This window comes from Poecile atricapillus, chromosome Z, assembly GCF_030490865.1.
Source record: "Poecile atricapillus isolate bPoeAtr1 chromosome Z, bPoeAtr1.hap1, whole genome shotgun sequence".
Classification (NCBI taxonomy): domain Eukaryota; kingdom Metazoa; phylum Chordata; class Aves; order Passeriformes; family Paridae; genus Poecile; species Poecile atricapillus.
Genome location: NC_081289.1, coordinates 102898357 through 103042535, shown reverse-complemented (window position 1 = coordinate 103042535; position 144179 = coordinate 102898357). Strand labels below are relative to the sequence as shown.

The 144179-nt window shown below is 38.7% G+C and overlaps 1 protein-coding gene across 11 annotated transcripts; it reads right to left on the bottom strand.

The window, feature by feature from the left end:
- Positions 1-32602: 32602 nt before the first annotated feature.
- On the bottom strand, positions 32603-113744 carry CDC42SE2 (CDC42 small effector 2). 11 transcript variants are annotated; one of them, XM_058826990.1, is made up of 9 exons: positions 113462-113744; positions 112487-112550; positions 102389-102433; positions 98523-98587; positions 95407-95499; positions 65334-65654; positions 39599-39700; positions 34941-35058; positions 32603-34514 (listed from the first exon to the last, which is right to left on the bottom strand). In XM_058826990.1, exons 6-8 carry the CDS (start codon positions 65385-65387, stop codon positions 34960-34962), a joined length of 255 nt encoding a protein of 84 aa, XP_058682973.1. In that variant the 5' UTR covers positions 65388-65654; positions 95407-95499; positions 98523-98587; positions 102389-102433; positions 112487-112550; positions 113462-113744; the 3' UTR covers positions 32603-34514; positions 34941-34959. The 11 variants fall into 11 exon arrangements, with proteins under 11 accessions (XP_058682973.1, XP_058682968.1, XP_058682974.1 ...); XM_058826985.1 differs by lacking the exon at positions 95407-95499; XM_058826991.1 differs by lacking the exon at positions 102389-102433.
- Positions 113745-144179: the final 30435 nt, after the last annotated feature.

Sequence of the window (144179 nt, the reverse complement as noted above, 5' to 3'; positions counted from 1 at the left end):
TGCTTCACTAACACATCATGGAGAAAAAAGTGCTTCTGAACAAGATCACAAACAGACATGGCCAATGTGACAACTAAGATTCATGGGCCAAAGTGATTTATGCCTTACATTATTGTGGTAGTACATACTCATGTACTAGGTAGTACATATTCTTCATATTCTTCATATCCTTCAGTTTTCTAGCTGAGTTAGGAGCCCAAGCATGCAATATGATGTGATCACTGCAGGATGCTTGAAGAACTTCAACAGTTAATTTTTTTCTACTTAATTTTCTTTATTGTGTTCTGTCAACTCAAATGTATGTCCAGGTGATAAAAGGCAGTATTATAGCTCTGAAGACTTGAAAAAATACCTGTATCAAAGGCAGAGAATGTTTTAAGTGTCCTATGATCTCATTTAAGATTAGCTTATAGATTCTAAGTACAGAGAATCCAGCCTATATAACAGTTGTGTATCTCTTTCAGAGGTATGGCTTGACTTTTAAGAACCACAAAAATTTAAAATTAAATTTTAATCACCTTTGAGTTATGTGACAGATCCCTTCTGTGAGAGAATTGAGAGAAGCATTTATCTCACTTAATCTTGTTATACTCAAAATATGGATGAATATATTCTTGAACATTCTTACCATATGCTTGTTCTGTATTTTGGCTGAAGTGACTATGGAAAACAAATGAAACTGAGATGTGTAAAATATGACTAGGAAGAAGAATTCAAATGCATGTCCTCAGAAAACTTCAACCATAAAATCTTATGTAACTCATATATTCTGAAGTGCTGCTGCACTGCATCAATTCTCTCTATTATCTATACTATACTCTCTCTATTTCTGCCTTTGTGAAATCCACTTCCTACTGGAGAACAAGATGATGGGGAACAGAAGACATATCTCTCTACTGCCCAGAAAGGTACAACTTGTTGGCTGCTGTGCTGTACATAGCAAGTATATAATTGCTTTGTAAATATTAGGGTTTAATGATAGCCTAATATCATTTAAGCAGGATTGAAGGTTCCTATGAGTAAAAGAGAAGAATGGTGAAATCCACTTCTCTTCAGCATTTCAGAAAGGAGATATGAGAATGATCAGATATGGCTCAATCTTGTCATATGAGGTGTAGTGATATGATGTCTCATTTGCTTTCTTCCTAAACAATCAAACAATATGTTCATTTTGTCACTCCATGTGGTTTATTTCACTAGATCTCCCTAGAGTTTCAAATATACTAGAAGATGTCACTGTCCTTGTCTAACAATTTCTCTATCCGGTGATGGGGATCTGAGTATTCCGCAACCAGCGCCATAACCATAACCCTTGCTGATGTCACCTTGATGATGTCATCTAGGGCTCACTGAGAGGACAGCTGGACTCCTCAACAGCTGCTGGCAGAATCCAGCTCAGCAACTCAGGTCATGACTGCTTCTATTCCTTTAATGCATCATTATAAATATAGAGTAAGGAGAGAAGCCTCAGCAGAATTTGTGCATACTGATATATCTAACTTAGCTATGCTAGGACTCTCAACTGGATGTACATGGTATCGTTTAAGTATTTTCCCTATTACAAGGAAGGCAGAAGCTGGTCCTAAGCATAGCCAACTCATCAGAAATCAGCTGATCAGAAACCAGCTGTTGCCGTGAAATACTTATCGCAGTATGAAAGTGTGTCAGGTGTAAGTCAAAGTAGTATTTCTTTGGGCACTAATGAAATCAGATTTATAATGCTGAGTGGGCAGTATATTACTGGGCTTAATTATAATTACAGTATGTGCAACTACCATTTCTCCCCCACTTAATGACAGGAAAGCAGCACTGAGAGGAGGTGTTCTCTGATTGGTGGTTTTATAATTGCAATTATATTTATTGCCATCAATGCGATGGGAAATTCTGATTTCTCATATCCCATCAGAAAAAAAGGAAGCAAAAAACTACTTCCTCCTGCCTTAGTCTGTCCAACTGAATTTCCCAATATTTGCAGCTTTGCAGAAGCTAATATGCTAAGCCTTGTTTTGTTTCTGCTGACAGAGTACAGCAGTTTTTTTAAGGCTGTACTCTTTAACTTTTTTAAGGAATCAGAATATATATTCTACCATTTGACTGAAAAAAATTCAGCCTAGATTAATTGACCATTTAGATATTCACATTTACAGCCTAGACAAGTAGATTGTTAGACAGGGTGATGCTAAGCACTGAGATGCAGTGGATCATGGAGAGTGGACCAGTATATGCAGTAAGTTTTGAAGCTAGCTGGAATTCTTGCTTCTCTTCTTCCTTCTAATCCATTTGGAACTTTTTCTATCCTCCTTAGTGTAGTTTTCCTCATTTTTAGCATGGAAATGCCAAGCTCATACACCCACAGATTTTTGAGAAATAGATCTTTAACTAGTCAGAAGCTTCTCCTTATTGCAGAGAAGTGTGATTTCTTCCTGTAGTGTCAACTCCTGCTATTCCAGAGCGATCTTTGAGATTCAGGGGGAAAATAGTAGGGGCTATTTTAAATGTAATGTTAATGAAGAACTACCATACAGTGACCTAGTTCTAACTGAAAACAGTCTCAAAGTATTTCTGATTCTTTCTAATAAACCCCTGCTTTTTCTATGTGCCAGAAATTTCTAGGAAGATGTCACAATATTGACTTTGTGCTTCTGTCTTAGGACATAATGGTTTCACAATGTGAAACAGTATGTTTCAAGCCTCCAAATAACAGCACTTAAAAATTATATGTCTTTTTACATGGAGTAGTGCTCATCAAGAGTACCTTCAAACAGTGGCAAATATTAAATAATCAAACCAAGATATCTTGATGTATTTCTAGTGTTAAGGTGCCAAAAGACTGGCAGTGAAATATAATAATGTATAAATATTGGAGCATATTAACTAAATGTGTTTTAGATGTTCAAATTAAATTGGAAGAGATAAACTTTAGCTAATATGATTTATGCGCATTCTTTAGGCTGGTTGAAGACTCTGTGGTCACATGTTCTCATTTCTCAAACTAGGGAAGACTCCAGCATGAACTTAATTGAGGATCCCAGCCATCTTTGCTCTCCTCTAAAGGCCTCCAGACTTCAAGCATAGTAAATATGTATATTTAGTGCAGTATTTTCTTACAGAACTGATGACTTTTTTTTTTTTTTAACATTATGTTGATGTTAGGTAACACTGATTACTTTTTTTAAGCTTATGTTGATGGTAGACAAAGGTTTGTTGTATATGCGATGCTGCCTTTCATTGTTGTGCAGCAATTAACACATTAGCTGGAAATTCAGGAGGATGAAGTCTGATTCTCAGCACAAGTTAATATTTCTAAGTGTCTCAATCTCACTTCTCTTTCAGAGAAATACAGATAATTTTATTTCTCTGGTATAATACATCATAAAATTTTGAGGTACCTACATGCTAAAGAAGCAGCAAAAAATACTTGATATTGAATGCACAATTTTAATATTTGCATAGAAAAGCTACAGAGTAAGGATCATTATTCTCTCTTTACCTTGCAGATGTTCAAGGATGTTGAAATGATCTTCCTATTAATGTGAGAAGAAAAATACCCATACACGATATATTTCTTACAAACCTTCTTAGTATTCATAGCATACAAAAAGAAAATTGTAGTTTTGTTTATCTGACATACCCATGTATTTTCACTATTTTTTTCAAATATTAACATCAGTATTTCTAAAATATTTCTGTCCTAGGACGATTTCAAATAAATAGTGTTTTCTGCCACTACATGCAGTCATATTGCTAGCACACTTCTTTTAATTCACTGTTTATTCACTTCTATTTACTTATTTTTGTGAGTTTAAATTATATATATTTTCCTCTGAAACTAGAATCTATGCCATTTTTTTGCCCTGTGTCTTTGACTTAAACTGCAAACTTCTCTTAAATTGAGTAGTATTGAAGCTATTTGGTTCTTTAAGTAGAGCTAATGAGCTCCTCAGATGTTATGGTCTTTTTCCTTTGAAGATAGTGGAAGGGTTATTTTTAAACCAGTAAGATAATTAAAAAGCACTGTGAACTTCCTTTCAAATGATTCCAGTTTAATTTGTCCATATAACTTTGCTGTTCTTTTTATCACTTGTTAAAGACACATGATTTACAATATTTATTATTGTGCAATGCTGCTTTTGAAGATATGCATTAGATTTCTGAAAGTGATTGCATGAAGTAAAGACCCTCTGCCTCTTGGGGTTCATTCATAACCAGAACATAAGTTGAAAAAAATTTTCTTCTTTTAGACACTTCTTGTAATGTCTGTGTGTCACAGAGTAAATTCTGCCTTGTCTTGCTCAGTTGTTTTCTTCCAGAAGAGACCTTGGAGGAAGGGCAAGTTACATGTGTAGTTTTGGGAAAGTACCTAAAAACTTGTGCTTAAGCCCCTAAATAAAGTTTAAAAAAATAAAATAAAAAAAAAAAGGTCCTTATGGGCTTTAATGCTTTTGCTACAGAAATGGTTTACATTCATGCAGTGTGAATTATGATTCATTATCATAATTCCTTTATGCAAATCCAGGAAAGAGAAAAGAAATGCATATTCTCTTACCATTGAATTCACTTGGACAAGAGATCTATAATGTTTTAGCTTTTTGGAGAATCAATGGCTCTATGCTTTATTCCATGCATTTATTCCATTGCATTTAAAATAAGACATATGTAATCAGCATGAAAATCCAGAGCCTTCTTTATCTGAATGTTATGTAAATAAAAATCTGACCTCACTTGGATGCTTTCATAATACTTTTATATGAAATAATAATTTCATAAATACTTTGAAAATAGAATGTATATTCAAGAAACACACTCGTGCCAGTGGCCCAGCTGGTGTGTTGAAATGAACTGGGAAGCCTGGCCTGGTAAGGTTGCTGAATGTAGCATTTGGTGTTTATGGCAAAATACAGGGTCACCCTTTGTGATGGGGAGATCCACTTTCACATCTCCCCCACCATTCCCTAGTCCTGAACTTTAGAATTGTCAAAAAAAAAAAAAAAAAGAAAAAAGAAAAAAATCTTCTTACTTGTATTTACCTCCTCACACAGAGAGCAAAGGCATGAAGTGTAGCATAGCAATACGCCCTGAAATACACACGAAACCAGGATGTACATTGCAGGCATCAGGGGCGAAGAGGATTCTGCCAGCACAAAAGTGGTGAACCTGGTTTGTGTTGATGGTGCTGCTTGCTATTACTGTAATGGGTGCTGGTGAAAATTGTCATCAAGAAGCAAAAGTTACAGAGCCAAATCCATTTCCCATTTCTGTAGATACTGGAAGATCAAAATAATCATGAAAAACTGAATTCAGAGCATTCTTCTTCCACCTTGTCTGGTGCTGCCACTAAGCAAGGGGGAAAGTTGTATTGAAGTAAGAAAATCAAGAAAGCTCATAGGTGATTGTTTAATTCTGATTGTGAAAAGCTGTGGGTTAGGGTTCCTCTTTCCAACAACTGGGATTTTTTTTAGTTGGTTTGATTGGGGTTTTTGTTAGTTTGTTGATTTGGGGATTTTTTGGGGGAGGTAGAGAGTTTCATTTTGTGTTTGTTTGTTTATTTGTTTACTTTTAATTTTGTTTACAGAAGTGTTTTTGTCCAAAATGAGGTTTTAATGTGAAATTGTTCTATAAAGGACAAAGTAAGCTTAAAGACATTCTAGAGTATTGATGTGTTCCAGAGAACTAAGAACTGAGTAGAGTTTTAGTTGACATCCCACTTTTTAGTAGTTTGTCAGCTATTACAGAAAAAAAACTATAGGATCATCCTTTCATCCTCTGGCCTACTCCTTTGAGAAACCATCAAAAGTATGATTATATTGCATTGCAGATCTGGAGGCCCTTCCTCTTTCATGACTTCCAAATACATGTGGGTTTTTTGGCAGCCTTCCATCCTATGCTGGTTTTGAAAGGATATTTGGCTGAAATTTAATTTTGTCTTACGGCAGAATTTAATTAACCTTTATCCCTCTGAGATGAAGATTTAAAACTGTCAGGAAGTCTGTTATCTATCTCAGTTTTCGCAAGTAATTGCTAAATAGAGCTGACAAAATACTCCATCAGAATACTGTCAATTTTGGTAGCAATCTGTGAGGAACTTCAATTCTAGTAATTCTTTAGAGGCAGGAACTGGTAAAACAAACATAACCATCTCACATTATGTGTTCAGCTTCTACTGATGACTTTTTTCTACACAGAATGAAGACAGGTTTATTGGCTAAACTACACATGTCCTTTCCCACCAGGCACAGTACTGTAAGTACTGTTTAATGCATAGTCCATGGCATAAGATACTGTAAGGAACAAGGCTGCCTCTCTATCCCTTATTTTTTCTAGCCAAACAACATAAAAGGATGGATTAAAATGCTGAATCAAGATATCCTCTAATTATGTCACCATTATGTTACAGACTTGTCTCAGCAAAGATGACTCAGCATTTTAGTGGTGAGGTAATTTCCTAAATTGCAGCATAGTTGGAACATGACATAGATTGCCCAGAAATTACAGATGAAGGCAGAAGGCAAGAGAAGTGATGCAACTATTTTTTCTTCTCCAGATTTCTCCCTGGTTTTTTGTTTGATTGCTTTTGGCAGTCTCCCAAGATGTTTCTGTTGAGCTAAGTACCAGGTATTTAGTTGCCAGTGTGCAAACCTCTGGTGACTTCAGGCTCCATCTTCTCAAAAACAGCTATTGATCAGCTTCTGCTCTTGGTGACAAGTCTGCAAACCCAGATAGATTTTGTCAGCCATAATGGAGTCATTCCAGATAAACCATGTTTTAACAGATTGGAATTCGGCCTGTTTACCAATTCTTTTTACTGTAGTATTTGTAGAAAGTAGAATGAAAAAATGAGAGAATTCTTCTCAAAGGAGAAGAGTTTCCTTAGTTGCCTAGTACAAATATATAAAGGAGGAAAGTAACAGGACAACAGGACCCGTTTTTTTGCCTCAGTTGCAGCACCTCAGTGTCCTGATACAGGAAAACAACAGAATTAATCACAGAATATACTATTACTTTCTTCTAAAAAGAGATTTTACTTAAGGACTTTATTTGGTCAGATAAAAATGATAGATCCTTAAATTCATGTATTTCTTTCTTTGCCTGCAAAAAGGATCTCAACACACACATGTTCACATAGACTTTTTCAAGGTATCTGTCTGTAATAGTTTAGAACTGGTACTCCCACTATTTTATGTATGTCTTAAAGCTGCAATTTACACTAAATTTGCTGTCCTTGGAGCATCAAGGCATTCCCGACCACCATACTGTTCCCCTCAAAGGGCGCTTCACAACGTATAAGCCTGGGAGTCCTGCAACTTGTCACCCTCAGCACTTCAGTCTTCACTATTTTGCAGCAGATTTAAGTGGGTTGATTTTACTTTTTTAGACTTTTTTTACAGCACTTTACTTTTTTTTACAAGTGTCTTTTGGCTTTCCAAGAATAAATTTGGGCAATTTCTACTGTCTTCTCAAGCTCTGTAGTTTACAATATGTTACATAGAGCAATTTTAGTTGCTACATTTGTGTCCTGCTTCATTATTCATTGAATGTGGTGTTTTTCCCCACTAGTCTCATGATCCAGGAACACGTGTCTCTTAAAATCTGCAAATGTTCTTTCTTAATGAAAATGAAGGCAATAGCACCTGTTGGGTTACAATTGTGTACTCCATACCTTCAGATACTTCTTAATACATGAAGTACAGGTGGGCTTGAAGAGATACTAAGTCTGCAGATGGAAGGCAGATAGACCTTGACAAAACAGAGGGCTGGGCAATCACCATCTGTATGAAGTTCAACAAAGGCCAATTCCAGATTCTGTACCTGGGAGGGGGCAACACTGGATGAGTTGGCAAACAGGGGAATGACATGATGCAGAGCAACACTGCAGAAATGGAACTGGAGGTCCTAGTCAAGGGCAAGTTGAACACAAGTCAGCAGTGCCCTGGCAGCCAGGAGGGCCAACCCTGCCCTGTCCCGGAGTCCATCAGGCACAGGATCACCAGCCAGGCAAGGGGGCGGATTGTCTCACTCTGCTCTGCACTGAGGCTGCCTCACCTTGAGTGCTGGGGGTTTATATTTTGGCAGTTTTGGGTCCAAAAAGATAAAGAAGGTATTAAGTAATCAGGGGCAAAGTGGGGCTACAAGGATGGTGAAGGTCTTCAAGGGGAAGCCATGTGAGGGTTGGCTGAGGTCACCTTTGGTTTGTTCAGCCTGGAGAACAGAAGACTGAGGGGAGACCTCATTGTGGTCTTCTACACTCTCATGGGGGTGGGTGTAGGGACAGGCACTGAATTCTTCTCTGTGAGGAACAGTGTCAGGGCTTGAGGAAATGGCTTGAAGTTATGCCAGGGGAGGTTTAGGCTGGATATTAGGGAAAGGTTGGACTTGTGAGTCCCTTCCAACTCAGAATATTCCTTGGTAGTATTTATTTTTACTGAATACTGTCTCCATCTTTCTCTTGACACTGAGCTCTGAAAACTGGCATTTCCCAGTTTGGAAAGCACTCTAATATTTGGGTTCTTTAGTGGTTTCACCGGTGCACAGAAGGAAGGCCAGAAAGAAACTTAATGGGAAAAGCAAATAGGAAGCCCTTGAACTAAAATAATTTTAAAGTAACTAAACAGTGAAATTATTAGATAAGAAATGCCTTTTTCCTGAATCTATTTGTGGCAAGAAAATCTCTGTCTGAAATGGTGGTCTCCTCTGTCTCTGTCCCATGCCATTCCCATTGCTGCTCAGATGACAGCTTTGTTGATCATAAGAATTATCCATCTAAAAGCTTCAAAGAGTGCTTGTGCAGCACTACTGATTTTCTATATACTGCTGCATGTTATGTGGAGTACCAATCTGATGCTAAACCTGGTGCATGCCCTACAGGCAGGAAAAATTGTGTATTTCAGATGCATTTGCAAAAAAAACAACCAGAAAACCCAAACCCCAGCCCCCCACGCACTACTCTCTCTCGAGATACTCATTTTCCATCAAATGCTGGGCAATTCTTGTGTGCGGACATCTGTGTGAAGAACTGGACATTTACAACGGTGTGTTGTAACTTTTTAATTAATGCCATAAACTTCCTTTCTGATGCCAGCAAATTAGCCATTTGGGATTTTTTCTGATAATGAATCAGAAAAAGAAAATATTTCAGCACAATGCTGAATTTTTATAGCCTTAGCCAAGTGTTTTTTCTTCAGAGGCATTTCTCAGGATCACACATGGTGATGTTGTGCTACAGGAGAAAATCTCTTAGCATTGTATGGGAAAAAATAGCTCTTTGCCCCTTCCTAAGTCTGATCAGGAGTAAAAGGATTCTTTACAAGGAGTGATTTGTTACTTTTGTGATTAGGCAGTCTCACATGAATGGTGGAAGAGTAGAGTAGTTCTTTGTACATACATTTAAAAGGGGGAAAAATAGGTTTCCTATACATAAAAATCCTGTGTACCTTAGACCTGGAACAACATAGGTGGAAATCAGATCAGGGACTTTGTTTCTCACACTGCGTATGGTATACAATGACAAAAATGTGGAACATTTCTATTCTTGGCAAGCACAGAGCTTCAAACTGTCTTGAATGCATTTAGGCCTTAAAGCCAGAAGTTAGTTGCCTACTGCTGTGGTATAGATTCCTTTCAATAAACACTTCAACACAATTTGAAAGACATTCTGTTGAACTACTGTGAGTCTTTGTCTGTAGAGAATGAGTTTTTGGGAAACACTGAATATATTTCTCAGTCTGTCTGAGCACAGAACTGTGAACCAGTGTAAAATGACCAGGTTATATCCAGAGCAGACCACATAAAGCCATTTCTGAGGACTTTGTGGGTGTGTCTGGCTCCTTCATCCAAGATTACTGTGAACTGAGTTTCTAGTGGGTAGGTGTTGATGTTTTGTAACCAAAGATATTGGTTACAAATGCAAATTGAATAGGCTGAGCAAACTCGGTTCTCCTGAACAAGATGCCTGAGCTGTAAAACCTCCTGAATGACCCAAGAAGAATGATGGAAGAGTGAGTAAATCAGGAAAATTAATAAAACTTCAACAGTTGGAATAAATTTCCTTTTGACCAGCTGTGGTGGGTTGACCTTGGCTGCATGTTAGGTGCCCAGGAAGCTGCTCTGTCACTCCCCCTCCTCAGCAGGATAGTGGGGGAAAATTCAATAGAGATATTTGAATAATAAGAGAGATAGATCAAAGGCTGTGCATGGTAGCAAAGGAGAACAAAATATATATTTTCTCCATCTCATCAGCAGGCTAGTCAAGTCTATATGTCTAGTAAAGTAGGGTCTCAGAACACATAGCAGTTGGTCCAGAGGACGAACATCTAAAGAATGAATGCTTCCCACCCCTTTCTCTTATATTTTATTGCTGAACAGATGTCATAGTTTATGGATTATTACTGGATCAGTTTGTCTCAGCTGTCCTTGTTGGAGGACATCCTTGAGTGAAAGGCAGCCTTGAGTGAAGGGCATCCTTGAAGCTCCCAGGGTGGGAGCCCTGCAGCCAAAACACTGGTATGTCATCAACACCCTTCTAGCTCCAAAAACAAAGTACAGCATTATCAGGCCTGCTATAGAGAAAATTAAGTCCACCCCCTACAGAGCCAATACACAAGCTGGACAGGATACCGCAGTGAGTCCGTGGTGGAACTTTTGTTTGAACTAGTTTTGGTTTAGTTTTCACTCTCCTAGCCTTATGAAAGATGAAATCTCCCTGGCAGTTCAGACAAATTAGATTCCTAGAAAATCCAAAAATTAATCTAAGCCTATAAAATTAATACATCCTTATAGGAGGGAGAAATTAGCTGTAAATAACGTTTCCTACATATATTATTTGGAGTAGCGTGGCTCTGTAATAGGCTGCAGAATATAGGGAAGAATAAGTAGATCCATATCCTGGAGTAAAATGTACTATACTGTAACCAAGTGAGCTGTACTGTTTGTCTGAAAGTAACTCCAAGAACATGGGAAAATTACTGCGGTAAGTAACTAAAGAAATGTTGTGTAATGTGGTGATATCTGGACCAAATTGCTATCTGGCTGTACAAACAGAGTACTGTCCATATGCAGACCACTGAAATAGTCTCCAAGCAATGCAAATGCAGTCTGTATTCAGCAAGGCAGGACCACAGTGTGCCTAGGGGACCTAGAGCTGTAGAGGAACCTTCTAGCTGGTGCATGTGTGAGATCAAGCTAAAAATGTCGATCTCTTTGGGATTAGAGTATTGTCAGTGATCTACATGTTTTTCTGTAGAGAATGTTGGAGTAGGTGTAAAAAAATGCATCTGAAATAGACTGAAAATTATAGTGAAGCAAAATATTATGTAACCTGAAGAATGTATGTCGAGGTCCCAATTTAATATTTAACATAGCAGCTTTTCATCTTGTGTCTAAAGTGTACATATTTTGATCTCTCATGTCAGCACAAAGAATTTTTAAGTGAGAATTTTTCTCACTGGGATCTGTCAAACTAACCTTAATAAACTCTGTTAGCTACTCCTTCTCCCACACAGTTATATCCTCAAACATGAGACCCTCTACAATCATGCTGAGCCAAAAAAGTTTGGAAATCTCACTGGTCTGAATTCATTAACTACCCTGTGTGCCAACACAGCAAACAAATGCATATTTCAAAGATATACACTATGTCTTTTTACCCTACTCCCTTTAACCCCAGTAAGTAGAACAGGACCTAGCCTGTTAATTTTTTTTTTCAAATCAATCAGTCTTTTGATGCATAATGTTACCTTCTTGTACCAGTAGTGAATTGCTTTAATGGAAATGAAAGACCCAGAGCAGCTGATGCCAATTCTGCTGGCATGCATATGAATAAGGGGCCTTCAGAGCAAGTGTTTGTCCATGGGAGGTCAGGAAATAGGGAAGACTGGATGCTAAGGTCATGACAGCAAGGATTTAATGTTTTACTGGGCAGCAGCCAATGCTACACCTGCATGAATATGTAAAGTTAAATTCTCAAAGAAGTAGCAGCATTGAGACGTCTCTCTCAGCACCTCATCTGTTACATCTGCTCTCAGTTCCTAAACAGCCATATACATCCAGGAAGACTAAAGTGACTGATGCCATCTAAACTATTGGCAGAGATAGTACTGTGGTGCCTGATTATTTGCAGTTCTCTGCACATGCATAAAGAACGCTCTACTGTCTTTACACATTTATAACCTTTCTAAGGGTGTTCCCTATGAAAGTATCACATATACTTTAGGTATAAACAGACTGCAGTGGTTTATTTCTGGTGAGCAATGATCCCATTAGCCCAGCAGAGGGAAATCTGGAGACATTGCCAGGGCAGATTGAGTTTTACAGAAGTAAAACCGGCTTGATGTCATAAATGTATCAGAATTAGCTAGTGAATGCCTTCCTTTTTGATTACATGACTGCAGGAAATTGTTAGCTGATGTTATTGCTTAGTATGCATTTGAAAATGCTTGTTTTTAAGAGCTTTTTTTGGAGCTTTTTTTTTTTTTTTTTTAATCTGGAGCCTTAAATCCATTTGTGGTGTCACTTGACTTTCTATAAAAATTACATCTATTTTTTAAAATTATTCAAACTTCTAAGTTATTGATAGAAGTGTGATGCTGTATTTGGGATTTTTTTTTCTTCTTCTTTATATATTTTACATGTACCAAAAGTAGATAACAGATCTTCACATGAAATAAAGAAATTATGCTTTACTATATTAAAAGCATCAGGTTTCATAGAAAGAGATATATATTATTTGATGAATACTCTTCTGGTACTTAATAGAAAGTTATGTTGTAACAAGGTGGGGGGGGGAGAAGTGGGTTTTTTCCCTTTTTTCTCTCTCTCAAGTATTCATCTTCTGCAGAAACAAGAGACAATGTATTGGTATCTCCAAAAGGGAATTCTGCTGACCTACCTATGGTGGACAGTAACAGGAACTTCAGATGCCTGAGAAACATGTAAGTGACAGAAATCTGAAATGTAAAGACAATAATGAGAAAAAAGATTCCTAATTAGTCATGACATTGAGGAAGAATACATGATTATTATTGAATGTATTGAAACTGGAACAGAACTGCAACTGAACGACTTAGGATAAATTTTATCCTATGTTCTAAAGGGATGGAAAAGTCTGGCAAAAATACACAGTGCCAAGATGGAATTATTCTGAACTGATAGGAAATAAAATATTTGCGGAAACAACCAACCACAGACTCCTACTCAATTTACTGAGCAAGTCTCCTTGGCCTTCTAGGCAAGCCCTTGCCACAAAACTGCACTCCAGAATTTGAAATTTCATTTTAATACTACTAGTTCTGAAAAGGAAAAATAAACATGTAAGAAATTGAACCAGATGAACACTGCTACTTGAAGCTCAAGAATGCTGACTTGCCATCCCAAGGAACTTCAACTCCAGTGGTTGATTTCTCTTCCTCCCTCAAGCCTTCCCCAAAGACTATTGACCCCAGCACTGCAGGAGCATATAGTGCAAGCATATATATCTTCTCCTTATTCTCCTCAGATAACATAACATAACATAACATAACATAACATAACATAACATAACATAACATAACATAACATAACATAACATAACATAACATAACATAACATAACATAACATAACATAACATAACATAACATAACATAACATAACATAACGTCATCAGCAGTTTATACCTGTGAGGCTGGGAGCAGTGGTAAAGGACTGTAAAGAATATGCCATCCTCACTGTAGAAGTATATCAGGTATCCATGGATACCTGACCCCTGAGCAAAGCTACTGGTTTTTATTTGCTTATTTAAGAGTTAATTTTAACCTTAGTCAGTTCCTTGGTTTTTGTCAATTGTGGCTTTAGAAGCAGTCTCACAAACTTCACAACTACCAAAACTGGGGGAGAACACGGCAGGGGGAAGCTGCCAGGGGACAGGGAGGCGGGAACTGCTGGCTTTGGTTTTGCCAGGAAGCTTCTCTGTCACCACAGCAGGGCAAGGGACAGTGTTGATTTTGGGAAATGGGATGTGCTTCTGTGCCTGCAGCTGAGCCTACTGCAAATACAGTTAAATAATGTCTGTCTAGACAACGTGTGAACTCAATTTGTCTCAAGGATAAACTGTCCCAGCAGTCTATAGCAATTTGTGTCACTAGCCAGCTGTTCTGCAGAATACCTTGGTAATCTTCCTAGCCCCATTCACAAGTGCCTTCTAGGTGTTAAACCAGAATATTGAACTCAGAAACTGTATGTTTGAGCACCATCTTTAAGATTTCAATGTTTAACTCGTTATCATCAGTACATAAATCTGCACTGACCTAAAGATATAGATGATAAAAATGCAAGATCATATCAATGTATGCTAATTTAAAAAAAAAAAAAAAAGAAAAAAAGAAAAAAGGAACTTGATGTTTAGAAATTTCTGAAGTTCTGCCCTGTAATGGTGGAATAGCTTTTAATTTTCTTAAGCAAGTTGACTTTACCCCTGAGACCTTGATCCCTGATCAAAAGCATTGGTACAGGGTCCTCTGCTAGATTTCTATAACCTGTGTATCTGAGAAGTTTGCCTGTCATGTCAAAGCTGAGGTGCTTTTACACAGAGATGCCCTTTTCCTGGGACTCATTATCTGGCCTGCATAGCAGGTCATACTACATTGTGCTGTATATAATTGAGGATAAATTCAAGCAATTCCTGACTTTGCATGTATGTGAACTAGACATATTGGCCTTTTCAATTGCTGCTTCACACAGTATAGATGATGAAGGTACCATGTTCTGTGCAAATACTCATGAGAAAAAAAAAAAAATCCCATTTGTACATCACCTGGAAACAGCTAACCAAATTATCAAAAAATGTGTTACAGGTGAGTCAGGAGAAGACGAGGATTTTACACCCACTGAGCAAACCGTTGCCAGGCTAAGTCAGTATATCATCTTTTGTTGGTGGCTAAATATTTAGGATAGAATAGTGCTTACTCCACATTTGTTGGCAGGAAACCATCTTGTCATGTGGAAGTACCACAAAAATTAACCAGGATGTGCAGTTTAAGATACAATATCTAGATAATAGGCCTTCCTAACTCACAGTGCTGCCCAGAGTTTTGATCTATCTCTACAAGGACTAAGTGCAGTACTAGTACTAACACTATATGTGGTCCCACAAGATAAGTCTTTGTTGTCTTGGACAAAGCCTCTATCTGATCAGCATTTCAAACCTATTTGCAAGTGCTAGGTCAGCAGGTTAATTGGAAATTTGTGACTGGTTTGACAATCCAGGAAAACTAGAGTAATGTCTCACAGGTTTGTATTTGTAAGACACAAATATGTTGAGGTCAGTAAGTCAAAAGCCTTAGAGAAGCATCCCCAAATATTTTCAATTCCTGTGTCAGCAGAGCACTCTTACTATTTAGTATTTTGAGATTTACTGCCAACAGGAAACCTCTAACGTTAAAACCCGTAGGGCTTGTGATTGTATAATTCTAAACAGTGTAACAATACATTTTGTAGCTTTTGTAACTCTGGTGCCTGAGGCCAACAAACTTCAGTTCTGTGAGGTTTACTTCCTCAGAATGATTTAGGACAGGGTATTTCAGTAGCAGAGATGTTCAAAAGCCATGAAGAGTGATCTGTATCAAAAAAGAGAACTGAAAGTAAGGGGGTACACATGGGGCAGACATCTCCTTCTGTTGCTTTCCTCCTCCTGCTGCTACTGTTTTCCCATGCAAACTAACAGGCTCCTTCTGCACAGTGATTTGCTGCTCCTGTAGCTCTCCCAGCCTGTTATTCATTGTTTCTGGCATATCTTTTCCAGCTGTTGCTTGGCAAGAGCCTTCCTGTTGCCCTGTTAGTGTCTCAGTCTCTAGTGGAATGTTTGAAATGTGTATGCTTTTGGAAAGGCATATATAATGATGGTCCAGGCAGCCCCTTGATGGTAGCTTCAGGCAAAAAAAGGACAATGCGACTAATAACCAGTCCACATTTTGTGCTCTTACTGTACACCACAGAATACAGTAATGCCTTCAAAATTTCTTTTCACTTTCATTAAAGAAATATATTTTAATTTCTTTTACAAGATTCCAGGATGTTCTTTTTCACAACTGCAAAATATAGTTTAAGCCTTTTTGTTTAAATTTGTCTTCCTTATTCTGTGTGGAGTATTAACTTTGGTTGTCTTTAACACCATGAGGCAGACATCATAAATTGTTAGGGGACTAAATATATTCATGTTGAGATGCAAAATTCGCCTCTTTGCTTCCAAGCTTCCTGCCTCATGCTAGGCCAGATTCTTTAATGAAGAAAGGAAGAAAAATATCCCTGTGGTCCATCCAAAGACAAACTGATGCTTTAAGTCAGATGATATTTAAATCTGCATTTGCACTTCCTTTAGAGCCTTACCCAATTTTCTGTCTGTAGAATTTCTCTGCTTTGGAGCTATAGCTACATGGGAATGTGTTTCCAGTGCATGTTCCATGCTGTGATGTACCTAATTTTTCAATTACTCTACATAGAAGAGTATTTTTTGCTACCTGCTGAACTTGCTCTGTAGCTTTGGGCTGTTTGGAGTAAACCTGTTTCTTATCCCCTCCTTATTAATTCCTTAATAAATCATCAGTTTCTGCTAGTTCTTAGATGTGTCATATTTGGTTAGAAAAAATGGAAAACAGATTTAATTCTGGTATATAAGATATCTTTGGATATGGTCTGTGTATGGAGAGAAAAAGAATCTGCTGCCTTCCCTATCAGAAACTTCTGCTCAGGGCAATTAAAAAAAATTATTGTCAAAAATCATATCTCATTTCTTGGAAGACAATAAATGTGGGTAACAAGAGCTAATGGCTGTTGGGTGAAACATATTTAATTTTCCCATTTTAATCATCCATGCTAAAATTTAGTGCTCAGTATTTAACAATTCTGCTGGGAATTCACAATAAGAAAGGGCATTTTGGTGGGACAATTTAATTATTCCATCACTGGTGTGCATGATCTTGGCCCAGAATATTGCTATCTTTGTCCATCTAGATAAACAACTCCAAAAATTCCATAAATAACTCCATTATTGCTTCAATTCTCTGATCCATATCCTTTCTAATATTTTACTGCGACATAGGCATACATACAGACCAAAGAGAACTGGTTCCTCATGTTTTCTTTCTTCATCAAATGCCAGAGTGTCAATTCCTGCTAATAATGCAACAAATCTTGTGATTGAGTGTATCTCCAGATTTATAACAGTTTTCTTAATGTTCATAAAATGCACACTTTTCAATAGCTTCTGAATTTTCTCTAATAAAATTAGAGAACAAATTGTTTCATTTGGGGTTTTTTGTTTTGGTTTCACTTAGGGTCTTTTGTTTGTTTGTTTTTGCTTTTTCCTTTCTAATCTTACAGATCTGAAAGAAAACTGCTATACTGAATATGCAACACTTGTGAATTATCCAATATACTTCCTTGGAACAAATTATGATGATATTTATCACCTTTTCTCCCTTGCTAAGTTGCTAAAGATTTTCCTGACAAATCTGAAATGAGTACATTTCTGCCTGTATTTGTGTATTGTCAGACACATATTTGAAAATATGGAGAAGCTTGTGTTTCAGCAACCAAATCAGTGTGCTTTCATCTGGCATTTTTTACATGCATGGAAAATATCTCTGTATACTTGGGAGTAATTAAATCTCTTGTTTGCAGTAGCATTTTTTTTGCTGACTGAGAGGTCCAGGATTAGGCAGGCTTGCTTCAGCCCATGAAAAACTTGCCACTCAACAGAACAGCTGACTTAAGGTACTAAACAAATAAAACCTTTACTAAGTGAATGTCTTTCTGCCTTTCTGTACATATACTCCATTATTTTAGTTAAAATTTAGTTTTTACTAAGAATTTAATTTGTTGAGCCTTTTGTCAGCCTTAGGACTTGGGCTCATGAAATGTCAGTTTCCCTCCTTTAGTCTGCTAGAAGAAACTCCTTATACTTGTGCATCGATGGCTCTACCTGAACTGGGCAAAAATCACTTCTTTGTTTAGCAAAGGGGTTTGGACAGCCAGAAATGGTTTGGTGCCTTTGAAGAAGAGAAATGTGGCACACTGGTCTCTTGATATAGTAAGGGGATAAGAAAGAAAAAAAGGTAGATTTGGCTTGTCTGCTATGAGGTTATTCTAACACCACTGTGTAGTAAAATAAGGAAATAAAACATAAAGAAATTATGGGTAGAATGTACATCAGATCTACCAAATATGAGCAGATAATACATTTGAGAAAACCAGGTTATTTTCAGAGGGGAAAGCACATTGTAATGGATACTCCCTCATCTAACTCCTACTTTTTAGTAGCTTTCTTCTAAGGAATATTTTTTCATTGGGAAGGATTCCCAAGAGCTATCTCTAGGAGGAATGATAGAGCAACCATTGTGGTTTTCCTTTAAACTAGCATTTAATTACATCAGATGCCACCTACAATGTACTAAACCATCTGGCTTGTATTTCTTTCATTACTGTAAGTTGGCTTATGGAAAAAAAGAGAACTAGATTGGTGCCAGTTCAAAGCTTGGACTGGCACACCTATCACCTAGAGGGAAAAACTACGGTGATGTCAAAGTTATTCGTCCAGCAATTATTGTTCAGTGTATTCATGGCATTAGTTATATTCTGTAATAGAATGGAAAGGGAGCACAAAGCCTTTATATTTGACATGATTTTAGGACTGGTGAAAGAAAATCACAAACTGTTTTTGCAGAAATACTTCCCAATTTGGCCTGTTATCTCCTTCACAGGAAATTATGTCACAACCTGAAGGCACTAAATTTTTTGGGGGTGAAAAAGAGAGATTATTTGTAGTTTTGATCTAACTCCCAAAAATTACGTCTTGTCTTTTGTTCTGTTGTTTCAGATTTCCCTGGAGAGCTTACAGTGGCTACACTGACTATTCAGAGCCAGGGTGAATTTGTAAATATCATAAGGCCCTTGTTTTCCCTTGAGAGTCAATTTAAGTATATTAATTATTTAACAAGCATGACATTGCAGATGTAGTCTGAAGATTGCTGCTAATACACTTCTCTGTCCCGTTGGTCACTGCCTGTCCTTGAGGGAATGCATGCACTATTCATGATTGTAAGTCAGAACGGCACCCTACTCTTCTGACATCGTTTAAAAGTTTAGTTGGCTTGAGCAGTTAAGAAAGATTTATAGCTGAGCAGAGACTTCAGAAATGTACCAACCCCATTATTAGCTAGGGAGGCTATGCTCTTTTATTTTGGGTTTGCTTCTAAGTGGAAAGGAAGAGTGGAAAAACACAGAAAAGGTCAGAATGACCTGACTTGACTCAGTTCCTCTCAATCTTTGTCCTACACTTCTTCCTCCACAGTCCCCAAAAATGTCAACAACAAACACTCTCCAAATTTCACTTCAAAACAACTGTCCCTTCTCAATCTGCTGTTAGTTTAAAGTCAATATTACACTGTTCATGCTTGCACATGGTAGTGATTTACTTAATTTGGCAAGATTGATAACTATCTTTATAGATATTTGTTAAAACGATATGTCGCCTGGTACTGAAAGTGTAAAAAAAATCCAGCAACTACTAAGGAAAGGAAAAAGAAAACCAAACCAAAACTACACTTTTCACATTTTTGGGAGGCACTTATTTTTCTGACCCTCTGGCTCCTCTTTGAAATAATTAGACTTTTCTGTCAGCATATTCTTGCAAAAACATCACAGAAGGTGTGCAAAAATTTCAGAAGTAAATTCTGTAATGAGGATTCACTGTTTATGGGAGCACTGACAGCTCAGAGGGTATGTGGATCACACACATTTCTTCCGTACTGCATTTACTGCTATGAGTCATGGATAAAAAATGAATGGGTGCTCCAGCATGTTTTCCAAAACTGCAGCAGCCAAGTTCCTTTTGGTAGTAATTTCTTGCTTATATATGCATATTGTACATAGACATATTCAATTTGACCTACAGCTTAAATACAGGGGGATAATATCTTGTTAAAGACAGAGAGACCAAATGGAGGAATACCAAATATAGGCATGTGGTGCCTTGTATGTTTCAATGTATCAGCTAATGGCCAGTGAGTGTATACTTTTCACCAAGATGTTCAACCCTGGCTCATAATGACAAAATTTTAAAACAGTTCACCCATGTATGAATGACAGAAAAGAAATTAGAGAAGCCTAACTATCCCTGATGGCCTTTGCCCATTGTTACTTCCTTCAGTTTGAGTCCTCATATATATGTTTTTATTGTGAAGGTTGGAATTTTTAGTTGAATTTAGTAGAAATTTTAGTTAATTGTTAGTAGCTGCAGGCTGCATTCAGTCCCTGTTTTCTCTTAGCTGGCATCAGGCTCCACACAACCCTCAGCCTCACAGCTGAGCTCACAGCTGTGATCCTGCTACATTGTGCCTCATTTATTTTTTCTTATGAGATACACTGCTGGAGTGCTGTTTCCTCATCCGTAGTAAAACTCTTACCTAAAGAATTAAAACCTTAAAAAGAAAATATAGGAAAAAAACTGACTGTATACTTAGGAGGCTGTTTTCTAACATGTAGGCACATTCCCTACACTACTGCCTGCAGCAGAGGTCAGCAGGGGTTGAAGAAATCACCATATTCTTCACAGCATGCTTGAAATACAAGTGTAAAAGCTCTATCTACAGTACTATTGCTTTGTCAGTCTCTGTGCTCTCTCATGGACTTGGGAACTCTTACTGTTAAAACTGCCTTGCATCTTTCCTCAAGTGTATAACCACTTCTTAAGTACTCAAGAAAAGCTCATAGATTGAGTACAGGTAATCAAGGCACCCTTAAGTTTTCACCCCAGTATTGCACCACTTCCTGAGAGCTGCCAGCCTGAGGAAGCTCCCTTACAGTAGATGGACCTGAGAGAAGCTCACTCAAAAAAGATAACGATCTGTGGAAATAACTCTAGCCTAAGAGGTGAGGACATGTTTCACCAGAGATCAAGGTGTTCCAGTAGCTGAAATATTTCTCTGCAGAGCTGCTTTTGCCAAATGCTTCATTGCTATAATGAAGAACCTTAATTATATGAGCAAGAATTGTGGGATATCTCTTACAGAGAATCTAATTATCAAAACCTAGAGTATGTTGTTGCTGGTATGGGACTTATGGGACTTAGGCAACTGTGTACCTATTATTGTAGTTCCAGATGTGTTGTTCATATGCTCATTCACTAATCTTCCCTCTTTCTCCCCTACTTTTTCTTTTTTTTCTCTCTCTTTTTTTTATGTCAAAGGTTGAGAAAATAGAGTTGTGCTTTGCACTGTCCTTTTCTTGTCATGCAGAGAGGAACTGGAAAAAGGGAGGCACACCACAAGGTTCTGCAACAACACCAGAATAAAAGAGGGCAAAGAGCAAACAGAAAATCACCGTGAACAGCACGTGAATGAAAAAAGTAAGGGAACTATCAGAGCATGGAGACAAGGCATAAAGAGCACAAGATGACAGCAATAGCAGACTAGCCAGAGCTCTGGCCACAGGGTCAGACCTGTGAGGAGAGGAGGCTTGAGAAAGTGGGTACTTCTGATGCTACTGACCCAGAGCTCCCCTTCAGATTACAGCAGAGCTTTAAGAACGCTCCTGTTCTGGTGTTTTTGTTCAAGTCTCTTCAGTCACATTTTGTTGGATGCAGTTGACGAGAAGACTGAACTTTCTTTATCAGTGTATGAGGAGTGTAGGGACAAGTAGGAGGTTGGGGGAGAAACCAATTGCTGCACAGATATCTTGATGATTTTCATACTACAGACTGGCACAAGGAAATGGATTTTATAGGTAAATGGAACGCATGTGTGACAATTTCCATGCCCTATATTTGTACCTTGTTCTGGTTATTATTTTGCAGAGTGCTAACTTTATTTTTTCTTTACTGTGGGAAGCACAGCCCTTATCTGTGTGATATACCTACCTGAAACTTTCTAAGTTTCTAATCCAAGGTGTGCAGACACACGGAGTGAAGGGAGGGAGAAATTGGGCAATCTGTATATTGATGGAACAACACATGCAGTAATCACACTGCCACCATTTTCAGTGTGCAGGAAACAGCCAAGATAGCAGAGCTGCATGAAGCACAGAACAGCTATTCCCTCTGTAGCTGAGCAGAATTATACCTTCAATGTAAATGGCTTTGTCAAAAATTGCAACAATGCCCTGTAGATTGCCTAGGCGGCTTTCACATCTGCTCTTTGGAGAAGCATGCGTATGAGCTTTGCTGTTGCACAAAGTGTATATTCCCAGGGTTGAGAGGTGGCAAACTTTCTTTTCCTGGTGTTGGTAGGGAACTTCTATATGTGGTGCTAGAAACCAGCTTGTCCTCATGAAGCAGCATTTCAAGGCAAAGCAAATGCAGAGGCCTAGAGTGGGAAATGCTCATTCACTCTGCCACTCCCCAGTGGAGAGAGACTGGAGCCTTCCCAAGGGAAATGACAGTATCAGAGCAGCATGAGGCCCTTGGGATTACTGCAGATATGATGTGATCTCTGTGGGGCTCCCTCTTTTTGCCTTGAGCTGTTCATGCATCTTGGTCCAGCATATCCTACACTGCTAGGATCAGCTTTAGGACAGGAAAGATGGAGTGGGATGTGAGAACAAGGCACTGCACAAAGACCTGAGATGTGGCTGGAAAGCTAGCCATGCTCCCTTACTACTTAATAATGTTTCATGTAACCACTCTCACAAGCAGCTTAAAGCCAATGAAGCTCTGAAAACCTGAGAACCAGGCATGGTAATGCATGTACTGTTTTGTCCTGTGTACACTCCTCTTGTACAGCATGTTTCAAAAATGGTATATTTCCTATCTAGTCCAGAATTGCCTTTATTCCACCTAGACAGAATAAAGGTGGTTGCACAAACAGCTCTTTGGATTTATCTATAGGGAATAACAGACGTCAAAGATGTCAAAAACCAACAATGGTTTCAACAGTGCTTGCCTGGCCAGCTATTTGCCAGGTCTAAGGAGACACAGCAGATCAAGAATTCAGCCAGACTTGCTGGGAAACCATAGTATCATAGTTTAAATAATGCATTTTCTTCTGCCTCATCCATATTTTTGTGCTAACTAGGGCTTATTTCTGACAGCCAAATGCAGCAGAAATGTGTAACATTTTTCTTGGTCATGCACATATTTATTAGAACTTGTTAGTCTCTTGCTGTGGGGGAGAGAAGAAAAAGCACTGTCTCTAGTTTTTCCTTTGGTTTGGTCCTCAGAGATTTAGGACAGTCTTAAGGGACATGCAGAGAAGCTATTATATTTCTGAGGTAGTAAATACCTTGGAGCAGTAAAATGTTTCTTTTCAGTGTGTCTGGTGGGAAATGGGTAGTCCCTGGGTGGAACTGGTGCTAAAATGCCTGGGAATCAGGCTCGTAGCTACAAATGAGGAGACACAGTGCAACAGAAGGTAGGGCTTCCAGCAGAAAGCCATTGGCACTGCCAGTTAGGATTTTCAGCTTTAGCTGAAGCAAAAGATTAGAGCAGACAGTAATATGGTACATAAGGCACTGCATCAAACAAGCAACTCTCTTTTTCCCCTTAGAAGGGAACTTGGGCTTTGCTGCTTTTTTTGCCTTCCATTTGAGCTGAGGGTTCTGTGAGCGTCATCACAGAGCTAATCATAGCAGGTGCTAAACTCTGCCTGTACTGCCGAACGGCACAGCCCAGAGGAAGAGGGGCTCACAGGGCAGATGGACACATGGCAGGAGTCCCAGTCTCAACCGAACCACCCACTGTAAGCTGATTTGTAGCAAAAGTTTATCAAGTGTCTGGGATCTAGTGGATAAGCAATGTCACACTGGGTTTTTTCTTAATTTACATTATTTTTCAGGACTTCAGACTGTTGTAAGGCAGACAATCAAATGCTCAGTGGTAAATGGGGTTGCCCTGGGTGAGACAAGTCTCCATGAAGCTGCAGAGTATTCTGCAATGGCAAGTGAAGTCAAAGGGGAGAAAAAAGCATACAGGGTTTTATTATCCAGATATTGATTCAAGAATTCTTATTCTCTAGGAATGAGAAACCTAAATACCAACCACATCAGTGTGCTTCTCAGCTTCTTTGTGGTGCCTTCATCCAGAGAGAAATGCAGAGGACAAAGGGCAGCAGCACATCACAGAGACTTACATGGTGATTCCCACCACCACTTGCAGTATGCCAGAGGACCCTCTGAACCCTTGAGGTTCTGCACCACTTAAAATTACCATTATACTCTCAGAGGTAGGTCACCTGTTAATATGAATTTTGGTAGCAGACATCTTACACCACCTGTTCCATGCAGTGTTTTGAAGAAAATTAAGCTTAGCACTCACCAGTTCACCTTGTCCAAAAAAGGATAATGTCTTTCTATCATATTTTTCAAATAAGCTTTCAGGTATAAAGGAGAGCTTAATACCAGGAGTGTATTGGGGTTGCTGGGTTTATGCAGCAAGGTTTTGATAGAAGGGAGGACTGCAGGGATGGCTTCTGTGAGGTGATGCCAGAAGCTGCTCCCAACAGACAGGGCCAGTTCCAGCTGGCACTCAGATGTACCCACTGCTGGCCAAAGCTGTGTCCATCAGAAATACTGGTAGCAGCTCTGTGACAACATAATTAGGAAACAGTAAAAAACCCCACTGTGCAACAGCAACTGGGAGAGAGGAATAAAATATGTAAGTGAAAGAACTCTGAAAACAACAAGGTCAGTGAAGAAGGAGGGGAATGAGGTGCTGCGGGCACCAGAGCAGAGATTCTGCTGCCCCTACTGCTCCTGGCGAAGACTATAATGAGGCAGGCTGTCCCCCTGCAGGTTTTGCCCTGAGGATGTCCACAGTGGAGCAGCTTGTGGAAGACCCCATGCCAGAACAGGTGGATCAGCCCAAAGGAGCTGTAACTCTGTGGAAAGCCCATGTACAAGCAGGTCTTGTCAGGACTCGTGGTGCCATGGGGGATCACACTGAAGCAGTTTGCTCCTGAAGCACTACACTGCACTGTCTGGAAGGGATCCAAGCAGGACCAGCTTGTGAAGAGCTGCAGCCTTTGAGAAGGACCCATGTTGGAGAAATTCATGAAGGACTGTCTCTTGTGGGAGGGACCACACACTGGAGCAGAAGACTGTGAGAATTCATCTTGCTAGGGAGGGGGGAGCAGCAGAGATGTGATTAACTAACCCTATTCCCTGTCCCCCTATGCCACTGCAAGGGAGGAGTGGAGAATTTGGGAGTGAAGCTAATCCTGTGGAAAAAAAACTTGACCTTCTCTGGATCCTTGAGCTTTTTGTTATATTTTCTTTGCACTGCCCAGCTGAGGAGGGGAGGGACAGAGCAGCTTTGGTGAGCACCTGGTGTCCAGCCAGGGTTAACCCACCATAGCTAGTGAACTGACACATGGGTCAAGAGCAAAGGGAACGGAGCTGGACAATGGAACTTCTTCAGCGTTATGATTTCACAGACTATGTGTCTAGGTGAGAAAACTTGATGGGGAAATCAGGGTTGGAAAAGACTCCTGCAACAGACTAAATATTTCAGTTCATCAGCAGATACCATTATGTCTTTCACTTTAGTCACTTCTGCATCAAACCTATCACTGCCCCTCCTGAAGGCAGCTGCTGAGTTCAAGGTCAGTTTCCTGTAAGATTTAAAGAAATTAATGTCACATAGCCTATCATCTTCTTTGAGTCCTGGTGCTGATAGTTGTGTCATCTGAGACTTTCCAGATCGCCATTTGTCAGTCCAGAAGGACTGTCTCAAAAGGGTTCCTTCCTTCAGGGACCAGGTCTGGGACTTCTCCAAAGACTCTTCCCATTTTCCTCTATCTAGGCAATTCTACCTGACCAAAGGAAGTGGAACCTGGAAGTGCAGTAGCTGTTGTCTTTTCCTTTTCTCACTCTGCTGCCAAGGATGTCTTGATGTAGGCTTTTATTCTGAGACCTGTGCTCAGCCTCAAAGCAGCTGGACATCTTCACTGTGGGTCTGGCTTTTTAGAGAACTGCTGATTCTGCAACACACACCTTGTAATGCACTTTCACCTCCAGGCAGGCTGGGATTTTTCTGTTGGTCCCCATAACACATGAATGCAAACATCAAACTCACTTGCTGATTAAGGAATCTCAAACAATCAAAATCAATATTGAAGCATTTAGGTCTGAGGAGTACATGTGCCATGTTCACAAAAGCATTCCTCAAATAATCACTCTCTCTGTAAGGAGAACAGGTGGTATGTTTTTCACACTTCTGTTCTCAGAGATAAGAGCTGAAGATGGTATTACATCAGTGACAGTGTTGTGTCATTGGGGCTAAGAGGATGTCTTAGTGTTGTAAACAACTTCTCTGATGATCATATGCAAGCATAGAGTCAGAAATATTTGTCAAAACCATGCAAAGTTGCACAGCCAGAGCGCTCTGAGTCTTGCAAAGAGCTGGTGATATACTGTGTTTGAGCAAAATGCCAGATGAGCAGCCCTTGTGGACAGAGCTCGCAGTTGTAGAGGTCATGACTCTGACAGCCACCCTTCTGATCGATCTTCTTTTCCTTTCCCTGGAGGTGTTGCTTATAGCAACAGAGATCACATCCACCTGTGTAAGCTCCTGAGACTTACCCCATATATTCTGGTGTTTCTTCCATTGTGTCAAGATGTCAGTAACAGGACTGTCTCTGCAGAAGCTTGGCAGAGGACAGATGTTATTCCTGTGTCCCCAGAAACGTGTAACTGAGATAGATGTCACTAAAAGCTGTATCTGAAGCTGTATTATAAATGGAAGTTTCTTTCTTTCTTTTTTCACTAGATGATTCTAAGTGTTCTTACGGATATAAATGAACAAAGTAAAAGTAAGTTGCAGTGACCTCTGGTAAGACAAGTTGTCCTATCCTGGCTTAGTTCCTGCAGTCCTTGTTCAAATAAATCTTTTTATTAAAACAAATGAGGCTTTTTGCTGTGACCCTTTTTACTTTTCTCAGAGGATTTATTTTTTTCTTATGTAGTGGTAATTGCTTGAAACAGCAGAGAACTCTCTTGTTACCCTGCTGCTTCTGTAGCAGTCTTATCTTTCTGACTACAGAACAAGGCAATTAGTTTATGGCAAAAATGGCTGATTTTATATAATTACTACTAAAAAAATAAATGAGTTTTTCTTTTTCAAAGTGTCTATTATACCCTGTGTGCCTGTGCATCTCACTAGGAAGCTCTGAAGTAACCTTACAATAAGTATTACTGATGAAGTGAGGGTAAGGCATGGGATACCAGGCATTTGATGCTATGTTACAAAAGCAGAATGTGGCAGTGCTGTTACTCTTTAGAGGGTTTTAACCCCCAAATTTCAAAACACTGCTGATGCTACTGCTTTAGGAGCATTGTGGATATATAGGGCCAGTGTTCCTTCCTACATTTGCTATTTCAAGTCTCACTTAAATTCATTAGCTCCAGCTACATATTCCTGACAATCCACTGATATGGCTATGATGCCATTTATGGTGGGAGAATTAAGACATTCCTCAGGTGTGAAAAAAAACCAGCAGTAGCACATGAAGTCTAGAAATAGTTCTTAGGAGCCCCAAAACCTTAAGTGGTACTCAGTGAAAGAATAAAAATGCAGATAATGTGGTGTACCTGGCATTTGGGTAAAAGGTTGTGCAGATGAAAAAGCAAAGCACTGAAATCCTGAACTATGGAAAAATACTCTTAGTTCTGTAAAATCATCTAAACTCTTTCCAGCCCTCTGATTCCAGATTCTCTTGGCCTGATTAGAAAAGGCCATTCTTATTTGCAGGTTCATTCATGGTCAGAGGATTGGAGTGTAGATTTCTCAACCAGGAAATAGTTCAGTGTGCTGTGAAATTTGCTTTACCATGTGACAACAGGGAATCCAAAGCAGTTGCCCATTCAGAGAGGTTAGTGGCCACTTTCTCATTACCTAAATACTTATTAAAACTTTTGAAACATATTTTAATGTGAACATCAACATTGTAAATAATGGGGCAGGGCAGGGAAAGGTTATGGACCCTATGGCATGGTTTGTTGGACAGGACTGTGGAAATTTCTTGCTTAAAGAGCTTAAATTTAGAAGGCATGTCTGTTCCCTGGAGGACTTTTCATCATGGGTGTGGATATCTTTCCTCAGTGAGAAAGCTATTCAAATGAGCAGCTGCACATACTTGATCACAATTTTCCAAGCAGCGACAGCTCTGATTATTGTATTGATAATAGCCAGCTCCAGTTGCCCTTCCATTAGCTGACTGTGCTGGCATAATCCTGCTATATGGGGGCAGGGAAGGAGGAGGACCCGGCTTTCTTTACACAGAGTGCCCTTTCTTAGAAAATGTGATTCGAAAGGGAATTTCTTAGTGCAGTACTGTGCAAATTTGCACTTGGGAAGACAGCAGTGCAGCCCAGGAATGTGATATAAATGCTCCACTTAGTGTGTGGGGAGGCTGGTAGAGTCTGGGTCTGCCCCAGCTGCCCCTTGAGCAGGGCAGCTGCTGTGGCAGCATGTGTTGGCTGACCCTGCAGACCCACTGAGCTGGGGGCATGGCACTTGCATCAGGTTTTACCTGCTGCAAGCACCAACAAAAATAGCTGCAAGTCCTTTGCACCAAGTGGCTTTGGCACTTTGGTTTGGGATGCCACTTCCATCCTATCAGTCCTGTGCTGGCCTCCACACTGCTGTGGGATGGGTGTTTGAAGTGCTGCTCCAAAAAGGGGGACTCTACCACAGCAGCTGAGAAGTACCTTGTGCTCTCAGAAATTGCTATTTCTTCTTAGAGAAGAACTTATTTTGTCTCCTTATGGCACACACATTGTGGACAGTATGGGCCATTGCATCTACATAGGTCAGAAAGTTTTAATTTTGCTCTATGAGAAAGTGTGTTGTGAGAGGCTTAAAATCCTACTTAAAATTGTTTTAGTAAGCAGTCATCTTCATATAACCTCACAGTTCAAGATTTAACAAAGCTGTTGTTTTAGCCACAGTATTTCCTTCTGTATTTCCAGTGGCCTGGTTGTGATTCAGGGAATGAGCAAGGATGCTCTTAAATCAAATCACGGCATGGCAATTTCACTCCCTTCCATGGACTGGGCTGGGTGCATTTTGGCAGTCTCTGGGGAAAACAGCATCTGTGCAATTGCAGTTAGATGTAAGATAGATGCTAGGTAAACGTGGTTCTAGTAAATAAAATGAAATAGTGGAACTTGAATCTATAGCAGTAGGTCCAAGTATCATCTTGATTTTGTCCATCTCCACTAAATGAGTTTGGAAACAGACTTCTGACTAAGTTTTCAAAGAGATGTTAAAAAAAAAAAGTACTGTATGGCCATCCATTCACCATCCTATGTATGTTCACAGTAAGAAAAATAGTTTACATTTAATCTGGACTTTGAAAATTGTCAAAAGGAATCTCATTTCCCAGCTCTGTTCACCACACAGCCCTGTTGCCCTGGACTGCTCCTATTACCCATTATGACAGATCCTGATTATGCCAGCAGGAAATCAAACATCCATAGCAACGTACAGAAAGAGTAATTGTCTTGGAACCTACTACCTGAAACACTGAAAAATGAACAAACCTTGCAGCACTGGGCTGTTTTTTGCAGCTGTTGCCAATACCTCCTTCTTGAAAAGAATGCCATGGGGAATCCATGCAGTGCTTGGTCATCTATCAAAGTTTACCATTCTCCCCCACTTACTCTTCTTTCTTTTCACTCACCCATCATTTATATCTGCCCTCCCCGCCACCCTCCATCTCTCCAAACCTAATACTGCTTACTGAAATGTTATTTTTTATTCCTTATTTCCACCTTTGTAAATGTTTTTTACCATTATAAATGTGAAATGAAATGTTCTCATATCAGTGCATTACTCTACTGCTTAATACACATACCATACATGAGATTATTTTTACTGTTCCAGAAGGTGGAATTTTGACAAGTGAAAAAATTAGTGGAGTGCCAAAATGTTTATTAGCATCAACCACTTTGAAACAGTACTCTTTTCCAAAGTTTATGGTTCTTCTAAAGTTTTATTGATAGTGTAAGATGATTTCCTAAGGAAAACTCTTTCAGAATAGCCATTTCCCTACAGTTGCCACATTTCAAGAAGGCTGACTTCAAAATCAATTTCAAGCAGTACTCATTTTCTTCCTTGAAGCAATGTTTTAAGAATTGGCCTTGCACAGCAACAGCCAACCTCCCTGATGAGGGATCAAGGTGAGTGACAGCAGGTGTAAAAGTTAAACCCAGGCTCCTTTGTGGTGCATGATGGTTCCTCACACCTCTGCTCCATCAACAGGTGTCATTCACATGGAGCTTCCCATCAGAAAAGGCACAAATTCAATATATGTTTATTTTGCCTGGTAGATTATTTCAAATCAATTTGGACCTACAAAGACTGATGTAGTCATATATATTAGTGAGAGATTTAAAAAACTGAAAGCCAGTAACCCCTTCCTGTAACTGAAGGCATAGAATGGGTGAAACAAAGCATACTCCTGGGAAACAGGACTCTGACATGCTGAGCATGGTAGAAGAGTAATACTCCTGGAATGCTGACATCAATATATAAAGCTTTCTTACTGCTTAGCACTTTGAGGAAATGTGACATGTATCCATAATGGGTGTCTCACTGTTCCATGCTGAAACAGCTCCTACCCTCAGTCACTTGCTGGACTAAGAAAGCTTACTATGATCTTTACAAATATCAACACCTTCTTGACCTACTGGAGAATCAAAGTAAGCTAATTTCAGTGTTACCTATCAGACCTCCAGCCATGCTTTGTGCCTGTCATGGCATACCAGTGGTGTTTTATATAGCAAGCCAAGTCCAAAAGTGATTTTCACTTCACTTGAAAGAAGTGATAAACCAAACATAACACTCTTGTTTTTTTTCTGATAGGCTCTGTTACGATTTTGTATATAAAAACACATAATCAAATTTCTTGAAAAACACTCCCAACAAACCATAAATTTTAGATAATGAATGCTATAAGCTTACCCAAATGCATAAATAGCTACAAATGAATGCACGTTTTGCATGACAACTTAGTTATTCATAAATGGGGTTATACCATTCCACATCATATTTAAGGAAGCAAGTTTGGTATTCAGCAATTTATTGCCAACTCAACTAGCACTTTGACTTTTACAGGCTTAATAGAAAACTTACTTGAAATCTGAACTTACTTCTCTTGGCTTGTATGAAGGTAGAAAATTATTTCTTGTACAGTGCTGATAGATGGAATTATCACTGATAGCAGAAATTAATCATATTGCCTAAAGGTGGCTGACTTGGTGATGATGTGCTTGTTCTTTTGGCAACACGTTCAACAGGCTCTGTGCCCCCAAACTGAACAGAATAGTCTGGACAAAGCTAGGGAGCACAGAACATGGAAAAAGAGTTCCCAAAATGTGGAGGAATTAGTCTTTCTAGTACATGTATTCACAGCTGCAAAGGCTGAATGTTCTGGTTTGGGTGGGTTTTCATTATGGTTTTGTTTGTTTATGGTTTTGTTTGGGTTGCTTGTTTTGGTTTTGTTTTGTTTCTTGTTTGTTTGCTGCTGGCTTTTGTGTTTGTAGTTTTGGGTGTTTTGTTGTTTGTTGTTTTTTTTTAATTCAGAAAAAGGGTGATGCTTTTCCATAGCCAGATTAAGCTAACAATGTTCCCTGTAACAGATTATCTCTGATCCCATGACACTCACTCCAATGCTTACTCTGAACAAGCACTAAGAAACTGATCTCAACTAAGGCTGAAACTTAACCATTTGGTCATACAACCCGAGCCATTACTATAGGTCAGTATCCAAGAGCTAGCTGCCGAACCAGTGTCAGGGACTGTAAGGGTAAGTAGATGGGACCAGTCCAAATCAGTTTCACTGGTATGCATGCCTTTGAAGTAATCCTACTGACGACTGGCAGAACCAGCACATAATTTTTAATAAGCTTAATCAATGAATATGCACTTACAGTGGAACATCTGGTCTTCAAGACATACCTTTGTAGACAGTTTTAAGTGTCTATAACCTCAGCATTTTAAAAAGAAAACCCTTTAGTTGACTGGTATCTCATGGATTTATCTCCATCTTTATTTTCCTTTAGAACTTTACTTCCCTCTAGTTGCCTTTTTTTCCTCAACTGGCAATTTAATGGACTTGGCATGAGCTAAAGTATTCATTATCAGTCTTTAGAAGAATTTGGCATGAAATTTAAAGTAGTAAGTTAGTGCTTAAGGAATAACTTTGAGAGTGTCAAATATAAAAATCAATTGACCCAAATAGATATTTGGCATGGCAATATTGTGCCTTGCAGGTACTTTTAATGCAGATGAGCATACTCTGGTGACAAGTCTTTTACTGATCACCATAGTAATCTGCAGCACAAACAGGAAAGTAACACGCATATGAGTTTCACGTCAAAAGGAAAGATTTCCAAAGTATTTTTGAGACACTCTCCCTTTCTTGCAGAAGCCCCTGGCATATATGTTAGATCAATGTAATAATAATACTGATAAAATTATGGTTTAATCCATTTGGCAACAAAAGGGTCAAGTGACATGAAAAAACTTCAAGCCTGCATTTATTGACACTAATAGGTTACTCTTTACACCACAAATCTGTCTGTAAGATGCAAGTGTTTTTCTAATGCAAATATAGTTTACGGAAAGGAAAAGGGTAGGCCACCAACTGAAAGAAAACATTTATTGAATCAAAGTCAATACTTTCCTTTTAATATCTACAAGCCAACACTGAACTGACTTCATTCAAGAATGAACACAATGTACAAAAAAAGTATGTCTGTTATAAAAATATGTCAATTTTTTTTCCTGGCTATTGAGCTGAAAACATTTTGGCAAGTGCAAGGTTTGGCAAGCAAATTTAAGCTATTACCAATAACAAAGATCAAATAATTTTGTAATAGTTTTGTAGTATATTTAAGAGTCATTGTTAAAGTGGCATTGGAAATACTAATCCCTAAAAAAAATATATGTATCACTGCACTGCCATGTGTTTATGCATCCAGACAATTGAACATTTCATCAGGAATCAGTATCTTTATCAGTGAATACTAACCAACCTAATTTGAACTATTCAACCAGATAAGTCACATCTACCACTGAAATATAACCTAGGGAAGGCAAACTACCTCCATGGCTGTGTATTTTATGTGTTGTTTACAAACAGAGAGAGAAGATTAAGTAGGTTCATACATATTTAAATCAACCAGACAGCTGCTGCAATGTGAAATCAGGGAAAGGATAGAAATAGAATAAAGAGTCATTTATGACAACAGTCTACATGCATATTTGCATATCAAAATGGATTTGATTAGGCTCAGATATGCCTTATTGGATGGTTTGGGTGTTTCTCCCCCATAAAAATTTCATGTAACTAGGCCTCAAATAATTGACTTCTCTAAAACCACCAGCAAGAAGCAAAAAAAGGGACCATTTATAGAGATAATCTGAAAACAGTGCAATATTAAAATGCAGTTTCACAACATGTGAAAGAAACATGCTTTGGAACCTGAGCAAAAGGCATTTTACTGACTTAGTAAAAAGTCACCCTGTATGTTGTTCTCATTGGCACCTGTTCTGCCAGATTAGTATGTCGCTCTTAGCAACTTCCATGGCCCCTAAATATTTAGTACACAGAAACTGCCAACTACTTAGAAAGGTCTGCTAAACTCTTCAGCCAAAATTGCAGGCAGTCTGACATGCTGCTACTGGAAATGACTGCACAGGTTGAAATTAAGAAAAATTGTAGAAAGAAAAAGAAGCAGCCAAACATGTTGTTCTTCTGTTTTAAATAGACTATAGCGATTCCACAACACTTAGATACGGTACTACACTGGTTTACAGTCTCAAGGTCAGCTCTTTCAAAATAAATATACTGAACATTTACAACAAATGCCTCATGAATGCAAGCTCTCTCTTTATTATTTCAAGACCAATTGGGTAAAATCTAAAATAAAGACATAACTCGGAAGCAGCTAAGTTATGAGTCCTTTTTCAGGAACAGGCATGACTTGGTGTCACAGCAAAATTTTTCAGATCTGCAGTAAGCAATTTTTTTTTTTCTTTTAGCACCAAGCAGGCCACCATAAAAAGCAACCTCACAAAGCATGCGGTCATCTACTCTGTTGATTTCGTATGAAATATTTGTGCTTGCAGGTCTCAGACCTTTCAAAAATTGGGTGAACATTAGATGACTGAAGATATTAGGGGAAACTCATTCATTTCTAAACTACTTGAATGCAGAAAAGATTAAAATACTAAAAAGCAACAGAATGTTGTGCATTAGTATTTCTGGGGAATGAGGAAAGCAAGGGTTGGTGCTTTAATTTGCCTTAAAACAACTAAAAAGTGACAACCAATCCTTAACAGCTCTACGTCCATGATACTGGTAGAGGCCAATGCGTGCATGCCACTGAAAGGCACAGTTGGACCAATCTGATAAATGGCATCATCAGAGCAGAACGGCAACTTTTCACTGGACTAATCACGAAGGGTGAACAATGAGCCATCACTTCTCTTGTCATGAGCACAGAAAGCAGTCACCAAGGCAAAAGGAAAGAAGATACAGGAATTCACATAAACCTAAAAGACAGAAAACACACATTAAACCAAGTTTTGAGAATTCTGAGTGACGATTTTCCAACTGTAATACTGCTATACATTGACTTAACACCATACATCTTAGGAACTACTGCAAAAATGGTACCATAATCACATCACAAACTTCTTCTTATGAAATTTGTTTTACAACTGACTTCACCTGTGAAGATCAGCCTACAATATCATCTTTGGTTAAAACATGCTTGAAGTCAGACTGATACAGTCAGCGCAATCTCCTGTCCATTCTGTGAAAAATCAACATTCTTATATCTAATTTTTTGCCTAGGAATGGATTTTAAAATTGGTCATCATAAAGACACAGGTTTTTATAGGGAGATAATTATTCATAAGTATGATTATTTTTCATACTGCTCTAACAGTGCCTAAAAAGCAGGATGAAATACTTACAGGTAAATTATCCCCAAGGTTATCCTGCCTTTGTATCCACGAGTTGCATTTGAACATTTGCAGATATGCCACCTCCATAGCCTCCCTTGGATTGCATCTGATTCTGAATTGAGCTGACCTGGGAATAGAGGGAAAAAGGGCAGTAGAGGAAAGAAGAAAGACTGTGAGCTGTAGCATTGTCTTGCTTCTAATTTTATTTTTTTCTCTAGGTTTAGTTTTCAAGTGCTCCTTTATAACCAGTAAAACTACATTACTTTTGCACAAGGACACATGCATCTAAAGCTTGCTGAAATTTTAACTTTGGCACACTCAGCAGAAGAGATGAAAGAAGTGGTGCTGAGGCAAAAGTTTTTTCCTCTCTCCTAAAGAAAACCGATTCATGGTTTCACTGACCCACTTGATTAATTAAAAAAAAAAAAAAAAAAAAAAAAATCTCTTACTGGCATTGATTCCACCTGACAAACTAAAATTTATCTTGTTATATGGAAAACGTTCCCTGGCAAGTACGATGAACCATAAGGTCATCATTATGTTAAAAGTATAATAGCCAACTTGAAATATCTGTATGACTAATTCAGGTCATTAAAACAGGGCTAAAGTAGGATTTTCTAAATCAAAAAAAGACCTTTTGGTTTGTGGAACATTTTTGATTTATCTACTTATGTGATGACATACAATGCTTCCCTTAATCAATACCGTTCCTTTAAATGGGCATTTATTTTTTAAACCACATTCTCCTTGAACTTCCCTGAACATAGCTGATTTCAAGGTATTTTTATCCTGATGCATATAAATACATAGAGACACACCCTTTGAGCCCCTTGTTTCATGCCCCATGTTTCAAGACATACACACCCTGATGCTTTCACTGCCTCTATCACCAAACAGAAAAGGAACCCATAGCTCTTTCCTGCTTGTGTTGCATGAGTCAAAAGAATCATGTCCAATAATCATGTGCCTGCAGGAAGACAACTTGAATCTTAAAGGTTTGAGCCTTTTTTCTCTGCATCCCACAGCATACATAACAACTACACAAAGAGTGGAAAATAACATTCATTCAAGTCTATGCCCGCAGGGCACCACTTGCAATTATTTCATCTATGCACCTCCTTCACAGAGACCTAAAACATCACTGGAAAGCTGTATTAAAACAGCACAGGAGAAATATATCCAAGCAGCTTCACGATATTCTTTGTCTACAAAGACAAAAGAAACATATATTTTTTTCCACATCAAGCAAAACACATGCACATGTATAGAATGCATCAAAACTTGTTCTTCCACGCAGTTTTTCAAACATTTGTGACAAAAGAACCTGGTTTTTTTTTTTGATCTTTATCTTCAACAATATGGCATATTGCAAGGCTATGCAAAAGACTCTGTTTTTTACATTGCAGTGCAATGTAAAACCAGTTTATACTTCGGCCTTCTGCTAAAGTAAGTGATAGAGCCACAGCAAAGCAATATTACCATCTTATTTTTCTTCAGAGAACAGTGCTCAGAGCCAATTTGCTAGTGCAAATCACATCAAATTGACATCAAAGACTATAAACTCAGTAAAAAAGCGTGCCAAAGTGTATGGGGACGTATTAAGAACTTTCATATTTTACTAAGCTGCTCATCTTCTTCACCAAGCATCTTTTGCTGCCCGTGGAAAAAAACAAAGTTTGAATTTAGTTTTTTCCTCAGAAAGTAATTAATCTACACAGAAATGTATTCACAAGAGTGAATACAGGATGCTGTTAATTTTATCTGAATGAACTCTGACTTCAGCAAAAAAGAACTACAAAAATCTCCAGGCCACATCACTCTTCAGCCTAACAACTTGCTTACAAGACTTGAAAATTTTGTAGTGCAACAAATCAACACAAATTGCAAAGGTAAAGTGTAAGTTTTTTTGAGTATTTCTAAAAGTTAGACTAACGTCTCATGTTCATGAGTCACACATGAGTTACTGCATAAGGAAGTGTCAGTCTTAAATGCAGAGCCTGCTGCCCTTAAAAGAAAGAATGGAACAAATGAAACTAGTCTGCATTAACAGTTCAGTAGCTATTTTGCGTACAAAAACTTTTGTAGGAGACCTACAACGTTAAAATTGCTGAGAAAAAGAGGTCTAACATCTGTAGGCTTATAAGGTGTCATTCTTTCTGAAGCACCCTCATTTTGAGGCTGTTTGAGCAACAAGAACTTTACTGCACTGTAAAATGCAGGTTTTGTTTTTTTTTTTCTTAGCAAAAGACGCCACTGCCTTTCTTTGATGATACGCAACAGCAACGTTCTTCTCCCTTATGTCTAATTTAGACAGGACTTAAGGATTTTAAAGATTCTGGAAAGGAAAGAGGATTGTACCCATTAAGGATCATGCAAACTGTTGTGCTGCTTATGTATGTCATTAAATTTACTTCTTCCCTTTTCTTTCCCCCCCGCTCTTTCAGCATTAGGAAACAGCACAGACAGACCTTGAGAAAGAAAACAATGGGAAACTACATGAAATACATGAGATCAAAGACTGAAGTGAAGAATATGAAGCAGCAGAAAAAAGAGATTTCACCATGGACTGTGAAAGCAAAATAGGGAAAAAAAGGGACGGGAATGAACAAGAAACAGTGCACAGAGGGCTCCTGCTGTTTAAGTACACCTCTGACAAAGAAGCAAGGCACTCTACAGAGGAGGCAAACAAAAAGCAAAATATTTCACAAATATTCTGAATAGTCAGAAAACCATTCAGTCAGAATCGTAAGGATGTGTAACAAAGAATAATGATGATGAAAAAAGGCAGAGTGTAGACAGAAAGCGAATAAAGAACCTAATTTATATGGGCAAACGGTAATTAAATTGCAGGTATTCACTATTTAGAAAAAGAAGGTATTTAGAGAAAGAAGGCATAAAGAGGTTCCTGAAGGAATATAATGTCCATACCACAAAGGAAATTTATGCAGCAGAATAATATGTGAAGGTTAATGCTGTTATCTTGGAATTTACACTGCGAAGAATTAATTTGGAGGCCACCACAGAAGAGGCAGAAAATATGCAGTGTGAGAAAGTAGAGACTTGAGCTTCTGAAGCAGGGGGAGTGGGAATGATTATTTTTTACATACAGATACTTTCATCTAGGATCAGAAAAATCTCTCTGGTCACTAGTGCAGCACATTATGCAAATGAAAAAAGAAACAAGAGAGAAAAAGCCACTTAGAAGCATTCAAAATGAAAAAGTTTATGCAGAGAGACAATAATAATTACCTACTATCTGGAGATAAATTGGGTATTATACAATACAAAGGTGAGGGCAAACAGGCAGAAAGTGAAAAAATAAAGCTTCAGGCCATCTACAAAAATCTCAAATAAGGCAGCTCAGCTATAAGAATGAGGAAGGTTCCCTCAGGAGAAACATCAAAAAAACAAAACAGAAAAAACAAAAGCCATGCTTAAAAAAAGTAATCAAACAAGCTGCTTACGTAATTATCAGTTTATTATTTCAATTTATACTGGCTTTAAATAATAATGCAATATATCACATTAAATAAGGATTTGGCTTTAAGTAAATTTTATCAAGTGGAATCTGTGTTTGGCCTTTTAACTTGCTTACAGAGGTTTCACTAGGAATCATTTCCAGTCCACACTACTTTGGTTCTGGGACAGGGTAGTGCATTTTTTGATGTTGATTTTTCTAGCTTTGCCCTTCCTCATTACATGCTGAGCTACAAAAATCTTTGTCATATCTCAATAAGACCAACTTAAACTAGTTGAAACCACAAATGACCTCCCTTGCCTACATTAAAACCAGCTTTTTTAGCTCTGCTTTCTATTCTGATATGTCTGACAGATTTTTTCCTCTTTGTCAACAAGTGTTTGTCATCTCCAAATATGTTTTCCTTTAAAGATGATTAATAAAATTAAGAAGTCTTGTTCATCTACATACAGCTGTTTTCTGTATTTTATATTATTGACCTTAGAAACAGATGGATTTCACAGAAATCTGAAGATATACAAGATACATCTATTTCCATAAGCTCATCTTCATTATCTCTCTTAGCTTGTGTTTTTTCACATCCAGAGTGCCAAAAATATTTATTGCGCCTATCTTCTACAGGAAGCCACAAAATCTTACCTGTGACACTGCTTGCTCTGGAAATAATTCACACTGCAAACAGGACTACAGAATATAGAAAAAGCTCAGCAAGAACACCCAAACATTAATTTGTGTTCACCATAAATTGAGGTAAATCAGAGTTTTACAGGAACTATATTTAAAACAGCTTGAGGCATTTAAGGTAAGAAATCTAGTCAACTATAACACACTTAGATTTTTCTATATAATACCTGAGTATATTTTCAAGTATATATCTGTTTTGGTTCATACATACAACCAGAGTGAACTTTCAGTTTAAAAAGAATTCTGTATAATTTATACAGCATCTAAAATTCATTATCAATAAATACAAGAATTAAAATAATTATATTCCATATTCTTGAATGTAAGTGTTTAGGACTTGGAACTAAAATGCTATCAGGTCATTCTTCAGTTTCATACAGGTGCTTCCTTACAGCTGAAAGACTCATTGCTTCAGCTACAACATACAAATACAGTGTTCCTACAATATGAAAAAATATGAATATTAATGTATAATATGAAATGATGTTCATCCACTCACGCTTACCGAATTCATTCCACTGAATAGGTCTCCAGATCCTACATGAGCAGTGTGAACGAAGTTTGTCGGCTCCCCAATCATGCTTCGATCAATCCGCCGTCGTCTTTTCTGAAAGGAAGATAAAGGAAACCTCTGAGATTCACTGAAAAGGCAAAACCAGTATGTGCCATAAATGCAGAAGTTAACTCAACTAAATTAAGTAATAGAAGGATATTGCATACTCTGTAACATATTTCAAGAGTCAAAAAACAGAGACCAAATTCTGAGGTTAACTGAAACACTAGTACTAACATCCTTTTTACTTGGAGGATGTGTGCCAGACAAGCACGGGTACCACTCCTAAAGTTTAGGCCAACAAAACATTTGTAAACAACCTTACTAAATTCCATATTTATTAACTGGTATTTACAATATTTCATACAGTAACTTCTGCCTATATTTGTATTTAAATAATCAGATAAAATTTGAGTAATTCAAAACAATAATTAAGGGTCAAAGCGTGTTAGAAAGGTCTATGAAGGCATTAACTTACGGAATTTCTTATTTGCATGCCCTGATGTCACTATTTGTAATACACTTCATGGCAATGTCCAGAAGAGTGCCTTGAGTTTGATCAAAGTTTTGATTTTACTGAACTCTGAACCCATACACTCAAGGTAACTTCCAGCCTGCATGATTCTCAACTGTGAGCTGAAGGGGTGCAGTGCAGCAGTAAGGCAAAATGCCAGCTCAGGGCCTCTACTGTGTGACAGAAGGCAAGAATTGCTTAACCTCTGGTTCTCAATTTTCAGAGTCACAGCTTCATTTTTTAGTAATCTAATAACATGCAATAAAAAAATTAGAGGCAGTAAAGATTTTCCCTAATTAAAGCTGCTTTGGTTGCCTGCCTCCAGCTAAGTGTTGCATCTAAAAGAGAAAAACAAGAAAGCCCTACCCTCATTTCTCAGGCTAGAGCCAGAACCTTACATAGAGCAACTCATGCAGTGTGTAGTCACTGTATGTCTATATTCTGAAAAATGCCTGCATTTGGAAAAAGAAAAAAGCAACAAAACACAGTTCCAATATCTCAGTTTAAGGCATATTGAACCAAGTACAGTTTAACAGCTAAAAAATTACTTGAACTCAAGTGAAACTTTCCCATTACCTTAAAGTTCACTTAGTCTTGTTTTTAATGACCTCTGTTTCTAACTGGCTATGAGACGGTAAGACCACACAGACTCAAGGCATGCAGGTACATGCCTTGACTGGGCTAGCTACAATTTCAATAGCTACAGATGAAATCATTATGAATCAGAGCCCACAGCTATGAGAATACATCATAGGGTTTAGCCACCAAGTACAAAACACATTTAATCCTGTCTTGCACCTTCTCCCTATTACAAAAAACAGATTTCAATAGGTTTCAATACTTTCTTGCATGCTATGAATAGCTGGGATGAGGAGGAACACATAAAAGTCTTTAGAAACAGCTAAATACAATGATCTGATCTATGCTAAAACTACTAGTCAATTCTCTAACTCCAAATAACTTTATAAAATCAATCAATCAAATAAAATATTCCAGCCATAAAAAAAAGCTGTATTTACACCATCCTGTACTGTAATATGCTGTGATGTTGACAAGAAAGACGATCTAGACAGCTGTATGAAAATACATTGCTCTAATTAAAACACTTAAAATTGTCTTATGTCTGCAGCAGTTGCCACTCTCTCTCTCTTTTAAACAAATAGCAGGTAAATGTATGTATCTAAATAATACACCCATAATTTGTTCATTTTAATAGTTTTGATGCAGAGAAGATGTAGACAAACCTAAAGATTTTAGATTTTTCTTATCTCATTTATGAGTTTTTAAGACAATTTAACTTTTTTGTGTGTGTGTAAAGTAACTTATTTTACTCCTTAACTTGTTGCTAAGATCACTGGCATGCCAGTAACAAAGTGCTGTATCTTGTGACTGACTGTAAATGATTCTCCACTAATCATCAGCTAGTCAACCAGTAACCACTAGTTAAACTGCACTGCCACCAAACCATGTCTCTTATCTTAACTGAGGTCCTTATCAGAGGCCATCAGCCCCTCATGTGCTCACCCTGACATGTGCCCACTAATATGAGCTCCATTAAGCTATGGAACAGTATTTAAGTGCAGTGCTGCAAAACAGTTCACTGTGAAAGCAAATAAAAAAACTGATTTACTTTTTTTTTCCCTGCAGGATTAACCAGCTTGCATTTACATTACCGTTTTAGGATCCTGAGAATGCTGAGAAGGCTTTTGAAGCAACTTTCCCACTTCTCACTTACCATTATTCAATATTAATTTCAGACTGACCTTGTAGTACACAAATTAAGACCTTTTTTAGCTGAAACAACTGGAAGACTAACTGATGCTCTCCCATTGCTAACAGACACTGAGGCCAATAAACCAGGTGAGCCCGGCCGGAATAGATCACAAGACATCTAATGCACATCATGACTCCCCAGTAGAAACTGTTCTGCTGTCCTACACAGCTGATCCTACTAGAAATGTGCTGTTCCTGTAAACAAGGTCTCAGCCAGAACCAAAATGACCAGTTAGAATGTGTAAAGGGACATGGGGAGCGCTGTAAAAAATCGCCTCCTTACAAGGAATGTAAGGAGAAAGCAGTAGGGGAACATGCCTGTAAAGGTTACAAAGCTTTTACAGAGGACACCATAAATATTAGCTTGCCAGGATTTTCTTTTGAAGTTGTATTTTCTGAGGTCTTGTATCTGTAAGAATACATGCATAACAATGTTTTATACACAGTAAGAATTAACACACAAGATTGTTTTTTTTGAGTAAACTGAATTTGAAAGAAGCTGAGAAGCAGCACATTCATCTCCTACTTCGGAGGAAATTAAATGTTATAATCATTTCCCTCTACCATCTGTGGCTTTCCATGCTTTCTCCTTGTGCAGCTCACAAGCCTTCTGGTTTCAATGATTTGTTATGATGAAGAACTGATTTTGTGTTCTGGGAATTAAAAGTACTGTGCTTGGGAAGTGGTCCCTGTCCTCTTCAGGGCCACAGAAACTGAGGCTGATCAGCTGAGGTAATCACCATGACTTTCAGGAGGGGAAGACATATAAAATACTTGGTGTAAGAAAGAAATAAAAAATGCTGACAAGGCTCAGCAATATTTAATCCCACTAGGCTTCACTCATACCTCAAACTGGCTGATATCATACCATAAATAATTACCATTTGAATGCATTTACACATCATTAATCTAAGTAGTAATGAAATGTGACTAAAGCTCATCTATAAAACAAATGAATGTTCATGACAATAGTGCAAAGAACTTCAACATACACACACCCCCCTGAGCATCTGTACCATCTAAAGCTTTGTTCTCAAGAAGTTTCTGACAAAACAAATAAATGGCATGTCAGCCTAACTGTGAGTCCTGTGTCCTGTATTTGAGTTCCTCATGGATATTTTTCCTAGAAGGAGGGAAACAGAAGTAGGTTCATATTATGATTAGCTAACTTGACTGTTACCTTTCTTGGCAATGTTACTAAAACACTCTGTATCAATGGACAAAAAGAAGTTTAAAATCTGTATTAAATCTTTTTCCCCCTTTGTCTTGTGCCAAAGCACTTCCCCTTTAACAAGGAGGGCAAAGGGTGACAAGAAGCACAACAATGATGAGATGAGAGGAAAAGATATGTAGAAGGATTCTGGAAGTGGAGTATGACGTGTCGTCATTTAATGGCTTTACTCAGTTTGTTCCCTTCACAAAAAGCGGAAGAATTTGGATTGCAAAGTACATACCAGGCAATCTTTACACCATGAAAAGAAAAACTGATCTTGAAGCTGAAGCAGAAGAGTGTAGGCTTGTGTGTTAAATGTCTAGAGAGGGATGGAAGTAGTCTGGAGAATCACCTAAGAAGCCTTGCTTTCAACATGCACTAGATGCAATGAAACTGGATCACATTTCAGTTACCATAGAAATGAAGTAAGAATTGATCTTTTCTATTCTTAACCTGCGAGTGATGCTCTGCACCCACATGGTAGCATTTCCTTCGAAATACCAGATCAGAAATCAGAAAGCCTCCAACAGTTGCATCACACTAAATATTTTAACCCCGCAAGTTTCTTGAAATTTTAAATAGTCTTAAACTTTTGCCTAGAAAGTTAAAAGTAGTTATATCATGTATTCAACACGCCCTTCAGCAAAGCCACAAACATTTCACTGCAATGCTGTTTTTCATAGTTCCAAAGACTATTTGTTGCAAGAAATATTTGACGCAAAACTATAATTTGTTTCTTTAAACACACAATTGCCACTGATGGGTCCAGAAGTATGTAAACTTTCCTTTTTACTCTCCTGTATTTCTGGCTTTCAGGGAAAAAATGATCATTTTTCACCATCTCCAGATTTTGTCCAGAGGTCAGGCTGCACTTTTTTAGCTCAAGCCCTTTCATAAATGACGGCAACACTTCTGAATTAGGCAGAGTAACACCAACGTCTAAAACACATAAAAAAAATTAAGTGATATGACTTAGATCTTGGGAGGCTGACAATTACTTTCCAGCTAAAAGCTGAAGCTGCAACTAAAGTCAACTTTTGTATGAAGTCCCATACAAAGATACTCCAAAGTTAAGTGCCAGCCTACATTTGTTTGGTATCAAAAGCAAAGCAATCTGTTAAGTTCCTGAAGTGTACGTTCTGCTAATTCTGCACCAGATATTTTGAGATGGCTGCTATAAACATATCAGAAATCCAAGTCTAAGTGAAATGTAAGTGACACACAGCATTGCAAAGGACCCTACAACACAAAAGTCTGTGTGGATTTTACCTGCAAATGAAAGTGGTATTGCAAGTGCAGATGAAGAATGTGCACCAAAGCACAAAGCAATACATGGTGGAAACTGAAGAAATTCAGGGGGGATGATGTATTATTGCCATATCATGAATATAAAATCTCTGAAAATAATGCTTCTTTATTAAAATTCACACATATGGCACCTTTTTCCTGTTGCTTACCCATTTATACCATTTTATAAAACAAGAAAAAATGCCAACTCTTTTTTCCACACAGAAATGTTCTGTCTGATGATGTCCTGGCTTTTTATATCTTTAGGATCTCAGTAAAGTCAACGGTGAGATACCAGGCAACAGAATACCCACTGTCCTCAATGTCTACACAAGCAACAAATCAGTGGCAGGGACAGGCTGGATCTTTGCACCTCACATTCAGAATAACAAAATTTGGTATTTAAGTCACGAGTAGTAAATCCTTGTTCTAGTCATTCTTCTCTAAAACTAACACAGCCACAGTTATGCTACTATGGAGAACTTTTTTTTTAATTAATACTTGTTAATATCATTAAGCTATCACAAGGGAAGGATCATATCCCTACTGGCAACTTTTTAGCATTTACCCAAATGTTAATGAGTGCAATTTTTAAAATCTTTTTTTATACATATAGTTTTGTCTTATTTCATATGCAGTAAAAATACATTCCACATACCATATTTATGTATTACTTAAGTTATATGAATATATAATGCATCTGAAGACACTTTTTTCTGTCATTCCATATTCATTTGTGCCCCAAAAGTGTAGGGCACAGTACAATACATTAGAAAGGAAATAACATGCTGATCTGATCTATCTAGTCTGATTTTGTGCAATGTGTTTCCAACCAGACCCACGTCAATAAGAAGTGTTCCATATATAAAATGCCAAGTGATGCATCTTCCTTTTTTTGATCAAGACTGTCTTGTCTTTAATTTAAACAATGTGCAGAAGAGGAGCTTTTGTTTAAATTTGTCACAATTTCTCCTTATTCTTCAAGACACAATTATTTTTCATGACGTATTATTTTGGCCTGATACATAATGAAGAAAAACAAAACTATGTACCATGCTTTGGCATCTCAACTGACACAGTAACAATATCAGCTTCCAAGATTAATTTTCCAGCCTTGTATCAATTGCTTCTCTAATTTCAGACTATTAAAAAAGTAAAAGGAGTGCAGATTGTGTATATCAAGGTATTAATAACACTCCACATTTGAGTGGGTTATGGCAGGAACATCTGTGGCTTTAGTGGGCCCCATTCATCTGCTAGGCTTGCCTTCATGGACTCAGCAATGCTTACTGCTGGCTGGCAGGCTCAGTAACCTTGTCAAGCTAAAAAATAGTTTTCCCCTTTCCTTAAATGAATGCTGTCATGAAACAGGCTTATCTCTCTTGGCAAATGCTAACTAAAGAATACTTAATTCCTCTCCGAAGCCTTATTCAAGAGTGAATAAATTTACTTGCTAACTCCCTACATAGAAACTCTCCCTGGTGAGCAGAGAACTGGATGATCCATCTGCACACTATGAAGAGCTGCTTTGCAGAATGGGTTTCTGTGGTCAGAGAATAATCACTTAACATTTATTGCCTCCAAAAAGTTTTCTTTTTTAGAAGCAAAAAGATGACTGTGCATTCATAAACACTAGGAAGTTACACAGTTTTTAATGCTTGTCTCCACAACATGAGGGTCAATTTTGACTGCTAGCTCAGTCATTACAATGGCATCAAATACAGTGAGAAACAATTTATTCTCTGATACTTCTTTGCAAGCTTGACTTTTAAGTAACAGTATGGCAGTTAGAACATAATGAATATAATAACTTTTAACCACATTACCTAACCCTTTGCAACACTAGGAAATCTAGTGCTAATACATCTTTCCATACTAAACCAATCCAAATCCCAAACTCTCATAAAGCAAAATATATCCCAGTAGAGCCATCACAACTGCCATTCTTATGATAGAGTAAATGCAAAAAAGGAATATGTTCCTGGTTTTCTTCTGTATCTACCTGCTACATTTGTTTTCACTATATATTTTTTTCACACTATATGGGTGCACTATCAAGACACTACATATGATAAGGATTTTTTTAAAAACTAAATAGGAGCTATCAGACTATAGGGTGTCACTGCTGTTGTGTTTGATGCTTCAGAAATAACCATCAAACAGCAAGCCTTTTTTGGAGAACTTCTGTTACCACTTATTGAAGTGCTAATTTCAGGATTACCCAATGCAAAAAGCAAACTCTTTATCTCCAAATTCACTTTGGGTTCTTTTTACCAATCAAGATTGGTGTTTCCTATCTCTTCCCTGAGGACCAAGTGACATTTCAATGATAGAACTGTTGAAACAGAGCCATTTCCTAGCTTTGTATTCAAAAACTCAGCTGAAACTTCAAAAGCAGTGCAAGCCAAAGATAAAAAAAAAAAAATAAAAAAAAAAAATCCCAAGACAGAAATCTAATGGAAGGATTTAATCAAAGTCAAGATAGTCAACCATTTCAAGATGGAGGATTTGGATGGTTAGAGTAGAAACTGAAATCCTTCACTTTATTTTCCTTCTTTGACCTTTTATACTTTCTGTATCTGCTCTGAAAAAATACCACTAGCAAGATTCCTTCTGCTGTGGCACCCATCTGATCCTCCAGACACTAATACACAGGAAGGGCTAGGTACCTGATCAGAACAGGAAGTATCAGATCAGCCTGTAGAGGTAGTTTTCTGTCCTCCCACACACATGCTGTTCTGCTTCCAAAAGAGTCCTGTGCATAGAACGTCTGAATGCGTCACAAGACAAGCTGTGGTCTGAGTGATGTGTCTGTGTTCCCAACACTGACCCATCAAAATTGCCTAAAAAGGTTGTAGTATCTTGCATCAAACTCTAAATAAGGGGGCTGGGAAGGGACAAGGGTATCCCTTGTATTTGTTTTTGTGCACTGCGTGTTTAAAGATACGTTTCTCCACACTTTCCACCCTAATTAGGAACCTAGAGACTCATGTTATAAACCACAAGAAGCATGTATGCATATAAAGCTGTAAAGCTAACACCCATCTTTGCCAACTAGATCATTAGGTAGCAAACTAACACTGTGAAACCAATGGCTGGATGAATAGGATCATCATAAAGTTAGTGTGGTATTTTTGAACAACAAAGGTTGCACATTCCCTAAACATTTCCCTGAATATTGTAGTATTTTCACTTTTCTCAGCTGTTTTAAATTTCTGAGGTTACACTGCAGAGTCTGTCACTTATTCAACCTCCAAGTACTATATAAAAGTTGATGAAAGAGATACCATATAGAGTGTCTCTTTGTCTGGAATAAAATTCCAGACAGCACTAGCATATGTTTAACATTTCAGTGTTTAATTCCGTTTTTGAACGATGAAGTGACAATGACCATTTTAAGTATAGGAGCCCACATACTCTCTGAATAAGCAAGAGTACACCTGTGAGTTTCAAATGCCTCATGTCAAAACATCTCCCACACAGAAGAAACACAGAGATGCACAACTAAGGTAGTTTACAAGATAAACTGAAATGCTAGACACTGCCTCCAAAATGCTGAATTTCAGTGACAGATTCATTCTAAAGCAGCAACATCTGATATCTAAGTCCAGGAGAATGATGTTCTGACCAATGCTGTGATCTCCATTAACTACAAGATACCAAAGCTGTTGCCCTCACTAAAACACATTTTTCTCAATCTACTACTTGGACAATTTTAATCAGATTATTTAAAGACTCCTGACTGATAAAGGATCTTGCAAACTATAGCTTCATCAGAACAGAAGCAGAAGGAAACTGGCACAGGCTTTCATGCCAGCTCTTAAGCAACAGAGGTAAGTACCAGGTCTCTGGCACACTCAGCCTTCATTAAGTTTCCAAAAGTTCATGATGCTTCATGATTTCGGTAGCTAAGGGAGTTAGGAAATTGAAACCAAGGACTGAAAAGAGATGAGTTGTTTAAAAATGTGAGCTGTTACAATGAGCATCTAATAAGCTAGTTATCAAGTGTACACTGGATTCAATTTTTACAGCAAAATCACTTTGCATGTACTGACTAGCTCAAGTGAAAATAGAAGAACGATGAAATCTGATTGTCTGAGAACCCTAGCAAAACAACTAGCAGTTCCATTCATGTATAGAAAAAAACAAATTGAGGGAAAGTAGAAGAACTGAAAATGTCAGCAAAGCTGACATCATCAAATCTTACAGACTGATTTTAAGTTTCCACTTCTCATCAAATTAATCTATTTCATAACTTTATATATCAAACTGGATTGTGTATTATCTCAAATAGCTCCTTTTTTTAGCAAATCCACCACCTTCTTGTATCTTTTGAAGTATAAGCTTTTTGATTTGTTTACACAACATTCCATTATACTATGATGATGTTAGTCATCATATGACAAAACTGGCAATTGTAGCCTATGTTTTCTAAATAAACAGGAAAAAACTGTCAGATGAGGTCAAATGACTCTGAAAGACAATAGGTCTTTTAAGAAATGTGTTTAGCTCACACATCAAAGGGAACTTGTTCAATTCCAGACACTTTAAGTTACGTAGTAAATCCAAATCCATTCCTTGGCATTAGCTAGAAAGCAGTGTCCTTTTCAAAATACACATGAGTAAAATTTTAAGATTAGATTTGCAACTTTCACCTTGGCTGTCATTTTGTACACAAATTTAATTATCCTTCTAATATTTTTTTTTTTACTACTTTGGGTGGTTTAATGTCTCTTTAATGTAATTTTTAAAAAATGTATTGAAAAACCCCCAGTAATTTAAAAAATCACACTGGTTTTATACCGCAGTAACTATACTGCTTTAATGTCTTTGGCCTGTGAAGTCTGACAGCAGATGAACAGGTAATCAATTAAAGGACAGTCGAACATGATGAAAGCAACAAATCACACACTCAGAGAATAGTCTGGATTGGAAGAGACTTCAAATGCCATCCTCTGCCCCACAAAGTTTCAATCCCCCTCTCAACACCTTCCACCAGGCCACAAGTCCAAGTGCTCCAAGTCCTTGGCAAGGATGTGGCAGCAACAACTTCCCCGTGCACCTTGTTCCAGTACCTCACTATCCCCACAGTAAGTAATTTCCTCCTAATATCCAGTCTAATTCTACCTTCTTTCATTAAAAGCCATTCCCCCTTGTCCTACCACTACCTGCCCTTGCAAGAAGTCCCTTTCCAGCCTTTGTAGGCATCCTTGTCTGTAATACCAGCTTTAGTTTCTCAGCAAAAATCAGAACTGTACATAAACATATTAACTCTATCCTTACAGCTGCCCAGCTGAGTCACTTCCAACTGTCTAGCTGTTGCTTGGACCAAGTGCTTACTACCAGCCTGCGCAGAGGAAGTTAATCACCCAAACTTCAGAGTCAATCCAGATCTATGACACGGATAAGGGACAAGAACTCTGCTGTACAGGACACAGGAAGAGAAACTGAAATAGTGGGTTTGTTCACCTGTAAGGAAAGAGACATCTCCTTTTGGCCTCAGTGGTCTTCTACTACAAATATAGAGGGAACAGAAGACAGCCTTGAAGGTGCACAGAAGCAGCAGCTTGGGAAGCCACAGACCAAAGTTACAACGTAGAAAACACTGATAAAACATATAATACAATAAACAGTTATGAAGGTGTTCAAACACTGGACCAAAACCCCAGTAAACTTGAATGTCCATCCTTTGAGTTCCCCAGAACACAACTGGTCCTGCCCCTGCAAAAGTGAAGTCTAGCTGGTTCTGCTTTGAGCAGCTGCATTGCACCAGATGGCATCCAGAGCTGTCTTGTCATCTAGACTACAAGCCTCTAGCTTCAGATGGTGATGAACAGCAGGCTGCAACCGACTTTCATGTATATTCTCCCCCTGTAACCAAAAATGATAGCAACATAAAACAGAGGTTAAATGAATGATATGAGGACTCACCATAGTACAAACCTTCCAGAAACTTCTAATAGCTTCTTGTAAAAATAAAATCCCAAAGTTTTGGTAAGAACATGCCATGAATCATGTATCATGTTGAGCTTTCTTTCCATTCACTTACTGACCTTCCCCAACAAGAACACAGGAAATACCTGAAGGATCATCTGGCATGATGAAAGCTGTAGTTCCTCATAGACACTGCCAAGATTACAACATGTATCCCTTCCTGCTCGGCCAAATCAATGTCTCTTTACCCCTCAGGTGCAACACAAACAAAAGCCCTCAATGTGCTCAAGAACACTGAGTATTGAAACAGTTTTGTTAAGAAATTATCTTCCATGCTGTAATAAGACTTCCTAGAGCTAGCTGACTAATATAAAGAGGTCTCCTATGTGCTGTGTGCGCAGGTGTCTGAACACATTTGCATCTTGATGGAGTGCATAGGGTACATAATATGCAAGCCTTCTGTACTCCTTTGTACACTCTGCATAATCTTCTACATCAGAATGATATGCACATACCAAATTCCAGTGCAGAGAAGTCAAGGAACAAAAAATTAACTGAAATATTATCTCCAACCAGGCCACTGTCAGAAATAGGATCCTCACACTCACCATACAAAACCAATCCCTAAGTCTCACACTTTCTTTGGACCAGCTAAAGAATCCTCTGAAAGTCATGCCCCTAAAGGCATGGCCATATGTTCTCACAAGCCTGCACACTGTGATTCACCTTTAACTACGACAATAAATCAGGGCCCACGTGGTATTTTCAGAAAATCTCTTTATGCAACTCACTGTAATTCCCTTACTGGGAAACAATGGATTTCCCTGAGTTATGGCACTGTTTATTTTTCAGCAGTAGGATTAATGAGTGGAAGATGTGTTTTGCTGCAGGCAAAAACAAAGCCACAATATTTAATAGCAATGTCCTCAGGAATCAACACACATAGTGAACTCATGCGTTTTTAAACACCTCTGTGAGTATCATCTTAGAAACTTAGCATTACTTTGCCCAGATAGCAGCAGTTTCTTGTTTATACATCTATATCTATATATATATATCTCTGTGCAAGAAAATACCTGAATTTTCCTGGTTTTCTAATGATGTACTGTACTACTCACTTCTCAGTGAAATTTTATCAAAATGAACTTGCTCTAAATGTAGATACCTTATGGTTTTTTTGCACAAGTCCCTTTTTAAGGGAAGTAATCCTATTACAGAGACACACTCCTGACAGCTCACCTTTCTGGAGATCTTCTGATTGGCATCTCCTTACCAAGTTATTTGTCATCTGAGTGACCTCAGCATTGTCTCAGGGTTGTCCCTGCTGCTCCAAAGGCATACTGATCAGTTACATCCTCAGCATGTGTTCTCTCACATGGCCTTGGATACCCTGATTTGCAGTAGGGAAGAATAATTCCTAAGTACAGAATCAAAAATTTCCTTCAGTGGCCATCCCATTTCTTGCTCCTGTGAAGACTTCTGCAAAGGTCCCAGATTTGACTTTAAGCCAAATTCAAGTTCATCCAGTTCATTTTAGGCAAATCATTTTGTAAAAAATGCATCCCAAAATACATTATGTGTCACTCTGTCTTTGCTTGTGCTTGAGGCATCAAAGAAAAAGAAGTTAGAACCTACACAGGGGAAGCAGGAACAGCCTCCCATGTTCTTCCCATACTATGAAAAATAGTCATACATTTACAAGGTGATCTCACTAGTGAACATAGAAATGATGACACTATACACAAAATTATAAAAATACAACAAGTAGCAAAGACAATTTAGCAAGGGATAACCCAATAGGTATTTTAGAGATGCTTGCACATCAAGCCCACACACAGTATGGCTAGAAGAATCTCTGGAAGAGTAGCCTACCAGTAAGTCTTAAGGAATGTTCAAATCAGCAGCTGTGCTTAAGATTTAAAGTATCTTTCTGCTCATATGCTTTTGATATATTCAGAATAGTAACTGACACAGAGCAGCAACACAAAAGCCTATACCTGATGTGGGGCAAACATCCCCAAAAGACAGAAGGGAAGTTGTTCAGGAACTGATTAACAAGTTCCAACAGAAGCATGGCAGCAAAGGAGGAGCAACATGGTGTGCCATTGAAAATCTGTAGGTTCAAAAGACAGACAAAGACAAAAGGCCATTGTGCAGGAAAACTGGTCAAGCACTGTAAGCCTACATATTTTATTACAACAAAGAACATAAAAAGGAAGCCCTTTCAAGAAATGTCCTGCTTTCCTTGGCAATACAAAGGAATCTCTACTTCCTTGTCCAGTGTCCCATCAAAAGGAAAACACCAGTTCCAAACACGCTCAGACCGTTTTATGTAGTCTTGCTGAGGCATGCCACAATTCCACAGGTCTTGAGTGTAAACAATCATTACTATTTCAATTTCATCAACTAAGGACATTACCCCATATTCCTGACTTATTCATCCCATTCTACTCCTCTAAATTCAGTGTTATTGAAAAGATGTATTGAGGAGCAGAAATAGCTTCTTACTCTTCCACTAGCTGCACTACAGAAATTTTGTAGTCAGGTACATTCACTAGTCATAATTTACTGCTAGACTCACAAGTAGTCAACAACATCACACCCTCATTCTTACAGGTAGTGGTGGCTGTTAATACTATTCAGGAGAACCTTCCTACTTACTAATCCATTTCTGTCGCAAGCCTATCCTTCCTTATTCTGCACCAAGTTATCCATGATAAACCTATTCCTGCAAAAGCAGATTTTCTATTATTGTCTATGTCTCTTACTTGCATAATTTTTGATACCCTTACATACAATACCTTCAGCCTTATACTGGCAATTCTGAAGCTGGATTCACTGTAGAAATCCAGAAAATATACAGTGTGGTTTTCTCAGTGTGTCAGATCTAGTGATCTTGCCAGAATAAAACCAAATACTGGAGCTTCTTATGACAGGAAGAATGGGAAAGCATGGTTCTTAAACAGACGAAGAAGCTTTGGCATTGCAACACTGAGCACCATGAAGATATTTAAGATTCCTCCAGGTTCATGAGTTACTGGCAGGTACAGGGCAACTGCTTCCCACAAGTGTAGTCAGCCTCCAGCAAAACCAAGATACATCCAACATTAGCTTTTTGGCTACAGATTTACAGTGACTGGCAGTTGAGGTCAGAATGAACAGCAGAAAGAACAATTAACATACACAGCAGAATCATGTTTTCTGAAAGAGCTGCAGGCTGGGAATTTCTAAATAGGCTGCACCATAATAAATGTAGAATATTTATAGTAAATATTTTTCATTTTACTCCTCAGCAAATGGAACCATGTGATTAAAAAAAAAAAAAAAAGGACATAACTCCATCTTACTAAAACTAGAGCTATGAATACAGAAGTGAATAGCAATTTTTGACTAGAACATATCGACTGTTCCTAAATGAAAGAAAAACACCAACAACTAAGCTAAAATATTGCCACCACCACTCTGTGTTTCATAACCTGAAACAGGTACCCTTTACTAGTACACAGGTTTTCAGTGGACTATGGCACCTACGCCAAGTAAAAAAAAAGTCTTGAGCCACTAGCTTGGCAGCATGGCAACTGCCAAACCTTGATTATATCTATTTTAAGAGTTCCCTAAGTCACACAGTCATCAGGCTACACCACTCAGAAACATGCTTCCATAATCAAGACACAGAATTTACAAGAATTTAATTTTCTTCCCAGATTTCCTGCATGGTTTCTGTGCCTTAACCTTGCTTCAGCATCTCACCAGGTTTCCATGAAGATCTGTTGGTGTCCTTGAACAATGGCATTATATGTAGCCACATATAACTGCTGTCATGTACAGAGATTGACACGTGCTTCTCAACTCTGGTTCAGTTTCAGACTATGGAGAGATGTATAATTTAAGACAAGAAGTGACTCTGGTTTTCTCTGTAACACCCTTATAGACAATTTTAAACATAATTTCTTAAGCTTTGAAGTTCATTTTAACACATACTTGGGTTTTGTCAAAACTCAAGGGAAAACATCCTCCACTCAAGAACACTACAAAGCTGCTTATTTTCCAGCTGCAAAGCTAAAAAAAAAAATCAGGATTCAGCATTATCATGACACTCAACACACCCTCTTAGGGATTACTAGATGAAAATATAGAGAAATTCAACCCTTTTTTCCCTTCCCAATGGTTTCCTAGCAAGGTTTACTTTCAGTCCACTCTTCTGTGTTCATAAATTGTATAGTTACAGTTAATTTTGCTTTTAAGAAACTAAACCACATAAACTTGCATAAAACCACAATACAAAACTTAGATGTGACTGTTTATCTGGGATAAAAGCACAAACTATACCACAGTCAGTGCATCTTACAGCATTTCTTGTCTTAGGCATTATAAAAATAAGTTCCTGCTATGTTTGGTCATAAAAAATAATTTGTCAGTAATACTCACCCCTGCAATGCCTGCAGAGCCAACATTACTAAGAATCTAAGCTGAATTCTATTCCTTCTTGGGCATGACCAAATTATTTACTAAATTCCAGTGAGCTGAACCAGAGGGATTGTTCACGGAAAGCTTACTGTTCCAGTGTGGGAAAAAGATTCAGCTTGACTCTCTGAACACAGAGGGAGCTTGTACAGCTAGCAACTGGAACGTCAACAGTGATTTCTTGTAATAGTCAACCCCTTGATGTACATTTTAGTGATCAACAAACAACTCTAGGGTAAAACAGGTTTTTGAGCTGTCTCAGAGCATTCTTAAAAGGCAAAGCGTGGCTGGTCTTTTTTGACAAAAGTTACACCAATACCAAATAAAATCTCACTCCCTTTATATATATATTTTTTTCCCTTTTCACTGGGGAATAATGTGAGCTGACTAATTCTGTAACACTAAATTACATGAATTGTTATGTAATGTAAGGTACTGTAGGGTACCTGGTCGCTTTTCCTATCATCAAGATATATTAGACTGGTGTAAGCTACTTAGTTTTCTCTGACCAAACAGAGCGAACATTACTTACACTGGTGTCTAGTTTAGAGGCACTGAGAAACAGACAAAGATATTGCAAAACAGGATTTTGGTGACATGAAACATGCTACTATATAAAAGGAGGATAATTTCACTGTATCAGGGGATGATCAAGACACTCTCACATTTGTAAGTGTTACAGCATATGTTTTACAGCACTTATGTCACATGATATTGGTCCATTCAGAAACCCTTCTTGCTTTATAATCTCATTAGACACAAAAAAGCTATTTACAATGAACACCAGTAAGTAAAAAAACCCAAACAACTAAAAACATGTAATCCAGAATTAGGATAATCTGTTTTAAAATGTAGCTAAAATAATTTTTTTACTTAACACCCAAGATGAGCTGCCTTCAAAGAAAATCATCATGTTTATACACATGCCCCATAGAAACTACTAAAAAGCATCCAAGAGTATCTTGGCATTCAGTTGGATGGACACAAAAAAGAACCTAAAGCAAACAAAAAACCCCATCAACTAACCAACAACAAAAATAAAACCCCCAAAACAGAAAAAACAAAAAAACCTACCTCTACCACCACCAACACCCCCCCAAACCAACAAAAAAACACAACCAACCAAAACAGACCAAAAGAAATCAACTAAACAACAAAATCCAACCCACAATGTAACAAATATTTTCAAAATCAGAAAATAGGTATTTGCTATGTAGAAGAACCTGAAGTTTACAGCCTGCAGAAATCCCCACAGTGTTCAGCTGTTTAACCCCTAAATCAGCTAACATGTACCTATCTTCCTGCCTCAGTCAGTTTTTTTGTCAGGTTTTAATCTAGGTGTGTATGTATGAAAAGGTGTAAATTTTCTCTTTATTGTCTTCTCTATGGAGGAACAATTTAATAATGGAAATATTGGCATTTTATTCCTGAATTTAAAAGGTCAGCTGAATCTTAGTGACATGAGATGCATGGCACATGGTTTGTTCCCTTAAGGGCAGGAGTATGCAAAGAGGCCTCAACTGAGTAATTTCTAGTTTTCCAGGAGTCAGTTTAATCCATGCTTTCATCACGACCACATCTTTTAAAGGTTTTAAAATAGTTTTTGTAAAGCAATAATTAAGTACCTCTCACACAAATCTTGTTTCTTTATTCCCTGAAGTACACACATTGCAGCTTTTTTCCTTCCTCCCCCAACCTCCCTTTCTTTGCATAATGAACCCAAAAGTAATTTAATTTCCATAGTTTAGTTCTGATGTTAAAAAGAGAAAACATGCATTTGATATTCTTCCATGGAGAGTAGAAGGCCTGTAAGCTCTTTTGCCTGCTACTCTGTGGATCAGCATGCCTATTCTTGTGTTGGCATTTTTCCACTCTTCACAAGTTCAGCAATGCCAAGCTGCTGCCACAAACGCAAGCAGTCCTATGCACAAGTTGCCTATGTGCACATGCACATATATGTGTATGCCTTTACATATCCTAGCAGATTTACTTGGAATTGTGCCTGGCAGGATTTATTGTCCCATTTTAACAGTAATCCATCTCAGACCACCATCTGAGAGCCTAGGAATTAAATGGGGTTTTAGTAACTGCAGAACAACAAGCTGCATTTAAAGTAATATTTGTTCCAAACATAGTTAAACAGGACATGTCCTATATAGATTTTACTCTAGTCTTTCAAGAAACCTACTTCAAATGGATTTTAGCTTATAAGCCACCTACATTTAAAATACATACCATAACAGTAATATTTTCCATAAATTGATATGGAACTCCAACTCCCAGTTGAACATAGGCAATGTGCACTATCTTTACGCCATTTAATCCCCAAAAGCATCAGCTTTTCACAAAATAAAAAGCATGCCAGAAGATAAGATTTATGCAAATATATATAATGAGGTAAAGATTAACAACTACATTTCATGTATGTCCCAATTTTTCTATTCTTTCCTAATTTCCTAATTTAAGGTTCTGAAGCCACTGACGGCCCAACCATGCAGCTCTCCAAATAACCTGCCTGACATCTTCCAGCTGTAAAACAAGAATTGCAGTATTGAACTTTCAAATGAGTCAAGCCTGAATTGCCAGAAAGCAAAACTCAGCATCAGTGACAGAACTGGAGGGTTTCAGCAAAGGTGAGACTTGAACCTACTTGGAGCCCTCTGAGGCCAGAATAAAAGAAAGCTGAATTTCCAGAGCATTTACCTACACTCAGCAGTCATGACACACTTCCCACGGGAATTTTTTTTTACTTTTTAAGTAAGTACAATACTTTCAAAGGTCACAATTTCTTTTAACATACTTGAAGCACCAAGCTCTGTGTTACACCATATCCCACTCAGAGAGGTGGATGTAAACCACAGGGAATGCAGACACTGATAAGCAATAAACAATAACTCTCTCCTTCTATGCACTGTGATGGGATGAGATCTGTATGTCTGGTCCAGAGATGGAAAACTCCAGCTGGCTGAACAGTAGAGGGTGAAATGCCACCCTGTGTCAGCAAAGAAAGGGGTGTCCAGGCAAACTTGCAAAGACAAATCACAATCTGGTCTCAATTAATTTCTCAATCTCTGGAGATAAGGCAGCCACATACCACCTTGAAACCATCTTGTGCAGATTAAAAACACATAAATCATAATGCAGTCCTGCCAAAGATAAGACAAACTAAAGCAGTCTGATTTGAGAGCATCCCAGCACCAAAACTTATGAACTATGAAGTAAGTAGTTCTTTACAATACACTATCCAGCAGAACATCAAGGGTGGTTATGTTCACCCTGAAAAAGTTATACCACAAGCCAGAGAAAAGCAATTAAGACCTTGCCCATGAGAAAGACAACATATTATAAACCCAGACTATTTTCTAAGCCTAAATGAGCTGAATTTACAATTGCAATAAGAGAGATAATGCAGGTGAAACAATTTTTTAAAATCCCATCAACCTCATCCCTTTTGATATCGAGTCACTTTCAGAGCATGACATATTAACAAATCACTCAGTGTTACACATTTATGTGAGAGTAAACACAAAGAGAGATGGTATCTTTCCTTAGCTACAGTTAACTATAGCAGTCTTGAGGATACATCCAAGTAACTGAAAAACTCTCCAAAATGATTTGACAAACAAAAAATACCCAATGGGTACGGAGAGTCATTACTTCCCTGAATCTTCATCTGAGTGCAGTTGACAGCTTCAGCTTTTCTTCCCTGCCTCCACTGCTCTATCCTACTCACTCTGGAGAATATCCTCCTGTGGCAGGATATTAACCCAGAATTACAGAAGTCAGCATTTTAGAGTGATCAGCTAAGCCACTCCGAAGACAAAGGCAAGAAGATAATTGCAAGTGATTACCTATTAAAGTCTGTGGCTTAATGGGTATCTTATAAATTCAGGATCTTTGAGAACAGTCAAGAATAGCATTATTTTAAGTAAATGGGAATTTTGGTATTGTGCATATCTCATGCATAAGTAAGTTTTATGACAGGAACTGCAGAACCAGAGGTTTGAGGAACAGACTGAAAAAGCAACACTTTCAGCATTGTGAAATTCTAATGTTGGGAATCATGTAAGAAAATGTAAGTTCACGCAAAGATCTTCAAAACAGCAGTCTAAAAATACCTATTTTTTCAGTTGCATATTGGTCTTAAGAATTATCACCAACAGAATATCTGAGATCCATTTAAGAAAAGTTACAATAAAAATAAAGTAAGATTTCAGCAGAGGAAGCTTCTAGTCTCAATACTCCCTTTGATATCAGAAGCAGTTAATACCAAAAGGCTGAACATTTAGCTTCAGGGCAATGACTGACTTCTCCATTCACTAACACAAAGAATACTTCCAAACAGTGCTGGTGAAAGTGCACATCTCTCAGGCTATGTCCAGATTACCCCTGCCTCTAGCTGTTGGTAAGTAGAAATGCCCCTATATCTTCATGCTTCCCCATCTCCCCTACTTGGGCATGAGAAGCAGAATGGGATAAAAGAGCTGAACTGACAAACATTAGAACTAAGGCGCACCAAAAATACCAGGGTTTTATAGCTTCAAGTTCCATTAGAAAAATTACAGAAAAACTACAAAAAATTGCATTGGAAATGCTTCAGCACAGTCTCCAAGGGTGTTTGCAAAACTATTAACTTTTGCTAGGCAGCATCAACTAGTTCTTGTGGAAGCTCCTTTTGTCACTGACTCATACCAGGGTTTTGCTCTTGAAAATCTCTTCTCACTGAAGAATTTGGAGATTTAAGAGAAACAAGAAATTCAAGGGCTCTAGTCCTGGTGTCCAGATTAACAAATAGCACAATCTACTTCCAGCCCATGTTTAAGTGGAAAGCCCGAGCTCTGTGGAGCCTGCAGATATTAAAAGCATATTATGTCTTTCTTCAAGTATGCTGATAATGGCAAGACACATTCTCATCAACAGAAACCTGGCATGATTCTTGTTTCTAACCTCTTCCAAAGAGCTATTTTCCTTGTCATCAACTAGTATTATATTAAGTAAATAGTATCAATGCAGCTAATGAAGGCCTAAAAATTTCACAGCCATAATAAAATAACATAAAATACTCACTTTTCATTCAGGTATTTATACATAAAAACAAAACGCTTCCTTTGTTTTCTTTATAAACACTTTAATACTTGAACATCACAAAAAATATTTTAAGATGTGTGGTAGGCAATTTCAAGGTAGAAGAAAAACCTAGAGCAGCTCTATCAGGCTGAAAGCCATACAAGCAGATCAGGTTTTATATATAAAAGCCATGCATTTTGCTGCTTATTTGATTCTGCCCCCTTTGATAAGATGTTCCCTTAAACTGCTAACACCACCACTGAATAGGAAAAAGAAAGAATTTCAAGCATCTAAACTGGCAGCTCAAAATATAACTCAGTAGGGTAACTCAGAAATCTGAGGGCTCTCTAAGGTTGACATCTTTTACATGAGTCTTTCATAGGCTGACTGCATGTGGCAGACTGATTAAATGCAATAGCAAAAGAGAGCCTGAGTTTTAGATATTTTAAGCCAGAAGCTGCACTTGCACAGAACTGTTGTACTGAACATGAAGCCTGAACTAGTACTTCTTCAAGTAGCAAGGTGGTATACGTGCCTGCTGGGGGGATGATCTATTCTGCAGCTGTAAGGCACAATGAATGTTTAATTCTCCTCTTTAAGAGTTGCACAAATTGCAGCATTACACGTATCCTTGGCTGTATCTACCACTCCTTCTCCAGAAAGGAAGCTAGGGCTGACAATATCATCCATGGATAATTTCCTTGAGTAACCAGGGATAAGATAATTCATATCTTCTGAAGCATCCAGCATTCAGTTACACAGCAGTATGTGCAGGGCTATTGCTGCCTCTCTTTTAAGACTGGCCTCCCCACTCTACCTGCCCATCCTCCTTCATACATCAAGGGACACTAAACAAACTTCACTTTCCAAACCACTTTAAAGATTTATGGCATAGCATGCAACAAAACTCTAATAGCCCCTTAAAAAAAACACAGAATGGAAATCCTCTAAACAAGAGACAAGCAACAAAACATCAACAAATTAACTGGGGAAGGAAGCCTGGAGCCAGAAGTAGGAGAGCATGGTTTATTCCTTTGTAGCAGAGCAGCAATTTCACTAAAAGGTCAAAGTAAACTGAAAAGCTCAGCTGTACTGAGCTTTGGCCCAAATCAGGTAGGAGTGCAACCAGATCATGACCAATGGCTTCTCAGACCAAAAATTAACTTTGCAAGTTAAAAATAGACAGAACAGGAAGAAAGCAGTATAGGAAAATAACAGATTCTTGGTGTAGGCGACAAGCTTAGCCTAAGAAAGAAACCATGGACACTTTTTCTGAAAACCTGCAAGATTTCTAAACTTCTGTTATCGAGCAATGCATCTGGTAGTGGGAATTTGGCATAGTTTAGTGAAACACAGAAGTACATGAGATGATAGCACAGAGGAAGCATGCAAAAAGTGACTGGGAAACTCAAAATCAGCTTACAGAACCTATAAAGGGTATCAGTGGGAGGTGTAAGAAAACTGGTGCAATCAAGGAAAGTGCTACTTTTCCCAAAACAAAGGTCACATCATGAGAAACTGAATTCAGGCTACTTAAACCACCAAGAAAATCTGGACACAGTTATTAATAGATTAGTATCTCCTCCTTGGTATCATGAAAACAGATATGAAAGCGACAAGTTGTCTTAAGTCTTCACTGTGGTAAAATATATTATGAATCCAAAAAAACCGCAGAGGGTGATGCAAGAACAATCTCCCTTTGCTTTTGTTTGGATTCTACTGTGCTAAGAACCTCAGGCTACTAAGAAGCCCCATCAGGAACATGTTTTCTTCAGCTGCATCCCTAATTGGTTTTGTTGCTCTGAATACCTGCTTTCTTCATTTAATCACTATTTCAGAGAACATTATAGACCCAGATTCCAACACGTGCCTTATGTGATAGGGAGTACTGCTGTCTTGGATACACCAAGTGAAATATTTAGCAACCAAAGTAACATTTAGGAGAGAGAGTACAACACTGCTTTCCAAGACAGCTGTTTTACTTCACAGCAGCAGGATGCATCCAGTTAGCACTGACAAAAGACTAAAAGCTGTGCCAAGATACATTTCACTAAAAGATGATGGTAATACTTGAACAATGTCTTTGATTCAAGGAACCTCAAAGAACACTAGTCTATAACTGCAGCATCGTTACTGTTCCGCTCTGGGGTATGGTATCAGAGAAGTAATGGCCGTAAAATTAATGTGTTCTTATTTTTCTTCCATAAAACAGACTGAAAGGACTCATGCATGTACAGTTCTCATGTTATGTGCACTACAGCTGAAAAGAACAGAGACGCTGTATTTGATCATTTCAAATATAGCATGCTAGAATTTTGCCAGCAGAAAGCAGACAATTCTGGCATCCTGGATTTCAAGAGAGAAAGAAACTCCTTAGCTCAATGGATGCTAAAAATACTACAGAAACATGCAACTATTAAGACATTCTTTTTATTTCTCCCTCTAGCAAAGAGGGTTTACATTTATGTCACTATCCATGACATTAAAAGGTGCCTCAGATATCAGCCATCTGCCAAAGATAATGAGAAAAATGTAATTTCAGAGAATGCCCCCTGGCAGAAGGAGGAGACCTAGGAGACACAGGGGAGAATGGAAGCAGGTTACTACTGCTTGTGGTGACAGGTGAGTTCCCTCCCAGGCTGCCTGACCTTCCCAGGTGCCCTTACACACCAGGCGTGAGGGCTTGGAACAAGATGGACAGACAACTGATGGTGTGAACAAGGTTTTCCTGCTATGCTGATCCTCCTTGCTCTGCTGAACAACGACAGGGCCCAAGGGAACACATGGAGATGTGTGAGGAAAAGTATGGGCTGGATATAGGAGGAGGTTCTTCACGCAAGGGGTGGTTGGGCACTGGAACAGGCTCCCAGGGAAGTGGTCACAGCATCAGCCTGACAGAGTTCAAGAAGCATTTGGACAATGCTCCTGAGCACACAGGGTGAATTTTGGGGCTGTCCTGCACAGGACCAGGAGTAGGACTCTATTATCGTTTTGGGTCACTTCTGACTCAGGATATTCTATAATAAATGTAAGTTTTATAATAAATAATAAGCTCATAATAAATATAAGTAGGAACATTTGAAACAAGGCTCAGAACAAGTAGCAAATTAACTTCCTGCTTTCAAGGTCCTTTTTGAGAGGGTGGTGGTGGTTGCTGGTGTTGTTTCAAGACCATATTAGTCCTTCCAAAGGAGAAGGCCACTCAACATGTAATGGCTGAACATGAAATGGCTATGACACTGTTAGGCAGGCCATGAAAAAGCTGAGATGCAGGACTTAAAAATGGAAGAAGGCACATGAAAGGAATGAGACTAGGCAGATTAGGCATTTCTCCTTAGAACTGGACTCAACTGACAAGCTGAATGCACAGCAGGGGACAGACATAACTTTTATGCAAGTTTGCATGTTTCACTTAGTTTATGGTACAATGGGAAAACATGTAACAGTATTTTGGGACTAAAAACTAGCATGTTTTTCAGCATGTAAGTCTCTCAAATATGCAATCATGTAACACCTGCAGAGACACGGAAAACTGCTTCCTTATCACTTGTCTCATTTATCAGCTTGCCTCAGACTTACAGTACATGCTTTGCTATTTGTCAGAAACGGTAAACATTCCTGTACTTATTCAGAGGTACAAGTGTCTGATTAAACACTCCACTTAGTGCAACCAAGCATGGCAGAACACTGGCTGTACAATACAACACAGCAAAATCAGATGAGTAACTCCAGGGAAAGGACAACTAAGTGCCTTTCATCAAGCATGCCAAGAAGGGCACACATCTCCCCTTTCTGAGACATATCCTGAAGAATTTTGGTGCTTTGTAACAAGCAATACTCCTACAACATCTGAAAGGCACATTTCAGAAACTAAATTAGTGCTCAACAGCATGCCATTATTATCTTAAACACAAGCATGGTTTTAATTATCAAGCCCATGCACAGCACCATATCAGCAGAAACACAGTGGGTTGTTTCCTTTCCTTCACTTTCCACATACAATCTCCACCTGCTTCATGAGTCATTACCCACACATCGCTGTATTAACATAGTTGATTTATTGGGCAGTGACTTAAACAGATCATAGAACTCAAGTAAAGATTTTGTAAGGACTGATCTCAGTATTCTCAAAACCCAAAAGATTATGACATTTCTCTATCTGAAATATTTTGAACTGTCACATCTTATTCAAATCTATGTTCAAAAACAGAGACAAATAACTTTGGCTCTACATGGGTACAGCTAGCATTTTAAAGGATTGCGTGGTATTCAAGCAAGAGAGGAGGGTAACAACAGCTTCCCATGTTGTTATCTCAGAGTTCATCTCCTACAACACTGTTTGACTAAGCTTGAGATAAAGTTGCACTCATTAGCTCAAAATGCTAATGGTCACACTTCAATATTTGTATGCCATCAGCCTGGCATTCAGGCTTTGTGCAATGACAGTGTCTAATGAGAGGCACTTTTTTTCAATCCTTTGGTTTTCCTAAAGCCAAATATTACAGCTGAGCATATTAATATGAGGTTTCTTTATTCACTCTCAGTTTTTCTTGGTTGCTATAATACTACCAGCAGTAACTGTTGGATTTTTTTTAACACATTTGTAAAACTACTGTATGACCACTGTCATTTCTATATATTCAATTAGCTTGATCTGGATGTCACACCCTACAATCATCTTTCTCACAGTCCTAATCATATTCCTGGTTAATTCCACCTTCATGCAGGCAGAATTTCTTCCAACAGTACTGGACTCAGAAACATACTCCAAAGATACTTAAAAATATATGAAAACAATGAATATTTCTGTATTTTCTGTTTTACTAACATATACTTTGAAATTTTCTTTAATCTGTTTGCTATGTACTTTTTCACACAACAGCCACTTAAAATTCTATTCAAAAATAAAGTATTTATAATATGAATGCATCCCTTCACTCTTCTAGAATTTAATCTAAAAGTAACCGAACAGTTAAAGATGAAATAATTTTTTTTAGTTAAGATGGTGCAGGACTGGATTTCACTCTGGACTTTTTAACATAATAATTTCTTTTTGCCATCATTGTCTAGCCACGCTCAAAGGCAGACCTTAAATCATAAAGAAGTGAAGACATTTACACATCTCCACTAAGAAGGTATTTACTCTAGAATGACAGTTTACATCCTCATTACTCTTTTCCCTGCCCTCCTTTTCAATTCCAACAAGTATAGGTTCCTTCCAAAGATCTTGGACCTATTTGCTCTCAAGGACAGGAAAGTAACAGCAGTTTAGAACAGACTTTTTTGATTCCCATCAAGGCAGGCTATCAGTTAATTGCTTAATTCTCAAGCTTGGCCAAACAGTCTTGAAAAAAAAAAGTAACATAAGAAAACTAAAAAAAGGGGAAAATTTACTTGATTATATAAAACAAACCAGTGCCAATATTCATACTTACAGGCTGTGGCTGTTCTGCAATACAGCAGTTGAAACACAACCAAAACTCACTCATTGTTTACAGTCTGAAGTGGGAACACGGATGAAAAGCAGGACTCAATCTTTGTAAGTCTGTCTGCAGGTAGTAAGTTCTCTGAACAGGTTTATTTTTAATGGCTCCAATGTGAAAATCTTTTCTCTTGAGTTCTTCTCCCAAGACAAGTCAGTCCCAGTACAAAGAACTTGAAGGCAAAAAGTTATTTCAGTGTCTTCTTCCAGAAGGTTGATCCCCACACCAGAGTAGTATTACGTGTGCTTCTTTGGTCCCTAGCGTTACATGAACCTGAAAAGAGAAGTACATTAATCAAAAAGAGACAAGATAAAGGATCTAAAGCTCAAACTTAGCCACCCATACCACTGATTTCTTGGTAATACCCTGAACCACAGATTTGGAGAGGCATTAGCAAACAAGTCATGTGCTTTTTTCTACAGTGACTACCAAAAGTGGTATATACCATGAATCCATGTGAAACTTACATTCCAGCTTTGGTTAGACTAACTCATATCAAGAACTGGTGCCCAATCTTTTGGCAGTCATCACAGTTTGTTTCTAACTTTCAGATGTCATTTCAGAAAGTGGTAATTGCTCATACACCCCTTTATGTTTCTTAGGGAATCATGCCTGTTAACACGTCCTATTTCTCAATGGAAAAGCTACCCAGCCCATTCCCAGTGTGATATTTAAATGGTATTTAAACTCAACCCTGTTACACAATTGTCAATCAAAGGTATGCTGTCCTAAATATCAAAGAAACAAATACATTTCTGTATATGGAAAATTTGCAAAATGGCTGGATCTGGTCAACACAATGTATTTTCCTTCCACCCTCTTCTACCCAATGCTTAATTTACAGTTGACTTCAAAATATGGTATTAGTTGTAGACCTTGAAAGTGTTTCCTTAAATCTCTAAAACTCCTCAAGTGGAACAAATGAGGCTCCAGATTCCAACCATTCCTTTGCTCAAATAATGTTTGTTAGTAAACCTCCATTCTGGTTTCCTTCAGTAGGAGTGCAATAAAAATTCCTGTGAGACTTCACTTATCTTGCCCCATATCATAAACTTTACTTCCAGAGAAAGTGAGATAGTAAATATTGAGAAGTTTTTACAGGCATACTTCTTTATAATTCTTTCTACAACCGCATCTTCACTCACACAGATATTTTCACAATTATTATTCCTATGCAATTCCTCACAGGATGAAGTGGTTTGGAGGCTCCATGCAATGCACAAAACTATGCACACACACACACACACACATATATATATATGTATATATATGTATACACACATGTTCTGTGGCAGAGCAGGTCCCCTTTGCGACCACCTTTATTAGTTCCCTACATGCCAAGCACATGAGCAAAGATGATCCTCATTCACTTGGCATACATGCCAAGTCACTGCACTGTGTGGGGCCAAGACCAGCCAGGTACTTCCCAGGACTACTGCCTACAACACACACAAAAAGAATACAGCAGAACTTTTCCCATACTATATCCAAAGCCTTTGGGAAGCTCTCACACGTCTCAGCTTTTAAGACACTAACTGAAGCTCTTTGAGAAATAAATGCATGTTGCAGTAACATTTAAATAGCAAAACCCCAGCTGAAGTACTCGAGCATCCTAGCTTTGAAATATCAATAGACAGTGTCAAAACTAGGCTTATCTGCTTTGTATGGCATTCCTGGCTTAAAGATCAGAATATGAAGGGGGGGAATATGCTTTGCTAGGTTATCCTATTGCTAACACCATATAAAACAAACCAATTTTATTAAACAGGATTCCTTGAGGGCAAGAAAGAAACCAAAACAAGCAAACAATCCCCGCTCTGACAAAAATACTTCTATACAACCTTTTTCTGGTCAGGCACTTAATAAAGAACGACTTAGAATAGTGCTAACATGACATATTTTTACTACTTAAAAGACATTTTTCTTGCCTTAAAGATCACCATCTAAATCCCATGAATGAATCAACTGCAATAAAACACAGGATTCAACAACCAGTAGTGTGAAATCCAAGCATGAAAATAAAAGTCTCTAAGGAAGTTCTCACCCCATAATTAGATGGCTTCTCACCCATTTTCTCAATTATTCTGGTGACTGAAAATTTCATTAACTTTGAATAGCAAGAGTAATGAAGAAAACCTTCACAGAAAAATACTCTGCTGTTCTCCGCAGGCTCAGAAGTTGCATGCTACACAATTCTTTTTTAAATTTGATTCAGTATGTTACTAAATCAGACGTAAAACACAGTTAATTCCTGCTAAGCATGTTAACATTTGACAATTCTAGTCCAGTGTCTGTACAGCTTATGTCTCCTTAAGACCTGGTTGATTTACGTCTAAGACAGGTGTGAAGTTGTTCTGAAACACAGCAATGCATCCCCAATACTAGTTGTTCAGATCATGAAAAACTGAGAAATCAAATACTCAGAGATAGCATTTTTAAGTTTGACATACTGCAATCTGATAGAGCAAGAAATGGGTATTTTGCATTGGGCTTTTCCTGCTCTGCAAGTGTCTCAGTATTCTGATTTGTGACTCCTAAAATTATGACACTTGCTGCCTCCTCACAACCTCCTGGTGACTAAGTCTGTAACTCACATATCAAATTGTTGTTCTCACGGAGGGTTAACTTTGATCTGTCTATTATAACCAAGTACAGAAGACATGCACTGAAGGGCAGGGAGATTCCTTTTGTTGATCTGCCTCTATGTTTGTTCACTGATAGCTGGCACACTCCTTCAGCTCACTGCAGCCTCAAGCGCTGTGCTGAAGCCCTGGGAACAAACCTGAAGGGCTTCTGTGGGCACCTGTGAGCCTGGAAAGCTCTTCCTGGTTACAGAATACCCAAGGGTGCAGGAGTCTTGCTCTACACAGCCACTCTCTGCATGCAGGACTTGTTACGTCCAGGACAGTCAAAACTGACTTCCTGCCTTAGATCTAAAGCTTTTGAATGACAAAGCCAAGCTAAAGATTGTCAATAATACTCTCTGATTATATGTTTATTCTTAAAAAGACATTTTTAGTTCTATAGCCTGTGAAGTGCTACATTTGCCTTTGGTTTGGTGGTTCTGCAATCACTAACACTTTTTCAATCTGTGGACTTTTAATTAAAACACACAGTTGACACATCAGCGCGTCTGGAGAAACCGACATTAACTGAACCTCTTAAAAGGCAAACAAATGCTTAGCAGTATTTGTTAGAGCTCTGGAATTTCATATGCCTTCCCAGTCTGCTAAACAAAAGATTTTTACAGGGATCAAATTAATATAAATATCAGGTATAAATCTGTTGCACCAACATGAAAAGAAAAAGCAATTAAGCTGAAAGCAAAAAGGTGTATTGGTGCTGTGATGTTGGTAGCAACACACTAGAATTTCTGCTACACTACCAGTTGTTTGTTTAAAGAACAGGTTGAAACAGGAAAATTCTGCTCTTCTTTTCCAAATTACTGGTTATGAAGAAAGAAGGAAAGCAAAAGCCTCATAGTGGCTTACAGCTTCTAGTCGGGTAATTATGTAATATCAGCACACTAGCAATCTCATGGGAAATTGTTCCTGCAAAGCTTGAACTGCACCCCAAACCTAGCTGCAATTAATGAGGTCTCAAAACATATGAAAACATATATGAAAACATAATATTTCACATCTAGTTCTCTGCTTTTTCATACGATTAAGATTTAAGTCACAGAACCACAGAATGACCTGGGTTGAAATGAACTTCACAGATCATCTTGTTCCAGCCTCACTTCCATGGGCACACCTTCCACCAGCCCAGGTTTCTCAGGGCCCTATCCAACCTGGCCTGGAACACTGTGAGGGACGGAGCATTCACAACTCTAGGCAACCTGTGCCAGTGTCTCACCCTAACTTGGCACTGCTTGCAGCACTGCTGCGTCTGTCTGCGCAGACCTGCCGGATGAAGAGCACAACAGAGGCTGAGGAACGCACTGCACGCTAACAGCTCTGCCACCCTCTGGCTTCACTCTTTGCCCAGTTTATGAGGCTCAGAGTGGCAGAACAACGTAGAGCTCATACTAGAAAGACAAGACAATTCCTCTGTCTGAACCAGAAATTTATCAGAGTAATGATTCTGAACTCTGAATGCAATTCAGAGTGCACTTAATGACTCACATTACAAAAACAGGATTATCATGCAATTTTGTTGCATCTTAAGGCTTTTATACCTTAGTTATGATATCAATTTCAAAACATTTATAAAAATTCTAAGTATTAAGAAATCAAGATTTTAAAAATAATATATTGTTTAAAAATTAAAGTGAAACACCAACAAGGTAATTTTTGTTGCTCCAAGGTTTATTCCACAGTGGCTGGTCTCATGCAAAAACCAAAACTACTGCTTATTGTTAAATACCAGTCATAAAGGCAGTAGGCGCAAGCATTGCATTAATGAATAGTGGGCGAAGTACATTTTATTACAGTATCATCCATTTTTCTTACTAGAGCAGTATTAGCTTTTATGTGAGAAATATACAGAGCAGTAGAGGAGGAAAGATAAACCAAGAAGTCAATCTTCCCTCTGAGCTTTTCACATTTATTGATATAGAGCAGGTTAGACAGCATTTACTGTAACTGATCCAAACAGGAATATGCACTACACTGTGAAGAGTCAGTTAGAATAAAACTACTTATTAATTATACAGCTTGAGAACAGCCTGCTCTTTTTAAAGGCATCTCTATAGTTCCTTTTAAGGGTGAACTTTCTATATCCTTTGACTGTATACTGTTCACTGTGGCTTTAAACAGGAAATGTGGTAACAACGTTCTTTGACAATCACTTGAAGCAAATAAAACCACAGGAAGAGTAAAAATAAAATACAGGTGTTAGCATCTGAATTTAACTAGGCTTGCTCCAAAGCTCAGACTACTATTTAAGGAGAATGGGGAAAAAATGAGTAAAAAAAAAAAAAAAAAAGTAAGTCATGAACAAAAATCATGCCATGCCACAGTATGTCACGACACAACGTGATGGGCCATAATAAGCACATGTAGGCACAACGTCATGACCACTACTAGAATTCTAGTCTCAAGTACTTAATATAAAAAAACTTTACAGCTATTCTTACTATAGGAGATTCATCCCATGAAATACATGGGTATTTTGATTTGGTTTTTTTTTTTTGCCTTAAAGCCTTTGAAAAGCTATAATTTCCTTCAATCCTGCAAGCTGTAAGTAGAAAATTATCATTTCTGAGTGTATTTTTAAGACTTCTTTCACACTTTGCACTTTAATTTTCTATTGTAGCCACACTATTTCCCCTTGATGATAAATAAAGTCATGTGGCAACCTGAAATGAGGGGAGGAAAGGACTAAGGTGTGTCCAAACCAGGAGAGAGGCTCTGCTTGTGCACACTTCATGTACACTTACGTGTATGCTGTAGCAACCGGACAACACTCTCCAGCTCTCAAAGGAAGTGAAAAGTGTTTATTCATTTGCCAGCCTCATTACTTGAAATAAAACAGTCTACAAGAAGCAAGAGGTTTGAAACAAAGACACCAGAGAGAAAGTTGCCTCCATTCAGGAATTTTGTATCAAAAACTTTATCTCAACATGGCACTGAACTTACAGAAGCACTCTTCCTCCATTCCCCATGACAAGAACAGACACTTCTGGGCACTTTGACACTGATTTTAATGCAGCAATTATGTTTTGCACTTTCAAATCCTGAGAAACTTGAGCTCCAAGTAATTCTTGCCACACAAAGGACAACATTCAATATCAACATAGCCTGAACTCAGGCTGAAATCCTTTTTTCATTTCCTCATAATCTTCCCATATTAGTCCTGCCTTAGTGCCTCCCAAGTGCCTTAGGGTTTAGTTTCAATTCATTTAACAATCTTCTTCAAAGTCTGAGTTAAGACATTCTTGTACATTTTTGAACCCTGAATACATATTTGACCCTGTAAAAAGTAATTTGTAATACAGTTTTGCACATTATTACTAAAGCAGTAAGACTATGGGGCTTTATTTTGGGATTATTGGCCATTTGGAGTCAACTCTTATTTTTTCCCCCTATTAATACTCAAAGAGTTTTCATTAGTGTATTTCCTTAATCAACTTTGAAACAGGTTGTACATCACATCAAGCGCAACACAAATGAATGGCCATAAACAATTACTTATCATAAGAGCAATTTGCTTCCAAGGTAAATGTTTGAAAGACTGATGAAAACAGGGGAATAGGATGAAGATACTATTTACAGCTTACTTAAAGACAGATGGAATAACTGTTTTTAATTGTTGTTGTTGGTAATAGTACAGAGTCTAACTTTAGGAACAATCACATGCTTCACTGGAACACCTCCAGTTTTTGTGCTTTCACTTTGTAGTTACCCATCACAAGCTCCACTGCAATAAATGTACCCACCTGGAATAATACATGGAATGACAGCAAAAGATACAGGAAGGAAACCACAGCAAGTTTCTAAGGAGAACTAGGTTTTCTTTATCAGGCTGCTGATGGCATGAGAGGGAGCTGTAAAGAAGGGGACAGCAGAAAAGCACACAATTCTCTCAAGGAAAGAACAGCTCACCAAGTGTGACAGTAATCACATTTGCAAGTGCCAGCTCTGACCCTAAAGCAGAAAGCCTTTAAACATTTTTACTTTTTTTTTTTTTTTTACACTCCCATCAGCAACTCAGCAATTGCCTGAATTTTACTCTGTAGCCCTTTAGTTACACTTATTTATTACAAGGGATCCAGCCCTTGAAAGGCCCTCACTGTTTAGTGCACAGAGCCAACAAATGAGACAGCATCACCTCGTGACAAGGAAGTTCTTCATATCCAGTTCCATTGCAAAGCTTCCTCCTGTCTTTAATTAATAACTACTTTTGATACATATGAGCTCAATGCATCTTTCTGAAACAGCCAATTCACAGCTCATACTATTCCCCATACTTACATGCCCATCTAAAAGTTCTGCACTATGAAAATACAGAGAGACTAATAGAAAACTAATCATCCACAACTTTTTACTAAATAACATGAAGGCAAACCAAAGACTTAATAAATATGTTCTTTCCTACCTAAGACAGTCTAGGCATATTTTGGCCTACCTCCAAAAACAGTTATCTAAGAACAAGTAAAAAGCCTTTGAGAATTCACTCCTGTGCTTTAGAAAATCTGATTTCATACTGACTCCCTATTTGCATTTAAAAAAATGCTGTTAGACAAAGTTTTAATTGGTCAGTAACATTTTATTCTTAAGTGGCAAGTCCTGTAGAAGGAAAAACAATGCTTTTTTCAGCCTACCTTCTTGTTACTTCTAACAGGTAATACCAGTCATGGAATTAAAAAATAAAAAGGGCAAAGTAATGGTTCAAGGCAAACCATCAACAACATACCACTTCTGTAAAGAATGGAAAGAAAGAAACCCCCAAACAAACTAACCTTCCTGAAGAATGCCCAGCTATTACTTCAACAGTAATGATGGGGCATCCTCAACATTGGCATCCAGGGAGACCATAATTTTAAAAAGAGTGCAGCATTAGAGAGAATGGAACAGTCTAGGCTCATATCACATGGCAGACTATACAAGATACTGAAGGGACCCTCACATGTTACTAGTATGACAATAGATAAAAAACATTACTCACAGCATTTATAATGTGGGTTTTTTTTCCACAGGAAAGTAACACATCAAAGCAATTTCCAAGGGAAGTTTTGGACAGAGGAAAGGAGTAAGCATGAACAAGAGAAGAAAAGGATCATTAAAAGTGCAAGAGTTCACAGAGGCAAACTCTTAACAGTACAGTGTTTCATGTCAAAAAATATATCACTATGGCACCACTACTGCAGATTTTAACCAGCCATTGTAAAACAGCACTGCAATACAAGTCTGATGTTGTACCTAAAGACTTTTTAATGCACTTCAGTAAATTATTGCTGTTACTTGTGTTGTCCCAAATGCCTGGTGCAGAACGCCAATTTACACACCGAGACAAGAGATTTCTATTTTTTTTTATTTTAATTTGTGCAAAGTATGAGATAGGTGGCAACCCACAAAAGGCTGGCTCACAGATCATCAAAACTTTACACCATTTATACATTTCAGCAAATGAAGAAACCACAGTTCATTGGCTACAAGTTACACAGTTCTCTTTAATTGGTATTACACCTTCTGCTGGTTAAATGATTCTCATGCTAAGTAGTCCACATGCTCAGACCTTCTCCTGAGTCAGTAGGTTTCTTTAGTTGGTGGTCCCTGTCTCCCTCTGCCAGAATTACTTTCTACCCAGTTGGAGCTGGTCTCAGCACAGTTGCTGTGTTTGTTTTATTAGTTTCTTCCTTATCTTAGGAGTTGTGCCAAAAGTCCTTGTGGCACATAAATTCTGCTTTGTTTTTGTCCACTATCAGCAGAACATTCTTCTCTCCAAGTTCTGTCAACCTCCCCATGGGTCTGAGATCACAGAAAAACGTCAAAGACTAAACCTTAACAAGGCAATTCTACTTACAAGTAATTTATCTAATACCTGGACATCACTTCTTTATCTCCCACTCAAGTACAAAACAATTACGAGACCAAGTGCAGTAAGCAAAGGCAGTTTCACATTTTATGGGATTGGGTAAGTCAATTTCACTCTGAAATTTCACCCCATGAAAATAGCCAGGATTCACACATGGCCATCTGAAAAGCCAGATGAATCATCTCTGTTTAAGTCCTCCTTGGCATGTGACAACACGTGCTTCAAATGGGAGGAGTGCATCGTGCATCAGTGAGATGTCTCTGCTTAAACTTTCAGTTCCACAGCTTGCAAACAAAACAGAAGTAGGTTTTGGTTCAAAGTGTGACAGGAGTGCAGATTTTTAATCTGCTATCATTTAAGGCCTTATCAGTTATTAATATTGATTCTCTAACCCTTTTATAATTTCTTTAATATTAGCTCATTTAGATAACTTGAACTCTCTGTATGCATCCACATGTAGACACATGGGAGATGGCTTAAAAGACAAATCACATTTTCAAAGATACTGATGCCTTAAGTTTTAGGTTTTGTATTTTTCATATTCTGTGCTGCCTAGGTATGTAGTTTTGAGTGTCATATTAAGTGTTAGTGAACTCTCTTCACAAAGTAGGCAGACAAAACAATTCCTTTTCTGGCTTAATACCAAGGACAATCATTACACGTTTCAGGCCCAAAACCATGAACAACTGAAGGTGGACTGAAGAGATCAAACAAGAAGAATGGGACTTCACAATCTGAAGCTATGATTAATATTAATATGAATTAACCCCAATATGCAGATGGACCAAAACTTATAAAAATGTGAAACCTTGTGACCAGTGATCCATTTTGTGACCACTTTGGGTCCATCTTGGGTGTAGCCCTGGCCAGGCTCTTGTAACTGCCCAAGGTGTATCCTTTAAGGTTTTTTAATAAATACCTACTTTATTCTTAACTCTGTCTAGCCTCTGTTCTAGGTCAGCCTTCTCAAGGCACCAATGCAAACTTCACTCTAGAGTAGAAGTGCTATTTAGGACCTCTGGAGAAGATACTCACTGAAGTTATAGGCAGAGGCCTGTGAGTTTGTGCAGTCCTGTTTTTCAACTGTAGTGGTTCCCAAGAAGCATAACATTCTCTTGTTACTGCCCAGTGTACTGTACTTTCAGAACTCATTTAAATGACCACCCTGCAGCTTAATACAGGTGACATCTGTTGGCTTCAACTTCTACCACTGTTACTGTCTGCTCATTTGAAGAGCACTCACACAAGAACCACACATACACAAGTCAAAATTAAGCTTTGACTGGTCTGAGGTGGTATCAGTTTTTCCTGACTAGACACTTGAGAACAGTATATTAAACACTTGGTTTATTTTACATGGAGTCCATCTTCAGACAGAAAACAGAGCAGAAATGCCAACCAAGTTCGGCAGAAAAAGCAGGATGTAACTGGGACATACGGCAGAGACAGAAATTTTAGAACTTGTGAGAGGTGGCAAATGCTAACTGGGCCTGTTTAGATTTTGTGCTAAAGCATGGGGAACAGCACCAGTAGACCCACACAAGGCAAGTACCAAAGAATGCTCTAGTCAGAAACCTGCATCCATGTAAAAATCCTTGCCATAGCATTACATGTAGTTTCAGACCAGACCATGTGGAGAAGAAGAAAACTGGTACAATGCTTGGCTTTTTCCTATTCTCCATCAATAGCCAGAGATTAACTAGCACATTAATGTGTAACACACAGAACAAAGCGATGCCTAGACAGGAGGGTCAGGTTTCATCTTTTTCTAGAAGTGTACAGCAATAAATGGTTTTTTTCCCCTGCCTTGAGACATTTCTTAAGTCACTTAATGGAAAGGAAAATCCAGACATACCTATAGCAACAAAGAAATCTGGTCCAAGTACCATAATGTAAGCATGTCATAATGCGTATAAGAGTGTCCTAATTCTGCAACACTTAAACAAGTGCAAAGAAAACAATGAACTGAAATACAGCTCCTGAGAAGCACACACACAGAGCTTCTATGCCTCCACAGCACAGAAAACCCCTCTCAGCCACTTCTACACACAAGAAACCTGCTAAATACTGTGAGTGCATGCACATGCACATGTCCATACAAAGCCACACACATAACCTACAATTAGCAACTGTAGCAATCATAAAGTATTTAATTCCTATGGCTAAGGCTCTCATGCTATATCCATCAAGCATGAAAACCACCAACCAGAAAGCTAATAAGCTTTTACCTCTGAAGACTTCAGACAGCCTGCCTATACTAAGGAGAACAACTACAAATGGAAAAAAAGTTTCTAGGAGCACCTGGTAAAAAAAAAGTAAAAAAAAAAAATAAAAAATTAATATATTAGAGTTGCAGTCAGTATGAAATAACATTTTTCAGGTCAACAGCATATTTTGTTTTTTTGCTGGAAGGAACACTCATTTTTCAAAAGAGAATGAAATCCAGAAAAGGGAGAAAAATCAGAAACTCTTCGGATTTTTTATACACACAGTTGCTTGCACTAAGACATTACACATGCACAGAGTTATACCTCATTACAAGCAATAACACCAGTATCTACACAGGCTTGTTTATTATAGAAGAAATACTGTAATTCGCAAAATATCTTCTTTTGTGACTGTCTTCAAATTTCAGCTTGATCCACATAATGCATATTAATTAAAGGAACTACTGCTCTATGCTTCTCCCTTTCCCAAACTGAAATTCACTGCAAATGATCCTTAATATTGAGTTGAATTTGAGTATTTGCTTTGCTCTTTAAAATAAGTACTTGAGCACAGAGAGCTCTTGCTGCCTACACTGATAAAAATGTTTACCTCCACAGAGTATGAAAAAAATGTAACCACAAACAAAATCTTAAAAATCCTCATTGACTTTAATTTTGTGACAGACAGACGCTTACTAATTTTTTGGTTGGAGCTCAAGTTTGCTGTTTGGCAAGTCTGTGATGCATGAACCCACTCTGAGTCAAGAATACTTTCAGACATCATCAACAAGAAGGTTTGACTGAAGTCAGTCCTGCTGTGCAGAATTCTGCTAGGCCATATCTTCACAGGAACGAAGGAATCTAGGCCATGTCTTACCACAAGCTAACAGAACCAGCCTGAGCTCACTGTGATGGGGTCACTCCCTCAGCCTTATCTTCTCCAAGCTGAACAAACCAAATCATCCTAACTACTCTTCGGAATTCTTGCTCTCAGGACCTACCACCATCTTGGGCACCTTCACTCTCTAACAGCTTTATGTCCTTAAACTGTGGCACTCAGAACTGCCCCAGCACTGGAGGTGAGGCTGCCCCAGCTCAGAGCACAGCAGGACAATCCCCTCCCTCGCCCAGCTGTGACGCTGTGCCTGATGCCCCCAGCATACAACTGGCCCTCCTGGCTGCCAGGGCACTGCTGGCTCATGTTCATGTTCAACTTGCCATAAAACCAAGCCCCAGATCTCTTTCCAACTCTCTTTCTGGATGGCTGCTTTTCAGACTCTTGCTCTCTAGCTTGTATATTCAAGCAGTATTACTTTGGATCAGATACAGAATCTGGCATTTGCTCATTTTATGTTTCATGTGGCTGGTGATTGCACAGGTCCCTCATCTATCCTGATCTCTCTGCAGGGCCTCTTCACCCTCAAGGGAGTCCACAGCTCCTTCTAATATAATTGATAAAGTTACTTCATATAACACAATTTACTCAATATCTGCATTCAGACCATTTTTAAAAACACTTAAGTGCACTGTTCCTTAGATGGAGCCCTGTGGAACCTCACCAGTGACAGGTGACCAGTCTGATGTCACTCCATCCACTGTAACCCTTTGCGCCTGACCCATGAGCCAGCTGCTCACCCATCACATGAAGTGTTTATCCAGCTGAGTGCTGGACATTTTCTTCAGAAGGGTCCTGAGAGATACAGCATCAAAAACTTCACAGAAATGCAAAAAGATTACATCAACTGGGTTCTCTAGGTCAACTGGGTAGGTTACCTTGTAAAAGAAAATTAAGTTTGGCAAACAGATCCCCTCATGAACTCATGCTGGTTGTGACCAATGACTGCAGATTGTCCTTAAGATGTTTTTCAGTAACTCCCATACCACGTACTGAAGTGAGACTGACAGGCCTGCAGTTACCAGTCCTTCTCACTTTTCTTGAAAATTGGGTTAAATCACTTCTTACTTTGCATTCAACTACTACTTAATTGATTACCATTTAATTTCCATTCAGCCATTGATTAATAGTAATTTGGTCTCCATGTAATCACTAACAAAAGCCTTTTAGTTAACATTATAATCATGACTTCTCTTAGTTCATCTGCCACATGGCATTTTATACACCACACAATATGAACGACTTTATCAAATTAAGTTCAATCATAAGTTATTAAAATTTAGAAAAATAAAATAGGAAACCAGGTAGACATGTCCAGTTTTAAGCCCAAAAGACACTATGCCATCTTTCCTACATATGTAGAAGAATAACGAAGTACATATAGTCAACTTAAGACAAAAACACATGGTGCACAAATTTTCAACACTTCAATGCAATTTCATTGAAGATACCAGAATTACTGACCTAGTTATGAAACAAAGGGCTATACAAAAAAGGGAGTTTCAAAATGTTCCATAAACATTCTAACAAAGTATGTATTCTCAGCAGAACAGTTACTGCTGTTCTGCAATCTGAACCCAAAGGAAACTAGATGGTCTCCTCAGAAATGGGCTGCCTATCTTGCCAAGGAACACTGGCTTGTGTTCCCTGTGTACCCACAGAAAGGCCATCACTGTTAAAAGTGTCCATTTGGGAAACATCCTGTGGATAATATCTCAGTGCCAGAGTAAAACTCACCTGGAGTTCTACAGCCAGTGTTAAACCACTGCAATCCTCAAACTGTTTGACTTTCACAGGAAACACCCATATATACAGTAGTGTATGGCTTACCTACACTGACAGGTACCCAGGGAAAGGAAAACTTAGAATTAATGTGTCAAAGCTACAAGTCATTTTTCCTACAAGCTTTAAATTACCTTGCTCATATTTTAAACAGATTCATCTTAGCTCCTGAAACTGAAAGCTGCTGACAAAGCCATAAGCAACTTACAGTACTTGTTCATTAAATATGGAAGAAATCTTACATATCTCAATTCTTAGCTTCTCACCATACCAGTAAATAGGTAATGTGAAAAGCCAAATAACCACAGGATGACACTATCTGAATTTAGCAGTAAGCTCCTAGTAATATTAACAACTTCAAAATTGTACTGTCATACAGACATTTCTGTAGACAGAAAATACAAGCAACATCCTCTTAAAAAACAGGCATATTCTCAAATAGGATATAATTTGATAGATGTAAATTCAGTCTGCCAACAATACACTTATAAATTGCAGGTTATCCCATGCCACAAACTGTCCTATCTTATCCAAGAGCCTACTAAACAAATGTGTTTAAATATGCTTCATAGCATAAAAAAAATGCTCTTCTACATTCTGAGTTTTGGGATTTGTTTCATAAAAACAAAAAATCAACCAAGCTTCAATTTCTTGAGCTGTCAAAACCCCATGCTATGAAATAAATTGTGAAAAATATAATTTATTAACTGAAGAATCCTCTGTTCTCTGTGATGCCAAGTATTTGCTGTATATTACATTAATAAGCATGAGAAGACTGAGACATTATACCTGGACAATTCCTGCTTTGTTCCTCAGAACACAGCCAAAGAAACTTTCCAGGATGCATCTGGACTCAGCACGTGGTCTCCTGCCTGCCCTCAACAACTTTTTTGGTAGTGTCTGTTTCACCATTAGCTTCAAAGTTTTCTGTGAAACAGAAGCGTTTGGTTTGCTTAAGATCTGGGCTGTGTGACAGCAGGGGACAATAATCAGATCAACAGGTAGACAGGAGCAGATTTAGTGGCTAAGGGTGCAGCCACTGAGCACCCAGCTGGCTGCAGACTTCACCCTGCGAAGTGAGCCCCTCAGGATCAGGGATCTCACACAACTTTCCAACCCCTGTGGGGGTAGGCTACAGCCTCATGGCTGTACCTCTGCAAGCACCCTCAGTGAGGGTAGCTGACATTTTTAAATCTTAAGGGGAAAACAGATGGATATGTAGATTACTAAGGTTTTATTTTTCTCCCCATAAACACAATCTGATTCACCTGAATTACATTTATTCATTCATTCTGACTGCAGAAGTACTTCAGCCAGCTGGCTTTGATGTACTCATGCATCTGCTGTTAGTTCTCTTTCTTAAAAATTATTTTTGTTTGCGCTGAAGTGTATTTTGCACCAGAAACACCCTATTATTTTTTTCCCAATGCATTCCATCCCAAACTCACATCACACAATTATATTCACTGAAGGCAGAACATGATATTCACAAAGCTGAGTCATGCCAGCTACTAAATACAACATCTTCTAAGAGGGTTTAAATAACACAAGATTTTTTTTATCAATTAATTCAGGGACCGTGAAGGTGAACTCTTAACCTTATTGTTGGAAGAAGATGCTTTCTGCATGCTAAAGCTCAACTCACAACAAAGTTACCTGCTTCTTGTTTATGCAGAGTTAGAGAAACTCTATATCATGCCCGTGTTCAGAAACAGAAGTTGTAAATGCAGAGTCAAACACAGTGCTTGTGCTGTCTGGAGTCTTGATTATACCCCAATTTCACTAAACAAAAATTACCAAGGTGCCCAGCTCTCCTAATCATGTTCATTTTTCTTGGATTGATCAGAGAGTTCTATTCTGAATTAGTAAGTAACTACCACAATTAGTAAGTAACTAACACAAGATGTTCCCAAAAAATCTTAACCACACAAAAAAGCCCACAAAGAACCACATCACAATCCTCCCTGCCCCCAAATATAAGGGTATTTAATGATTTAGCACAAGGCCAGACAGCATTTGCTGCTTAATTCCTTTTATCTTTTAGTTAGTCATGTTCCCACACTACTTCTGCCTTTTAATGTCTGAACATTTACAGGTTAGAGACCATTTTTTATTAACTAAGAAATCAGAAAATATATTTTGGAAAGGGGGGAAAAAAAGAAGGCAATGCAAACACACTGGATATGAGACTAGATCTGCCCATGCTTACATACACTATGCCTATAGAAGAGGTAGGTGTATAGTTGTCTGAGATGTGAGTTCATACATAATCATTGCCCCACACTTCATCCACATCCCATGATGGCACCTCTGGAGATGTCAAGTGTGGCTGCTTGTTAGGGAGTTGACTTGCACAAGCAGAGCAGTGATAGGGGAAAAACCAGAAAGCTACTACAAAAAAACCCTAACATTTCCTGAATTTTTTTCTACATTGACAACAGTCTCAGTAGGCAAGTAGTGGAAATTTCAGCACATTATTTAGTGGGGGAAGAAATGAAAAGGTTCTTGATGTACGTTAAAAAGCTACATTACCAAAAAAAATTGATTCAGTAATGATTCAAAGTCTTGGCCAATACTTTGATAAATAATACCAAGCATATAAGCAGCCTGTAGTTTTTTCCCTGAACTTCATACATTCCCAGCATTCTAATACAGTCATGATTCATCATCTTAGATCCAGTGACTTCTTTGATAAAATCTGTGATACCAATTATGAGATAGGATTGTCACTGCCAAGGCTGGTAGTTACAATAAAGAAACCATCATGCATATATATAAGGATCTTTGAGTATAATCAATTGTCATTAATTCTTATTTCTAGTATTTGACAGGAATTAGTTGCTAAAACCAAACAAAAAAATAAACAGGAGGCTCATGGGAGGTATAGGCTTTAAAGAAGTCTCCTGACTCTTCCTCCTTATATATGTGGGAAACAAAGGCATGCAACAATTGCATTGTAAGATAGCCAAGGACATTCATAGTCAACTTGCTCTAAGCACACGCATTTCCACCATTTTAAGGATTTCAGTGCGCATCTCCTCCCAGAGGTGGGGCACAGAAACTGCTTACAGATGCTAATGACAAGAGACCCTTTCAAAAGGCAAACAAATATCTACTAATTTTTGAAATTCTGTATGCTAACTTTTGACGGTTTTATGAACAGACATAACAAAAGTAAAATATGTTATCTTTTCTTAGAAAGCAACTGATATTTGCCTCATCAAAAGTTCTTCATTGTGTAGTATGCCGTGAAAAAAACTCTACTGAATATGTGCTACTGATTACTTTAATCTGTGATGGTTTTAAAAAGAACTCTACACATCTTCCTTGGTATCTGTTTTCATTGCATTCTAGCAATACAATTACAAAGACATATTCATAAAATTTCATTACAAAATCACATTATTTTTAAAGGGAATCTTTTCACCTATACAGTTTTACTGCTCAGAACAAACGTAACAAGTGGTCCTCTGCATGTCTGGCAGTAACACATGTTACTCCTCAGTTAACATAATTTTAAGAGAAGACTAGGTTTAATCCTTTTTTAGGTGGAAAGACTGACTGAAGTAAGGAAATATAATATATGCAGTTGCTGCAGTATCCATGGAAACTACTTCTCTACTAGCCAGGCAAAACTCCAGCATCCACATGGCGAGTTAAGAGTATACACTTATCAAGTTTTAGGTACTCTTGGTAGTGTCATACCCCTTATGTCAATCTCGTGTATCTATAAAACCTCTGCAGTATCCTCAGCAGCTCTTTGACAAAACTCGTTGTACAACCACCTAACAAGCCCCTAATGCATTCAGCGAGTCTGTTCTTTAGGGAGCACTAATAAAATAGGTACGCAGGTGTTAGAGTTATCAACGCTTGCTTTCTAGGTACACACCAAACAAAACAAAGCCAAACAAACAAAAACAACAACAAAAAAGTGAAAGTAGATTTGTTGTCTTCACTACAAAGAGGCAGCAATACAGTACTATAACTGTGCCAGGTAACAATTAATCTCTCACTGTTTACTAATATAAGGGTTTGCACAAGTCACTAGAATTTTGTACTCTATTTTGAAAGGATTCTTATATGACAGAATTTTAAAATGCCTCATTTTTTTCTCAAGATACAGATATTATACTTATATCTTGAGATTATGAGTAAGAGTCAAAAGCCTTGTGAGACAATTTGCACAAGAAAAACAAGCTAAAGAAACAAAACACAGTTTGTAAAAAAACCTTAGGTACTACTGCTGACCTACTGAAGTTACCAAGCAAACTAATAACATCCTCTTTTCTGAACTAGCTAGAACTGCATTTATTTGCATAATTCTCTTTCCTAAGCATTATTAAGTTGAAAGTATATTTTTAAAACAACAAATAAATATATAGTTAAGTCATTGGTTAATTTGTGGCCACTAACATGATTGTACTGGTTTGTATTTACCAGAATGTTCAGTCTTCTTTTGTTTGTTTGGGGTTTTTGTTTTATTTTATTAACTAAGAAGCAGAAAAAAACCTCCCTGGAGTTTGAAACTTCATTGTGTAGATAAATGCCAGATAATATAAACATAGCCTGCTTTGGAATTTCTAGTTACAAAAAGAAACAGTGATAAACGGACAGGTGTGTTTCCCCTCTGTAAAGGCCTCCACACCACCATTAATCAATACTCTAAACAAAGAGACATTAAAGTAATAATTGAAGATCTTGAATCTCTAGTCCATTTGTTTAATTCATTTTTTTAATGCCATTTGAAGAAAACAAATGATGCAGTATCCATTAGTGCCTTTAGAAAGTTATTCTGATGATTAAACCATCTAAGTCTGAAAAATATGCCCCTTCATTTCCTTATCGTTCACAAGCACTTTCTCATCTAACCTCCTCCCCCTAGCTTTTTCCCCTCTTTCTCAAAGAACATTTTCTCTACCTCCTCACTTTTAAAAAGGCAAGATACAGGAAGAATTACAAATAAGCATCTGGAAAGTGTGCCTGTCAGAGAACTAGTGCATCACTAGCCTTTTACTATCATTTTCATTATGTGTGACATTCCAAGTAAAGACATACAACACATTGTTTTATTTTAAAACAATTTAACCAAGGCTTTGTTGTAATTTTCCCTATTTCACAATTTACCTTGACATTTTTGCTGTGGATGCATTCCATATGTTTTGAGTTTTCAAAAAATTAATAAATATTCTGTTCTTGTCTACATATCTACCTTCCATAGGATCATCGAACCGGTACAGCTCAAATCTCAAAGAAATAAAGATGCTAGAGTTACTTTGGGAAAAGCGACCCCCAAACTGCCAGGCATATTCCTCAAGACACTTGCACTACTATGATGCTGTTAAGGCTGAAACTACTGTTGGAATTGTGTGCAAATTTTATCTTTCTGCTGGTATTTCAAACAAACAAAACAATTGCCCTCAAGGTGTGTCAAGCTACACAGTTCTCAGTCTCTAGTGCTTTCCCTTTTGTGCTGTCTCTGCTCTTCTTCCTCTCCACTGTGAAGTAAGCATGTTAAATCCGGGGGACACGAGGGGCAGGAGCAAAAAGTTGGAAAACAAAATAGAAAGAACAAGACAAGCAGCCCTTTCATGCTGTGTTCACCTCTTAATGCAGTGATGGTGAAAAAGAGCCATTGAAAGAGAACTAGGTTATTCTTGCTATGGAGTCCTTTTATACTTACATTCCAACAACTTTTGTTAATAGAGGAACCTCTGCCTTTTGCTTCTGCTCCTGTTATCCAGGCCTCCACACTTGCCCAGCAAAGCCTTCAGACACTTCTCTTACCTACTTCTTGCTTTTTCTTCTTTCTCAAGAACATCTGTACGTCTCTCCTCCACTGAACACATGTGGCAAGGAAAAATCATCCACTAAATATTAAATTCTGTACTGGTCAAAATAGTATCTACTTACAGCAGGTGTTATCAGCATGAAATAAAACCTTATTGCTGTGGCAGTAAGTGATGGCACATCAGTGAGGTTACATTCTTTTCCCCATTGTGGGCACTTCAGTTTGGCCATCACATTACCTGGGAATATTTGCTTATCCACACTGAATGAACACTTTGAAGTACAAAGACCCAGCTCTGGGAAATTTGTATGGTAGGAAGGAAAGGGAAGAAATGAGATTATTTATAAGAAAACATGTTTGAAAACAGTATCTGCACTTGTGATACAGATCAGAGGCATACTGTCTCCAAGCAATCTCTCTTGCATTATTTTATTTAGTTACCTGCTGGCAAACAGGTAAGAAAGGCAAATGAAATATACACACAACATACTTCCTCCTAGTTCCCAACCTTCTGACCTAAGAAGAAAGTGAAGCATAAAAAGTAAACAACGTTTTGACCATTGTATTTCTTGTGCCAAAACAATCACAAGGCATGGAGTACTTCTGCTGACAACTTGAAGAGTCCTGAATAACAAATGTGAAGTACAATACTAATGCTGCCTCACTATGAAAAGAATGCTGCTTCCACACAGAGTAAGAATCTTAGTAAATATAAGCATGAAGACTCAAATGTTTCTCACATCCTTCAAAACTATTTACCCACCTGAAACAGCGAAATACAAGTTCCTTTACTCAAGATCAACTACAGATTTTTCAGATGGGTAACACAACAGGCAGGTTTTTGTAACATACATGACAAAGTCATTAGGAAAATGGCAGTGACAACTATCACAGCACTTTGCATCAGGAAGGACTACCTTCAAGACCCAAACTAGCCACAGACAGCAAAGTAATTATAAGGCTTACCCCCGATGGACTTCAGATCAGATGCTTTCAAGTTTAAGCCTGGAAAACAAGCACTTTTCCAGAACCTTCTACACTACTGTCACCATATGGTGTCCTATTCAACTCTTCTGACAGGTAAACTTAGTTAATCAGCTATTTCTCTTGGTGACTACTTCCTTAGACCACAAGGTAAGTATTTATTCAGAACCATCGTCCTGGGTCCAGCTGTTATTATGAAGAAACAAGACAAACCATAAGAATTTCCTAATATACAAATCCACTACTTTTACTGGTGCTCCCATGGTCAGCAATACTTCCCTTTCAAAACACAGACATAGGGTCATTTAACACAGCAGAACTTGTCCCATGCCCTCATTGCAACAATGTAGAGACAGAAACCACTGACTAGGACAACAGTTTCATTTTCTCTCAAGAACTACTGTGGCAAATGACCACAAAACAGGCATTACACAAATTCTGAAAGGACAAAAATAGCCCAAACTATCACACTGCCTTTTACAGAAGAGGTACAATGAGAGATTTTTTTGACTTTGAGAGAAGATGCACCATTTTCTTTACTTCTATGGAGATGCTTTCCCCTGTCTCCAGTTACCTTGAGTTCCTCCTAAGAAGCTTTTCAGACACTTTCACAAAAGACATTGTAGTATCTTTGGAATATACAGCTGGTGATTACAACTGGTAAATATCTTCACACTGACATTCACAAACTGCAGTTTGCTTTAGTGCTCCGTCTGCACACTAAAGAACTGCTGTGAAACTCCATTATCATGACAAGCTAAGCTGTAAAATTCAGTGGAAGCCTTTCCATCACAGGAAAAAAAAGAAAGGTTTCCTGTCTTCACACTTGTCTTAATTGTCTGGTTTTATTTGTTTGTTTTGAGTTATTTACTAACATAATAGTATTTCATTTGTATAAACCTTCCCAGTGAAAGATCTTTTGCTGAGTCATTAGAGTTTTGCTAGAGGATACAATTGAATCTGCACGTGTAATTGACTAATACACTCAAATACACTCAAATCAAAGAAGCAACTACTTTGACTGAATTGTCAAACAGCTGCATGGTGACAATTCAATTTACCATGAAAAGTTTCTCTGTTTTGAACAAGGTCCTATCTCCCCCAATGTGACACAACTGGTCGTTTCCCCTCCACTGCGTGTTGCGGGGGGGGGGGGGGGGGGGGGGGGGGGTGGAGTGGGAGACATTTTCCTTGTATCTGCTGACAAAGATTCGCTCTGTGTATTTGGAAACAAAAACCCAAACACCACACACCAATTCCTTTTTCCTGGGATAACAGCTTTTATCTGAAAGTTAAGCTGTAAGAAGTAAGCACTTAGATAAAAGTTGCAGTTGCTTTTGAACATATTCTTCCTTTTCAAATGAAGGAAAAGGACTGTTAAAGATGGTGTCAAACTTTAAATCTGTAGCTTTGATTTCACTAGCAACTACTGAAAAGAGCACAATATATAATTACGAAATTATTTAAATACAGTCTCAAATCCTCCCCCAACCCAAAATGTTTACCTCATTTTTCCCTCACAAAAAAATACAGAGAATTCTACAATTTGAGTATCGAGGTCTCTCCACATATTTTAACTTGACCTTTCCCTCTGCACTTTACAGCAAGTCAACAAATATACCTAGTAAAAGGAACATGTTCTCCTTAGCCTTTCACCTTCAGTGCTCAGGTCAAGAGGTAAAAAAAAGGGAAGGCAAAAAGTTAGGAACTCCCTCATTCTACCATCAAGCTTCATTAAATCCTGCTTGAACAGTTTAACGTGATGACAGCTCTTCACCCAGCTCCTGCGCAGGACAATAGTGCCTGTGTAGCACAGTCAGTGGAAGTGATCATGGCCCTGGACTTGCAATTGCCTCAGGTCAGCATTTTGGCCTGATCAGAAAATATCCAGGAATCACCACATCTGCAGCTCCATTTGCTCTGGGCTGTGACTTACAATCAGCTTGTGCTACCAGTATTGCAGACTGCATCTAGGAGGTATGACAGTGTAAGGGAGAAAATCCAAAGATTTGTACACAGCTTGTTAAAAAATGTCTACTGCATTTGTCAAAAGACTGAAAAACAACTAAAATAACCAAAATTTTCTCATTACAGTAACTAGATAAGCATCATGCAGTCAGTAACAGCACCTTCACTAGCAAGGTGCACTTGCTTCCTAAGCAGATTTCCCCCCTTTTCTCTGGAGAAATAAGGAGTGACGGCTCACGTGCGAGATTCAGCACGCAGACCAGATATGGCTGTGGTCCTCTCACACAGAATAATCAGTCACTGCTCCAAAGCCCTCTTTGTCTGCCATTCAGACACAGATCATTTGGTTTAAGGTATTCATTATTCAGTTTCTCCCTCAAACAAACGCCCCCTCTCTCCCAGACATGCAGCCCCAAACAGTGGCTTGTGAATCCCTATCCACAACTAGATAATTAACGAAGCCTACTGTATTCTCATCAGTACAGCTATCCTCAACTCATTCATGGAACTTCCCATGAAAATAGATCAGATTGCTGCACCTTAAAAATGAAATATTTAACATCAGTTTCTCTAGAAAATATGTCACAGTAAGTATAACCACTTTAGAAGCACCAGTGCAAATATCCCTTTGAAATGGCATGCTTTTAAAAATAAATTCCTTTCTTAAACCATTGCATCTCTAAGGATTTTGTGCACCTACATTACAGAAATCAGCTCAAACTGACTTCTTTCCTGCCCTTTAACTGGTGACAATGGATTGTCTGCACTGTACCAAACAACACCGAATTCTCCAGAAAATGCCCTATGTCAAGACTTTCAAAAGCAACAAAGACACTGGCAAGTCCTTTGCCATTGATTTACCTATATACTAAAAGACATATGGACATATTTCAGTCTAAGTGTCAAAATCAAAACAAAAAATACATATATCCCTAGGAGGAATAACAGGCACACAGGTTCATCTAAATACTAGGCTACCCATTCAATTTGCTCATCCTTAACCCTCTAGCCATCCTGTGCTGGGAAGCTGCCCTCATTCTTTTCTCCAGGCCCTTGTTGCTAGGGCTGCAGCTGCACAGCTCATTGCTGCTGAAGCACATGTCTCTAGAGGAGGACACAAAGGGTTTCATTATCTGCTCCTCCCAGCCGCCAGATAAGAGCACTCCCCCCTCTCCCCCCAGCAGAAGGCAGGCAGGCAGGCCTTCGGCAGACCCAGACGTGACCACTGACATGAGGAGCTGCAGAAGGCACAGTGCCCTGGCTCAGCTACCTGTCACCACCAGCCCACTCCCTTCCAGGGACACACGGCAGAAGCTGCTCTTTATGATCCAGTCTTGACTCGTGACTTGATGGGGAGCTCACACTGCAGTTCAACTTGAGAACTACTGAGATGAGACCTGAATTTTTAAAACTAGTGAGAACAGTCTCCTAATAAAACCAGTCTTCCAGAAAAAGCTCTGTTTAATAGATGTGGCCTTCTCTGGGGAATACAGATTGAAGACAGAAAATAGAAAAGGACTCAGTGACCAAATCAGCATACTGTGCTGTGGTCTAAAGCACTGTTCATTCACACTGAACAACCTTCCCATGGTTTAATTTAAATCTTTATTGGCATTAAAAGCTAGATTAATTCTGTACACTTGTGGAGAAGAGGGCTATAGGGATTCAGAAAATGTAGTTAAAAAAATAAAATTAGAAATATTTAAAAATTTATTATTTCTTGGATGGGCTTTGGTATCTTCTTGCTTGTAAATGCCAGAATATTGTCAGCAATTTCCTAAAAAGAAGTTGTTTTGCATTTCTGGTGTCAGAAGAGAGAAAACAATTAAATAAATCGCTTTCATTTTGGATTTCTCTTTCTCAGGGGAAAAATTCCCTGCTGAAGAGAAGAAAATTATTAGAGAAGAGAAAGACATGAACTCTTCAAGAGAACCCTGAGTATCAACACACAAATTCATAACATATGTTTTTGTGGCTATGTACAAGTAAGTGGTTTACAATGGAAACAGAATACTTATTTCATGTACATCTTACACATATACTTTAATGAAGTGATTATCAGTTCTACATTAACAGCAGATGCAGAGATTAAATAGAGTACAAAAGCATTCCCACACAGGATCTTAGACTATCACACAGCAAAAGGTGGAAAGGAAATCACAGTTTATCTAGGCCTTTACTAAAGACTGGACTAGTTTTTCACTTAATGCCATTAAATCAGCAGTCCTGTACCTGAAGGTCTCTCTCTGCAACAGTGGACGGTCGAGGAAGCAGCTAGATCTGTGCCAGCTCAGAGGAAACCAAGTCTCCAGAGAAGGCAATATGAATTCCATTGTTTTCTGCCCGTAAGATTACCAGAGCATGCTGGCAAGGCTGTGCTCTTACTGCACTCCTGAACAGTCAGAGGACTGATGACTTCCAAATACAGTCTGAAACCAGAAGGCTGGTACCTTTCCCATAATCTGACAATTGTTACCTAGGACTGGAAGGGCCATAGGCAGAAGCACGCTGCTCTAACTCTGTGTTAACAAAGGACAGCCCAGTCTAGTTCATGGTAACTTTCTGAGAAACAGGTTACACCTTCCCTCATGTGTTTCCTCTTGGTAGTTCTACTGAGGTTTCCGAGCCTCATGATTGTTTCTGAAGGGCACAAAGAAAGAAAGCAGAGTTGAGCAAACCTAACTTCCTTCAACAAAATAAAAGTTCACATTTTGAAAAAAGCAGCACATTTACAATTAACTGTCTCAGTTCCATGTAAAGCATCTAATCCTGAAGAACACGACTGTTATTATTCAAGGATCCTGAGTGAAATACTTCTGGCACAACAAAAGGTTTATTTTTTTCTTAACCTACAATTGCAGGCTTTCTTCCATCATGTGAACACACCATAAATATTTCAAGCAGGAACAAAATAAGATCAAGAAACGGCACAGGTACCATTGTTTACTTGTAATACTAAGTATTTCAGAGCATTTGATTCCACCTGCTTTCATCTAGCCTTATCTCATATCTCTCTCTCCCCCTCCTGTTGCATAGCTCTGTAACTGGGATGATAGAACAGCTAGTAGAAATAACTTCAATTTCCATGTTAAAGACATAGATCAGCTACAGTCCAAGAAAAATAAACAAACAAACAATAAAACCACCACAAACAACACCTGTATTTTACATTAGGCAGCCCACAAGGCAGAAGTAATTCAAAAAATAAAGAGGGATAAGAGAGGAGCAGTAGAATAACAGACCGTGACACTGAAACAACTGCAGTTCTTGAACATGTAATGTAGTAAATAATGCTGACACCTCTCAAATGAGAGACAGTCTTTTTTTGTTACTAGTACATCCATTATTGAACATCTGAATATAACTAGCAGGTCTTTTTATTTTTATATAGCTAGATAGATACCTGAAGCATTTCAATTGCTCTAGTAAGATGTGCACAAACCAAAGCTCCTCTTTGAAGTTGAGAAGTTACTATTCTTAATTTATCAAGTGATGGACTTTGTTCCTTTTGTAGATGCATGTTTTTAGTAACTGTGCTAATAAACACACCCTCAGAACATCATAAGTTTCTGTAAAACAAGCTATTATTTCTGCATATATGTGAATCTTGCTTCTAGAGGATTCTCAGCTGTATGAAAAAAAGTAAAAATAAAAAAGGCAGTGAAACAAACAAAAAACCACTTCCACACTTGAGCTCAACGTGAACTACCAAATTAGCAATAGCTGCACTGCTACTCTATTGTAAAGCTTCCGGTGAGTAAATGCTACGTGACTTCTTTAAGCACATATGGAAATGAAAGTGTATCAACCTCTGGAGACTGGAAAAAGCACATGCTTTTGTAATAGTTTGTTTTGGGACATATAACAGATTTTCCTGCTACAAAACTTTACACTGGGGAATTAGATGTCTCTTTACAAGGGGTGTCCAGTCACAGCCAACCAAGATAGAGGACCAATATATAGGTTAACAAAGAGTATCCACAAGTTTCCCATACTGCCTTAAAGATCCCTTTCAGCCCAAGCCATTCTGCAATTTGTAACACGTATCAACTCCCTTCCCCATAAATGGCACTACAGTCAGTATTTCCAGAGCTATCAACTTTTTCCCAGGCTTTAAAACCAGAAATAGTTACAGTCTTTCTCCTGTACCACCCACCTCATAGGACTTCATAATGTAACACTATGCATCAACCTTCAAATTCTGGGTCAAACAGAATCACCACAGTGGTACCAACCACTACAGCTATTTTGAGATACAATCAGCAGAAAGGAAGAGGCAGAAAGGTAGCAGGAAGGGTTAGTGCTATACTGGAAGTAACAGGAAAGGCTGGTATTCTAATGGGGGAAAGAGATGAAGAGGAGAAGCAAGGCAGAGTATAGCAGAGACAGAGAAACTACACTTATGGAACATGTCCGAAGTTTACATATGATATAAAATAACTGGGTGGGAGATTTGTTTCATTTTAAACAAAAACAAAAATCTTAAGAATGGAAAGCATAACAGATAATCTACTACATTAAAAAGCTTTGCTGAAATATATCTAAATGTTCACAAGCTAAGATAGTCACAGAAGATGTGGAGGAGATAGATGGAGAACAAGAGAAAGAGGGTATAGAAACCATTGTATTTATGAGAGAGCACTTGTTGGCAAAATCATTCTCTAGACTGGGTTATCTGAAGGTAAGTAAAATTTTGACAGTAAGTTATGTTTTTCTTCAATAGCAGTTCTGTTAACACTGAGAAATTTCAGCAAACTTCCATGAATTTGTTCTCATTACAACAAGTAAATCAAATAGTAACACCTATATACAAACTAGTCTGGGTATCTGCACTTTACAGTCAGTGCACAGATTCATGTCACTGTATGGCTTTTCATTTACTTGTTAAGTCACAGTCCATTAAATGGCAGAAAACATTCAATACAGCAGTCTCTTGTGGCTTCTCAAGTTAGGGCCCTTATGTTAGAAGCACCTCAAAACTCAGATGGAAAGTTAGGTTGCTAGATTATCCGAAGTGCCAAGTATCCAGCTTTCACTCGCCGCCTGACAGATTTTTTTGAGATGCAGGTGCTACTCAACTACAGATTTAGCTTGCAACTTGACAAATCAAACAATTCCTCTGGTGCTCCTGCCTCCCAGCAACTAATTACAATGCTTCTCTGTGACTCCCATCCCTCTTCTGCCGAAGGTAATTTACACCCACATATATATATATTTATATTTACTTATATTCTTATTTATATTTGTATTTATGTGCTATAGCAAGTAACTATCACCCAGGTAGTCTTCTTTAAGAGGAGGCATTTCACACTTCCTCATTACCACAGTAAAAACACCTCTCCCACAATACCAGCACTAGCTTAATTAGAATACTCTTAAAAGGGGAGCTAGGGCAGCCTTACTATCTAATTTTTTAATTCACTCATGTTAACTAAAAACCAAACAAAAACCCACTGAAGCTGCTGAAACTCCCCACTATTTTCCTGCCTGAGACAATTCAAAAGCAGCATTCCTCTTCCGCCTGTCAATGGGATATAAAGAAGTTCCAGCTTGAACTCTTCCACTCTCACAGGTCTTCCAACTGTGCACCAGCAAGTGAATGTGCCCAGGATGTACAAATGCATTTCAGCCTTTGACCATGATTCATACTTAACACCCAACATGGCTGACAAAGTAACTGTTGACAAATACTTTACATGAAGTATAATAAACCAGCACCAAACAGAAGGTCAGTCATGCATAACACACTCATAGAGAGGCAGATCTATTATGCAACAGAAATAATGGAAATACCAGCCTACTTACCCTTCCTCCCCAATTTACTGAGTAACAGAAAACATTCCTGGTAGGATTAATAACTGGGAATGAAGAAAGACTAGAAGGATTAAAGACTGATATACATTTCAATGCAGAGAAAGACTTAAAGACAAGATGTGTTTCTTTTGAATTGTCTCGGTTAAAAGAAGAAATTGAATTCTTGAAAAATATACAGCCACTACTTCATGCTAAAGGGGGCAGGAGCAGCAAGACATTGCTTCACTCATTGTATTCCAAAAAGAAAATTAGGTAAATAAGTGATGTGTCATGGTAAGCCTAATATGATTTGAATGAAGCATATGCCATGAACCTGGATCAGTGTCTCCCAGATATATGGCAGGACCCAAATAGCCCAGTCAAACAATTCTGGACATGAGTAGACATGCAAACCAGGTCTCTGTGAAATAACAGAAAGGAAGCAAGGAGTCTAAAATCTGCATGTCCAAAGCAAAATGTTACTAAAATTTTCAAGACAGTGTAGTGAATCTGTGTGCCGAAACTGTGAACAAGTGCATACTGGAACACATCACTCCTTCAAGGGACACAGATAAAACTGCTTTTCCTAATAAGGCAGTGCACAGTAAGCTGCACATAATGTTAAGAACAAAGCTAGAATATAATCCATTCTATGTCCTTCAGTGCGCCGTACCAAGCTGTTGGTCCGAAAGACAGACTGCAAGACTATTTTGTGTGGCAAAGATGAACTTGAAAATTAAATTCTGCCATTAGCATAAGTCTGTTCATTACTTGCTCTTTCCTTCTTTATCCTAGATCATTCATACAGGAGAGAATAGGATCCTTTTCTTTCCTTTCAAGAAAATGCACAGCTGCATGATTAGAAGCTCCACCCAGAATTCAAGAGCATTTAGATATGTTAATGGAACAAACAGATCTCCCCTGCTTGTGTTCACTTTCAGCCAGATTTCATAGGAGCTTTTCTCTGCCTCTGAGCTACCTAACTTACTAACTTTTAAGTATTTCAAGTAACTTCATGCTGCAGAATAGGAGCCCTTATTTAGTACCCGTAGTGATCTTATTTGACTGTCTACCACTGACACACTGTCTGGAAGCTTTAGTGAACAGACAGCATCGCACATAAAAATCTACAGAGAACAGTAAGCACTAAACACAGCAAGGACTATCAACACTCAGCCCAGGCTCTCCCATGAAAGAGGATGCCAATGTTCAAGTACACCCAGGACATTCATCCTTGGCATTCTCTCTGCAGGGAGCACTTTGTCCCAGACATTAAGTACTGAATGGACTTTGGGTCATTTTCGGTGGAGATGTAATTATACAAGGCGGAAAAAAGCAGAAATATATTCTTAAGCTTCTTGGGCTTTGTGCCATAACTACAAAATGGCAGACTTTTTTCTGGTATAAAATCACGTATTAAAGAAAAAAATTTGATTGCAATGTACAGTGTAAGAGAGCAGGAAACAAGCTGTTTTCCAGGAAGTCTTATTTCCCGCTGTACATAAGATTAGCCAATTTAAGGAAATTATTATAGCATACAAGTTCCAGAAAGGAAAGAAAAAAATCTTATAGAAGAGAACTACTCGATCTGTAATATGAAGTGGATTCTGTAGCAAATTAGAAGTCTAATTATGAAACTCCAAAAATGAAAGATCTCTCAGGCGTACTGAAATTCAGTATTTCAAATTACAGAAACTGGACATCATGCAGGTGTATTTCCCAGCATAATTCCTTCATAGGTCTTGTGCTTTCCTTCTCTTCCCCATTATAGCACACAGGGGGAGAAACCATTTCAAGCATGTAATTTAGACATCAACCAATATTCCCTACATACTTTTCTATCCTATTTTTTGTTTACTATTCTCTTCATACAGACAAATATAACGATATTTGGTTTCCATGACTGCAATTCTCTTATTGACAGATCTTGATTCCTAGCTTTCCTCTGTTTTATGGTTTCCAATGCCACAAAGCTTCAGAGAATTTGTGTTTCATGTTCCACATACTGTGAAAAGTGAGAGCAAAAGGACTGTGGACACATTAATATAGTTCAGGTGGATCAGCTGTGTTCTACCTTGCAACACAAATAAAATGCAAAAAAAAAGCAAGGAAACATAAAAGACATACTTGAGATTTTGAAGTTGTGTGGTTTTCTCTATGGTGACATCAAGATGCACACGCAATATTTGAACAGTCCACCAACATTTCAGGGTACGACATCTGGATGCAAAAAGTAATGCAGGAATATTGCACCAGCTTTTAGTGCTAGACATGAATGCAACAAAGGCTTCCTTGCCTGAAGTGATTTACAGTTCTGACACTACCTTCACAAGAGAGAATTTTTTTTTCCATCTTTTCCCTTACCCCAGTATTCTAGAACTTTAGTGAATTAGCAATATGAGGATGGAAAAATTGAGAAAAACAGGTTCTTGTTTTGGTATTTTTCCAGATTTTTCAGAGTTAGCTCTAAACAGTTGGAAAGTGTATGTTTAAGAGTATCATGAGACCAGATGAGGAATATACTAACTATGAAGAAGAGCCACAAGCTTAAATGCTTCTACTTCACATGACTGGAAGTAGATCCACAAAGCACATGGTCAGAGTCACACAACTAAAAACCCTGGCAATGTGAACAAAGCTGGAAGTCCTCCCACACAAATGCAGTGAGGCAGGGAATAGAAAAGTTGCAGGGTTCTAGGCAAAGAGGCAGCAGGAAATGGTGCTAGAGCGCTGTCCCATCACTATCTTACATTCTTTCAATTTCTGAACCTCAAAAACCTTAAGATAAATGAAGAAAAATATTAGGATCTAAGGCTTTTCTTTTTATTATTATTATTTTAATCTGGAATAGGCTACATCATAAGGTGTTTATGGAGATTTTACTGTCACCAACTTCATAGCTGCCAGCAAAGGCAAGTCAGGAAGGCTGTACTTCCTGATCTATGATTGAAGCTTCCTGCAGACACTCCTGGAGCTCCCACAGAAAGGCCAGCCAACAGGTTAGGAACACCCATTACACTTGTTTCTGGCACAAGAATGAAATACACATATTTTTGTACTGCGGAGTTCTCTCTGCTTTCTGTCTGCTCCTGCTCCAGTGGGGATCACTGCTCACTGAACTGCTGCTCCGTAAGTTCTGTTTCTTCCCCACTTGCCTTCCTGTACCAGTTGTCATCCATCCCTTTGCCCTCCTGCTGCTGTTTACAGTATAGCCCTTACTTCCCTCTGGTTTTAAATACTGCTCTTTTCCTCTGAATCTTCTTCAAACAGGCATCATCATCATCATCTTTTACCTACCCTTATAATCCCTACACATGCTACCTAAGTGCCTGCCTTCCTTCTTTCCCCTTCCATCCACCCTCACAGGATGGGATTTTTCTGCTTGTGAATTTTTAAGGGCTTGGCAGCTTTTAAAACTATTTTAAAATTACTTTAGGGTTGGGCTACTAGTGTTTTCTTTCTCCCCTCTCCTGACAGAATCGGAAGGAGATTCCCCTTCTGCACAGCCCGTTCTCATTCTGCATTGGAACACTTTCTCACATGGTGGGCAGATAAAACATCTGGGGATGCCCTGGAGCCCAGCAGCAAGCAGCAGGCCAGAGGAGGAGCTGCAGGGTCAGCAACAGAGACTGCAGCTCCTGCTCCCAGTGTGGGATGCCATTTACATTTCAGTTTCTCATGCTAATAATACAATCACCTTTCTGTCACATACTTCTCCAGGGTAAATTCCTGTGCAGACTTTTTCTTCCCCAGACTCTCTGGCAGAAACATTTTACAAGCAAATAGTGAAATCAGAGCTAAAAAGATCAGGTGATAATGGAGAGGAAGTGCACAACATGAAGGATAAGCCCAAATATGTCTGGTATCATCAGTCATACTGAAAACACTTCAGAGCTGTCAAAGAAACATGGGGGAAGGGAGACAGAAAGAATGAAACAGAAAATGTAACACTAACCAGTATTTTTAAATGAAAAATGTAATTTTACCAGTATTTTAAAAAAATTCAGCATACTTTGAGGATTTTTAGGGTAAAGAATCAATTTTTACTGCTGCTTGAATTACATACTAGATGAATGGTGATCAGAAGCAGAGAGTAAGGCAAAATAGAAGAAAGATACTTAGCTCCTGAAAAAGAAATTGACAGCAAAGCCTGTAAAACACTATATGGAGGATTTTTTCAATGTGTTCCACAAATTACATCTTTTTCTGAGGAAAAAGCATGTGTAAGAGATTTTTATGTACATTTCCTATGGTAGTGATATCCTACAGAACCCTTTTCCACAAAGGTCACTTGGATTTTTAGATAGTAAAATATGAAAACAGTAAAGAAATATATTAAAGGAGAACTACAAGCTTCTAAAATTAAAATTGATATGTAGCATTGAGCTCCTAAGAAATCAGCAATAGTTTCAGGGTTTAACTGTTCCATTGTTATTAGTGTAATCCACAGCAATTAACCCTACATAAATGTGCTGCAATCATTATCAATGACTGAAGTCAAATAGGAACAGATCTATCTGAGAATTTCGGTGGAGGCAAATTCAGGTAATTAGAACCACTGGCCATTCCTACACATTATTTAACACCACACCAAACCAGATGTATTTGAAGGAAAAACTAGAAAATAGTGAATTAAAGCTGGATGGATCCTTAAAATCAGAGCAAACCAGGATAAACAACACTGTATTATATGGAGTTGAAAATTAAATTATTAAAGCCATGAAAGTTATTACACAAAGAACACAAAAAGAATGTTGTTATCTTCTTATATATCAATCAGATCAATTTAGAAGCCTTAGTTGAAACAAAGGAAGTGAAATGTGAAATATGTGTCATTAACAAATTCATCAAGCATTTTCTGTGGTAAGAAAATTGGGAAAATAAATCAAAGTGTATGTGGCTGCACATACCACGAATACCAGAGTCTGCTGGGGCAACAAGACAATGCTGTCAGAAATAGTTTGTTAAATTTATTGAGCATTACAAAGTACCTGGGCCTCCTATAATATTAGATATGAACATTGATATATTTTTATTATGAGCACAAAGAACACTTGAATATCCTAAGTCTGTTGGAATTCTAATCAGGGGCTGCACAGAGTTCACAAGAGGTGCCATGATACCACATTCAATCTTAGTAAGCTTAAAATCTGCTTGGATGGTTTTGGTATCACAATGAATATTTATAGATCTGTCAATGCATCAACATTTAAAGTGAAAAGTAAACTGAAAGTATTACCTACCTGAATTTCCCAACTTCTGTTACTTTCTTTAAGCAGCAAGTTCTTCAGTGAAGATATCCCCAATTCTAGACAGTGAGGAAAAATGGAAAAAACAGCATTAAGTTACTATCTGTTACAGTACCTAATCCAAACAATTTAGTGAAGAGCAATGTAACTTCATAGTTCCAGAAAAAAAATAAACAGCTACCAAGAGGGAGAGTCAGAAGTTCCTCCAAGGCTTCTCCTTTGCAAAGCATCACAGGTGTCAGAATGACTGAGCTACTTCCACTTGTGAATGATTTCAAGGATTACGGACTACCTTGTTTACAGCAGTGCTGAAAGAAACTTTTGCTCACTTGTGCCCTCTCAGGTCCTCTTAATTCTTATACCCCAGTATGTTTACGCACTATTTAAAATATATAAATAATTTTTATAGATATACGTATGTTTGAGATAGTTAAATGAAGTAAATAAGGAGTATGGGTACAAAAGCAGTACCTACTTAGCTCTGGCTGCTTCCTTTGCTAGGGTCAGAATTTTATATTAGCAGGGGTGTGTGGGAATTATATGTATATTCCAACATTATTTTTGCAAGATTAGCTAGCAACCTTTCTTAGTGATCAGATTTCAAATTACTGGAAATTCCAGGTAGTTCAGGGAATAATTGTTTTGTACTAGTTCCCAATAAAAATGTGTAACTTGGCAGTTAAATGCCATGAAGTGTGTGAGGTTTAGCAAACAAGTTTGTTGTTGAATCATGTCCACAACATCTGTTACTGAGTTCAGCAGTTCTCAGTAAAAGGAAGGATTGCAAGTACTGCAGGCAATAACAGAAAGGAAACACATTCGTAAGAGCTGGCTCTGAGTGACAAGAACCACCGCCACTTGAAGTTGCAGCAGAATATTTAGTGCTGTTAAACCTTTATTGAAAAAAAACCCAACCCAAACAAACCAGAACACCAAGGTATTCACTAAGCATCCACCTGCAATGACAGTCCTGACGGCACTGATACATCAGAAATGGACTTCAAAACAGACAGAAGACTTTAGGAAAGTTAAAAATACCAAACAATCTAGTTCACACTTCAAATGTGCATATAAAAATAAGGTAAATGTGGTAGTAAATGAAATTTTTTACATTTCCTGTGCTAGACAGGACAATGTTTTGCAGATTTTACTAAAATAACCAAACCAAACCAAAACAATCCCCCCACAAAAAAGCTCCACCTCCCTATTACATTTGACATCCCCAATGTTTTAACCTTCATGCCTTATGGTGAGACATTTGCTTGCTGACTTTTACTAGGGAGCCTTTTTATCATATCTCAGCCCTTCCTTGCTCACAAACGAGGGAACAAAATCTTATCTTTCTTCTCAGACTGACATAAGACATATTTAAAAAGTAAAATTAAGGGGTTTTCATCTTTACTCGTGTAGTTTTCAGAAAAGATTGTCAGAAAAATTATGGACTAGAGACAAAGAGCTAAGGCAGATGAGAGCAGGTAAAACAGACTATAAATGCAGAAACATGGTAAATTAAAAGAAAAATGTTGTGAAGGAAAAGGGGCAAACTTGTCTGCATAGCATTACATGTCAAGAGCTATGAAAGTCCAATATGAAAGGAAATAAAATCCTTAAAGCCAGAAAGGCAAGCATTTCTTTTTAGAGTAGATGTCAATTTAGTAAGAGAACTGTCATTGAAAGTTAGCTGCCTTGAAGTTAAAGACTCTGTGAACAATAAATATCTGACATATAGATAGGAGAAACAAGTAATTTAGCTGCAGTTAAACCCAGACCTCCTCACTCAAATGCAATGCAACTGAAAGCAAAGTGGAGAAAGATTCATATTAATAAATTTTACTGAGAGAAAACTGTATTATGAGAAATTAGCAAAGAGAACACATTAATAGCACACATAACATCCTAAGCATGTAGAGACCAATTCTGCATAAACCATTTAAATATGTAATAACATTTATACAAATGAGCTAACAGTAGATACAAGAATATCGCTATTTACAATCTCTAAGCCAAATGTCTTCCTCCACCCCTCTTCTTAAAGAAAAACAGATTTCAAGACTTTCCTAAAGACTTTTAGGATGTCCTAAAGACATCAGAAACCTAGGGCCATGCTGTAAGAGCATCAGGACAGAAAAATAAATATCATCCTTGTACAAAAACATCTTAAAAAGTCAGTCACAAATGAGATGATCTGGACCACTGATTGTAAGTCATCATGTCACAGCTATTTAGAATCCCATACGTATGAAGCCTGTAGACTAAACCTACATCCTAATGGACAATTTAATTAACAGAATCATTTATATAAATGGTAGACTTCTGGCTTGAAAGACTATTAAGTGACAGCAGAGTGGAAAAAGTAGCTGTTTGCAGGTACTGCCAAGGCACACTACTAATCAAGCTGTGCCAACTTTCTATTAACTCTGGACAGCTTACTGCAGACTTGGCCACATCACATTCATTAAAAACACCAATTATAACATGCATTTGTCTAAGTGATATCACTTGTGTGAGAATTTGAAGCTGTAGATTTGTTTGAATCCTTGTTTTCAAGCCTGTATTTCTAAATAATAATTACATAACTGATTTAACCAGTTACAAGAAGTCACTAATGTTGCCACATTAACAAGTGATATCACTTTCATCCTGATATTATCTGCTCAGATGATTTCTTATTTTACTTAGCCCATCCCAGCTTACATGTCACATTAGCCTTTTATAAGGAGTTCACTATAAAACCTGTGTATGAAATCAAAGATGACAAAAAACAAATCAATATGATAAATTACATATGGGTTCTCTTAGAAAAGTGAAACATATCTATTCGTACAGTGCTTCTACTGAATAGAGACACATTACTTTAGAGAACCTCAGTATCAAAGAAGTATATTTTAGTGGAACAGCTGTAGAAACATCATAACCATCAAAAGAATCGAGAAAATTAATATTGCTATTCCTAACTATCAAATTCAGAGAATAAAATCATTAGTGTAGCTCCACAATATTTTCTAAGTTGTTTTCCAATTGCAAAAAACAGGTTGAAATTTGATACAGAACTTGAAAACACTACACACGTACAGTGTAAGTTTTAAAAATGTATTCCTACCATAAAGAAAAATATTTTCTAAGTTAAAAAGCCCATGAATTTACAATACATGAACAGTTAAATAGCCTGCAAACATTCAGTCCTGTCCATTGGAAGAAAAAACCCAGAGGACTTCAGCAGTTTCACTGTTTTATCCATTAGAAAATAAAAATTTAAAAGTTTGCATTGGGTTTCACTGTTTTCATTAGAACTTGTTCATCCTTTTGAAAGCTATTAAAAACAAGAATGGAAAAAATACCAATGCTTAATTTTTCACCTAAGTAATTTTAATCTCCGTAGACATACACCATATATACACACAGATTAACAATCCTCTTTCTATTCTAGGCAAAGGCAAAGCACATACATACATACAGCCCACAGAGCATATTTTATTATTTCACTGTGAAGCTTGTAACTGATACAGCAATTAATTACACAGAAAGACCCACAATGAATGAAGTCCGTGAAATGTCAGTGAGTTTAGAGCTGTTCATATTTGGCACCAAAAGAGCCATAAGGTATATAACATTAAAGGTAAGTTGAAAAACATTGTCAAAGTTCATTTTAGTTTCTCCCACTCCTATCAGAGGAATACAAATCTCAGAATTAGAATCCCCTAGACGACGAACTAGAGATGGAGTTTACATTTAAGATATGTCTTTAGGAGAAAGACACTGTTTCTTTAGGAGAAAGATACTTTATTCACCAACTATACAAGACTATATACTATACACCAACTATACTAGAGGACTTGGGGCAGTAGCCTACTTAAACTTACCTCAGAATGTATTTTCTTCACTTCAAACACTGTTCTCAAGATTGCCTTAGAAGAAAACAACATCAAGACATTTCAATACTTCATAATGTTTGCATTTTTCTTGGTAAGCCTCCAGAAATAGCCCCAAGTCAGGAAAAAAAAAAGCCAAATAATTGTCCCAGAAACTAGTAGGAGTCAGACACACAGATGACTGGTGTTCAGTTCATGTGTATCTCTACTGGCATCAGGCTTTCCTATTTCTGCTCTTTCTAAGGAAATTCATGGATCATCAGAGACACACATATCTGCTTTAGAAAATGAACACGTAACACTCTATGGAGAAGACGTGAAAGGTACCCTGAGAGGCACCTGCTTCTGAAGAAGCAGAAACTGTAGAAATTCAGCTACATAAAGGGCGAAACCTTCTATTTCACTTTAATTAGACACACTGAATTTTAAGTATGGAGAAACTCAGTATGTATTACAAATTTTGAGAGGCAAAACCTTTCTAAAGTGAAAGAAAAAGTACCTGTATACTAATATTTCTTTCTCAGATTATTATACTACCATAGAGGCTTTTCTTTTTTTCTAAGAAGTAGGAGGAAGATGCATTTAGTAGTGCGCTTTTCAGAGCAGGTACTTTGTTTTCACACCTGCCAATACAGACTTTGAAAACCTATCATGAGTAACTTCACTGATTCATCAGATAAAGGATGCAGTTTACTTAACCTTTTTCTTCGAAATCTAGTATGAAGAATCCCTTAGCTGTCTGCTTTAAATCACCCAGATGACAATCAACCTGTGTATTACTACAGATCCTGTATGTAACAGAAGTAGACAGGTCAAGGGAATGATGGAATGAAAAAAACCCCACCCAAAAATACAACAGTTCACTGTCTGAAGTCCTACTGACCCTCAAGTTTTGTCTTTTAAAGAACTAGAAAGAGAGTTTTGTGGACAGTAAATATCTTCCTCCTCAAAAGCAAAAAAGGACTTAGCAAGTCACTAGATATACAAATGATTACACTGTGTACACAGTGATGTTCAGCCCTCGCAAAAACACCCTTGAAAAAACAGCTTGTTTTCCTAAGGCAAAGACTGTCAAAGTCATCACTTCCCACACTTTCACTCTCAAAAGGAGGCCTGGCATTTTGAAGGAAAAATATCACAGTAATAAGTGCTATTACTATGACAGACTGCATACAACAAGTGAATAGCTTTATAAAAACAAAATGCACCAAGTAACGTGAATGCATACACAGATGGCTCAGATTTCCAGATGACCTCCCAAGTTCAGGACAGTCTGAATGTTCACGTCATGCCAGGCTAGTAACTCTGCTCTATTGGAGGCAAAGGCAGCTCTGGTGAACCTCCTGACTCATCTGAACTCTGATGCAGACAAAGAATCTCAAGTCCCCATCCTTGGTTGTTTTACTACCAGGTTTCTCTTTGTAATGAAAGAGTTAAGAAGCCCACTCTCTCAGGCCATCTAACGAAAGTCATAATAACTTGGTCTGCATTTTGAACCCATATCAATGCCTATAATTCTCAATAGCAGTGGGTCAGTATTTTTAAACCAGTAAGTTATTACAAGTAATCAAAATTTCATAGAATCATAAAATACGCTGAACTGAAAGGGAACAACAAGGACCATCATCCTACTCCTGACCCTGCACAGGACAGCCACAAGAGTCACACCATGTGCCCAAGAGCACTGCCCAAACACTTCTGGACTCTGTCAGGCTTGGTGCTGTGCCCACTTCCCAAGGGAGCCTTTTCCAAGAACCAGCCACAGGTAAAAAACTAGGTAAAAAACCTTTTCCTAATATCCAGCTTAAACCTCTCCTAGGATAGCAGCTTAATACCATTTCCTAGGGTCCTGTCACTGGTCATCACAAAGATCAAAAACTGCTGCTCCTCTTCCCCTTACAAGGAAGTTGAAGACAGCAATGAGGTCACAGTCTCACCTCAGTCTCCTGCAGTCTCAGCAAACTGCATGACCTCAGCCACTCCTCATATGGCTTGTGCTCTACATCCTTCACAGCCTTCATTGTTCTCCTACTTTGAGATTTGAGACAATCAATATAGTAATGGGGAAAATAAATTATTCTTCATCCAAGTCTCCAATTTTCCCAAGTTTATTTAGACTACTGTAGTAAAGAGACAAGAAAAGTCAGCTTTTAACTTTTCTCTTGTCCACTTTTCCTACAAATTCATTTACAAGTTTATCTGTCACCAGCACTAAGGACAATAAACAACAAGCTTCAGAACAGAATACAGTTCTTCTTTATAAAAAAAAACAAAAAACACAACAAACCTAAACTTGCATTGATGATGCTTCAGAAATAATTCTGTGTCTGAAAAAACAATTGCAAGTACACAAGAATCCAAATATGCTTAACCAAGATCAAGCACCTTAAACATTCACAGTGTTTTGGCAGAAATCACCAGGACATGCACTATCAGTAATAAGTGCTCTTGGTAGATATCTCTAGCAAGACTTTTAAGTCTATCTGTAAGTTCTCAGAGAGGGAACAAAGAAATTGCGGAGCTCCTTTGCTAGTTTACAAGATTATCATATGCCATTTTCTGAACAGAAAAAAATTCCACAATTACCTATATCTGATTATTTCAGTAGATTCAGTATATCTGATTATATCAGTAGATTTGTTTCAGAAACACCCACACACAAGAAGATTAAAAATCGGACAACAAGGGCTTTTAATTCCATCATATTACTTTGTTTTTAATTAAGCAAAGAACATGCAGTCAAAGCACACACATGTCAAAGAACAAGCAGTGCTAGTGCCACTGAGCATATGTAATATTAACAGATTCTGTTAATGCAGATTCCAACTAGCCTTCCTCCCACACACACACACACACACACACTCACATTACCATGGTGATTTGCAAAATTTGCTGCCTGGGACTTCAGAACAGTGCAGCATTTGAAATGCCCTCAGCATCTCTGAATAGATGCAAACACAAATTAAGTTACATTTTAAAAGACAGTAAGTCACAAATAGTACGATAAAAATATCTGTACAGAAGAACACTGACAAAAATATCTGAATGTGATCTCAACCAGCAGAAACAAAAGCAACAAAGCTTTGAGATCGCACTTTCTGTCCTTGAAAGAAAAAGAACAAAGTTTAAGAATTTGAAAAAAGAGGTAGCATATATACAGTATAAAAAGCATAACCTAGAATCACCCATAACCTCTGTCAATATTTTAGTACCTATCTGATCTGTGGAAGTGTCACTTTCAGAACAACATATTTTCATTAACGGTATTCTTAATTTACATACTATTTCACTAAAATGCACACTCATTTAGACTATCACAGGTCTGCGCCTCTTGTGAGCTTCTCCCAAGTGGGATTACTCCTGATGCAATTTCCTTTTATTCATTATCATTTTCAACTGAACTAAATAGTAATAAAAAAAATCTTAGGAAATAGAGATCATCGTACTGTGAATACATACATATCCTGACACACAGAGGACAAAGGACTGAGAGCGAAGGTGACAACTGTGCCCCAACCAAATAATAAATAAGTTAAAACCAAATCCACCACAACCTCCAGTATCTTTTTTTTTCTGTATATAAACTGATAGTGCTCATACTTTGGCTTGTAAGCACCTCTGGATACAACTACCTGCAATTCTACTGAAGAAATACGAGGAATAAGACTCCACTGTAATTGCTAACTGCTGGCTGAAGGCCAGTACCACCCTTGCAAATGCGTTCTTGCAGAGATGCAGCTAACTTGCTTTGCAGACTTTAAACTGTAATGAATTTAGGATCTCAATGAAAGCTTCACCACTAATTTAATCACAGACAGGGTTTGACGTGCAATGCTTAGAGCTGAAAGGACTCACCACTCTTGCTGACTTTCCGGGAAAGGCCTGTGCTAAGTTGAAGTGCCACTTAACAATCATTCATGGAAAATAAAGGCACCAGTGCAGGGATTTAGAGGTTGTTCTACAGAAAAAGCTTACAGGAAGCTTGGATACAGTAGACCCTATACTCTGTTCGCAACAGAATGAAACTGTCTGTACTGACATACTGCCGCTTCAAATTCACCTCAATACAATCTCAAGGTGATCTGAGATTTTTGAAGGGTATCACAAATCAGCCAATTACAAATCAGCTTAGAACAAAACTGGATACAGTTATAAGAAATAGCAGAGCTGAGCACAAGTAGAAATATCCTTTAAAAAAGTCTCTATTTCAACACTGAATTAAAGACTTGATTACACAGCAAACCCTGGCTGTACCACTAGACATGCTCCTACTGTGGGCACATCACTTACACATTTGTGCAAGATGCAGCTTTCATAGGACAAAACCAACTAACCAGTCAAAAAGAAGTAAAATAACAGAATGCATCAAAACTTGGTTCCCTATCACCTCTGCAAATTACTTCTCGCATATGCTTGAGGACAAAACTAAAAAAATCAAATGAGGAAGGAGCGCATGAAATACCAAAAATAACACAATTGGTGAAGACTACTCCATGCTCCCTTCTTCCTCACCTTAAAATTAGATGTTACTTAAAATACACATTTTTAGCCTTTCTTCCAGTCTATGGTACACTGACTTCTTGAATACGGCTACACCAAATAAAATGGGTAAACTCCTATTTCTTAAATAATTACATGTAATTTTGGCTGGAGGAAACAGCTTCTACTCTATCTCAGAATCTGATTCTACAGTTCAAGTGAACAAGACTACTTAACTTGAAACTACATTCTTACATCAATTTCAGTTTTCTTTAACTATATCAAGGCAGAACAAACTTTATAAAACTCAGCTTACTAGAAAAGAACTTCAGTGCAAATATACCAGGGCAAGATACCGTTCACTTGAAGGGTTAAGAGAAGAAATAGGTATCTGAGCTCAAGTGAAAAATTGTTCTCGGGAAGCTTTAAAGGAGTAGGTAGAATTCCTCTAGCAAATGGTGTTTGATGCTAATAGCTGCATCACATGGGGCCAATTAAAAGAGATGTTATCAGACAGCACAAGATTTATTGAATATGAGCTGTAAAGATAAAAGCAACCAATAAATGTAACAAGACACTTTCTGCATATAATATTTCAGTACTAAGCAGTGCGACTGTTTTGACAACGAAGCCAGATGCAAATTAGCAAAGTCCTATTTTTGCATGGGATTTGAACTGTTGGTCTCCAAATTTAGTGAGCGAGTACAAAAAAAAAAAGATTAAAGGTCCCATTCCAAAAATTAAGCATGGGGAAAGTATATCAAGCCCATACAAAGATAAGCCAGAACTTTAAGACAGAAAAGGTACTAGATTTAAGACAGAATTCACAAACCTCAGACTAAAGACACGTGTTTGTTTTTTCTATGAGGACAAATGGGATTTTAACTGGGGAGGCTTTGGTGACAACACACTTTCTATTCTGTGAAAACAAAGTTTTCCTAAGGAAACATTTTTGAACTGTTTGTAATAACTGATAAAGTTCAAGGCAGTCGGAACAAAATAGGTTGAGTTGTACAGTGAAACTACAAGATACCAAAATATCCAGCAAACCATGATGCAGTCTGCAATCAGTTGCTTGGTTCATACACAGTTCTGCCCTTGTACTGTTTATATATAGATAAAACAAATAGCTCTCTTAGCCTAAATGGCTAGAGATACAATATTTTATCCCTGCTTGCCTAAAGCGCAACTCAAAGCACTCTGTTTAGCTGTGAAAAATTATTAGGTCACAGAGGTCATCTCCATGTGCAATACTCTCCCAGCATTACAAGCCCCTTACTGTTTAGATCAAAGTTTCTCCTTTTCTATAAAGATGAATTGCATTTTCTCCTCCAGCATCTCTTCCCCAACATAGAGGCACTGGTTTATGCAGCGCAAACAAACCTCATCACAAGCCAGCAAACTTCTGTTACAATTTATGTAAGGTGGGGAAAAGTGTTCAAACTCTGTCCAGTGAAGAACTGAGGTAACTGTTATCTAATAACTGCAGTATCAGACCCAGGGCTCAGGTAACTGCAACTCAATAGACCTCTGACATTACTAGATGTCAGCCTCTAATATGATACCTACTTTCAACATGAGCCAAATAAGTAAACCATTGCAGACAACTCAAAGAGACCTATTTCAGTTGTTCGCTGAATATAGTTTAGCTGTGACACAGAAGCAACCTGTGTAGCAGCTCCTAGCTCTTCAGGCAGTGCAATCAGCAGCTTGCTTTCTCCCATGCATGGCTCATGCACTACTGCACATGCAGACAGAAGGTACCACAGAATCACAGAATATGCTGAGTTGGAAGGGACCCCCAAGGATAATGAAGCTCAGCTCCCAGTCACTGCACAGGACGTCCCCAAGAGTCAGCTCTCCCTCTGAGTCTCACAACAAATATTGCAAATCTGACTGAACAGAAAACTAAATAAATTAGAAGAGGAAGTTAATACAGTTCAGTTATGTTTCCAGGAAGAAGCCTGCAAAACCTGCTGACAATTGCATTGACACCTTACATGCTCCTCCTTATACCTCCTTCCTAAGTTGTTCTGTTAATGTGATACTGACATAACACATGTAAGACTGCTTTGAAGTAGGTCTGCACTCCCTTAACTTTGCCTTCTAAATGGACAAGAGAGCTCCTCTTCCCCTTGGAGTTGAGGTGAAGCAGTCAACAGAAACTATTGCTCCTCTTATGACTACCCTTGGTCTAGTAGTTTCATCTCATACATCCAATTCTAAGCACACACAAAACATTCGATTTGAGAAAGACAGAAAGACTCCTCAGGCAGAGTTACCCATTTATGTAACGGCATTGAGCCAAGACCTCTCCTAGGACACTCACCAGCTTCATTTTCCTACATTCCCTTTGCTACTTAATAGGCAGCTTTCTCACTGCTAAACTCCCTCTTCAATCTGCCCTTTATGCGAAGCCCCCACTTAAACATGTTCAGCGCAGCTGTGTGATTGCTCTCTTACCCATGTTCAATTGCTTTAGGTTGCTTCTTCCTTGAATTCCTCATGATTTCTTAACATTTCTAGTCGTACAGTAAAATGAGAGACTCACCATGCAAGGCAGACTTGCTTCATCAAAACAACATGAAACCTTTAAGTGACTGTGAAATAGTCAAAAGCCTCTCTTCAGATCAGCTGATGTTCTTTAAAGAAAAATTAATCCAATCCACCCATCTCAAGACCAGCATCCTTCAGAGCAGCATTCCCCCTCCCCCTCTCCCCTTTATTTTCCTCCCAGGCTTGGTTACAGTAAGGAACAACATGTGCCTGATTTTCTAGTGCATCTATATCTAGTCTATTCAAAAAAATAATTTATTTCTGCAGCCATGACATACACTTTGCCTCAGTACTTTTTAAAACAAAATACAGCAGCTATAATATTAAAATAACTCCTTCATGTCACCCCTGCTAAGTATACTTTGAGCATTGACAAAATTGGATTAGAAGACAGGCCTTCATGAATGTTTCAGAATATTTAAGAAAGCAATTCTCTCACTTTTAAAGTATGAAAACAGTGACTGACACTTTCACAACACCCTGAATTCCTTTAAAACTCTTTTATTCGCTATACAATACACCTATTTTAGAAGTAGGAGACACAAGACAGTTAATATTAAACAGATATGGTAGTAACAAACAGATTTTGATGAATATGGCATGAGGAACAAGGGCCACACTCGCCTTCATCCACTTTTGCTATCTGTATGCACAGAGAGGTGTAGAAAGAGAAACACACACCCAGGGGTAAGGCGGTAACCAAAGATAAGTGTTTACATATGTTTACATAAGGCAACAGTCTATAATGCTTGCTAGAATCTTACCTAGGAAAAACATGTATTGCACTAATGAATTATATGCTAATCTGCTATTCACTACCTAGACTGAGGCAGTCAAGTTTAATCAAGGGCTGCAACTGAGTTGCTGGAAACTAATTTGAATAGGCAAAGTATATCACTCAAAAGTGAAAATTAGTCACATTTGAATTCTATCCAAGCACTCACAGACACTGACCAGAACCCAGTGGGTTTCTGTCCAGAGCTAAAACAAAACATGACAAAGTACGCAAAACAGACTGGTACAAGATTTTCCTTAGCACTATGGTATGCTAAGTTTACATTTAATTTGTCAAGCTAAGTTCACTGAAAATGAAAGTAACAACAACAAAAAAAATTCAACAGGAGCAGTATCTCCAGGGAGTACTTCAACACTGGTGTTATTTTTTTTCCATTATTGAATCATTTAATTTCACATTATGCTTCATGACTAAAAGGTAGGTCTATAAATCACATTAAGCAAAGCAAGTATCTCAGTGCTATTCCTAATAGTTTGAAAAAAATATTCTGAACTTCATGAAAATGCCACCTCAAAGATATATCACAGAATGAAATATGTCCCTCAAAGATATATCACAGAATGAAGTATGTCCTCCTTGTCAGTGGTATAAAGTATTTTTCTGATAGTGCACTATAATTCTAGTGAGGAGAAACTCAAGAGGCAAAAAAGAAGCCCCTTCATGCCCCACCTCAGGATCAAAAAATCTGGCAAAAGCATGTTAAGGGTATGTGCAAGCTTGCTCAAGTAAATGGGTGTTACACGGACTCCTCAGCAGCGGACAATTACAGCAACAACTGTTGATTAACGCTATTTCACCACCAACAACCATTACCCCTAGAAAAGCAACTTCCTGTTGGGGAAAGAGATTAAATGAGACATTTAATCCTTCTTATTTACTTTTACAGCTCCATGACATATAATCTGATTTTTTGAAACCATTTTAGGGTTAATTTTTTTACCACTGCAATGAAAGCTCTGATATACAGGTTAAAAAAGGCACAGTAAAATGTACATAAAGAAAGTTGGAACTGACTCATACTTCACACATACACTCACTTTCTCATCTCCTTTTCCTGTTCCTAAATCAAATTTTTTTTTTTTTTTAACATGATGGGATATTTGGAACATTTCTAAATGTCTTTTCTCTATTGTGATCAGTCACTATGTCCTCACGACTTCCCACAGACGACCACACTGCACACCAAGCCAAAACACATGATCAGAATTACTAGCAGGCTTCAAAAGAAAATTATTTTGTATGGTTATAAGACAGGGCAAGTAAATGAACAATTATTTTTTGGCAAAACAGCCTTTGAATAAAAGATAATTCAGCTAGTATTTCTGGGCAAGCTACATACAACAACGGTTTCAGAGATCTTGGTTCCTCTGGTGCACAAATGCCATATAACATTAAATGGACTGCATGAAATAATTTGCAATCTATACAACTCTGGCCTAGGTATAGAGAAACTTCACCAGGAAGTGTCTTGCAGACTGAAAAACTCACACTTGTTAAAATCACTTTAGATGCCCAGACAGCTATGTCCAGGTTCCAGCTTCTCACTCAAGCTAATGGGAGAACCCAAATTTAAAAGAGCAGTGATGTACCTATTGACACACAATGAAGTTGTATGTATATAATAAATTTTTACAGTGAATTATCTCATTGCTTATTTGATCTGCTGCTTATTTCATTTGCGGCTTGATCACGTCCTACTATTTCACCTACAACAGTCCCTTTCACCCTTCAAAAAATAATAAAAAAAAAAACTACAGTAGAAATTTAATATTTAATTACATCTTTCAAAAATGCATCTATATTTTAACACTGCAAAAAAACAACTCAGAAATATATCTGTACCTTCAAGGAGCTGCTATTAATCAGATTACCTAGGTAAAATACTTGACTAAATATGCCTTATGGCTGAGGAAAAGGCAGCACCTAATCTCAGTTATTTCAGTCAAATATAGGGTAGCACACTATACACGGGTATTTCCAATACACTGAGTTAAGTCTAAAAGGTATCTGTCAGCCCTGGAGGATTAAGTAAGACACATCACCATAACCATACATAAAGCGAGCACTTAAGGCATCACCTTCTCACAGATTTTCTTTGCTTTTTCTATTTTTTGCAGTCTAGAAGGGACGTATATATGCAACAGGCACGAGAAAAGTCTGCCTAGGGTCTCACTTAAATGACTTCTCAAGTTTTTGTCTCGTAGGCATGAAATAATCATTCATGAATCCAAGTTCAGAAACAAAACTGAAAAACTTACAGTTTAATGCATATCCAGCTTCAGGTAAATGTCACAGGGCCTCACGCTCTCCTGGAGCGTTCTCCTACGGAAGAGTTACAATTCTGGTAAGCGCACAGGGTCACACACACAGAGTAACTACCTGGAAACCACACGCTCTGCCCAGCAGACAAACGCCACATTTCAGAGAACCGCTGTTAAACGCTAATTTACCTCTCTAGACGCGCACGAAAATCATTGCTGCTACACCCGGGCGCCCTCCTTGCCCTGCCCGGAGGGCCTTACCCCCCTCCCGTGGCGCCGCGGGGCTCCGCACGGCGCTCGGGGACACGGGTGGGAGGGACGGAGGCGTCGCGGCATCCCCGCCGTGGCACCACGCCCCGCTCCGGGCACAGCCCGACCCCGGGCCCCGCTGCCCGCCGCGGCACCTGCCCTCCCGCCGCACGCTCGGGCGCCGGGCCGGGGGCGCGCGGCATTAAAAAAAGAAAAAAAAAACCCAAACCAAAAAAAAACCCCAAAACCCAACCCGCTCCCCGACAAAACAAAAAACAAAAAAACAAAACCCAGGAAACCCCAAATCCGCCCCCCAGCTTTTTTTTTTTTTTTTTTTTAATCTCCCACCACAAAATCTGTCGCTCGCTCCTCTTTGTCCGAGCGTCAAGCGGGATTACGGCAGAGCATCACCCGCCGCGCCCGCGGCACTGCCCGCTCCCGAGGCGGCGCGGCCGGAGCCTCCCCCGCATCGCCCCGCCCAGCATCGGCCCCGCCGCCCCCGGGCACCTCGCTCGGCCCTCGCTCGCCGCTGCCCGGCCGCGGGGCTGGCGGTGCGGGAAACACCGGCGGTCCCTGGCGGCGGCGCAACACACCCTCCCGCTCCCCCATCGCTCCCAGCGGGCCGCCGGGAAAGGCAGTGCCCACAGCCCAGCCCAGCCCACCGGCAGGTAGAGGGAAGGGTGGCGAGAGCGGGGATCCCCGCAGCCCTACCCCGGCACTCACCGCTGCCCACGGCGGCGCCCGCTCCTTTGTGTGCTCGCCGCGCCCCGGCACCTCCGTCTCCCGCTGCCGGGCGCCCCGCGCCCCCTCCCCGCCGCGCCGGGGGCGGAGGAGGACGCAGCCGAGATCCGCGGAGGAGGCCGCTACCGCCCGCCGGTCACATGCAGCGGGCAGGCGCGGCGCAGGCTCCCGGCGAGCCCGGCCGGCAGCGGGCGAGGCGAGCTCGGGGGCGAAGATGGCGACCTCGGCGGCGCGGGGAGGGAATCCCCAGACCAGCCCGCTCCGCTCCGCGCTGCCGGCTGGGCTGGGCGCGCCGGGGAGGGGAGGGGACAAAGAGCGGCTGCCGCTGCCCGTCAGCGCTATCGCTGTGCCGCCCGCTCCGCCTCCGCCGCAGCGCTCCTTGCCCGGCCCGGCCCGCTCCGCTCCCGGCGCACGGGGCTCGCTGCCCACCGCGGCGGAACCCCAGCGCTGACCGTTCCCTGGCCAAAATGTGCTGGCATCCTCACGGCCTTAAGGAGTAGCGGAAAGCGGGTCACGAAAGCTGGTGTGCTTGGGGTCTGACAAGGAAATGAGAAAGGGATTTGTCTTCTGACCGCGAGCTGTTGACAGCAGCAAACCCCCTCCGCGTGTCGGTAAAATTTCCCCGTCCTACATCCCCCGTTCCCCCGGCAGTCACTTCAGTTGCTGACAGAGGTGGTGATTCATCATGGGTGCTCCACACCTGTAGCTGCCTTACTGATTCAAAATAGGTATGGTGCCACTGCCACTCTCGAAGAGAACTATCTCCGCTCCATCCCAGCACATCACACATTGTCTTTTAAATGTAAAAAATAAGGGGGAGATGCTGAAGGTGGCAAGCATGACTCAAATAGGAAACACGATGAACATGCAATATCAGGTATTCATTCCTTGCTGCGTGCACAAGTATGGCTGGACGCTATACCCAGTGGCGCCGTGTTGCTGTCAAGCTGTGATTCTTTACAGAGAGACTTAACTTGCCATCTCTCCTGTGCATGACTTTTCCTGGTTTTGCACATCATCCGTGGTTCAGTGGTATGAGTTAAAGTGAAAAATGTGGCAATATACTTTTTTTTTTTTATTGCCAACATTTTTATGGTTCATTATTTCCCCAGACTATGTTTTTACAATTTTGGATATTTTTCTAAGAGGCCTTGTCCACCAATATTCCTACATCTAATTTGCCTTCAGAAGAACATAGTGTGAGAAGCGCCTCCCTCAGGCATGCCCTGACACTGATCTTCCTTTCAAGAGCCAGACACTGACAAACAGTTTCAGCTCAGTGCCCTGCGTATGGTGTTTCTGCTGTGTGTGTTTAGATGATGAACACCCTTAATTAGAAACCTAGAATCATCAAGGTAGGAAGAGCTCTCTAAGATTGTCAAGTCCAACCATCAATGCAGCACTGCCACTGTTACCCCTAAGCCACTTGCCCACATCATCTAGCACCTAATCCAGATGCCTCCTAAGGACCTCCAGAGATGGTGACTCCACCACCTACCTCCCTGGGCAACCTGTTCCAATGCCTAACATGCCCTAACAGGAAAAAAAATATTTCTAATATCTAATCTGATTCTCCTGCCTCAGCTGAAGGCCATTTCCTCTGGTCCTATCACTGCAGACACAGTAGAAGAGACTGACCCCCACCTCACTTCAGCCTCCTTTCAGGGAGTTGTAGAGAATTATGAGGTTGCTCCCTTGAGCCTTCTCTTCTTGTGACTGAAGAAACCAGCTACCTCAGCAAGGTAGGGCTCCTCATAAGACATGTTTTCTAGTCCTTTCATGAGCCTTGTTCCCCTTTCCTCCAGCACCACAATGTCCTTTTTAAAGTGAGGGGCCCAGAACCAGACTCGAGGTGCAGCCTCAGCAGCTCCAAGTACAGGAGGATGATCACCTCCCTTGTCCTGCTGGCCACACTATTCTTGGTTCAGGCCAAGAATGATGCCATTGACCTTCTTGGCCTTCTTGGCCGCCTGGGCACATGCTGGTTCACTCTGAGCTGGCTCTCAATGAGGACCCCCAAGTCCCTTTCTGCCAAGCATCTCTCTCCCCCAGCCTGTAGGGCTGCATGGGTTTGCTGAGACCCAGGTGCAGGACATGGCACTTGGCCTTATTTTATACCTGCAAAGAACAACTGCAATTGTTATTTCCATTCTGCTGAAGATTATCATTACTCTTCATGGATTTTACTTCACAAGAATCCTGTTACCTAGAGAAACTATTATTATCCCTGCTTTCAAGGTGCGAAATTTAAGCATAAAGAGACAGTATACCTTGCCTCAGGTAGTGCATACACATAGTATGTGGTAAAACCAGAAACTTAATCCAGCATTTTGGTGCAGATCCAGTTAGTTTAAAACCACAAATTCATTTTCTTTCTCAGCTCTGTTTCTCAGGACTCTGTTCATGAAAAAGTGTTGTGAGAAGTAGCAAAGCGATGTTGAAAAAGACATGCTAAAAGAAAATTTGTTGAATTTGCACAGAAAAGAATGTGTACTTACATGGAAATGTTGAAAGTAAGCAGAAATATCTGGTTTCATAAGCATATGAACCTATAAGGGGAACACCATGCAGTGTGTTGTTTCAATATTGTTCATTTAAGGTATGTGATGTAAGAACTTCCAGTTTCATTTCATGTAGGAGCAGGTGAATTGCAGAAACATCATAAAAATCTTTGGCTAAATCTTCTAGCACAGTAATAATATCCTGAAGGACTGTCCACATTAGTGGATGTTCTAAATTATATTCTAAAGAATTGTGACATTTTCATCAAGCACTGTGATAACACACAGTTTCAACTGTTCCCCACAGCAATTCCTCTCAAGGAACAAAGATATGTCAAGTGCATCCACAGTCATCTGTGTTAGATGTTTCTAGTGCCACTTCAGAGTTTCAGGCCTCTCCGTTGTCTCAACAGTGACAAAGTTGTCACTGTTCGTTTGTGTGCCCAAAGTGTGTAGCCAGCAGCATAAACTTGTAAGAAGCCAAGAGAGCTTCAAACCAGCAGAGTCAGAAGATTCATCTGCATTTTGAAAGCATATGCCAAATGCTCGTCAGAGGACAGTCATGTGCCAGGCTTCTTCTGGCAGCAATGGTACGTATTCAGCTGCCATCGTTTCTAATAAAGTAATAATCATGTTGTGTGTGAGAGAGAACTGTGTGTAGAGCCAGCCATGCTTGCAAGTGAACTCAAGCCTTGAGAAGATTGAACTGTGTTGGACAAACATGCTCTGACCAACAGTTTTTATTCTATTTTATTTAGTTACTTCCTCAAAAGTGCAGTCATAGTGCCTTTACTACTTTCCAAGTATCTCTCTCATGTCCTTTTGACTAAGTACTGACAATTCTCCTGATTTCTTTCTTCAGTAACAGTCTTGCCTGTATTACTGACTACTTTTACTAATTACTTCTCCCATATCCAAAGATAGGCAAAACTTTATCTTTGAGAAACCTCATCCTCTCCTGCTGTCCTCAGGGGCTCATGATAAAGCCTGAAAGAAATGGTCAGGCAGAAATAACTCAATATTTATTGAACCTTTCAATAAATAACCAAACAAGTGTATCTTTCATGGTAAATTATGTTCTTTCCACTCTGTGATCCAGAATGTTTGCTAGTTAACATACCAAACAAAACAGCTAGAAAAATCTGTCAGTACTGGGATTGATGGTGTCTCTGAAAAATGAAACAATTGATTTTAAAAGGGAAAAATTAGCTTATAATTCCAAATTTAAAAATGTATTGTCTGCTTTTTCAAAGCATGGGCAGTAAAATGAACATGCTGATTGTGACTAGATAGTAGTGTGTGGGTATACCTCCGTTTCTGCTGTCATATACATGTCAGTGAAACTATGTGCCAGCAATTCAAAGTGGTCAAAAGTGGCTCAGCTACTCACTGAGTTGCATTAGCTGACCACACCTGCATTTCTCATCTGTGGCAATTGTCTAGCCTCATGCCTTCATAAGGAATTTTTTTCATGGAAAGGATTGTTAAACATTGGAATGTACTGCTCAGGAAGTACCATCCCTGGAGAGGTTCAGGAAACCACTGGGAGTGGTGCTCAGTGCCATGGTCTAGTTGACAAGGTGGTGATCAGTCAAAGGTTGGACTCCATGATATTGGAGGCCTTTTCCAAACGAAATGATTGGTGATTCTGTGATTCATTATGGCAGCCTAGGCGAACTTAAATTGTTTTGCAGCTGCCAGAGGCAAGGAACCAAAAATACAGTCTGTTAATGTGGCTCAGCTAACAAGAGGCAATGTGTTATGCTCTGATTGCTCAGTTGGTTGCAAGGGTCTGTTGATGGCCAATGCAGAAGGAGACTCCAATCAGAGCTGCCAGTTTTAAGGGGAGCTCAGCCCAGTGTGTGGGGGTGGAGCAGAAAGGCTAATTTCTTGCTTGTCTTCTTTTAGGGTAAAAGAGGAAGCTGCTGAGGATATTCACTTTCCACTGTTTCCTCTAACTGGTTTTTCTCTGTGAACAAGCCAGTGTAAGGAAAAAAACTTGTGCTTTTTTTCCCAGAAGAGGCAGAAGTTTCGTCTGGAAGTCCCAACAAACTCTCTTAATCTGTACGTGTTTTGCATCCAAGTCCCTGTATGTGGCTTGATAACTACCTGTGTGGAAGCTGATGCACCATGTGTGCTCCCTGAAGGCTTTATAGGTAGTATATGTCTTTTTCTGAATTAGATCCAGAGACCTCAAACATAAGTTGAGGTGGTCTTTCACCAAGTAGTGTGAAGCAGATTTACCACTCACTAAAAAAGTTGTGGGGAGAATGGAAAAGAATGTGTGTCCTCTTGACTCAGTAACTTCTCACTCAACGTGTAAAGACTTGAACTTGGCAAAGTGACTCAGACCTTTGCTGCATAATAGAATGAAGATCCTTAAGCCAAAGAAGCTCGCCAAATGGAAATACAATGAAATTTTCTCAGATAACAGTACTGTTTCTATCAGAAAGGAACTTTGGTAGTTTCTGTAGTAGCTGCAGTGATATAGTTGCTTCATTGTAAGCCTGCAATGAAGTATTTGCATAGCTTCATTCATTGTCCTTTTTTTCTGACAGAAATGAAATTCCACGAACAATAGCATTTTTTACACTTGCAAGAACCCTGATGGTAATTAAGCTTCTAGTGTATTTTCTGTAACTTCAATTGGTTTTTATTCTGACTTGGGAAATTTGTAATTATTTAGCATGCATCTTTGTTTCCTCTCTCACCCTCTGGCTGTCTGGTCTGTTTAGATTGCATATTTCTGTGCTGTTTGTGCTATGTTTGCACATTGCCCAGTATTAAGCAACTTGCAATTTGTTTGGCTTCTCTACTTGCTATTGTGATACAAATTATAAATAACTCCACACTTTTAAAAATCATTATTATTTTTGAAGCTCTAGGGATTAGCTCTGGTTTCCTGTTTATGGAAATATACTTTTGCTGGGTTAACCAGAGACTGGGGGCATTCCATTAGGCACAGTAAAAAGCAGGCTTATTTTACAAGCTCTGCAATGTGCTACTATGAAAACAGGTAGGATGGTCTGGGAATGAGAGGAAACACTCTGGAATCCTTTGTGATATCTAATTTTTTTTACCATTGCTGTTAATATTGCAAGTGCCTTGCTAATGGCACTGAGTTTTACAGACTTATCTCATTAGCACTACTAGCTACGTTCAAGTATTTTCCAAGGAAACTTTTATTTGTCTGGGAAAAAGTCCTCTGACTTTTTAGCATCCAGCCAGCACTTTTTGACAGTTGACAAGGGTTTAGTTCTTTGAGGTTTTTTTGAATTAATTTTCCTGCTACATTTTTTTTTTAATTGCCATTTCCACTAAAGGTTTATACTAATTTGTTTTTTTTAGTGCAGCTGCTTCAAACCTGTTCTGAACTGCAAACCAGGTGTTCTCATGTTCTAACTGCTATTATGCTACCTGTCCCTGCAATAAACCAACTCAGTGTAACTGAGGATTAATGACAAGATGGTAAGCCTTCATCTAATAACAATATAAACCTCCATTGCTTTTCCTTGCTTAAAGCTATTTAAACCCATTTTGCCTCATCACCTAAACTAAGGGAACATCAAAGGAAAACCAACATTCCCTGTACATTCTGATTAATTCTCTTTCTGACTTCTAAAAAATAAAATAAGATGGTGTTTCCAGTGTCAGGGGCATTTTGTGCTTGTAAGATGAATTCTGTCATATCCATTAAATGCTCCCTGGTTCTTAAACACAGGAATGTTCCTCAGTCTGATCCTCACCTTAAAACTTGAATGACTTAGTGGAAGACATACCACTGTCTTCAGTGAGACCAGTTGTTTCACCTTGTAAAAAGTTTCAGGTCTTAACGAGGGTTGTGTGTGTTTGGGTACTTTTTCTTTATACCAGGGACTTTAATGTTTAGTTCCACCTTATAAAATACAGTGTATATTTTCTTCTGATTTTGTTTTTCTTCTCCTACACTTTTATTTTATTGTATTAATTTTTATTTAATTTAATTAACTTTTATTTTTGTTTATTGTAGCTAGTTAAATTTAATTATTTAATGTTAGGCAAGTGAATAGAATCTTACTCAGCTAATGGAAAGGTAACCTAAAATGATGGGTTCACTCTAAAAGCCTCTTCCAGTAGTATTTGCTGTGCCATCAATCACTCCATTAAGATGCCTTCCTGGGTTATGTAACTGACAATAAGTCACAGCTCATACACTGTTGGTATTTTTGATCTCTTGGCACCCTGCTAGATTAATTTGGAATTGTTTTCAGTCCTAGGCCACCACAGATCGCCAACATTTATTTTGAACAGGATATTCATATTCATGAGAAGAAAACAACTGCCCTCAGCATCTGAACAGTGACTGGAAGCCTGAAGCATATGCTTGGAACTTGCAGCTGGGGTGTCAGACAGTGATGAGTACAGGTGTTTATTTCATGTCCACAGTACTGGTCAAAAGAGGTAGGGCTCACAACAGACCCAGCTGATGTGCTTGGAAAGCCATACTGACTTTTTTCTGTAACGAGAATCCCACTAATTGCAAGCATAGTTGGGAGTCTTTCAGAAAATTCTCAGGTCAAGCCAGAATATATAAGAAGTCACCTCAAAAATTAAATTCAACTGCTATTCACGCCCCAGAAAATGTGTGTGCGAGGTTACAGAGTTTTTTTTTATCATCTTGCCATCAGGCTCACTGATTCATTCTTGGGGGAAGGTGAAGTTTTGCACATCCAGCTGCACTGCCAGACAGACGGAATTTGCCACAACAGGGCATGGGTGTCTGCACAGGCTTCTGCCCAAACACCTGCCTTTTCACTCCTGAGCCAAACAAGCCCACTGACAGCAAACAACATTGACAGTGGTGTCGGAGAACATTTTCCTGAAGTTGAAATGGATGTTAGTTAATCTGAATGCTAGTCTCAGATTTGCAAAGGGAAGAGGTATCTCAGTCTCAGCCAAAACTACAAAAGAAGACAAAAGTATGCATATAGGTTGAAATACGACTAAAATGGACTTTCAATAGGAGAACAGCATGGAATTCCATGAATTCTGTAATCCATATATTCTGGTTTCTTAGACTTTCTAACCTGCGATTGATTCCCCAGTGTGTGGTAAAATGTCAAATGACTAAAGTACTTCTTGCAGAGGAGACATTTGGGAAGTCCCTGCTGTGTAATTTCTCCACAGTCTAATAAAGGGAAAAAAGATTCTGTTGGTTTCCATCTCCTGGACAGTATTTCTCTTATCTTTTAGGCTACCTTGTTTGCTCAAACTTGTAGCATCTACAAATCTGGGACTTTACCTTTTTATGATAAACGCATAGATAGGTACAGAATGTACAATTTGAACTAAGGTAAGAAGAGTTTAACTTATGCTGACACAAAAAAAACCCCAAAAATCAAACAAAAAAAAAACCACTCTAGCACAAAACTGAGAAGGAGAGCTGTAGAGAAATCTCTTATTTTCACATTTATGCATTTGGGAGAATTGACCTAGAAAATAGGTCTACCCAATTACCCAACTGATATGATGAAAATCTCACCTGCCATAGGCAGCCAGAATATATTTTTCCAGCTTTTTGCCTTTAGGAATATACAGTGGCAATAAAATCTGCCATCCAATAACACTGTAATCCAAATAGCCTATTTCCTCTGTGTGTTGAATGACTGCCTTTTGTCCCCTATGGCACAAAGTTGAGAAGGCATCATTCAATCAATTCATCATTCTTCCCTTTTACTATATAGTTAATTTATTTCCTTTTGTCAGAAAACCATGCAAAACGTGGGAAGCTTTCCTCAGATGTAACTGCTGAACTCTCAGTAGCAACATTTCTGTCTAACATATCAGAGCATCATGGTATTTAACCCTAATTAAGCACAATCTTACTACTTTGAAAATCAAAAGAAAATACAAACGTATTTTTAAACTAAGGGGATTTAATGCCTTGGAAGTGGTGCTGGAAAAAAAGTTCAGCTGTTTGAATTAATTGCAAACTAAAAGATAATCTATTATGCCTTCCTGAGAAGTGTCAGAAGAAATGGTTTCAGAAGTATGAGCACTCAGGGGAAGCAGTATGCTGCTGTGCCTTCAGGGTTCTACCCTGCAGCCAACAGCAGGTGCGGTGCAGTAGATTGGTACTGGTGTAATGAGAGTGAGATGACCAAAGCTTCCTTCCTTCTGCAGTGGTATTTATATCAGATGTTCATTCACTGAGACAAGACTTTAAATATGTTTTATTATGACAACAAACATTTTAATGGCACAAAAGTTGTTTTAACTGACATTTCTTGCTCTCTTTGTGTTGTAAGTATTCCTGGAACCTCCTCTTTTTGTGGGACATCAGCAGTAGCACAGCAGGAGGTGATAGCAGTGCTGAGAAACATCTTCCATTCCATTCACTTAGAGAAATCTTGGAACATTCAGACTTCACAACTTGTCTCACAGAAGTCTTGCCTCCATCTTGTTCTGGAACTGTTTAAAGAAAATATTTGAAGTGAAAGTAATTAAATAACCACACTAACTCATATAATTAAGTTTCTGTGAAAAAAACAGTGAAGGAATGCACACCTGATTTTCCCCTTTAAATAGAAGCATTCAGCTCCTGCTAATAAGCAATTTGAGTAGAGCTTGGTGGACTCCGAGTAACTGCAAAGGAAAACCAGGCACTGCATGATAAGACTGGGTGAACAAACTTAAAAACAATCTATGCTTTAAATTGATAGAAAATATAATTCAGGTTCCAAATTAGATCTGGGTGATGCTCCAGATATTGAACTCTCATTGAAAGTTACAGCAAGTTCAGGAACATCTCATATTAAAAAAGCAATTGAATTTTCATTGTGTCTGAGTAGATTTCAGGTATTCAGTCCTGTATGGTTCATTCTGTAAACATTGCACGCTAGTGTATGAATAACAGTTAGATATTCTACCAGACTAGGTTCAGCAGTTTAACAGGCTATCCTTTGCTAAATAGTACAAATGACACTTTTTTTAACCTCCCAAAAACAGTCCGAGCAAGTTCTTGATGAATTGTGTTCTAGTTTAAAAATCCCTGAAAAAGAGACTGATTACAGTGCACATAAGAAACCAAAACGAAACTGAAATAAAGTTAAATAAGAAGAGTTATAAATGAAAATGTGGAGGACAGCAGCAGGGAACAGCTATATAAAATATCCCACTCATTTATATATTTAGGAAAACATTCCAAGGATTTCTGTGCTGAATACCTGACTGAAACAAAAAGGTCTTTTCCTCGAACAGCCCACAGCTGAGCTGTACATGGCAATGATATCTAAATAGGACTGTGCCCTGGAGGATATAAGGATGCGTAATTTTGGAAAGTCAGTGTATATTCTGGTGATTTGTCTCTGCCACCTGATTCCTTCCCTTTTGGTTTCTGTATCTCTAGCCTTGCTGGTCCAAATACACACTTGAAAATCACTTGATTCACCAAGGGTATTGCAGCCTACCTTTGAGACAAAACCAGAACCCGCTGCAACGTCCTGGTTGTTAACACACTGCGTTGCCCTGTCCAAAAGGAATTCAAAACATCAAAGAATATCACACAGGCTGCTATGGACTTTATTGAAGAGGATGTGTAGGACACCAAAAGCAAAGGACTTGTGAGAGTAAGACTGGGAATGATGTTCTGCTTCATAATTCCCACCCCCGGTGTTCACAATTTTGTCAGCATCTGGTGATACACTGTAGTTTGTTTGTGAGGTTCTTGTCCCCATGGCGCTTCAAGTGCTGATAGCCAGATCTCTGTTTAAACCACAGCCTTGTGGAAAATAGCCCAATTTACCCATGCAAAGTGGGACCATGTTTAAAAACTATTTAAATCCTCTCAGGCACTAAGCCTTTGTTTAAAGATATTTTTTAACCTGAATACTGCCAGTGCTGGAGCAACTTCAGTAATGCAGAAAACAAGTGGGAACAACAGCAAAGACATGTTGCTGGCAACCAATGCTGCTCAAACCTGTTCCACATAGTTGCCAGAGCTTACTGTGTAATGTTACACCAGCAGATTCACACCAATCAGAAAAAGTTGTGATTTTTTGACAAAAAAATTCTATCCTCTAGGAAAAGTTTACAGATTGATATTGCAAGATAGTTTATAAGATATTTGCAGGGGCAAATCAAGTTTAATATCTAGGCATATGTTAATGGGTGTTTAAACAAAAACAATGTACTGACTAATTTAGGTTACAGGACAGATTTGGAAGGCTCCTCCAAATTTTTTCCCCCCTACTCATTCTAGATTTGGGAAATAATGTGAGTATTCCTGGGAAATGAAATTCTTTATCTCCCATGCCACTTCCTCAAGAGTGCAGATGTACCTATGATGACATAATGCGATGAAATAAAAGGAAATAAATAGTAATGTAAGGATATATCCTAAAGGCCTATTTCTGTTCCCAGTGAAATCAATTTAACAATTCCCATTTACTTCAGTAAGTAAGCTTTGATAGTTTTAAAGGAACTTTAATAGCAGCATAATTGTCTACATTGGGCAAAAAGGAAGTGGGGGACTTTCAAAGTATCAAATTAGGGACATGGGGTTGTATTCTATTATGCCTGGACAATCTGGTACAGGAACAGAGTAACTAAATATGTTCTAGTCTTCCTTCACAAATTTCCAACTACCACTTCTCTCAAATGAGACTTAAAAAGATTACAAACACACAGACACACACATACACACACACAATCCCAAAGCATCCTCTTGAAGCTATAAAATTCTTCCCTCCCTTCCTAAAACTACCTCTGCATCGAACATACAAATTTATTACCCAGGAACAGGACATACTAAGTTTCAGAAAATGTTTTAAAAAGACAACTAGTGTTGGATCCTCATTTGTCAGTACAAAAAGAAAACCTCTTATATATACTTGCTTAAGTTTCAGATAAACCTATTATGACACAGAAATCTCAAAATATAAATATTTAGAGTGCCCTAAAAACTTAGAATTAGAATCCTACACCTGAATTTACTGATGTACAATAGAAGATGTAAAGTAAACAGCTATGCATAGAATATTTCACTTCAGTATTGCTCAGAAATGTTAGTCTCTCAGACCCTGGCTATACAAGGACTGTTTGACTGTTGTGTTTATATTGTCTACAGAGAATAAGTATTTAAATCAAATACATGTGCATGCATGCATGATTGACAGAGAGAAAGAACCATTTCCATGAGGTTTCAACAACTCCATACTCCTGTGAGGATATAATAAAGCAGAGAAGTGCCTTTCAAACTGAATCAGTGGTATCTGCTAGCAGGAGCACATTTGCAAGTAACAGTGTATAAATACAAAGTAATCGTAAAAATAACCTTTTAAAGCTGCCTGTAACAGAGCAAGTGGTTGATTAAAAACATCCCCATTGTTCTTGTTTATTCCGTTTTGTATCAGTGATTCTGCTGCAATTCATGTTGTCTTTTTGAGCCATTGCCAATGCTGCTATCTGGAAAGAAACAACTGAAGGAACTTTACTGATTTTTATAGTCTTTATATAGTCACAATATGCCAATACTGCAAGGCTGCAAATTCTGTAAACTGACCTTTTTCTCATTTTGTGCTTCTATTATCTTAGAGAAAATAACTACTGCAGAAAATGTTATGAATATCTCTGTAATATCTCCTCAGGCTGGCAGCAGGGTGCTATAGAAAGCAGTGTTCTTAGCTGCTGCTTCTCATCTTTCCCAGTTGTCACTTCACTCTGCTGTCTTTGGTGAAGTGGGTTTGCAATTGCCAACAGTTATAAACCTCTTGCAGCAATGCAGAAATGAAAGAAAGAGAGCTACTAGCAGAGAGGAATGAAAGCACCCATGGAAGAAAGGCCCTTTCCTCAGTATCCTCTTCAGAAAGGGAATAATCTCGTTTTAGGGATTTTGACTGGGTTAGACTGAATGAGCATCCATTCTTTGATGATGCAAAGGGTCCCCATATCTGTTAACCAGAGAACAAGAATTAAAAAAAAAAAAAAAATCCCTGAATTGCTATAAACACATATCGTGGTGAACAGACAAAATGCAATGCAAGCAATCCTCTGTGATTCAGGCCTGCAGACAAACTCAGAAAGACAGTATGTTCCTTATGTTTGGGTCTCAGGAGATATTTGTAGGATTTACCTTTCCCTTTTAGTTTTTTCTCTGAAAATATAATTGCAAAAACTCTTAATACATTGCTAAGGCCTTGGCCCTTCACACATCCATGTCAAACTTCATACAGACAAGCTGTCTCATTTAACAATTCTCAAAGTGTTAAGTCTCTTGTGTCTGACACTGCCTGTCATCGTGCTCTATATCTGCACTGCTTGCACTCACCACATGCCTGTGCTGAAGGGAGTGCAGGTAGCCCAGCAGGGTACCTACATGACCTGGTAGTCCACCTCCAGAAGCTTCAATTTCGCCTAACAGATTGCCTGTTAGAGTGGGTAACTCCAGAATGACACTCTGCCTTACAAAAGGCATCTTTTTCTTCTTTATCCCCTAGTATGGGAATACTTAGATTGCCTTCAGTAAGACTGTTCACAAATTTGAATACTGATTGATGTCCTGCTGTGCATGGAGAAGAAAATACAAAATGCTGATACTGCTCTATGTTGTTTCACTTCTCTGTCTGACAGAACAATGCAGATTAAGAGTTTAGGGTTTTATTGTTGTTTTAAACATCAGTATGAAGAGAAAATTAATTGTGGCAAGAAGAAGCACTCACTCCATTCAGAGTTAAACTGGTGAACATGAGAGGAGGCTCAGGATGTTGCAAATATTTTAAGTCGTAAAATGTCTTGTTACTAGCCAGAAGCTTTTATTATGCAAAGAAATACTTTTCTTGCCTCATGTAATCTGACGTACATTATTAAAAGTCTAAGTTTAACAAAGCTATTTTTATTTTCAGGAAGTCATAGTTTATATGATTTAAAACATGAATACATGGAGGACAGCCCTGGGGAAACTAAGCCCATATCTGGAAATGGAGCAAAAGATCACTTGTGCCAATTTTTAATTTAACAAATTCTGTTTGCAGAAGACAGAACTAGTAGTGTTCATGCTCCCAGTTTACTTAACATACTGGTCTCTCTCTGCACAAAATGTTTTATTAATGATTTTAGTCTTGTTCTCATAATTTGCAATTTCTTATAGTTGTTCTTTCCTGTAATTAAGTGTCTCTATTATACAAAAAATGTGTTTTGAATAATGATATGCCTTCCAAAGGTATTATGACCTTAGATCAAGGTCATAAGAATTAGTTTTCTTGAAAAACTCTCAGCTCTGCCACCAACTTTATCTGAGACCTTCAATAAACCACGTAACCTCTCCACATCTGTTACTCCACCTGTCAAATGAGAATGGCAATATTTCCAAGCTTGCCAGCTACATTTTATTATAAAGTACTTTTGCAGCTAGTGAGTACAGTTCTCTCAAGAGCCAGGGGTTACTGCCCAGGCCTTGATGGACTCGGCACAGTATGAAGGATGGAAATAACCCTGGTCTGAGCTGGGGGTTTGTGCAGCTGGCTGACCATGGCTACTTTGCAGGTCAATACTCTAGTGGAGGCGTACAATCACTTTATTGCAGAATTTACCTCATAGGTTTGTAGGTCTGAGGGTTATTTTACAGATAAATTTTGTAGCTGATGTCCTGTACTAATTTGGCAGAGAATAGTTTAGAAACCCCAAAGTAAAAATATAAGAAATTTAATTATTTTCCCCAAGGGTTTTAATCTATTAAAATTCTCTGGCTCTTTTTTTTTTGGTGCATCTTGAAAATGAACATAGTTTTTAATATATATACAATTTGACTCTCAATTTGAAGACTTTCTGAAGTTGAGAAACATATGGAGCATTTGGGAAAAGTGGAAAATGATCCTGAAAGGAGGTGCTTGTCACTCTGCCAATCTCCCGTGTTCTCCTGACTCTCTCTTCTCTTTTCTTTCCCTTTCCCTTTCCTTTTCCCTCCCAAAGGATCTTTCCCAAGAGTCATTTAACTGGTAATACAGTTCCCTTTTTCTAAAACACTGCCAGTCTTCCTGACACTAGCAATTAGTTCCAGCTATTATGAGCTATATTATACCACTGTGCTGCAACACTAGGGAGTAACAGCTAGCTGGATAAAGCATACATCTAAATTTCACCAATTTTTTAAACAAAAAAAAGAAGGTTTACATGAGGGCTGTTTTATGGAAAGGAGTCAGGAGAGTTAGATAGTTCCTTGGAGGTCCAGTAAAAGACAGAAAGTCACCCAGCTGAAAGGAACAGCCTAACCTTGGCACTTGAATTCTCCTTCTGTAATTCAGTGCTGAGAACTTAAAAATGATGGCCTTTTATGAACCTCGCTACTTAGCACATAGTTTAGCTCAAGCAGCGATGAGAAAGCCAAGGGTACAAGGTCCATTTCACCACTAAATTAGACATGAAAGGGATACAAGATTCAGAAGTGCGATGGCTTTGTCCTTGTGTCTAGATGCCTCCAGTTTTTCCCAAGGAGCAATAGATGGAATATCTCCATGACACTATCTAGGTCTTATTTGAGTACCTTATGGTACGGAAGGGAGGAGAATAAGAAGAAAAAAGAATCACGTATCAGTCATCAGAGTAGTAAATGTCATTTTTGTAATTGATCTAAATTTCATGCATTGGTATTTATTACCAGAAACTTCTATATATGGAGGCAGCTGTTATTTCCTTTAATGGGCTTATTTTACTCCTCTGCCCACATACTTCCTTTTCTTCAAGCATGCCTTCCTGGCAACATTTATTATGAATCATTTTACTTCTGACAACTGTTCTGAGTACAGCTTTTTAGAAAGCCATGAAATCCTTCCTTCCCCAAGGTGTTTTAGGTACTGAAAAAAGTGCTAATAATATAAAAATTAATGTTTTTAACAGTCTTGTCTACAGTGAAGAAAGAGAAACTGGTTCATATTGTTACCAAGGCAAAGCTATTTTTGTTCAGTGCTGTTCACTACAAGGTAGATGAAGAAATTTTATGTGATAGATATCCATAATAACTCTCTGAGACCGGGCAGGCAGAGGTCATAAAGCAAGACATCAGCTCCACAGAAATATACACCCAGATAATTTCAAATGGGGAGTATGAGCTGTGACAGCTGCTGGGAGAGCCTATGTAATGTTCATTTACTTTCCCTCCTTTGTTTTCCTTCAATAATGAGCATGCAGCAGTACCAGTTTAGTGAAAATTTCCATAAGGACTTAGAGGACTTGAAGCCAGTTCGCAAATATCCCCAGCTGTAACTAAAAAAAAAACATAAACAAAACAACAAACCAAAACCCATTAAATTAATAAGAGTCATATCCAATTCACCTAGGAAATGCAGGGGCATAAATTGTCTGTGGCTTCTTTAAGACTTTTTCAACCCAAAGCAGATATTCCTTATGACACAGGTCAGTAGCTGTTTTTTTCCAGGTGCCCCGTTATCCCCTGAGTCAGGAGCAGCACTGAGTTGATCCTGAGTGGGGGTGTGGTTTTTGTGTCACCCTGAGCTGATCTTCAGCCCTCTTGCTGTTCAGAGAAGCAATTCTGCTTCTCCTGTGCCATCCAGCTGCTCAAGTTTGCCATGTGTTTGCATGTTTGTAGGTGTCCCTCAGCCATGAGACGTCAATTCTGATCTTACTGAAGGCTGGAACCAATTGGTTTTATTTCTTCAGTGTTTTCCTCAGGTAATTTCCTTTAGCATTATGGGTGTGGAAGTGTAATTTTGTAATTTTGTCAAACAAAGCCTGCCAGTGTCAGCATGTGGTTAAGCCAACTTCAAACACAACCATTACAGTTGCATGAGAAACCTGAATGTTGCAGCAGGAAGTGTTTGGGTCTGTCCTCCTGCCCCTGCAACAGCACTAGCCCTACATTTAGGCAGGGTCCAGTTTGTGCTGTGGAGCAAGAAACCCACAGACATAGATCAGACATTGAGCTGAGCTCAGCACTGACAAGAGTGACTAACATCCAGTGTTAGACCCTCATGATCTAAGTCTCACCTGATGGCTCAAGACATTCAGTCATTACATAAACACGCAAGCATACAAGATCATGAACCATAATCTAGGCATTTTTTTAACCATACAATCATACTTTTCAGAGCTTCTAGGCAATCAGGCTGTGTTTTTTCTTTATGCTGTAGGAGTGTATAACATCAAACACAAGCAGCCACAACAATTATTACAGTGATGTATAAACTTCCAGCAATTTTCTATAATCTTTCCTATCTTTTTGTGTGTCCCAGCAAATTCTCCCCAACTTTATTCTGGATAGTGCATGTCTGACAGATAATTATTGCTCAGAAAATACATTCCATGTGAAATATTTTATAGCGCAGTGATGCTGTATGCAATTAATCAGAGAACTTTTACATTACACCATATCACCTGGAACTGACTTCAAGCAGTGCTTTCTAACAAAAATTCCTGCTGCGAAAAGCAGCAAAATTGGAGGAGTGTTGGTCCCTGCAGATGCATTCTTCAGATCCCAGATTTCCTATTCCAGATACAAAGCCCTAAAAATTACCACTGATTCATTGTAAGATACAGTAGAAGGTAACATTTCAACCTTATCAAGCCTGACCTCTGACAAGATGACAATAGGGCTATCTAGACTTTTCATGTGTATGTTTGTGAGTGCATACACAAAGATGCAAATTACATGCATAGGTATCAATATCCTCACAAGGGTTCTAAAACTGAGCAAGATGAATAAGACAAGGTACAATTATTTGTACAAGTAGTCTAAAATAATAAAGGCATGACCTGTATGAGCAGGACCTTTCTCCCCCAAGAGTATTGTTACATCCATCTTGGACACACACTGTGAAAAAAAGGACTTGATCTCCACAGCATTATCCAAAGTCCCAGACCTTTGCCTTTCCTCCAGGCCTTTATATGCTGGTTTTAGGTCTGCTGACACATCATGGAAAATCAGGTCAAAGAGGCAAAGGCAGGTGTTTTCTTCTTACCAAACTAGTGAAACCCTCCTGTGTTATTTCATGCAGCTTCTTCTTTGGGAGCAAATTTACTTAAAGATGAGAAATGGGAACTGTCTCTGCTGATACATCTTCACAAAGCAGTGCAGAGAAGGCCACCCAAGTGCATGAGCAGGTCCTGGAGTGCTTAATGAAAAACAGCACTTTTAATTCCTGTGCCCTGGAGGACGAAGCTCTTGATTCCATTAATATGGAGGAGAGATATTTCCCCCCTAAGGAAACTCTGTATTGCCACTATAACCTTTTTCTTAGCCCCCTTTCACAGGTCTGCTGTAAGATGGTGTTATTCTGCTCCTTTTGGCTATTCATGTTGCATATTCTGTTCCAGTTTAAGAAGTGTCCTCTTGGTTGTGATTATATGCACAGATGCTGATCACTCATACTCACTTTTCCCTGGACTATCTCTCACCCCATCCCACCTGTGTGCCCTGACATTGTACAGGGTCTTTGGGTGAAAACCAGAGCAATCTCCAGTAATTCTGTCCAGTCACTGTGGTGCACACCCATCACTCGGCACCAAGTGCTGCTTCTCTGCTGTGGATGCAAATGCACACCCAGCACTGCTGTGGTCTTGTTCCTGCAGCTAAATGCAGAAGACAAAAGAGACATAGTTACTCTGAAAAGCAACTATGGTGTCATGCAGATAGTGCAACCTGACTGTGGCTTTCTGGCTTTCTCTGCCTTTGGGAACTATAACCTGCTTTCCTTTCTGCTGACAGCATTTTTTTTTTCCCTCGGCTGCCTTTAATGCATGGGCCGTTAATGCACTGCGGATACACAGCCAACATTCATCTGCTCACTCAGCCAGACATCTGGAGCTCAGTGGCATTTGACCTCTTCTTCACTCTGGACCAGGCAGCGTGGGCAGGTTTCATTACACTCCCTGGTGCCTTTATGTTGCCACACAGATGGACACTCCAGACCCTGACGTGGATACCTCACTCCTGCCTTGGCTCCAGATGTTTTCTTCAGACTGTATATGTAAGTAAAGGAATCAACAGCTAATTTCATGAAGGGAGGAAGGGAGGGGAGTTATTACTATGAAAACAATATTGTGCTTGCAGGAAAAATACTTTGGATATAGGAACTTCAAAGTAGGACAAGAGTGATAAGAAACAGATCTCAATCAGAGTTTAATTTCCTGTTTTCTATTCAAAACAGCCCTGTGTCACAACCAGTGCAGTATTTCTATCATAGTTAGGTCAGGGAGATTTTATCCTAAACACTACTGATTGCTGTGATCGGAAAATGGAGAAATAACAACAGACAAAATATCTTTTCTACAAAAGATTTTGACCTGCTCTCTTTCTGCTCTTCTGGTAACACAGCTGCAAGTATGGATTCCCACAACCTACTACCATGATTACTAAAACTTCTTTCTCTTTGGCTCCCTATTGTAATTTAATCTATAAAGCAGATCTTAGAACTGTTCAACTTGTCTATGAACCTGGCCTCATCAACCCTCTTCATTGCCTTTAGCTCAAGGCTGCTGTTCTGATCTCTCAGTTAAACGAACGCCAGCTCCCCTCTAGGAATTCAGCCTCTCATGCATCTCACCATCTACACTACCAGGCTGCTACCCTCAGATCATGGTTTTCTGTCTCTAGAAGTGCCCTCAGTCTCTTTCTGGCCATCTCTGGGTTCTTCATGAGAATCAGGGAATCACACAGAATCACATAAACAGTGGAGTTGGAAGGGACCCACAAGGATCATTGTGTCCAACTGCTTGTCTTGCACAGGACATTCCGAAGAGTCACACCATGTGCCCAAGAGCATTATTCAAATGCTTCTTGAGCTCTGTCAGGCTTGGTGCTGCCACCACTTCTCTGGGATTCCTTTCAGTGCCCAACCACCCTCTGGGTGAAGAACCTTTTTGTAAGATCCAACCTAATCCTCCCCTGAGACAACATCAGGCCATTCCCTTGGGTCCTGTCCCTGGGTACCAGAGAGAAGAGATCAGTGCCTGACCCTCCTCTTCCCCACATGAGGAAGTTGTAATTGTAATGAGGTCACCCCTCAGTCTCCTCCAGGCTGAACAGACCAAGTGATTTCAGCTTCTCTTCATACAGCTTTTCCTTTAGGCCCTTCACCACCTTGTGGTCCTCCTTGGGATACTCTCTAAAAGCTTAATATCTTTCTTATATTGTCATGACCAAAACTGCACACAGTGTTCAAGGTGAAGCTGCATCAGTGCAGAGCAGAGCAGAACAGAACAATCCCCTCCCTTGACTGGCTGGTGATGTTTTCTCTCCTTAGTTTCTGTTTCTATTTCATAACTCTATCTTGGTTCATGCATCTCTGTTCATGGAGTACACATATATTTTCTAAAATAAAACTTCGTGGTGTTTAGCTGAGTAGATAGGTCAAGCTTTTGTGGTACCCATCTCCATTTCTACCTTTATTGCTTTTTTAAAAATTTAATTTATAATCTCTTCATTGCATTTTAAGGCTATGTCCTCCTGGCATTTGCTTTTACTACTGTTTAAAATTACAAATAATTGTAATTGTTTTTAATTTATAGAGAAGCTTTTGGCTCTACAAAGTTTGGCCTGAACCACAAAATAATCTCTTTGGAGACTACAAATAAGCAGTCAAATATCATTGAGTAATGAAATTCAACAGACTATAACTTTTGAGATATTACTCACCGTTTCTTGTTACTTTCTTTGTTCATTAACATTAAAAAATTGCACAGTCAACTCCTTTGATAGTTTGCATCCAGCACAGAAATCCTGGAAAAAATAACAGGGGAAGGGGAAGGGGAAGGGGAAGGGGAAGGGGAAGGGGAAGGGGAAGGGGAAGGGGAAGGGGAAGGGGAAGGGGAAGGGGAAGGGGAAGGGGAAGGGGAAGGGGAAGGAGAAGAGAAGAGAAGAGAAGAGAAGAGAAGAGAAGAGAAGAGAAGAGAAGAGAAGAGAAGAGAAGAGAAGAGAAGAGAAGAGAAGAGAAGAGAAGAGAAGAGAAATAAAAAATAAATCAAAATTGTTTGTATTCAAGAGTACTGTTCCAAGCAAGAAAGATGAATGAAGAAATTTTCAGTATTCTAGAACTGTGACTAGTCCTCAGACTCTATACTGGCATCAAAATGCAAACATAATCTGCATAGCTATAAAGTATTTGCAATCTAAAACAAATACATGTCTGAACCTAATGAAAAACCAGGGACAAATCTGGGCTTCCTGAACTTATTGTGGCTTGCAAACAGTCCAGCTACAGGCCGTACCTGCTGTTCAATGAGAGAGGGCTCTGTAGGCCCAGAGGCTGTTGGATCATACCAAATTCTTTGGCTGGAGGAGGAAAAACTTCAGCCAAAGGGAAGAGTTTCTGTGGTCAATATAAATAGCTTTCCCTAGCTCTTCCTCTGGTTGTTGTACTCACCTGGCTTAACTGATAAGGAAATTCCAGGCAGGAAGTTCTTACGCTACTGAAACTAATTAAAAAACCCCTGTGGATTTCCAGGGGTCTTGAGGCAACCAAGCATCATGATCTTTCCAAAAATCCTCTGCAATGTTGTCTTACCCAGCTCTTCATGTTGGGGTGATGTCTATCTCCCACAGAACACCAGTCACCTCCCATGCCTTCCTCAGTACCTCCTCCCTCTGTTCAAGCTCAGACACCAGGAATGGCCAATGACCCTGAGGCTGGCCACTTCTGTCTCACAGAGCTAGGGGCCAGCTACTGACCAAGGTGATAGATGATGCTGGGAGGATCCTGCCTGTTACTTTATGGGAGAGGCTATCATGGCAGCAGCGTTGTTTGGGATACTGAAAGCCTGGAGATGACTGTGCAAGGAGGTTAGGACCGTGAAAATTGGAGCACTTCCGAGTCCTGCACAACCCACTCCCAAGTGCCAGTAACAGCAACTGTGGGCTGGTTGTAGGTACAACTATCCCTCTCTGCTCCCATGCCATGCACTTCCCTGAGCCTGGGGACTGCCTCAACTGTCCCTCACCTGGTTGCGTTCATTTGGCTCCTTAGGGTCAGCTGGAAATAGGCCAGAGTACTGTCTGCCATTTGGAGCTCTGAGAAGGCACTTCTCATGGAATCAGGCTTTTACCTAGAATGGCAGGGATCAATTCTCCACTCACATCTCTAGCTTTCTTTTCTTTCCTCTGAGGACATATTATTACCTATAATAAAGAAACCAAGAGCACAGATGAAAGCCATAAGACAACTATGTGTTAGTGTTTGATGTGTTCATGCCCATCTAAGGTTATCTAAGGGTGCTCAGGTACACAGATAGGCAGAAAACTAGAATACTTTATTGTGTCAAATATAAGGTTCATAAAATCAAACACAAACATAAAATCATTCAAACTACCTTTAAGTCAGATGATATCTGTAAAAGCATTAATATGCCATATGTAAAGGCATAAAGATGAGCATAACAAATGAGGGAAGTTAGAATATTTGACACAGTGTCTATCTTGGCTTTGAAGCAGTGTGTCCATGGCTGTGCAGCTGTGCAAGCATTCTGTAGTGTGAAGCTTTGTTGAGTTTCTTGGACAAGTTTTTTGCTCCATACCAAAATGCCATGTGCAAGTACAGGTTAGAAGGTCTGAAAAATGCTTTGTTATTGCTCTCTGCAGTTGTTTCTATCTCTTTGGACTGATACATTACACACACATAACTATATATTTAACTGTACTAGATATACTTCTTAGATAGCAGCTACATTGTCAGTAGAGATAAAACACACAGGACATGAAGCACAGAGCAACTTTCTTTGAAAGTAAATCAATCACTGTATTGAAGATCTATATAGATATTTACCAGGGTAAAATTTAAAATGCCTCCAGAAATAAAATGAGAGGTTATGCATTCTTTCTATTGATTTCTGTATTGCTTTTAGGCTCCTGCATACCCGAAGGCACACAGTACACACAGGACCTTGGCGTGCTTTGAAGATTATGCCAAATTCTGCTTGTTTTATGCAAGAAGGTGAATTCAATGATATTGCTCCTGTGCATAAGACAGAAAAAATTTAGTCCCCACATCCTTATTTCATTGGAAAATTGTCCTTATAAAGCATGCTGCCAGTTCTACAAGCTTTTCAGCAGTGGATTTAATAAGGCTGTTTATATAAGCAGAAGCATGTATTTGTTCAAATGCTGCCCAGTTCAAATTCTGTGCCACAGCTGAAATTTTCATATGAAGTCATGCTTTAAAGAAGAAAGACACTCCTTACTGAAAGCTCTCTTCCACTGCTGTAGCAGTAATGGTGTGGGTGAGGGCCACACAATCAGGGGCTTTAAAATTGTATTTCCATACAGCACCTTTCTTCTTCCTTGTTGTGAGATTGATGAGCAAAGATAAAGCAACAAGAAGCACTGGCCTTTCTGGTTTTAATGGACTCAAGATATCCACAGTGATTTACATGTTGCATATACAGCTATCTGGCATGGATAGTCACGGATGCTGTTAACTCTTCTCGTAATTCAGCAGGGGTAGCAGAAACAATCAACCACTCAAAAAGAATCACCTGAGATATTTGATACATGGCTAGCATTGGTACTTATATATTAAAAAAAAGGAGAATTTTGGTTCTCAGCAAGAAAATGATAAAAAACTTGATGGAGGAAACATAAGACAGATAGTGACCAACAGATAGAAAAGATAAAGAAAAAAAGACTCTTTCCTGTACATAGTCTAAGTCTTGTTCTGATGATTGAACCCAAGTCAGAGTTTGCTGTGGGTCAATATTGCATAGATTAGCAGAACTAGATTTTCATACAAGAAACTCTCTCACACTCCTGAATAGCTTTTGAATGAACCTGAAATATGGAGTGGGAACAGTGGAATCCCACTGATCCATATGGGATTGAGTTTTCTCATGTTTAACTTTGTGGGAAAACCAGGAAAGTCCCTGCAAATAATTTTTAGCCATTACCATTTCAGAAGTATTATACTCAGAATCCGTCTGCTGGGTGAGGATTAATTAACCCATGTTAATAGAGTGTTAACAGCCAGTAACATTACAACATCTGTGAAACTGCCTCTGCATGGATTTCATGAAAAGTGTGGCGCATTGGTTTAGCATGGCAAGGTTTTCATGGCTGAAGGGCATCTGTGAACAGAGGATTCAATGCCAGCTGCCTCCAAGATGGTCCAACCACTGACCAAGGGCAAGCCCATCAGTGAGGATGGCCTCCATCATGCCTCTGGAAAAATGTACTTAAGAAGAGGAGAAAAAACCTGTGTGGCAGAAGACACAGCCAGAGAATGGAGGAGTGAGTACACACAACAGCAAGAGCCCTGCAAACACCAAGGTCAGTGAGAAAGAGGAGCAGGAGGTGCTGGAGCAGATGTTTCCCTCCAGCCCCTGGTGCAGACCATGGTGAAGCAGCTGTGCCCCTGCAGCCCGTGTGGTTCCAGAGTGGAGCAGAGACCCATGGAGGACCCCACTCTGGAGAAGGCAAATGCACCTGAAGGAGACTGTGACCCTGTGGGAAACCTGTGCTGGAGCAGGCTCTTGGCAGGACACGTGGAGAGAGGAGCCCAGCCTGGAACAGGTTTGCTGGCAGGATTTGTGACCCTGAGGGGGACCCACTACAGAGCAGCCTGTTCTGGAAGCTCATTCTTCTTCATTTATTTAAGTATATGGATGCTGCCTTGGAGATTTATTTAAGCTCTTTAGTTTCTCTTGGTTTATTCCTAAATTCAGACTGGAATGAATATGAAACATTATTCCTTCACCAGTTTAATAACTTTTAAGGTAGCTTTTGCACCTCTATTTAGCAGCCCTTAGAAATTTCCACATATGGAACAGTCCTCTAAATAAAACAACAAACAAAAAGAGATATAAATAAAAATAAACACAAAAATTCTTAATTTTTTCTTGTTGCTAAAATTTGCAGAGCCCAATTACTTCCAAAAATGTGGGATTTTTTAGTATTCAATGGGATTTCAGTTTCAAATCTGTTCCAGATATTACATCTGGTCCAAAGCCATCCAGTTAAGAGGCAATTGCAGTGTTTTTTGGGTTTTTTTGTTTTGTTTTGCTTTTTTTCTTTAAAATTTTGTCTTTTCCTAATTAATTTTCTTTCTTTGACATGGAATAGAGGAAATAACACTTAGGAGAAATCCCTGAGAAACAGTCTGACTTAGCTTTTGTGGTTTGAGCTACAGTATATTTGATAGATTACTTCATCTTTTTGAAAAATGAGTTTTAAATGAATGGAATTGTACAAGAAGAAAATGATAAAATCTGCAGCGAGCTTGATCACAGACATTGTGTTGTTTACTCTTTTGCCAGGTTTTGGGGGCTTGTTTTGCACTCCCTTTCTCCTGCATATTTGAGGTGTTGTGCCCTGAAATGGAGAAAAAACATGTGCCAACATTTGCATGTTTCTTCTCCATTTTAAGTGTAGTTTCAAATACATGTGGTTGAAATGTGGTTTAGAAAATAGCAAAAGAAATCACAACATGCATCTTAAAACAGAATTTCAAACAAATCTCTCTTAGGGCAAAGGGAAGTAAATCAAAAAGCATGCTTTAAAGTATGATTTGTTATTTGATGTAGCTGGTGCATCATAACATGTTCTCCATCTGAAAAAGGCAGTTAACACACCTTTTACAAGTATGTGTCAAGTGTTTTGTCACTAGAGCCACAAATTCCCTCCATTTTGCCTTTTGTGCAGCAGCTAAAGCAAAGCAGTACCGAGAAGCATACATGTCACAGTTCTGCCCACCTGAGGCCTTTCTACGTAGCTTCTTCTCTGAACACACAATAAAGGCATTGCAAAAGGAACCTCACAATTTCTACAGTCCTTTTTTCCCTTTTTTTTGTTTATATTGTTAGACTGACATAAGCTGACATGTTTCATTCTCTCATACCTAACAAAATTATAATGATTTAATTCTGTATTTTCATGAAATCTTGAGAAGCCAAGAGTTCCCTACCTAATGTGTGCACATCTACAATATTATCAGAAAGTAATATGGATAAAGTTTTGATATGATCTTTCTCATTATAACATGTAAGAAGTTTATAGTTCTCTTATAGGGGAAATTTTCTTTCTTCATTCTCCATAAGGAATAAAATATACAGCCAGAAATCTCCACAAGTTGTTGCAACTGTGCAATTGTTTATCTAAGTCCCACTGACTGCACCTGAAATGAAGCAGAAACAGGCAAAATTACACAGAAAAATGACTGCAAAACAGGTAATTGACCCTAAACTGTTCTGCTCAAAGAAATTACTTTCTGAACATGCTGCAATTCTAATTATGACTGCAATGAAGCCACAGCAAGCACAAATTAATTTATTTTTTACCTTAACTATTTCTATATTCAGTCCTCTGTTCCTCTTTAGTCGAAACAAAATCAATCTTCTTTTTTCCTCCTCTCTGCACTGCAGACTATAATTAAACAATGAAAATATGGTATTTATTTATAGAGGAAAATTGTTTAAAGAACCCCTTAGTACATGGAAATTTTTGTTTCACTCACACAGAATTAGTCCTTAATATTTCTTTATTCCATTTACTCTTCCCTCTATGCATTTTAATGCTCTTGCTCTCATTCCTATGGTCATTCATTTTGGACTTCATTTATTAGTTTGACAGAAGCCAGACTTACTTCAGCTGCTACTGGACAATACTGCAGGGTCCTGTGAGACAACTTGTCTGCTTGTATTTCCACAAAACATGTTTGGAGGAAAATTACTGAGGAAACTACATGAATAATTAAATAACAGTGACCAAAAAAAAAATTTAAAAAATTAAAAATCTGGCATATTCTTAGTATCAAAGGAAAATTCTTTCAGGGGCTATTTTAAGCTAGATAAGAATTCTTTCTTTGCCCCTTCTCAGTACCGTATCAGAGATCTCTTCCGCTAATACAGTATAGTATGTTACAGAATAACAAGGCAAAGTGCTACAAAGGTTACTATATATATTACTTAGCCTTTGAAATATTATCCAGGGGCATTACAGCCTGAAAGCCACGCTCTTCCCCTTGTGACACAGCTATTTGTGAAAAATGCAGGTTTGTCCCTCCCTTATTCTTAAAAGCACTTTTTTTCCATTAGTAGTTTGTGCTGAGTCTCCAAAAACCCTCCAACAAACTGACTTCTGATTGTACCTCTAAGCATCAAAATTTTGGTTCAAAATCTGAAGCAAAAGATAGTGGCCTTCCCAAGGACAAAATGCACGAATGGATGGATAAATGATCCACGCAGGAACATCAGTGCTGGCTCATATGGTGCAGGTGGACAGCAACAGACCAATTAATAAATGCACACTTGGAACAGCAAGGAAGCATTGCAATGACCTTTTTGTTTTTTCCTTTACAAACTGACAGGGAAAAGTGTAGAGTATTGTACAGGTTACTGCCTGCTTGTTTTGACTACCACAGCTCTGGTGCATAGTGAGCAGACTGACAAAATTCCCATGCTCAGTTATGGAGATGTCTTTCAGCTGGAAAGGGTGGTTCAGGGCAGCCGAGTCAACCTTCACCCATGGTCACTGACCTCAGAGAACAGGGCTGCCACTGCTACAGCAGCAGGTGTAATAGCAGAACTCTTCCCACTTTTATGGTCTGGCACAAAGCATGCCATCCTCTCCTCCAGGTTCAAGAGGCCATCATTTCACCAGCTGTTTATTTAATCCTGACTAATCCTGCATTCAAGCCACAGCCTTTTGTGTAGATGAAATGAAAACCTGAAGGATGTACCACAAGAAAAAGGAAAGCATAATTTGAAAAGTAGGTGCTTTTACTCCTCCATCTTGAGGCAAACCAGATTACTGAAGCTCTAACTAAGTGAAAATATTTGTTTACAAAAAGAGCAAATTATTTAAACTTGCTGTTTTTCAAAGTATAAAGACATTACCTTCCTCTCTTTTCCTCTCCACAGACTTGTTCTTGCTGGCAGCAAATATAAATCATGGCATACAAGCATCACTAGTGAAGTCTTTCAACAGAATTAGGTGCTTGGATATCTGTGCCAAAGATTTATCCTCAAAGAAGCTACATATACTTTACCCTCAAAGATAACTGGATCTCAACTATGAAAATATCAAAACTTTATTACTGTAAAATCACAGAATCATCAAGGCTGGAAGAGCTCTCTAAGATTGTCAAGTCCAACCATCAATGCAGCACTGCCACTGTTACCCCTAAGCTGCTCTACCCACATCATCCAGCACCTAATCCAGATGCCTCCTAAGGACCTCCAGAGATGGTGACTCCACCACCTACCTCCCTGGGCAACCTGTTCCAATGCCTGACATGCCCTAACAGTGAATTTTTTTTTTTCTCTGATATCTAATCTGATTCTCCTGTCTCAGATGAAAGCCATTTCCTCTGGTCCTATCACTGCAGACACAGTAGAAGAGACTGATCCCCACCTCACTTCAGCTTCCTTCCAGGGAGTTGTAGAGATCTCCCCTGGGCCTCCTCTTCTCGAAACTGAAGAAACCCAGCTACCTCAGCAACAAGCCTTGTTGCCCTGCACTGGACACACTCCAGCACCTCATTATCCTTAATACCAAATACCAACCTTAACACTCAATTTGTGCTCCTATTCGTGCTTTAAGTAATTATTTTCCCATAAAATTAAAGATCAGAGATTTGACAGCCTACCAAACTTCAGACTTAAGGATTGAATTTTGCAAGTAGTTTGTAAAGAGCTATCTAAAGCTGGGAAGTATTAGGTCTCAGGTCTTCCTGTAAGCTGGTCAGCCTTTATTTTTAGTTTTCAATTGTCAATATTTCTTTTCCTTTTCTAAAGGAAGTTTAAAGAACTGCCAGTACTTGAAGTTGTATTTACAAGTCCAGTATGATACAAACAGGGCCGATCATTTTATGCAGAACTCAGACTGCTTCAGCTCCTTCAGTTGGCAAGACCTAAGGAAAGAAGACTAAATACTTACTCTAAGAAAAAAACGAAATACTTACATCACTGAAGTTGCTACAGGTTTGCTGATCTCATGTTACCTGAAAAACTGAAAACCAAGCTCCTTAAGGAAGATACAAGCCACCTTTCCATATTAAACTTTTAATGCTACTTCCAGATCAAGTCTTTGTAAAGTTACTTTGTGGTTTAAAACCATTCCCTGGAAAATTAGCAACCAAATGTTTCCTTTACCAAAATGCACAGTAACAGAGAAGGGAATTAACTTTCCCCTGCTAAATTAGAACAACCACCTTGTTTCACCTGAAACAAGTTCAACACAAATCCTACCCACACAAACAAAATCAATTAGTAGATTAAATCTCTCACCTGTGTTTTATGAACATCAGGCTACAGAAAACATACTAACACCATGTTTGATCCCTATCCTGATCTTGCAGAAAAAAAAAAAAACCAAAAGAAACCAAACCTGAAGAAACCTTTTATTTTGAAATTGTTGAATAAAGGAGAAGGAAAGGTGGTTAGCACAAGACCAAAACTTGGTATTTAAACCAGAAATACTCCTTGGATGTATTTAATGCTCTCAATAAAGTTATAGTGTATCTGAAGTCAACACCTCATGAAAGAGAATAACAAGGCAGAAGGCTCTAACAGCTGAATTTCTGGTAGACCATGCCCTAAGCTGAAGTGCTTAGAATTTTGCTACATGGAATCACTGAGATGACATGGGCTCTGCCAAATCCTGTACACATGTGACTACCTTAAGCAGACCTAAAACTGGCCTGTAAAACACCAGGTCCTGCTAAGCAGTACTGCTGCTGTCTCTGTACAGGTCAGACACACCCCACACTGCAATGTGTGCTGGTCAGAGCACACTCACCTCTTGGCTGTGGCAGCTGAACTGTAGCAGATCTGAACAAACACAGAGGCTTTTCCAAGAGCACATCCTGTCTGCCTGCAGAAGACCTCTATGGTTTGTTTTTTCCCTACAGACATGATTAAACTACAGTTTAAAGAACTATTACCTTTAAGGCATATCTTTTATGACTGATGATATATACTCTAGAAGGAAAGGCACATGCATTTGCTTTCAAAATTCTGCTGTTCCAGTAAACCTAAAAAACTAATGTGATTGAGTTGTGTCACTGTGAGCCTATTCAACTATCTTGTTATAAACAATCAGCCTTTTCCCCTCCTAAGCCATCAAGTGAAAACTCATTGCCCCTGAAATTACTTGAAAGGTTTCAGCTAAGACTTCAAACTTTGCAGAGAGATTTAAAAGATTGAAGAGTAATTCCTTTTTATTTATTATTTGTATTAATTAAAAAAAAAAATGTATATGAACACAGACAGTATCACAGCAATATCAAGAACAGATTCATACCCAGAGTGAAATTAAAAAGGGAAGAGGAAACTGGGATGATGGCTGGGTTCTGGAATGCAAACCAGCAGGTAAGCATGAAATAAGGGGAAGAGGAATAGTCACTAGACCAACTAGCATGAAGAAGCCTTTAATTACCTTAAAAAGCAGCTGCTCATTAAGCAGGTTTGTGAGATTCTTTCAAGACTGAAAAGTTAAATTTGAAGAAAGCAAACACCTGCTGGGCCCAGACAGCAACCAAGTCTGAGATACTTCCAGGCTCAGTAACACATTTGGATTCCCATTTACCCTGGTCTAGATACCCCCTGGTTTCCTATTTAAGATCCCATTGAATAAGAGCATTGATAAGAGCAAGGCCTGTCAGCCTCTTATGTCAATAGCCTTTTTTGTATCATCTTGATTTTCTTCATCTCAACACTGCAGAATTTGGTTTGTCTTTGCTGCCCAGGAATGCACAAAGACAGCAGGAATGAGGAATATTAATGCACACACCATAAAGATACTGCACAGGAGTGCAAGAACAATCATTATGAAGACCAATAAACTGCACCAACTATTTTTACAATGTGCTTTATTTTCACTAGTTGTGTATGTTATTCAAGTGAGGCATTCTGTATTTTTATCATGAGTATTGAAGGCATATGTAAGATGAAGGAGACAAATGCCCATTGAATTGCAAGCCTGATACTGTAAGTGGACACTTCTCTTCTGCATTTCTATTGATGTATTCTTACTAAAAATAAAACCCTGAAGCACATGAATGATACCAAAGCAGTAGTCACATGAAAAATTTCTCTACTTGTGGCTCCCTCAAACAGCATATAGAAGACCACTATCTCCCACTGACATCACTGAAGTCTTTTACTATATGTTTTGCATATAGTAATATATGTAACAGGCTACCCTATTTTGCATCAGTATTGAAAGAGTGAAAACTTACCAGTCCTCAGTTCTATAAAATCAGTATGAAGGATAAAATCTCTAAGGCTAC

Excerpts from the sequence above, each read along its gene's own strand:
- CDC42SE2 (XM_058826990.1), bottom strand. The coding sequence starts at position 65,387 with ATGAGTGAGTTTTGGTTGTGTTTCAACTGCTGTATTGCAGAACAGCCA. Across the intron at positions 39,701-65,333 it reads TTGCAGAACAGCCACAGCCT|AAAAGACGACGGCGGATTGA; the intron begins GTAAGTATGAAT and ends TCTTCCTTTCAG. Across the intron at positions 35,059-39,598 it reads TATTCAGTGGAATGAATTCG|GTCAGCTCAATTCAGAATCA; the intron begins GTAAGCGTGAGT and ends CTCTATTCCCAG.